The 137,878-nt window shown below is 42.5% G+C and overlaps 4 protein-coding genes and 1 pseudogene across 19 annotated transcripts in view; 3 read left to right on the top strand and 2 right to left on the bottom strand.

The window, feature by feature from the left end:
* Positions 1-20,351: 20,351 nt before the first annotated feature.
* LOC142858200 (uncharacterized) lies at positions 20,352-39,079 on the top strand. Of its 7 annotated transcripts, none has more exons than XM_075987398.1 (6): positions 20,372-20,440; positions 25,922-26,166; positions 26,512-26,562; positions 28,038-28,164; positions 30,740-30,838; positions 34,443-39,071. In XM_075987398.1, exons 3-6 carry the CDS (start codon positions 26,530-26,532, stop codon positions 36,302-36,304), a joined length of 2,121 nt encoding a protein of 706 aa, XP_075843513.1. In that variant the 5' UTR covers positions 20,372-20,440; positions 25,922-26,166; positions 26,512-26,529; the 3' UTR covers positions 36,305-39,071. The 7 variants fall into 7 exon arrangements, with proteins under 7 accessions (XP_075843507.1, XP_075843533.1, XP_075843513.1 ...); XM_075987407.1 differs by lacking the exon at positions 25,922-26,166 and adding an exon at positions 23,114-23,297 and having other exon boundaries at positions 20,376-20,404; XM_075987411.1 differs by lacking the exon at positions 20,372-20,440 and adding an exon at positions 20,492-20,995.
* Positions 23,279-116,691, top strand: LOC142858182 (uncharacterized). 5 transcript variants are annotated; one of them, XR_012911983.1, is made up of 8 exons: positions 23,279-23,297; positions 25,922-25,946; positions 100,046-100,266; positions 100,616-100,666; positions 101,983-102,109; positions 103,951-104,049; positions 110,284-114,565; positions 114,833-116,691. XR_012911983.1 is itself a non-coding variant. In XM_075987375.1 (7 exons), exons 4-7 carry the CDS (start codon positions 100,634-100,636, stop codon positions 112,386-112,388), a joined length of 2,364 nt encoding a protein of 787 aa, XP_075843490.1. In that variant the 5' UTR covers positions 23,279-23,297; positions 25,922-25,946; positions 100,046-100,266; positions 100,616-100,633; the 3' UTR covers positions 112,389-114,726. The 5 variants fall into 5 exon arrangements, 1 of the variants encoding a protein (XP_075843490.1); XM_075987375.1 differs by lacking the exon at positions 114,833-116,691 and having other exon boundaries at positions 110,284-114,726; XR_012911986.1 differs by lacking the exons at positions 23,279-23,297; positions 25,922-25,946; positions 100,046-100,266 and adding exons at positions 96,623-96,703; positions 98,468-98,576.
* On the top strand, positions 47,553-64,403 carry LOC142858139 (uncharacterized). 6 transcript variants are annotated; one of them, XM_075987347.1, is made up of 5 exons: positions 47,553-47,750; positions 50,607-50,657; positions 52,254-52,380; positions 55,127-55,225; positions 61,057-64,403. In XM_075987347.1, exons 2-5 carry the CDS (start codon positions 50,625-50,627, stop codon positions 63,675-63,677), a joined length of 2,880 nt encoding a protein of 959 aa, XP_075843462.1. In that variant the 5' UTR covers positions 47,553-47,750; positions 50,607-50,624; the 3' UTR covers positions 63,678-64,403. The 6 variants fall into 6 exon arrangements, with proteins under 6 accessions (XP_075843462.1, XP_075843458.1, XP_075843483.1 ...); XM_075987343.1 differs by having other exon boundaries at positions 47,577-47,750; positions 50,099-50,657; XM_075987362.1 differs by having other exon boundaries at positions 47,749-48,113.
* On the bottom strand, positions 71,573-72,235 carry LOC142854294 (transcription factor E2F6 pseudogene; annotated as a pseudogene).
* A 20,877-nt stretch (positions 116,692-137,568) lies between the features above and the next one.
* The window catches only part of Psmc4 (proteasome 26S subunit, ATPase 4), a 9,324-nt gene continuing 9,014 nt past the window's right edge, over positions 137,569-137,878 (bottom strand). Inside the window, exon 10 of the mRNA XM_075987339.1 lies at positions 137,569-137,776. Coding sequence (XP_075843454.1) covers positions 137,663-137,776 — 114 coding nt within the window. The 3' untranslated portion in view covers positions 137,569-137,662. The remainder of the gene's footprint in view (positions 137,777-137,878) is intronic.

Raw genomic sequence — 137,878 nt, 5'->3', positions numbered from 1 at the left:
TGCATGGAACTGTCACCATCTCAGCTGTAACCTAGGTGATTGCTAGTGAAAAGGCTACTTTTTAATTTTTCTACCCATTTAGCAAGCGATAAAAGTTGCATTTTTGTGACTATCACACTTACAGTTTTTAAATATTTTTGTCTCTGTTTTTGTTCTATTTTAAAATTCTTTAGCTATCAACTTATATAACTGAATATTCTTTTATTATCCCATATACACATATATATCTTATTATTTATAAAAATTTTAGTCACAATTTAATTTTTCTGCTTCTCTATACTTTTTAAAATTCTGTTCTCTATTTTTGAGTGTTCATTACTCATGTATTTACCTGTGGTACAATTTTCTCTCATGGGTTCCTCATGTTTTCCTCTGTACGTCTGGTCATTTTTTCAGCATTTTTTTTTTTGGGTTTACTGATCATCCCCACATTGGGCACCATTATGTTGGGGTCTGGTGCCAGCCCAGACACTAAACGATTTCTCTAGACCAGAGGGCAGGCATGGGATTAAAGATACAACTCACATGGCTTTATTGGGAGGTAGATTCTCTGTGATCTTTCATGAAATCCTGAGTTCACATCCTGAAAATTCCTCTCAATTTATTCTCCAAACAGCCTTATGTACCAGAATATAAACTGAGGGGGAAATTCATCAGCATTCTGTTTCCTAGGTAACCAGGTAAATCGCTGTGGTCTTGTCCACACATCTGCCTATGCCTGCTCTGTCATGTCTTTCTTCCTGCTCTGTAGGCCAGCTCTGTCACATAGGCTGAATTAACATCTCTTTTCAGGCACCCTCCAAATTACAAAGAAGGAGCAGAACAACATTAGCATATCCTGATTCTTTGTTAGAGAGGTGACCACCTCCTGTTGTAATAGGAGCAGCCCAGCACCCTGGCCGCCTGGCTAGCTTATGCTCCGAAATAACAATACAAAAACTGTATTCTTTTAAACACTGCTTGGCCCATTTCTATCTAGCCTCTTCTAGGCTAATTCTCGCACCTGGACTAGCCCATTTCTAACTATCTGTGTAGCCCACGAGGTTGCTTACCAGGGAGATTCTACCTACATCCATCCTGGGTCAGAGCTTCATCACGTGTGCCTCAGAGAGCAGAGCATGGCGTCTCTGCTCCAGAGAGCAGAGCTGTCGAGTCTGAGCTCACTTCCTCTTCCTCCCAGCATTCTGTTCTGTTTACTCCTCCCACCTATGTTTTAACCTATGAGGGCCAAGCAGTTTATTGCTTAACCAATGAAATCAACAGATTGCTATATGACACTCCCACATCAACCTCCTGTGTGGCAGGTTTGCAAGCTATGTCCTGGAAGTCTGGTGGCTCTAGCATGGGAAAAAAATAAAGGTTGTTTTTCCTTGAGCATTGAAGCCTCTGTGTCTCAATCCTGGCACCCTCCACCAGTTTCGGCATCCAAGCCACACTGGTGCAGCGTGGAACCTTGTTGCTGTTGGCACGTTAGCCACAAATAATGCACTATCCCTAGCAAATGAGCAATTGACAAATCTGAAAAAAGTTAAAGCATTAAAGTCAAGAAGGTATACCAGAAATAACAAACCTTAAACCAATATAAAGGCACCATTGGCAGCAAATAAAGATTAATAGCATATAGTTTCCTGTTTTAAAGACATTTTTATTTTATATGTAGCAGTGTTATCTTAGGGTTTCTATTGCTGTGAGTAGATACCATGAACATGGCAACTCTATAAGAACATTTTATTGGGACTGGCTTACATTTCAGAGGTTTAGAGCACTATCATCGTTGGAAGATTTGTGGCAAGCAGGCATACTTTGTGCTGGAGTTCTACATATGAATCAGCAGGCAGCAAGGAAGTGACTGCCAAACTAGGAGTAGCTTGAGCATCTGAATCCTCAAGCCTTTCCCCAAACACTTCTTCCAACAAGCAGCATCTACTCAAATAAGGCCACACCTCCTAGTAGTACCATGTGCTATGGGCCTATGGAGTCCATTTTCACTCACACCACCACCACAAGTGTCTTGCCTGTATTTATATTAGTAATGATGGAAGTCACAAAATAATCCCACACCAGTTCAGAATAAGAATAATAAAAGGGTTATTTTTTTAAGGGAAAAACTTACAGATCACTGTCCTAGATAACAGTCCTCTGAATAAACAGGAACAGAGTCTAGCAGCTGGAAGTGGGAGCCAGAAGCAAGATAGCGGGCATACATTTACAGCTGCTTTTACAGTATAAGAGACCATACCTAAGTGGGCTGGTATCTTAAAGGCTATTGAGTGAAGGAACAGAATGTGCACCCACAGTACCTCCCACTTTTGTTTAAATAAGAGAGTTCCAAACCCAATACAAAACTATATACACTAGGAACACATATCAATTATAATTAGAATTACAACCAGCATAAACAATATTAAACAAGGAACATATGCTAAATGATAAATAAGCATTCTATCCTATGGAGTCTAAGTCTTGTATAGGAAATGGCTTGGATAGCTCATATGAGTACAGTAACTACGACTATCTAATCTTCATCCCATCGAAGGCCTGAGAAGGGAGATAATTACTTGAGCAGGCAGGAAGTACAATCAAGCAGCTTTCAAAGCAAACAATATATGACAGAGAAAATTAGCTACCTGAGCAATCACCAAAGTCTCATTTTGCAGTGTTGAAGCAACCAACTTTGGTTAAAGCCTAGCGTAACTGACAGACCATTTTTAGAGGCAGGAAAATTTTCAGAACCGTCTTACCCTGTCTTGGCAAGATTTGACAGTCTTTTTCATTCTTTCTTGCTTATCCATTTCTGGATACCATGTACATTGTCAGTTGAGGTATGGGCAGTTCCTTGCCCAAAGGCCAATGGTGCCAAGAGGAAAACAAACTCCAAGTGGAGTTTCTTCAGTGCTTAACATTCTCTCGGGAAGAGATTGGTACTGTCAGGAGCAATCATATCTCATGTCAACAGAACCCTAAGTTATTTAAATGCCATGTTCTACAGATTCTTGCAGTGGTTGAAGACTACCTATCTAGACAGAATACAACCTCTATGTGTCTGAAGAACCTTTGATCTGACTGTATGTACAACAAACATGAACAACTATTGACCTATAATATTTAATACCTGTATAACTTAAAGACTAAAACTTTATGTAAGAATATTAAACAATCTGTAAACATATATGCAACAAATGAGGACAATGACCTCAAAATGTAAACAAGATTGTTTTGATCAGAGGTAGGAGTAATATATAATGCAACATGAAAATATATCCTAAAAGTTATATCAATATAAAAAATGTCCTAAAAAGAGGTAGAAACATGCATTAAAACAATCTGAAAAAATCACTTTGCATAGGTATACAAGTAATATAAATAAAAATAACAAATATAATTTGAACTTGTATCAATATACAAAACTATACCAATATAAATTAACCATAAATAATACATAAATAGCTCACAAGTATTCACCCTATTACCCACTATTATTATCCCTTTGTTTGAACAAACATAGTTTTCACCTCCACCCTCTATTTAGTACAAGTAATAATCAGCAACTCATAAACAGTGTTCCCAACCCTAAGGACAAACTGTTTTGAGATAGGGAACGTTGTCCTCTAGAATTGCTTCCTGCTGTCATGTTCTCTTAATGAGATCCTGAAAAAGTAAAGTGATGGTTAAGTTTCAACATTACTGTCTGGTATAGATGCAAACAATTTCTGAGCTGTTGATAGAGTTTCTTTTTTCTTTTTCTTTTTTCTTTTTTTTTTCAAAGTTCTTATTTGGAGTTCTGGCCAGAACATCATGAGAAGCTGCACCATTTCAGCAGCTGGTACCCAAAAAAGTGGTCTTATAGTAGTGATGTCAGCATCACAATATCATCTCAACTAGGTGGAGTTGTTACTGTGGGGCCCCATCTTCTTCCTGGAAACTTCAAAGATTACTGCAGGAAAAGGATTTGTAGGAAAATCTATTGTCATGTGGAAAATTTAAATATCATTCATATAAACATACATTCAATTAAGAATATGATATAGACAAAATAGGCATGGAGAAATTAAAATTTTTCCTGAAGTCTTCCTTCTGTTCCATATCAGATGGCTCCCGATATAACACAGAAACTCTTAATTTTCATTTTAACAACACACTTGGATTTAGAGAAATTGTCCAACTCCAAAATCAGCTGAATATATTAATGTATGTGAGTGTGTGTGTGTGTGTGTGTGTATGTGCAAATGTAAGTGTAACCAGTACCTGGATCCATAATCCATATTCTGTTTTCTAGATGATTTTTAGTGGATAGTTATTTTTCCTTCTGTCAGCATTCAAACATCCAGGGTCTCTTGAATTTTTGATGACATATATTTTCCTGAAAGATCAGAGCAGAACCCTGCCCTAACCCTATATGATTTCCTTACCATCTGTATGGTTGTCCCTGTTGTGGATGAGCTGTCATTTCTCTGTTTCAAGAGGTTTCTCCCTTTCAAAACTAATCTTTATTAATTTTGATGGTATCCATAATTTTTCTTCTTCTGTGGAAACAAGAGCAAAACCCCTTCCCCAACATAGCAGATCTGGTTTCCATTGTGAGATCAACACATCCTTGAAGTATACTGGTTGATTCAATTCAGAAGTTTTTTCCATTATCCAATGCCTCTCTGCTGCTGTTGTTCCTTTCTCATTAGCATTAAGAAAATTCAAGTTTAATAAAGCATTATGCAATCTATTTCTGGGGGTATTTTCAATCCCTTTCTATTTGTTCAGCATGTATTTTATATATGACTTGACCTTTCTATAACTGCCTGACCCATAGGATTATTTGGTATGCCTGTAATGTGCTTTATATTGTAATAGGCAAAAAAAAGTTTCATTTTTTAGATACATATGCTGGTTTGTCTTTATTTGTGCAGAAATGCCCACGATGGATATAACTTGTAATAAATGCATGATTACTGAGACAGCCTTTTCCGAGCTCAAGGCAGTTGCCCATTGAAAACCTGAGTGCATGTCTATGGTGTGGTGTACATATTTAAATTTACCAAATTCTGCAAAGTAGAACACATTCATCTGTCAGATTTCATTTCTTTAAGTACCCTTAGGGTTACTCCCTGCAGTCAACAGTGTTTGATTATAGAAAGAGCAAGTAGGGCATCTCTTTATAAGCTCCTTAGCTTGTTGTCATGTGGTGCGGGACAATTCTGTATTCTATATTTTAAATAAACGCTGATTGGCTGGTAGCCAGGCAGGAAGTATAGGTCGGAAAACCAGAGAGGAAGTAGAGGTGGGGCAATGAGAACAGTATTCTGGGAAGAAGGAAGCTCTTCCCGCAGTCCTGGCCAGACCACAGAAGAAGCAAGATGTGACCTACCCCACTAAAAAAGGTACTGAGCCATGTGGCTAACATAGATAAGAATGAAGGGTTAATGTAAGTTACAAGAGTTAATAAGAAGCCTGAGCTAATGAGCCAATCAATTCATAACCAAATGTAGACTCTCTGTGTGATTTTCTTTGGGGGCTTACTGGCTGTGGGAACTGGGCAGGACATAAACCCCCAAAAGCCGGGTTACAGTATGGCACCCACGTGGACAACTGCATCTTCATAAAGCCTGAAACAGCTTGGCAAGTAATTCTAGAACAAAATGACTGCATTGTGCATTGTTTCTTGGTAGCAGCAATTTCTCGGGTCTGCTCTCCTTGCTAGAGGCAAGCAAGCACTCTCATCTAAGAGAGGCTTCCTGACAGTTTTAGCTGTAAAGCCTTGCAGCTCTTTTAAGAGGTCCTGCCAAGAAACACTTAAATGGTGTTGATGAAAAGCTGATTTTCATGGTGAGACATGTTCTCCACAGTAACTAGAAAGGACTGGACCATGTTCATCATGGAGGCCTGCAAGAGGCCCCAACCGCATTTCCTGATAGTATCAGGTTACCTTGTCTATCTTTCATTGACCTACATTCATTGTTCCAATGTTGGCCTTTGCCACACCTCCTACATATACCTGAAGGCCGAGTCCTCCTATTTCTGCCATTCCAGGAGGAGGCATTTTTCTGAGGAATTCATTGTCTACAATCCCTTCTCGGATGTCCAATTCTGCCACAATTAAAACATTTGGTATTTTGATGTCTTCTCTTACCATTAGAAATTGCTTCTCCTACCCAAGCTTCAGTACCATAGTCAAGTGTCTCCACATTCATTGTATGCAAGATCCATTCATCTATGGATGCTGATCTGATCTTTAAAGGGCCAAGGATCCTTTAGCATTCTATGTTGGCATTCTCATAAGTGAAGATTCAATTATTATACATCTATCATCTGGGTCAGTTATCGCTATTTGTACAGTCCTAGTAAGTCTTTGTAAAAAGTCACTAAAAGGTATACTCTGACCCTATTTAACCCTAAGATATGATCCAACTCTCTCTCCTAGTTCCTGAATCCTGTCTCAAGCCTTTAAAGCTGCTGTTGTACATATGGACAAAGTGTGGTTATCATAAAGAGCTTGATCCTGAGGATCAGAGTAAAGTCCTTTGCCTAGAGTTTGATCTAGGGAAATCTCAAGTTCTTTTTCTTTTTCCTGCTGCTCTAAAATTCTAGCTTCTTCCTAAAAAAGCACCTCCAAAATAATTGCGGTCCAATTTCTAGGACTGCTGAGATTAACTGTGTCCAATCTTGAGGTGTTGCTTTGTTACTGAAAACCCATGTTTTGACCAACAAAGGACAAATAATTGTAGTCTGTAAGCTACAATTTCTTGTTTAATTTCCTTTTGATCAGTCATACATACGGGCTTCCATGAATATTCGTTGAAAGCCTTATGGTACTTGGGGCCAGATACTCTTTCTGCTGTTATTACTAGAAAGGCAGGCAGAACTCTGGTGAAACTATCCCGGAGATTTTTATGGACTGACAAGGTTAAATTTTGCCTTTTGTTCCTAGCCATAAAATTTGATAATTTCCTTAATCTTTTCAAATTTGTTTACCATTGTCTTTTGTAATGTCTGGATCTCCTGTCCAGTGTTCTGTTCTAATGTCCTCATTGATGATTCCAAGGTATGATGTCTGTCTAGTAGAGATAATGTCTCATCCTTGAATATAATTTTTATAGCATGCATATTACGTTCCTATAGAGACATTCTATCAATCAATCTGTCATACCCCTTTGACAGAGTCTGATTAATACAATCAACAGTGTGAATCTCTCAAGTAATGTTTCAGCAGATATGCTTATATAAAAAATATTTATTTAATAGTAATCACAGACCATGTGCACCACAGTGGGCCCTGATCGATCAGCAGCAGCAGGAGCACAGGGATAACAAGATAACAAAATGGACCCTGGAAAGCCTATATTACATCTAAGTTTTCACATGGTGCATGGTGGCGGGGCACAGTCACCAGGGCAAGCATCCAGGGACTGGAAGCCACTCTGAGGCATGTAATGAGATAATATGAAGAACTGCGGCCGATTTGTAGCAAGAAAAGCCGCCACTGTGCAAGAATTCTATATCCAAATGAACTACTGGCTCCACACACAGGCCTTGGCATGCGGCAGAGCTGGGGTTTCTAAAACCAATCAATGGGTACCAGATAATGACAGAAGACACAAAAAAAAATCCCACACCAATTCAAAATTATGAATAATAAAAGGGTTATTTATTTAATGGAAAAACTTACAGATCACTGTCCTAGATAACAGTCCTCTATGTGAACAGGAACAGAGTCTAGCAGCCAGAAGCAGTAGCTGGGAGCAAGAGAGTGGGCACACGTTTATGGCTGCTTTTACAGTTTAAGAGACCATGCCCAAGTGGGCTGGTATCTTAAAGGCTATTGGCTGAAGAAGCAGAATATGCTCCCACAGACTGTTAGTGCAGTTTTGTAGTTATTTTATTTTTTAACATTTAATATTCATTTTACATACCAACCACAGTTCCCCTCCCCCACTCCCATCCTCTCCTCAGAGGGAGTAAGGCCTCCCATAGGGAGTCAACAAAGCCTGGGAAATTTCAGACAAGACTAAGCACCAAACCCCTGTATCAAGACTGATCATGGTATTCCCACCATAGGAAATGGACTCCAAAAAGCCAGTTCATGCACCAGGGATAAATCCTGGTCCCACAGCTAGGGGCCCTACTAACAGACCAAGCCATATTACTGTGACTCACATGCAGAGGGCCTAGTTTGGTTCCTTGCAGGCTCCCCAGCTGTCAGTCCAGAGACCATGAGCTCTCACTAGCTTAGATAAGCTGTATCTGTGAATTTCCCCAACATGATCTTATCCCCCCTTGCCCACATAATCCCCCTGCACTCTCTTCAACTGGCTACCAGGAACCTGGCCCAGTCCTTGGCTGTGAATCTCTGCATATGTTTTCATCAGTTACTGGATGAAGGTTCTATAAAGACAATTAGGGCAGTATGTTATAGGAGGGTTTCTTTCTATGTGTTTCTTTCATTGGTTGAATAAAGAAAACTGACTTGGCCTTTTGTTAGGGCAGCCCTTAGGTGGGCAGAATAGACAGAACAGAATGCCGGGAAGAAAGGAAATGTGGTAGACGCCATGAATCTCTGGCCTGAGATGGACATAGGTTAGAATCTTCCCAGTAAGACATGACCCCGTGGTGATACACAGATTACTAATATGGGTTAAAGCAAGATGTGAGAGTTAGACAAAAAGAGGTTAGATATAATGGGCCAGTGTTTCAATGAATACAATTTCCACGTGGTTATTTTGGGTGTAAGCTAGCCAGGCAGGACGGAACAAGGGACCAACCCTCACTACTACAGTAGTAAGCAGTCTGATTACAGGAGAAGGCTAGTTCAGCCACCTTCTCCACTATTCCAAAGAATTTTAGCTGTGATCATCCTTGTGGATTCCTTGTTGTTTCCCCATTCTCTGGTTTCCCCTGATGCCATAATGGCTTCCTTTATCGAGATATCTTTTTCACTGCCCTCCCTCCTTGTCATCTCTCCCCTCAACTCAACAATCCAATTCCCCCATGCTCTTATCCCCCACCCCACCGCCAAGCCCCAGTTTACCCAGGAGACCTTATCTATTTCCCCCTCCTAGGGTGATCCATGTGTGTCCCTCTTAGGGTTCTCCTTGTTACCTAGCTTCTCTTGTACTGTGGATTGTAGCCTGGCTATCCTTTGTTTTTCATCTAATATCCACTTATGAGTGAGTACATACCATGTTTGTCTTTCTGGGTTTGGGTTACCTCCCTCAGGATGATTTTTTTTAGCTCTACATTTTTCTCTGCTTCCTCTCCTGCCTCTCCCCTCTTCCTTTAAGCCCTCCCCCAAGGTCCCCATTCTCCCAATTTACTCAGGAGATCTTGTATTTTTCTAATTCCCATGTAGATTAGATCTATATAAGTCTCTCTTAGTGTCCTCATTGTTGTCTAAATTCTCTGGGATTGTGGTTTGTAGGCTTGTTTTTCTTTTTGCTTTATGTTTAAAAACCATCTATGAGTGAGTACATGTGATAATTGTCTTTCTGGGTCTGGGTTACCTCACTCAAAATAACGTTTTCTAGCTGTGTCCATTTTCCTGCAAAATTGTCGTGATTTTTTTCTGCTGTGTAGTACTCCATTGTGTAAATGTACCACATGTTCCTGTTGGGTCCCTTGAGGATAGGCCTTCACACCCTCACTTGACCTGTTTTGCACTCTTGTGGTTGGTTGTTCTGAAAACAGGAATAATCTGTTGTTCTCAGCAATGTTTTTAAGGATGTTTACCCTTAAGCCATGTGAGTTGCGGTGATGAGCTTCCTGCTTTTGCTGGTTTGGCCTCCCCTGCTTAGGGCTATCTATACTGTGTGAGAAAGTGGAATAAAGGCTTGCCTGCAGAACCTGAAGTTGTGCTGTGTGTTAATTCTGACGTCCCTCACTCAGAGAACTACAGTTGCCGTGCTGGCATGGCAGTTCCTTATCTATTCTTCAGTTGAAGAGCATTTAGGTTGTTTCCAGGTTCTGGGCATGCCAAACAGCGCCGCTATGAACATAGTTGAGCAGATGTCCTTGTGGTATGATTGAGCATCCTTTGGATAGATACCCAAAAGTGGTATTACTGGGTCTTGTGGAAGGTTGTTTTGTAATTTTCTGAGAAATCACTACATTGACACAGGATGATTTTGTTCTAGTTCCACCCATTTGCCTGCAAATTTCATGATGTCATTTTTTATTGTTGAGTAATACTCCACTGTATAAATGTACCACATTTTCTTTGTGCATTATTTGGTTGAGGGGCATCTAGGTTGTTTCCAGGATCTGGCTATTATGTATAATGCTGCTATGAACACAGTTGAGCAAGTGTCCTTGTGGTATGATTGAGCATTCCTTGGGTATATGCCCAAGAGTGGTATTGCTGGGTCTTGATGTAGATTGATTCCCAATTTTCTGAGAAATCATTATATTAGATTCCAAAGTGGCTGTAAAAGTTTGCACTCCCATCATCATGGAGGAGTGTTCCCCTTACTCTACATTCTCTTCAACATTAGCTGTCATCAGTGAGTGGTTTTGATCTTAGCCATTCTGAGTGGTGTAAGATGGTATCTGAGTAGTTTTGATTTGCATTTCCCTGAATACTAAGGATGTTGAGAAATTTCTTAAATGTCTTTTAGCCATTTGAGATTCTTCTGTTGAGATTTCTCTATTTAGATCTGTACCCCATTTTTGATTGGATTGTTTAGTATTTTGATGTCAAATTTCTTGAGTTCTTTTTTTAATATTTATTTATTTATTATGTATACAATATTCTGTCTGTGTGTATGTCTTCAGGCCAGAAGAGGGCACCACACCTCATTACAGATGGTTGTGAGCCACCATGTGGTTGCTGGGAATTGAACTCAGTTTCTTTGGAAGAGCAGGCAATGCTCTTAACCTTTGAGCCATCTCTCCAGCCCCTCTTGAGTTCTTTATATATTTTAGAGGTAAGTCCTCTATCAGATGTGGGATTGATGAAGATCTTTTCCCATTTGTAGTATGAGGGCCAGCTTGTGGGGGTTTATGACCTGCCCAATTCCCACAGCTGGCAAGTCCCAAAGAAAATCACACAGAGTCTGCATTAAGTATAAACTGATTGGCCCACTAGCTCAGGCTTCTTGTTAACTCTTGTAACTTATATTAACCCCTTATCCTTATCTATGATAGCCACATGGCTCAGTACCTTTTTCAGCTGGGTAGATCACATCCTGCTTCTTCGGTTGTCTGGGCAGGACTCCGGGGAATGGGCTTCCTCCTTCCTAGAATTCTCCTGTTCTCATTGCCTCGCCTCTATTTCCTGTCCGGTTGACCTGCCTATACTTCCTACCTGGCCATTCAGAGTTTATTCAAAATATGATTGACAGAATATGGACAATTCTCCCACACTACCTATATTGTAGGCTGCCATTTTGTCTTATTTACCATAGCCTTTGCCTTAAAGAAGCTTCTGTTTCAGGAGGTCCCATTTATTAATTGTTGCTTTCAATGTCTATGTTACTGGGGTTATATTTAGGAAGTGGTCTCCTGTGCCCATATGTTCAAGGGTACTTCCCACTTACTCTTAAATGAGGCTCAGTGTGGGTGGATTTATGTAGAGGTCTTTGACCCATTTTGATTTGAGTTTTGTGCATGGGGTTAGATATGAATCTATTTGTATTCTTCTACATGTTGCCATCTAGTTATGCCAGCACCATTTATTGAAGAGGTTTTCTTTTTCCATTGTACAATTTTGATTTCATTGTCAAATATCAGGTGTCCATAGGTATCTGGATTAGTATCAGGATCTTCAATTTAATTCCACTGATCCACATTTCTGTTTTTATGTCAGTACCAAGTTGTTTTTATTACTATAGCTCTATAGTAGAACTCGAAGTCAGGGATGGTGATGCCTTCAGAATTTCCTTTATTGTATAGGATTGTTTTGGGTATTGTGTTTTTTCCATATAAAATTGAGTATTGTTCTTTTGATGTCTGTGAAGAATTGTGTTGGTAGTTTTTGGGGGATTGCACTGAATCTGTATATTGCTTTTGGTAAGGATGCCATTTTTTTTTACCATGTTGATCCTACCTATCCCTGAGCACAGGAGATGCTTCCATTTTCTGATATCTTCTTTAATTTCATTCTTCAAAGACTTAAGTTCTTGTCATACAAGTCTTTCAGTTGTTTCGTTAGAGTTACCCCAAGATATTTCATATTATTTGTGGCTATTTTAAAGATGCTTCTTTTTCTTTTCCTCAGACAATTTATCATTTAGATATAGGAGGGCTACTGAATTTTTTGAGTTAATTTTCTATCCCAGCACATTACTGAAGGTGTTTATCAACTGTAGGAAATCCCTGGAAGAATTTTTGTGGTCCTTGTGTATGCTATCACATCATCTACAAATAACAAAAGTTTGACTTCTTCCTTTCCTATTTGTATTCCCTTTGATCTCTGTTTGTTGTCTTGCTGCTCTAGCTAGAACTTCAAGTGCTATATTTAATAGATATGGAGAGTGGACAGCCTTGTCTTGATTTTAGTGGAATTGCTTTGCGTTTCTCTCCATTTAGTTTGATGTTAGTTGTTGGCTTGCTGTATATTGACTTTACTATGTTCCTTGTATCCATGATCTCTCCAAGACCTGTATCATGAAGGGGTGTTGAATTTTGTCTAAGTTTTTATCAGTATCTAATGAGATGATCATGTGTTTTTTTTCCTGTCCATTTGTTTATATGGTGGATTACATTGACAAAGTTTTGTATGTTGAACCATCCCTTCATCTCTGGGATGAAGCCCACTATATCATGATGAATGAATTTTTAATGTATTATTGGATTTGGTTTCCTAGTATTTTATTGAGTATTTTTGCATCAACGTCCATGAGGGAGATTTGTCTGTAATTCTCTTTCTTTGTTGCATCTTTGTGTTGTTTGAGTATCAGGGTAACTGTAGCCTCATAAAAAGTATTTGGCAATGTTCCTTCTGCTTCTTTTGTTTTTGTTTTTGCTTTTTGGTTTTTCGAGACAGGGTTTCTCTGTAACTTTGGAGCCTGTCCTGGAACTCCCTTTGTAGACCAGGCTGGCCTTGAACTCACAGAGATCCGCCTGCCTCTGCCTCCAGAGTGCTGGGATTAAAGGCATCCACCACCACCGCCCGGCCCTTCTGCTTCTATTGTGTTGAACAATTTGAGGAGTATTGGTATCAGCTCCCAACTGGGAGACCAGTTACTCACCTCTTCCTCCAATCAGTACAGACGGACCCTGTGCTTAGGGGCCTCTGATGTTGTGGAGTCGGTTGGCAGGGAAATAGGCAGCAGGGGTGGTGGTAGAGGGTTCTTCCTGCAGGTGTTACCTGCTACCCAGATGATGGAGCAGTGATGGGTGGGGGAGGGGCACAGGATATGCCCCAGGGTCTAGGGCCTAGAGGCCTGGGCTGTCTAGCCAGGAATGAGTTGTTCATTTCTTTCTCCAATAGGTACAGGTGGAGGCTGTGCCTGTAAGTGCACTTTTGTGTGTGCCTGATGCCTGATGGGGTCAAAAGAAGGCCTGGAACTGAAGTTAAGACAGTTTGAGCCACCATGTGGGTGATAGACACTGAATGTGAGTCCTCAGCAAGAAAGTACAGCCAGTGATCTTAACTGCTGAGCAATGTCTCCAGGCTTGATGATAACTGGAATGTCCAAGGAGAACTATTTTTTCAATATAAAATAATTGATGCTCTGTTCTGTTTATGCGTCTACAGTCATTTGTATCTGACAATATATTGGATTCTAAATTATACTGTTATGGTGGTATCTCAAAAAATTTACTTCCTGTTTGTTGGTACCTATTTGGAATGATACATTCATATGTATGATACTTTGGGGGAGAGATTACTCTGATTTAAGTTCATCATGGTGAAGAGTTACCTAGTATAAAATTCAGTAATGATATTGTTTCTACTTATATTAGTTAGGGTTCTCTAGAGTCACAGAACTTATGGAATGAACACACACACACACACACGGGATTTAATGGAATGACTACATGTGCAGTCCAGCTAATCGAACACTGCCTAGCTGGAATGGAAAGTGCAATAATGTAGTAGTTGCTCACTTCCCAAGACTGGGTGTCTTACCTGTATATGCTGGAACCTCAGTGAGGTAGGTTTCCATGTCTGTGAAGGAATGAATGTGCTAGTTAGGTGAGGACATGCAGGCAAAGAACAAAAGCTTCCTTCTTCTATGTCCTTTTATAGATTTCAACCAGAAGGTATGGCCCATATTAAAGGTATGCCTTCCTGCCTCAAGATTTGGTTTAAAGGAACATATCATCCTGACTCAAGACCTGAATTACGGGTCTTTGTCTTTCAGCCTTAAGATCTGATGAATCAAAGGTGTATGTCTTCTTACTTCAAAGGTCCTGATTAGAAGTGGATTGACTTACCTCAAAACCAAGCAGAAATTTCTTCACAGGTGTGCCCTCCAATTCTGGATTGTAGTTCATTCCAGATAGAAACAACTTAACAACCAAGAATAGCTATCACACCACCAAAATAATTTAAAAAAAAACTGGAGGAAAGATATCTATCACTTTATAAGATATTGTATTGGTGTAGGAGGTCCTTCTGTTTATGTGTTGCTTTCATTGGTTGAACAAAGAAACTGCCTTAGCCTTTTGATAGGGCAGCACTTAGGTAGGCGGAATAGACAGAACTGGATTCTGGAAGGAAGAAGGGCAGAGTCGAAATGCCATGGATCTCCTGCCTGGGACGGATGCCAGTTAGAATCGTGCCGATAAGCCACAGTCACGTGGCAATGCACAGATTGATGGAAATGGGTTGAATTGGGAACTAAGAGTTGGCCAATGGGAGGTTGCAGCTGATGGGCCAGGCAGTGTTTAAATGAATACAGTTCCTGTGTGATTATTTCGGGTATAAGCTAGCAGGGCGGCTGAGATGAAAAGCAGGCCCACTCCTCCTTATAACAGAATAGTGCTCCAATGTGGTAAACTGACTCCATGTAGAATCTGAGAGAGCTTCAAAAAGAATGCAAAGTTTAACACAGCTTCTTGCTGTTTGCTGGCGGCTTGCCACAGCTGCTTTAAGAGAGATTTTCCTGATTCAGCTGTAGTGAAAAAAAAGCCATACAGTTTTAAAATGCCGGCTTTCTGGACTATGCTCCTAGCATGACCTCTGTCTCTTGTGGGAGACAGAGCATTCAAATGCGGTTTGTGAATAAAGTGCTACAGTGTGCCTGGAAGAGGGGCATTGCATGCCTGCGGCTCAGAGGCACAAGCGGCTCCGTCATGCTAGTGGTGCAGTGTGCACGGCTCAGAGGCACAAATGGCTCCGCCCTGTTGGACTGGGAGGGGCAAGCAGGCAGTACCTGTATTTGACCTGGGATTGTCACAGCTGAGATTCTTAAGAGCTTAGCATTTTAAAAGCTCTTCAAGACAGTAGAGAATTACAGATAATGCAATAAGGACAGATTCAGACATAAAAGACCTCTAAATGGGTCACAATGTTGTATAAATGTACGTAGGCTTGGGAGAGAAAAGATAAAGAGTATACAAAGTCATAAAATTAATACTGTTTAAAAAAGGGTAAAGTCTGTAAAGAAACAGAGTACAGATAGTCATAGATAAAAAATAAGCCACGTAAAAATGGAAAATTCACAGAGAGTCTGGATTATGTGTATTATTGTGTTTTAAAAAATTTTTTTGTCTGTGAAGGAGCTAAGTACAGAGAGACTTTTCATTGTATGTGCTGCTAAACTAATCCAGCATGTATATTATAAAGGTATAATGACTTCAGAATTTGGGTCTAAGGAAATGATGCTTTGGAAAAGAGGCTCTTCTTTTTGTTTTCACTGAGGGTGAGATCCTGTGGAGTGCTTCTAGACCAATATGATATGATAGACCACGCCTTCCTGAAAGGTTGCTGTGAACACCCTCAAAAACTTACTTTGCTTAACTGCTGACTGAGATGAACCTAGCATACAGGATACACCATGAAAGACCTGATTAACAGCACCCCCATACAGCATGAAGCAGTTTGGAGAGAAAAAAACTACACCCATATTCCCAAATATTGTTTATAAATGTTCTTTTACATTTAAAGGGGGATATAGATATGAATAATTTACATTGGTATAAATCTTGATTTATGAATACAAATTTAAGGTCAATATTGTTACATGTATATGTATTTTTTTTAATTTATGTATTTATTATGTATACAATATTCTGTCTGTGTGTCTGTCTGCAGGCCAGAAGAGGGCACAAGACCTCATTACAGATGGTTGTGGGCCACCATGTGGTTGCTGGGAATTGAACTCAGGACCTTTGGAAGAGTAAGCAATGCTCTTAACCACTGAGCCATCTCTCCAGCCCCCATGTATATGTATTTCTGATCTTAATTAAGGTATTGTGATTGTGTAGTTCATTTAAAAGAAGGAGTGTGCCTGCTTTTCATCCCAGCCGCCCTGCTAGCTTATACCTGAAATAATCACACAGGAACTGTATTCATTTAAACACTGCCTGGCTCATCAGCTCCAGCTCTCAACAGAGGAATCTAAAATGGCTGAAAGACACTTAAGAAAATGTTCAATATCCTTAGTCATCAGAGAAATGCAAATCAAAACAACTCTGAGATTCCATCTTACACCTGTAAGAATGGCCAAGATCAAAAACACTGATGACAACTTATGCTGGAGAGGCTGGAGAGGTTCTGGGGAAAAGGGAACACTTTCGCATTGCTGGTGGGAATGCAAGCTGGTACAGCCCCTTTGGATGTCAGTGTGGCAATTTCTCAGAAAATTAGGAAACAATCTTCCTCAAGACCCAGTAATACCACTTTTGGGTATCTATCCAAAGGATGCTCAATCTTGCCACAAGGACATGTGCTCAACTATGTTTATAGCAGCTTTGTTTGTCATAGCCAGAACCTGGAAACAACCTAAATGCCCCTTGACCTAAGAATGGATAAGGAAAATGTGGTACATTTACACAATGGAGTACTACACAATAGGAAAAAAATGACATCTTAAATTTTGCAGGAGAACGGACAGAGCTAGAAAACATTATTTTGAGTGAGGTAACCCAGACCCAGAAAGACAGTTATCACATGTACTCACTCATAGGTGGTTTTAAAACATAAAGCAAAAAAAAAAAAACCAAGCCTGTAAACCACAATCCCAGAGAACTTAGACAACAATGAGGACACTAAGAGAGACTTATATATAGATCTAATCTACATGAGAAGTATCAAAAGACAAGATCTCCTGAGTAAATTGGGAGCATGGGGACCTTTGGGGAGGGCTTAAGGGAGTAAGGAAGAGGCAGGGAGGGAAGCAGAGAAAAATGTAGAGCTCAATGAATATCAATATTAAAAAAGCCCAAGGTAGGAACATAAACCAAGCGTCTGCAGAGCTTATTGTCTAGATCAGGTGGATGGTAGAACCTCACTGGTGAGCTTATCTAGTAAACTGGGCATTCTCAGGTCACTGAAAATCTCTTTCAAAAAATAAGGTGGAGAGTGGTAAAGAATACCAGGAACCAAGTCCTCCCCCCGCCAAGTGTGTATACATAAGAATGTACACCAATAAAAAAAACCCGAGAGAACAGATGTCTTAAAATAGTTCAGGGGCGATCAGAGGACTGCAATATAGAAGATGTACAACAGAGCACCTGATAATTCGGGGAGGTCAGGGAAGCAAGGGTTTGTAAAGGTGACGTGTAGGAAAGAGAAGTGGTTTTGGAACATCCTTGGCTACAAGAAGCAATGACAAAATGACATCATCCTGTAGTTAGAGAAACGGAACCAACAGATGTACTCACAGAAACATCTTTCGTGTGTAAGGTCATGTGGGCCTTGAGTACCACTATGGACTTCAAAGGCGTCTAGGAACCATTTTTGCCGTAGTTATGTGAAGATGAAAGCCCTCCCTTCAAGACACCCTTGGTTCCATTAATGTTTCACTGTCTCCATTGTGATTCTGACAGCATTCATAGCTGAAATGCTGTGCAATTCGACAATGCCCTGGTGCTTTTCTGGGCTTGTTCATCAGTGAAATTGAAAACATTTGAATATGATGGTAGATTTGGCTGTCATTCCTTAATAATGCTCTAAGTTTCCCCCTCCTTCATCTTTGAAGCTATGCCATTAGGAGTATACCATGAGTTTATTTTAATATTTAGGCAGGGTTTCACTATATAGTCTTAGCTGAACTCCTCCTAGTTGGTCTTCATCTCACAGACATCCATCTGGTTTTGCATCTCCTGTGCAGGGATTAAAAGCCATGTCCTACCATGCCCTTGCTCTCTTTATTTTCACTGGCAATATTATTTGTCCCCAGCTCCCTCAATGTTAAAGTCGACTTCAGTCTTCTCTTAACTATTGTGAAGATCATCACATTGAATATGCTAGAGTACGTACCTTTAATATATTTTCTGTAGTGTTCTTTAATATATTTTCACTTGGGCTTGCATGTTTCCAGACCAATCTGACAACTTACACATTCAGCTTCTCGGGCACTCATAATTCATTTCATACACTTAGTGGTCTTATTAGGGACATCAACTGTCTTGAAATTTGTTCCTCATAACATTCTGGAATAAAAAAAATGTGTAAATAAACAACAAAGGTGACTTTGAAAGTTCAATAGTGTTGTGTTACCACAAAAGTAGGTTTTTTTCTACAAAAGGGAAGAGTTCTTCTGAGTTTGTTTAGGATACTGCCACGTGCTAATCCTTCATCCTTCAACATGGTCACAGCTCTTGTGTCACATAACAACGTGGTCCTTGTTGGGTTCAGGGGGGTTGTGCAAAGATGGGGACAGACCACCAAAGTCTAATAAACAAGAAGCAAACTTTATTCCAGAAACCAGAATCCAGGAAAAAATAAAATAAAAAATCTCCATGGGGCACAAAAAGCTTATCAGCTAGCTGAGACCACAGCCAGAGATGGCTTCTGTAAGGCTGTGGCAAAGGCTGGTTTCTGAACCCACCTTTTTACAGTAGAGGCACCAAGCATTAGTTCTGAACAAAGGAATTTTTATAATCTCAAGGTAAATCTCAGATACAGATAGCCTTACTTTACAATCTCCATTAACAGAGTTTTTCAGTTAAATTAGTGACTTAATGTATTGTCTTTCCTGGTACTTCCAGGTGGTGTTTACTGAAGCCCTGTGCTCTCCCCTTTGATGCTGCCAGTTTCACATAGCAGGAAAAATGTATAACCCAGAGGTCATATATCTATTTCCTAAAAGTTGACACAGCTCATATCTGTAGACTAGCTCTCAGTTTGCAGAGAGATGCTTTGGCCTTGTAAACAGAGCTATGGGTTGTAAAGCGGAGTAACCCACTCTTAATAGTTAATCCTTAAGCTACTGAGGAAGCTGCTGACATCTGTTCTTATTCTCCTAGGCATGTGTGTATATTGGTTTTTCGATTCAGGGTTTCTCTATAGCTCTGTAGCCTGTCCTGGAACTTACTCCATAGACCAGGTTGGCCTCGAACTCACAGAGATCTGCCTGCCTCTGCCTCCCAAGTGCTGGGATTAAAAGCCTGTCCCAACACTGCCCGGTTTATATTTTTATATTCTTATTCTTGGACCCTTCAGTCATCAATAATATTCTCTTGTGTAAATAGCATGGGCACTGAACCATGGAAGGGCCTGGCTCATCTGATTCTCTGAAATCTGTGATGTTAAGTACTCTCGTTTTAAACCAAACAAACAAACCAATTCTCTAGTTCAGTCTTTTCAAATTTATCATAGTCCCACTGACTCACAGTGAGGTGGAATCCTACTCCAGAGTCTAACTCAAAGCGTATTCAGAGCAGTTAACTCTCGAGCTTTTTTTCTTGTTTGTTTTGGTTTGTTTTTCGAGACAGGGTTCCTGTATGTAACAGCCTGGTTGTACTGGAACTTACTCTGTAGACCAGGCTGGCCATAAAGTCACAGAGATCCGCCTGCCTCTGCCTACCAAATGCTGGGATTAAAGGTGTGTGCCACCACCGCCTGGCGTCCTGATCTAATTTTATTCAAATTCTGTACTTTAAATTTAGGCTCGTCTGTACAATTCATAGGAGAGAAAATAAATTACACGAAGAACCCGGAAGTAACTTTTTTTTTTTTGAGACAGGGTTTTTCGGTACCTTTGGAGCCTGCCCTCCCTAGAACTCAATCTGTAGACCAAACTGGCTTCGAGCTGTCCTCTGGGACCCGAGTGCTGGGATAAAAGGCCTGCGCCATCACCATGCTAGGAAGCCTCCCCTTTAAGCGCGCACACCGTGGGAACTCCCACAAACCACTGGGCGAAGTTCCCAGACGGGCTGCTCAAGTTGCATGCTGGGATTTCTCCGAAGCTGTAGGCCTCCTGGATTTCTGTCAATCGGGACTACATTTCCCAGGAGCCTCCGTGCTATGTAAAATATCACCTTCCGGTGTCCTGGTTGAGGTACTGGGGACGGTCAGAACTTTCTGGTAGGAGGAAGAAGTTGTCGTTGGTGTAATTCTCCAGTGAGTGTGGGGGAGCCAGCGGGCTGGGTGTGAGCGGTGGTGTGGGGTGGGTGGATGGTGATGTGTGCGAGTGTGTAGGGATGGCGGTGTGTGTACGTGTGTACTCTGGTGCGTGCGTCTGTGCATGTGTGTGCATTTACACACCCCGAGCTCTCCGATTGTTCATGTCACTGTGCCAGTCGGTTCTGCTCCTGCTTTCCCTCACGGCCACGGCGGCTGAAGCAGAGGACCAGGCTGCGGTGATGAGAGGTCAGGGACGGAGTCTGAAGGGGAGCTGCCCCTGAGGTCCAGACTTGAGCGCGGGCGCGCATTTGAGCCCGGAGGCGCCTTCCGGGGTCGCCGAGGAGCGCAGCTACTTGTTGAGTCCGTAACTTTCTCAGCGCTCCAGCCGCCGTGAGTGTCGTGGGAGGTGAAGGACAGTGCTCTCTAGGATGTGTCACTAGGATGTGCAGTGTGGGATCTCGTGCTTGCTCAGGCTCCCCGCGTCGGCCGGAGTTCACAAGGAGGGCCTGGAGAAGAGTGCGGGCTTTATCGCTACACATCTGAGATTCAAGAGTGAATTTGCGCTCTCTCCCTCTTTGAGAAACGAGGTTTTAGTTTTACAATATAGAATTGTCAGTAAGTGAGGTAGGAATAGGTATATTGATGCCTCCACCATTGTGCCCCTTACATTGTCCCCTCCCTTTCCACTTAATAGTCACATGATCGTTTCGGAGTCCCTTGACATCTCTACAATCACTCCCTTTCTCCAAGAGGTTATAAGAACCTTCAGAGTCAGGCTGGAGAGATGGTTTAGAGGTTAAGAGTACTGACTGCTCTTTCGGAGGTCCTGAGTTCAATTTCCAGCAACCACATAGTGGCTCACAACCATCTGTAATGAAATCGGGTGCCCTCTTCTGGCCTGCAGGCATACATGTAGACAGAACACTGTAAACAAAATAAGTAAATAAACATTTTAAAAAATTAAAAAAAAAACAACAACCGTCAGAGGTTAGCGTTAGCGCTTTCAATCCCTGATTTGCTAAATCGCTGTTTCGATGACATCACATTTGGGTGGCCTTTGATCTTTTAAGGCCTTGCTTTCAAAGCAGGGAAGAATGGAGGTGGTAGGCGATTTCTGCTCCCTCCTGAGGATTTCAGGAATGGGAAAGGGACAGCACAAAATTTGCTGTCTTTGAGACCTAGTAATTGTCAGGGTGTCTGTGTATGGAAACGGGTAATATTGGCCCGATCGAGTTGTGCAGTGCTGTGGTTGAACGTGGGGATGCGGCTCTGTGGTATCTCAGAGTCTTGGTTCTCCCTTTCTCTGGGTCCCTAGGCTTGTCATGTGGCTCCGAATGACAGCTGTAGAGCCTGTTGGGGCAGAGCCAGCCGCAGAGTAAGGACCCAATGTGTTTAGTTGTCACTCTCTGTGGTCATTGGAGTTCATTCTCTTCAGTTTTCTGCAGTACGAGGGCGTGTTAGAAATAATGGGATTACTGACTGTATTTTTATGAAAATGGCTAATAAAAGGTAAGCTTTGTGGTGTACACTTAAAATGAGTACCTGAGAGGCAAAAGCAGGTGAATGTCTGTATTTCATGGTCATTTTAGCCGTACAGTCAGTTCTAGCCTAGCTGGGCTACACAGTAAACCCGGTCTCAAAACCAATAACAAGGTAAAGAAAATGAACTAATGTAGAACAGTTTTTTTTTAGATGAAATTTCTCGTATTGTGTCCAGCGTGGTCATTTGGAGTCTTCGTGTCCTTGGGGATGAATAAATCTGCCTGTCATATTTTTGTAGTGAGCACACTGAACGTCTGCTCTCCGAGTTTTTCAAAACCCCTTGTCATAGTCACGGTGCTGCTTGAGGTATCTGGAACTTGTGTTGTGTCGCTGAAATTGTGTAGTCCTTGGTCAGCGTCTTCCCGACTGCCTTACGGGTCGGCATCTCCCACTCTCAACCACGGTGTTGCACATCCAGCCTCAGCCGCTCACACCCCGTTACCCACCATCGTACCTGGTCCTGTGAGATAACGGTTTCAGGTTCTGCATGGAGATGGTGGTGTTTTTGGTTTAAAGGTTAGTTATTATTTAGAATTCTGCGGGTGGGGTTATGTGCACACGAGCGCTGGTGCCCGCAGAGACCAGATGGTTAGGATCTACAGGAGCTGGAGTTACAGGCATCGGGAGCTGTTAGGGAACTGAACTCCTGACCTCTGGAAAGTCAAACCAGCTCTCAGCCGCTGAGCCTTCTCTCCAGCCCCAGCATTTTCTTTTTGTCTTTAGCTTATTTCTCTCGTTTTCCTCCATGCTCACCATATTGTAGTAAATGGTTGGATATCTTTCCACTGCGTCTGTGAACCTCAATCTTGATTTGCTTTGTCCACTCATCTCTTGGTGGGGTTGCGAATCACAGCTGTGTAAGCTCTGCAGGAATACATGCGGGACTGTAAGTGTCACTTAGAGACACTGATTGTATTTCCCTTGTGTCATCCATGGACTGTTTGTAAGTTTTATTCATAATTGTTTTGGCCTACAGCATGCTGTTTTCTACAATGACTGTATTAATTTGCATTTCCTCCAATAATGTGCTTTTTCCACATCAATGTACTCATTATGTATCTTGCTGATATGGTCACTTTAAAATTTTTATTTAGTTTTTTTTTTCATATTTGTGCTTGTTTTCCCTAGACAACTGACGTGTAGCATATACTTGCCTGGTGCTGTGGAGGCCAGAAGACGGTGTCAGATCTCCTGAAAGTGGAGTTAGGGATGGTTGTGAGTCACCACCGGGGTGCTGGGAATCGAACCCACATCCTCTGCAAGAGTATGAAATACTCTATACCACTGGTCCATCTCTTTCTCCAGCCCACTGGTAACTGATACTTTTTCTGTCTCGAGGAGGCCTCTCAAATGTGTACCTATGCTTATTTTTCATGTACCACTAGTAGGTCACATTGGTGTTCCAGGGGAGGAAATGTCATTTTTGTACGTTTGTCTATTTCTTAAGTAGCATGCGTCCTTGTCACTGAATTGTCTGCATTCCTTAAAAAGTCAACGTCACCGTGTTGGAGTTTAGATGTTAACTGCGCGTCAGATGTGTAATTTGAAAATACTTTCTCCCTTTCTCTCCATTATCTAGATCATAGTTTCGTCTGCTGTGCAAAGCTTTTAGTTTGATATTAATTTCATTTGTCCGTTTTGCTTTTGTCGCTTGTGTTTTGTAGTAATGCCCAAAACATCCACTGTCAGGGAGACTTTCCTCTCTGTATTTCTCTATAGTCCAGTGTCACGGAGACTTTCCTCTCTGTATTTCTCTATAGTCCAGTGTCAGGGAGACTTTCCTCTCTGTATTTCTCTATAGTCCACTGTCACGGAGACTTTCCTCTCTGTATTTCTCTATAGTCCAGTGTCAGGGAGACTTTCCTCTCTGTATTTCTCTATAGTCCAGGGTCACGGAGACTTTCCTCTCTGTATTTCTCTATAGTCCAGTGTCAGGGAGACTTTCCTAAAGGTCTAGTGTCGTTCTCCTGAATGGTAATATTCAGTTTTGCCAGCACCACTCACTAAAGAGGCTGGCCTAGAACTCCTGGAACTGTGAACAAGCCTCATGCCTCTTGCCTCCCCAGTGCTGGCAATACAGACTTATGCTACCACATCCAGCAGGACTTTCTGTACTTTTATTTGTGGCCTTTGGGGTCACACACTTAATGAAGCACAGTCATAAAGGTCATGAGGTCACACACTAAACTATCAGAGAAATGTATCAGTGGGGGCTGGGGCGATGGCTCACTGTGTACGGTGCTCAGGCATGAAACTATGTGGGGCCAGAGACAGCTCTAACCCCAGCCTTCTATTGCAAGACAGGAGGTGGAGCCAAGAGCACCCTGAAAGGCTAGCTAGCTTGCTATATGCAGAGGCACGTGGGAAGGAAAGATAAAATGAAAATTTGTCTATGAATTTTGTGGGGAGATAAACAATGTATGATTTCATTATATTACCACATGTGCACTTGAGAGCTGGACATGGCGGTGTATGGCTGCAATCTCAGCGTGGGAGCTGGAGGAAGGAGTGAGAGTTGAGGACAGTCAGGGACATACAGTGCTCTGCCCCAAACAATTAAACAAACATCCAAAAGGATATGGACAAAACCTGTAGAACTAGAGCACTCATTCCCCATTTCGTAATGCTCTTCCCTAGGCCAGCATTTTAGGGAGTTTGAGGCTGTGTGTGTTGTGCAGATCTTGTGAGTACAGCTTGAATGCGGCTGAACACTGTACAGAGCACAAGGTAGTCCTCCCAGCCCAACACACAATCATTGTGTCAGCACAGGATAGTCCTCCCAGCCCAACACACAATCATTGTGTCAGCACAGGATAGTCCTCCCAGCCCAACACACAATCATTGTGTCAGCACGAGATAGTCCTCCCAGCCCAACACACAATCATTGTGTCAGTACAGGATAGTCCTCCCAGCCCAACACACAATCATTGTGTCAGCACAGGATAGTCCTCCCAGCCCAACACACAATCATTGTGTCAGCACAGGGTAGTCCTCCCAGCCCAACACACAATCATTGTGTCAGCACAGGATAGTCCTCCCAGCCCAACACACAATCATTGTGTCAGCACAGGATAGTCCTCCCAGCCCAACACACAATCATTGTGTCAGCACAGGGTAGTCCTCCCAGCCCAACACACAATCATTGTGTCAGTATGAGATAGTCCTCTGAGCTCAACACACAATCATTGTGTCAGCACAGGATAGTCCTCCCAGCCCAACACACAATCATTGTGTCAGCACAGGATAGTCCTCCCAGCCCAACACACAATCATTGTGTCAGCACAGGATAGTCCTCTGAGCTCAACACACAATCATTGTGTCAGTATGAGATAGTCCTCCCAGCCCAACACACAATCATTGTGTCAGCACAGGATAGTCCTCTGAGCTCAACACACAATCATTGTGTCAGCACAGGATAGTCCTCCCAGCCCAACACACAATCATTGTGTCAGCACAGGATAGTCCTCCCAGCCCAACACACAATCATTGTGTCAGCACAGGATAGTCCTCCCAGCCCAACACACAATCATTGTGTCAGCACGAGATAGTCCTCCCAGCCCAACACACAATCATTGTGTCAGTATGAGATAGTCCTCCCAGCCCAACACACAATCATTGTGTCAGCACAGGATAGTCCTCCCAGCCCAACACACAATCATTGTGTCAGCACGAGATAGTCCTCCCAGCCCAACACACAATCATTGTGTCAGCACGGGATAGTCCTCCCAGCCCAACACACAATCATTGTGTCAGTATGAGATAGTCCTCCCAGCCCAACACACAATCATTGTGTCAGCATGGTGAGGTTGAGAAACTGAATTCTAGAGATTAAAGACTTATGACATCTTGAATTTCTTGTGTGTGTGTAAAATATCTCATAATTATTGTAAATGGGGAACAATTCACATTCATGTCCTCTGATAACATGTTTTTCAGCTAATTATCTTCGTCAGGATTCCTGGTTATTGGTACAACATAAGCCATGACCATAGAGAGTGAGGGTTCTCAGGAAAGTGCTCCATGGTGTAGGATTCCATTTACTAAAAGTGGGTCCAGACTGCTGAACACTGCCTGAGGATTGCACTGCAGACCTCCTGGCCCTCCAGCCTTGCTGTGCCTCACTCAGCCCTGAGTTTCCAAAGGACGTACAGTTTGGTGCTGTCAGCCTGTCAGCCCTGAAGGTGGGGTTCCAGTAGGAAGACCTGCTCACAGTAGGAGGAGGGACCCGTCTAGGGCTAGCTGGAGCTCAGGATGGAGGATGGGATCCCTTCTGCCGACATCTTCTGGAGGAACGTCTAGGCACATGGGCTTATGCTCCACACGTCCACGTTGAGCCCTTGCGCAGTGGTTGTCGGGGTTAGGACAGAATCGGCTTTGTGTAGACTCCTGTCTGCTTCTGATTTGTGTGTGGGAGGCCATGAGCCGTGGGAGAGGAGTGTGAGTGGGGATGCTTGAGAAGGAAATCATGGTGTCATAGTGTGGACATTAAGTGACAGTCCAGTGAAAGGCTTTCTTTCTGTCCCCAGGGAGGATCCTGAAGAAGAATGGCCAGCTCTGGGTCTCAGGACGTGGTCTGTGTAAGTTGACATTCTCTCTCTACACAAGCGGCTTCCAGGTTAGATGACTGTTTGCTGTCTTTCTCTTGTGAAGCTTCCCAAGGACCTGAAATCCTCCAGCCCCGTCAGCCCCTTACACTGAGGGTTGGAAGGTCAGAGCACTTCCTGTCTGGCCTGTTTCCGGCTGCTTCTGCAGTTTTCTCTGAGTGCATTCCTGCACTGCCCTCTCCTGCCTGTGGTCAGGGAGGGCTGTGGTTGCAGAGGGGCCACAGTCCCACAGGGAACCAGGGTCTTTGGGGTTTCAGACCGTTGAGGTGATGGTCTCTGACTGCACTGGGGATCCTGATTGACATCTTTGGTGTTTTCAGGCTGATGACACAGGGTTTGAGAGTGAATGGCCTCGGTGCATGTGTGTGACGAGATGACCTGCTTGAGGGACTTTAAGAGAGAGTTCAGGGATGAGAGGAAGGTCATCCAGGCTGTGATTGGGAGGGGACTGTAGTCTTCAGAGTTCAGGGAGACCTGAGACACATGTGCCATCTTGAAAGTTCTTGTTTATGTTTTTACGAAAAACCCCTTAAACTAATATGCCAGTAATATGCACTCCTACATAGTTTATGAAATCTTACATAGTTTATAAATATCATGCTGATGACCAAATGAAATCCTTATGCTATCTCCTGATGCCACAACAAACCCAGGGACTCACACTGGTTCTTAGGTGTTTTACACTGAGCCTGGTGACAGTTCTCTTTTGTGCTGTAACTGGAAGGCTGCGGATGGAATGGAAGCGCACCTCTATTGGATGTGTAGGGGGATGGAATGGAAGCCCACCTCTATTGGATGTGTAGGGGGATGGAATGGAAGCGCACCTCTATTGGATGTGTAGGGGGATGGAATGGAAGCGCACCTCTATTGGATGTGTAGGGGGATGGAATGGAAGCGCACCTCTATTGGATGTGTAGGGGGATGGAATGGAAGTGCACCTCTATTGGATGTGTAGGGGGATGGAATGGAAGCGCACCTCTATTGGATGTGTAGGGGGATGGAATGGAAGTGCACCTCTATTGGATGTGTAGGGGGATGGAATGGAAGCGCACCTCTATTGGATGTGTAGGGGGGATGGAATAGAAGCGCACCTCTATTGGATGTGAAGGGGGATGGAATGGAAGCGCACCTCTATTGGATGTGTAGGGGGGATGGAATGGAAGCACACCTCTATTGGATGTGTAGGGGGATGGAATGGAAGCGCACCTCTATTGGATGTGTAGGGGGGATGGAATGGAAGCACACCTCTATTGGATGTGTAGGGGGATGGAATGGAAGCGCACCTCTATTGGATGTGTAGGCCACACTCCTCCTTTCCTGGGGGAGCTCGTGCAGTCAGGTGCCTTGAGCATCTCCATGTGGCTCCTCCCACCCTTGAGTCCTTTCCCTTCTCTTTTTTCATCTTGAATGCTTCCCCAGTTTGACTCTGCTTGTGTTTGTGGTTTCAGGGGTCAGTGACATTTAGGGATGTGGCTGTTGACTTCTCTCAGGAGGAGTGGGCCTACCTGGATGCTGCTCAGAGGGTCTTATACAGGGACATGATGTTGGAGACCTACAGAAACCTCCTCACAGTGGGTAAGGTGTCCTCTAAACTGTTGGCTTTCCTCCCTCTGAATGAGAAGTCAGGGCCATCTTTCCTGTGGTAGCTGAAGCTGGGCCTGGTGGCCTATGCCTGTCATTCCTTCACTCAGAAGGCTGAGGCAAAGATAATTGCTGTGAGCTCAAGGTCACCCTCAGATCCATAGTGAATTCCAGTATAGCCTAGTTACAAGCCTTGTTTCAAATATAATAAAACAAAGAAACAAACAAAATGAAATAAACAAGGAGATAAATCAATATATAGAGTTAGTGGCTAGTGAGATAGCTTGTTGATTAAGGGAGCTGAATCCTCTTTCTGAGGACCCAGGTTCAATTTCCAGCTCCACAGTGTGGCTCACAGCCTTCTGTAACACCAGTTCCAGGGACCTGATGCCATCTGGCTTCCATGGTGATCATGCATGCATGTGATGCTCAGACATACATGCAGACAGACACTTACATGCACATAAAAGAAATTGAAGTCAGTATATTTTTAAAGAGGGAGCTGAGCTCCTCCTTCTTCCCAAAGGAATATTGTGAGATTTGTTGGGTTGAAAATAGGAGCTTCCTGAAGCACCTGCCTTTTGTCCACACCTTGGAGTTCCCCTCAGAGTGGTCTGGGTTCAATGAGAGACTCTGTCTCAAAAACCAAAGTGGGGAGCAATCAAAGAAGACACCCCACACTGCTCTCTGGCCTATACACAGACCCATGCATGCATGCCTACCCACACTTGTATACACACCCTCATAAAAACATACATACACCGTGCATGCATGCATGCAGAAATACAAGCGTCTTTATGATCTACTTACTAATGAATCAATGAAATCGATTCAGAACAGAAGTGTACACAGTCTGTTTCCTTCTCTGAACACTTCCTTTACCTGCTTTAGTTTTAGGATGTGATGTTTGTCTTTTTCCTTGAGCAAATCTGTAAGAATAGGGTGTAAATGGGAAAGTAGGCAGCATAGATAATTATGGTGACTATTTTTATGGCCGGGCCTGTGGCTCTAGTACAGCACTACCTAGCATACTCAGGACCATGGTTCCCTCCCCAGCATTAGTAAATCAATAAATAAAATGTAAAAATATTTTGTGTTACTATATGTCAGGCAACATTGAAATATTTTAATATAGTATTTAATCTTAGTAGTAACCCTATCCAATACATATCATCAACTCAATCTAAATAATTTTCATTCTTATTCTTTTTTTTTTTTTTGAGGCCATGTCTCATGTAGCTCAGGGTGGTTTTGGATTGGCTATGAAACTATGGTGTGGGAAGTCCTTTTGTATATGTGTTGCTTTTATTAGTTAGTGAATAAAGAAGCTGCTTTTGGCCAATGGCTTAACAGAAAAAAAATGTGTGTGTGTGTGTGTGTGTGTGTGTGTGTGTGTGTGTGTGTGTAGAAAGAGAGAGAGAGAGAGAGAGAGAGCGAGCAAGGAGACAACGTGTAGCGGCCAGAAGGAGAAGACACGAGGTGTTAGGTAGAACCTTGCTGGTAGGCCACAAACCTCATGGCAAAATATAAAATAAAGGAAATGGGTTAATTCTAGTTGTAAGAGCTAGCTAGCAATACACTTAAGCTCTTGGCCAAAGAGTATTGCAAATAATATAGTTTCTGTGTGATTATTTCGGGAGTCTGGGTGGCCAGGAAATGAACAAGCAGCTTCTGCTAACAAATTGGTGCCCAATGTGGGAACCTTGCCGGTAGGCCACAAACTTTGTGGTAAGAAAATAAAATAATGGAAATGGGTTAATTCTAGATGTAAGAGTCAACTAACAATACTCTTAAGCTATTGGCCAAACAGTATTGCAAATAATATAGTTTCTGTGTGATTATCTCCGGAGTCTGGATGGCTGGGAAGTAAACAAGCAGCTTCTGCCAACAAAACTAAGGCTGGCTTTGAACGTCTCCTTTACCTTCTTCCATTCCTCCAGTCTAGTGATTTCAAGTCTGAGCCACCATGCCCAGGTTTTAGATGGCAACAGTGCACATAGAATCTTATGGGACTTGCCTAAACAGATGGCACTGTTAGTGAGCTGCAGAGATGGGGTTTACCATAGACGGTGTAGCCTAAGGGTTTGTGTTCTCACCCACTATGTATACTTTCCTCTTAAGTACAAGCTCCTGCCTGCATTCAAATGAGATTAAAACCCTTTTCTGAAACAGCTGGTTCCTCCCCCAGGTCTCCTTCTCTGAAGTCTTTCCTCAGCATTAGTTGGGCTCTTTATTCTGTCTTTCCCAGACAAGGGTCCTGCTCTGCAGCACTGACTGGCCTGCTCATTCCCCCAGCTGCTGGGCTCACAGGATGATCCACCATGTGAGCCCGTATAGAACTTTATAATAAATACGTCTGCATTAATAAATAAATCTTTAAAAATCTATACTGGCAGCTCATTGTCCCACACACCCTTCATCTCAGCATTTAGGAGGCAGAGGCAGGCAGATGAGTAAGTTCAAAGCCAGCCTGGTCTACATATTGAGTTCCAGGACATCGTGGGATAATTAGAGACCAATTCTCAAAAAATGAAAGTCTCCACATGTGTCATTTTTCCTTTCTTTTAAGTGGGAAGTTCCATTTCCAAACCCGATCTGATCACCTTATTGGAGCAGGAGAGAGAGCCCTGGATGGCTGTGACGGAAGAAGCAGACAGGCCCAGCCCAGGTGAGTAAGAGGAAGAGGGCTGCAGCATCGCCATCTCAGCGTGTGGTCGGAGAGGTCCCCACGCCTGACCCGGGGTTGACCACTCCTTTCAGAGCGCCAGGGCCTGTGGAAGAACGTGCCTGAGACCTGGGAAGGAAGTCAAGGTCATAGCAAAAGCTGCCACAGGGGCTGCTAGTTCATGAGTCTAAGTTGTTCGCCCCTCTTCCCTTGTACTGGAGCAGTTACCCTCTTTGTGTCATTTTAAATGTGTGTGTGTGTGTGTGTGTGTGTGTGTGTGTGTGTGTGTGTGTGTGTGTGTGTGTGTGTGTCTACAGGTACCCAAAGGGGCCATAAGAGAGCGTCAGACCCCCTGGGGCCGGTACTTGAACCCAGGTCCTCTGGAAGAGCAGTCAGAGCCTTTGACTGCTGATCCAGTAGTAAGATACTTTGAGCACCAGTGAATGCAGTAAACTGTGAGGCATAGCAAACAATCTAATTCTGTGTCTTCATAGACCCTTTGAACAAGGTGTGACGGTGTAGCCTATGCTTTCACTGCTGCACTGGGGAGGTGGAGGAGGCAGATCCCTTGTTTTCCTGGCAACTCCACCTAGTTTACTTGACAAGCTCCAGGCAAAAGAGAGTGTATAACTGCCTGGGGGGTTGGGGGGGACAGGACCCAGCCTCCAGCAGCACTTTTTTTTTTAATCTGAGAGAGTGAAGGGAAAATGACAGTCACTGTGTCTTGATGACTTTTCTTTATTCTCTATTCTTCTATGTTTTCTGTGTTCTTTCTACTGTATACTTTTTTCTGAAGCTTATATATTTCCAGACAATATCGGAATTACAGTGTGGTTCCGTTCTGTTTCCCAGTGGACAACTCCAATGGATACAGAACAAACAGTGAAAACAACGTGTTTTCCATCCCCTCCCATGGTTAAACATGGTTAACCGTGTACATAGTACAAGTGAGAGACAGATCAGCCCCAGAACCCACGTGCATTCTCCCTTTATTAGGATAGATTCCCCCACAGATTATATGCTGCCTTTGGCTTCACCTCCCTCTGCTCCTCCCAGTTCCTCCCCACTTCACCTCCTATCTGGATCTATTCCATTTCTCTCTTCTTGGAAAACATGCATGCTTCTAAGGGATAGTAATAAAATACAATATAATAAAATAAAGTAGGCTAAAACAAAACTAACACATTGGAGTTGGCAAAATAAACAAATAGAATAGATACCAGCCAAGAGAAGGCACAAGAAACAGAAACACGCTTGTTTACACCAACACTAAACTGGAGGCCCTGATAAACTTATGCAGAAAGCACCTGGCACCGCTTGGGTGGGCGACCCTGTGCATAGGTATGGCCACTGGGGCTCCAGGTGAAATGTCTGGGGAGCTGGATAGACTAGGTAGGTGGTGCTGGATGGGACTACAAGAGGGAGAAAGCAGGTGTTCCACTAGGATCTTCTTAGCCCCCTGGGGAATAGGAAAGGAGAGTTAGGAGAGGCCACAGCAGATAGTCGACTACAGATTTGGAGATGAGACTGGGGATTGGATTTGGCGGAATAGAGGGAGAGGTGAAGATCTGTAGTTAGTCTGCCTGTCACTAGAGTGACCTTTTGGTTTCCAGAGAATGCCTGTCGGATTGGGAGTTGGGGTAAAGCAGTGGGAACAAGAAAATTGGGAAGTGTCGATCTGAGTGATTGACTGGAGATCAGGGCGGGAATGAAGGGGAGTCCACAGCAGGTGGTGTTGCAGAATTTCCTGCTGGCCTTGCACCAGAGAGTTAGCACCTAGCCCTAGTCCATCCTTTGTGTTACAGGTACCTTTTGTTGCCCTATGTGAATCTTGTCTGAGAGTTTCCCAAGTATACAAAGCCTATGCAGAACTTGGTTAGGGGCAACCTGGAAAACTATGGTACCCCTGAATCAGGCATTTGCGTTTGGCATTGTACTTTTGAAAGCTTCATTCGGGTTGTTTTGAGCATATGGAAACCAGCTGGCTGAACTGTACATATGGGAAAAGATGAAAATGCCCTGGGCGAAGGGAAAGTGCTGCAGTCTGTGAAAGAGTCCCTGTGGCCTCAAAAGGCTAAGTCAGTTCTCAAGTGTCTCTAGTATTTATTTCAGTGGCCCACGGGAACCTACATATCCATTCCACGACATCTGTGGAAAGGTGTTCTGCTACAGAGCTAGGGATGAGACTAGGAAATTGGAATTGGTGGATAGGCGGGATAGGTAAAGATCTGCACTTAGCTTACCTTCTTCCCTGACTGGAGTTCCTTAGTGTTCTTTAAAATTGTAATGAATTCTATCCCCATTTTTTTTTCTTTTTAGCTTGTTTTTGTTTTTCTCAAACAGTGTCTCACAGTCTAACCCAAGATGGCCCAAGATTCATGGCCCTGTTACCTATGACTCCTTGTTGCTGGGATTACAGTTGTCTACCAATACCACTACATATTAATACCCCCTTTTAATTTTTAAGAATTCCAAGTCCAGTGCAGGAGTTAGTGGTGCACTTCTTTAATACCAGCACTCAAGAGGCAGAGGACAGTGGATCTCTGAGTTCCAGGAAAACCTGGTCTACAGAGTGAGTTCTCGGACAGCCCTGACTATACAGAAAATCCCTGTCTCAAAAAAAAAAACAACAAGCAAACAAAAAGAATTCCAAGTCCAAACCAGTTTCCTTGTCATGACAGATATGTATATATGTATTTTTTGTGGTATACTGGTGTGTTGTGACATTCAAATCCATTGGGAAAGACCAAAGACTTAGAGCCTATTCAAATTTAGATTGAATGGATGCATTCCACTACTACCAGAAGGATTGCAGCCTTAGAACAGAGTAGCATGCTGTGCACATGTGTGGTAGGGTGGGGTTTTAAAGCAGACATCAGAAAGGCATGCATTACTACTATCTGGATTCCACAGCTGGGCAGGGACATTGTTGTACTTCCCTCAGTTGTTTCTTTGTTTCCTGCTATCTAGTAAGAAAAGACCATCTCACCTCTATTCCACAGCCATATGCAAGTAATTATTTTGTTTTGTTTCTTGTTTGGTTTGTTTTCTGAGAGATACACAAATTTTCCAGAAGCAAAAGCAAGGGTTAATATTTCCTGGCCCAGTTTCCTGTTATCTCACTTGCAGGTCACTAGGATCTTCCAGGTATTCCAGAGCAGAAGGTCGGTGACCCTTTAAGGGATGTCTGTCTCCATATTAAGTTTCTTTAGCCATCACAGGGGACCTGTGTAAGTTATTAGTAACATCTGAACACTAAGGACTGGAATACAACAGTTCATTTTTGAGCAGGCAATAATAACACAGTGCCGTCAGATTGGGGTTGACTTTTACATATCCTCAGCTTCAAAAACCTTCATTGCAGGGTATGTGTTTCTAGTAGTATAGAAAGAGACATGCAAAATTAGTTCACACTAGTTACTTATAATCTTGTTAAGCAAACATGCCTTCCCATTTCTAACCTGTCCTACTTCTGCCTTTTGTGATTGCTGTTCTCCTTGCTCCTGCTCAGCTTTTCAGAAAATATGTTTGCGTGTGGCCATTCATTTAATGGAGTGTGTGTGCGTTGTAGAGAAATAATATATTTTTGCTTTATTCTCTCTTTCAGATATGGAGTCATGTTATGAAGCTGAAACTATATCTCCAGAAAGCCATATTTATAATATAAATCTACCCAATCAGAGCATGCAGCAATTAAATAAATCTCTTGATCTCCAGGGCTCCAGTTTTAGTCATGGTCCCAACTATAATGCATTCAAGAGACTACAGAGTTGTCAAGGAGATGCTGATATAAAGATTAGTAACAAGGAAAAACTGCCTGCTTACACCTGCCAGACTCATACTCACAGCAGAGAAAAAGCCTATGAATGTAAAGAGTGTAGGAAGTATTTTGGTTGTAGTTCAAATCTTGTTCAACATCAGACTATTCACACTGGAGAGAAACCCTATGAATGTAAGGAATGTGGAAAAGCCTTCAGACTCCACCAACAACTTACAAGACATCAGAAGTCTCACAGTGGTGAAAAACCTTTTGAATGTGATGAGTGTGGAAAGGCCTTTCATCTTCCCAACCTGCTTAAGTACCATAAAACCATTCATACAGGTACGAAACCATTTGAATGTGAGGAATGCGGGAAGTCCTTCAATCGTGTCTCCACTCTTTTTCAACACAGAATTATTCATGCTGGTGTGAAGCCATATGAATGTAAAGAGTGTGGGAAAGCCTTTAACCGTCGCTCAAACCTCATGCAACATCAGAAAATTCACTCTGGTGAGAGACCCTTTCAGTGTAAGGAGTGTGGAAAAGCCTTCACTATTCTGGCACAGCTCACTCGGCACCAGAACATTCATACTGGAGAGAAATCATTTGAATGTCAGCAGTGTGGCAAGATATTCAGTAGTGGCTCATACCTTGCACGACACCACAGTGTTCATACCAGTGAGAAACCCTTTGAATGTAATGTCTGTGGGAAGGCTTTTAGGCTTCATCTGTATCTTTCTGAACATCAGAAAACTCACACTGATGAGAAACCTTTTAAGTGCAAGCTGTGTGGGTCAGCCTTCAGACGTAAGTACCAACTTAGTGAACATCTGAGAATCCATACTGATGTGAAACCCTATCAGTGCAAGGAATGTGGGAAACACTTCCGTCGACGTTCAAATTTTACTGAACATCAGAGTATTCACACTGGAAAGAAACCATTTGAGTGTAAGGAATGTGGGAAAGTCTTTAGACTTAATATACATCTCATTCGACATCAAAGATTTCATAGTGGTGAGAGACCTTTTGAGTGTAAAGAATGTGGAAAGACCTTTCATTTTTCCAGCCAGCTTAATTACCATAAAACCATTCATACAGTTCAAACACCTTTTGAATGTGAGGAATGTGGGAAGTCCTTCAAGCGAGTCTCCAGCCTTGTTGAACATAGAATTATTCATGCTGGTGTGAAGCCATATGAATGTAAAGAGTGTGGGAAAGCCTTTAATCGTCGCTCAAACCTCATGCAACATCAGAAAATTCACTCTGGTGAGAGACCCTTTCAGTGTAAGGAGTGTGGAAAAGCCTTCACTGTTCTGGCACAGCTCACTCGGCACCAGAGTATTCATACTGGAGAGAAATCATTTGCATGCGAACAGTGTGGGTCAGCCTTCAGACTTCAGTACCAACTTACCCAGCATCAGAGAATTCATACTGATGTAAAACCTTTTCAGTGCAAGGAATGTGGAAAGGGCTTTATTCGTGGTACAGGCCTTAGGATTCATGAGAGAATCCATACTGGTGAGAAGCCCTTTCAATGTAAGGAATGTGGAGAAGCCTTTCAGTATCATTACCAATTTCTTGGACATTTTAGAATTCATACTGGCAAGAATCCTTATGAATGTACACAGTGTGGGAAGTTCTTTACTCGTGGTGGAGACCTTAAAGTACATCAGAGAATTCACACTGATGGGAAACCTTACCAGTGTTAATGTGAGAAGCCCTTTGGTGACAATCAAGCTTGGTTTGACGTGCTAAAATTCATAATAGTAAGAAGCCTTATGATGTAAGGAATGAGAAGGCCTTCGGTAATTCTAAGATAGCTGTATATTGTATATTGGAGAGTTCATTATGATGAAAAACCATATGAATATAAGAAATTTCAGAAAATATTTATATTTAGTTCAGCTGTTACTACACCGTGGAGAATTCATACTGATATAAAACTCTTTGTCACTGTAAAGAATGTGGAAAAACCTTCAATTTGAGCTTAGACCTTCTTCAACATAAAGAATCCATGCTGGTGTAAAATCCTGTGAATGCAAGAACTGTGGGAACATTTATAGAATTCGCTCTTAAACCTCATCAGAGAGCCCTTCTAGACCTGAAACCCTGTGAATATGAAGAATGTGGGAAAGCCTTATTGTGAATGATGAGCTTCCACAGCATCATCAGAAGTCCTATGCATGTAAGGAAGGCGGACAAGTCTTTTATATGGAAATTTTACTGAACATCAGAGTACTCGTTGGCAAGACTGTGACTAAAAAGAATGTGCCCTAAGATTTGGTCAGCATCAAAGTATTCATGTATTTTTGATGAGGAGAAAGCCTTAGAGAGTGAGATTGTGGGAAGTCTGTTGTTCAGAGATGATACTCTGTTGGTAATACCTTTGAATGTCAGAAATATAGGGTAGCCATCATGTTCTTGATGTACTCTTGTTTTTTAAATAAATTTAATCTACCAAACACTATACAGCCAACATAGGAAGAGCAGTTATTGGAACTAGGGGTACCTGAGGCATCTTCCTTGTCCCATGGCTCCTGTGGTTTAGGCACAATCTTTACATTCTGTCTAGTTGATTAATGGTGAGCACAGTACCAGACAAAATTGTGGACGCAGGGTCCAACAGATATAAAATCCTTAAAGAAGCGTTTGGTTCGTGCCTGTATTCTGTAAAGTGACTTTTATTGCCATTCCTGTAACTGGTACGAAAGGCAAATTGTATTGCAGATAGTTTAGAAAAGACTCACGCATTCCTCCACTATTCAATTTTAAAATGCTCCATTCTGTATAAAGTCTGGTGACTGAAAATATATATGAAAGGATTTTTGTTGAGAATCCATTCCTTAGGTATTTTTGTGAAGTTAAAAAACAAAGCTATTGATGAATAAGGACTTTTTAACGGAGTTTAATACCTAAAAATTTAAAAACTAAAACCCTATAATTTGTACTCTGTCCACCATTAAGACAAACTATACATTTGTGACAAGGCATGATAGTGCAGTCTCCTCTGTCACCTACTCTTGCTCAAGCCATTTTGGGGGTGAATAGAATTTGACTTCTGATGGAGAACCTTGTGGAAAATTACTAAACTCTGTTCTTGGAACTAGAGGTCAAGATTCCCCAGCTAATTAGTCTGGCTTCTGTTAACCTGCCTGGATATACAAACCTCTCCTTGCAGCTAACTGCTTATTTTGGCTTCTGTTAAACTGCCAGCTTAGGCAAAACCTTCCCTTACATCTGCTGAGCAAGATAACAGAATGTGGGTTTTGCTTTTAATAGTCTCTTGCTCTAAATGCTTGGAGCTACACAGGTCCCCACTACCAGAGTGTAGTCCTTGCTGGTTGGAATAAAGACTTAGTTGACTATAAACCATCTGAGTGATCTTCTCTGGTGACCCATAAAAGATTAACAAAAATAGCCAAAATGGCTGGAGGGAGGATGGTGCAAGCCTTAATCCCAGCATTCAGGAGTCAGAGGCAGGTGGATCTCTGTGAGTTTAAACCAGCCTGATTTACTGTAATTGGTTATTCTTTTACTCTCGGGGGGGGGGGAGGGGCTTTCCTACAAGTTCCCAAATAAACATATGCAGGCTTATTCTTACCTACAGATGCCTGGTCTTAGCTTGACTTGTTTCTTGTCAGCTTTTCCTAACTTAAATTATTCCATCAACCTTTTTCTTTGGGCTTTTGCCTTTCTCTATTTCTTTTCTTCTTACTCTATTGCTTGCTGTATAGCTGGAGTTTATAGCCCCTGATGTTCTCTCCTTTTTTCATTCCTTGATTTTCTCTTCCCAGATTTCTCCTATTATCTCTGCCTACTAACCCCTCCTATCCTTTCTCCTGCCTTGCTTTGGCTGTTCAGCTCTTTATTAGACCAATCAGGTGTTTTAAACAGGAAAATTAATACAGCTTCACAGAGTTAAAGAAATGGAACCTAAAAGATTACAATACATCTTTGCATCATTAAACAAATACTGTACAGCATAAATAAATGTGATGCATCTTAAATTAATATTCTACTACAGTCTACAAAGTGAATTCTGTAACAGGCAGGGCAGTTGCATGGAGAATCCCCGCAACAAAGATGAGTTTTTTCTTACCTGAAAGATTTGGACTAGAAGTGGATGCTCCCACTTGAAGCAGGAGATGTCTCACAGATGCGCACTCCATTTCTGGACTGTAGTTCATTGCAGATATAGTCAAGTTGACAACCAAGAACAGCCATCATGCCACCAAAATAAACTGGAGGGAAGCTAGCACTTTGCAAGATACTGTATGTTCATGATTGTGTTATGTGGAAACATAAATAGACCTGTGCATATGCTATGTGTAGTCGTGTGTGTGATGTGGAAAGATGTTCATGTGTTTCTATGATATCAGTTATTGAGTAAGCAATACGTTTACAAGATTTGGCTTGCTGGTTACAATTTGTCAAGTATCCCAATTTTGCTTGGTAGCTGGTTGCTGACAATAACAGGTTCTTTTATTCCAATTTTTTTGTTTGTTCATTTTTTTTTTTGAGACAGGATTTATCTGTCCTGGAACTCATTCTGCAGACCAGGCTGGCCTTGGACTCACAGAGATGCGCCGACTTCCTGAGTGCTGCCACCACTGCCCCGCTCTTGTTTCTGGTCTTGATTACCAATATGAAGTTTTCCATTGCACATGAACACATCACACAGTAATATACAGATATTCAGGTTACAAAATGACTCAGATAGTGCTAAAGAGGTTTCAGAGTTCGAAGAGGCTGTGCTGAAGTCCAGACACAGCTGACAGAGGCCCATAGAAGTGTCTGGAGAGACCAGAAAAATGACAGAGTGCAGGTGTTCAAGAACAGATAGCGCTGGGCGGTGGTGGCGCACACCTTTAATCCCAGCTCTTGGGAGGTGGAGGCAGGTGGATCTCTGTGAGTTCAAGGCCAGCCTGGTCTACAAGAGCTAGTTCCAGGACAGGCTCCAAAAGCTACAGAGAAACCCTATCTTGAAAAACAAAAAACAAAAAAAATCGAGAACAGAGATCACCCAAGGCTCAATCTTGTGAGCTGGGTGTCAAGGACAGGAGAAACCAGCCTAGAGTCTGATGACAGCTGGAGGTGTTTTTCATTTGTAGTTTTCCCGAGAATGAGGCTCATGAGTGGCATGCTGACTAGGCAGCGTGTCTGGCACACTTTGGTACTGGGATGCTCTTTTTTTGGTCCCAGGTGAGGTTATCCCATCTTCCACAACTGATACGTTCAGGTGTCAGGCACGATACATTTTCAGATGTCATTTTGGTACAAATAAGTTACCAGTTTGTGCCTCCTGGTGTGCTGGCAGATGGTTGTTCACGTAGTAAGGTGGAGAATCATTTCTTCATGGCATTTACAACTCAAGGTAGAGTAATTGAGTCAGGTTTCCTGCTTTCTAAAATGGAGCCATTCAGTGATAGCAGAAAGCTGATTCTCCATACAATTCAGACTAACCTAAAGCCAGCCCAGCTGCTCTCTACATGTGCTCATCAGGTTTGGGGCGCGAGGGACCACGTTCCATGTCAGTGAGTCTTCTGTACCGGTTGTGGTCTCTGGGTTTCTGTTGGTATGCACCACATCAATCATAGTGAAAACAATCTCTGGTTCCCCAGTGAATACTGTTACTTTTCCAGACCCTGGCTCCCATTCATTACATCCTGCTTACACAGTTACAGAAATGGTAATAGTTAACAATTGGCCATGGATATGTAGGATTGATTAAATTTATTCTAAGATTCTGCTGGACTCAGCTGTCCAGATTGAAGGTATTTTGGCAATTCTAGAACCCTTCTTTCTTTCTTTCAAATGACTTAGTATTTGTAAAATCTGTCTTAAAGATCTTAAATTTAAAAAGGAGTTTTTAAAATTTTTTGTAAGCTTAAAAGCCTCATTTTGTCATCAGCATCAGGGAGATAACACTCTACCCTGCTGGTAGCCAGATGAGACCATTATTCATAGGGACTCCCAAATAGAGCTGAATTCTTTTTTTTGTTGTTTGTTTGTTTGTTTTTTGTTTCTGTATTTTTTTAAATTTATTTACTAATTATTTATTAAAGATTTATGCCTCCTCCCCGCCACCGCCTCCCATTTCCCTCCCCCTCCCCCAGTCAAGTCCCCCTCCCTCGTCAGCCCAAAGAGCAATCAGGGTTCTCTGCCCTGTGGGAAGTCCAAGGAACCCCCACCTCCATCCAGGTCTAGTAAGGTGAGCATCCAAACTGCCTAGGCTCCCACAAAGCCAGTACGTGCAGTAGGATCAAAAGCCCACTGCCATTGTTCTTGAGTTCTCAGTAGTCCTCATTGTCCGCTATGTTCAGCGAGTCCAGTTTTATCCCATGCTTTTTCAGACCCGGGCCAGCTGGCCTTGGTGAGTTCCCGATAGAACATCCCCATTGTCTCAGTGTGTGGGTGCACCCCTCATGGTCCTGAGTTCCTTGCTTGTGCTCTCTCTCCATCTGCTCCTGATTTGGACCTTGAGATTTCAGTTCGGTGCTCCAATGTGGGTCTCTGTCTCTGTCTCCTTTCATCACCTGATGAAGGTTAATATTCAGGAGGATGCCTATATGTTTTTCTTTGGGTTCACCTTCTTATTTAGCTTCTCTAGGATCTAATTATAGGCTCAATGTCCTTTATTTGTGGCTAGAAACCAAATATGAGTGAGAACATCCCATGTTCCTCTTTTTGGGTCTGACTTACCTCACTCAGGATAGTGTTTTCTATTTCTGTTCATTTGCATGCAAAATTCGAGAAGTCATTGTTTTTTACTGCTGAGTAGTACTCTAATATGTATATATTCCATATTTTCTTCATCCATTCTTCCATTGAAGAGCATCTAGGTTGTTTCCAGGTTCTGGCTATTACAAACAATGCTGCTATGAACATAGTTGAGCAAATACTTTTGTTGTATGATAGGGCATCTCTTGGGTATATTCCCAAAAGTGGTATTGCTGGGTCCAGGGGTAGGTTGATCCTGAATTTCCTGAGAAACCGCCACACTGCTTTCCAAAGTGGTTGCACAAGTTTGCATTCCCACCAGCAATGGATGAGTGTACCCCTTTCTCCACAACCTCTCCAGCAAAGGCTATCTATCATTCGTGTTTTTTATTTTAGCCATTCTGACAGGTGTAAGATGGTATCTTAAAGTTGTCTTGATTTACATTTCCCTGATCGCAAAGGAAGTTGAGCATGATCTTAAGTGTCTTTTGGCCATTTGAACTTCTGTTGAGAATTCTCTGTTCAGCTCAGTACCCCATTTTATAATTGGGTTGATTAGCCTTTTACGGTCTAGTTTCTTGAGATCTTTATATATTTTGGAGATCAGACCTTTGTCAGTTGCGGGGTTGGTGAAGATCTTCTCCCAGTCAGTGGGTTGCCTTTTTGTCTTAGTGACAGTGTCTTTTGCTTTACAGAAGCTTCTCAGTCTCAGGAGGTCCCATTTATTCAATGATGCCCTTAGTGCCTGTGCTGCTGGGGTTATACATAGGAAGTGGTTTCCTGTGCCCATGTGCTGTAGAGTACTTCCCACTTTCTCTTCTATCAGGTTCAGTGTGTTCAGACTGATATTGAGGTCTTTAATCCATTTGGACTTGAGTTTTGTGCATGGTGATAGATATGGTTCTATTTTCATTCTTCTACAGATTGACATCCAGTTTTGCCAGCACAATTTGTTGAAGATGCTCTCTTTCTTCCATTGTATACTTTTAGCTCCTTTATTGAAAATCAGGTGTTCATAGGTTTGTGGGTTAAAGTCAGGGTCTAATATTCGATTCCATTGGTCGACTTCTCTGTTTTTATGCCAATACCAAGCTGTTTTCAATACTGTAGCTTTTGTAATAGAGTTTGAAGTCAGGGATGGTAATGCCTCCAGACAATCCTTTATTGTATAAGATTGTTTTGGCTATCCTGGGTTTTTTGTTTTTCCATATAAAGTTTATTATTGTCTTCTCCAGATCTGTGAAGAATTTTGATGGGATTTTGATGGGGATTGCATTGAATCTATAGATTGTTTTTGGTAGAATTGCCATTTTTACTATGTTGATCCTCCCAATCCAAGAGCAAGGGAGATCCTTCCATTTTCTGGTGTCCTCTTCAATTTCCTTCTTCAAAGACTTAAAGTTCTTGTCAAATAGATCTTTCACTTCCTTGGTCAGAGTTACCCCCAAGATATTTTATGCTATTTGTGGCTATCGTGAAAGGTGATGCTTCTCTGATTTCCCTCTCTGCTTCCTTATCCTTAGTGTATAGGAAGGCAACTGATTTTTTGGAGTTGATCTTGTATCCTGCCACATTACCAAAGGTGTTTATCAGCTGTAGGATAGAGCTGAATTCTTGTTTACAGCACAGAAGAGGTTTTCAGGATGATCTAAGATAAGGCAAAATTAGATTATTAAGTTATAGGGGTTGGGGATAAGGGCTATATATATTATATTGCACAAAGATGTTTACAACAAGGTTTAAAGATGAAACATTTCTGGTGGAAATTAAAAACATGAGGTGGTTTACTCATTTAAGATCTATTTTTTGTTTGGTTTTGTGTACACATGCAAATCTGTGAGTGCTTGCATATGAGTGCAGGTGCCTATGAGTACAGGTGCATATGAGTGCAGGTGCCTACGAGTGCAGGTGCCTATGAGTGCAGGTGCCTATGAGTGCAGGTGCCTATGAATGCAGGTGCATATGAGTGCAGGTGCCTATGAGTGCAGGTGCATATGAGTGCAGGTGCCTATGAGTGCAGGTGCATATGCAGTTTAGAAGAGGTTGTCGGACAGCCTGGAGCTTGAGTTACCAGTAATTGTGAGTCATTTGCTGTAGGTTCTGGAATCTGAACTCAGGTTCATTGCAAGAATAGCATGTGTTGTTAAGCCTAGGGCCATCCAAACCTCTGGTTTATTTCTCTTAAAGACTTTTCTGTCATAACACATTAGGGTGGCATTAGGTGTATTGTGTAGATACAGTGTCGAGGACTGGCCTCAACAAAAATATTTCTTACCAGGGTAGGGGCATGGGAATTGAAAAAAACCATAAATAAAACTATGAAGACACATAAAAATAACATAGAAAACATAGAAAGTATCAGGAGAGTGTTCCAGTGATTGAAATTCTGAAATTTGCCTGTTTTTATTTTCCCACAGCTTTTATACACAACATAAACGGGGGAGAAGGTAAGAAAAGACTTTATTTAACATGATAACTCTATTTAACAAGGGGAACTCACACAGTCAGCTTAAGGCATCAAATCATTAGCATTCTCTTGTCTAGGGAGTGAGGGTGCTCTAGGCCACACACTCTAGGTTCTCTAGGTCACATACGATGAAGACTGCCCTTCCCTAGGTGACCTCATAGTTAAGGAAGGAGCAGAAGTACATTTGCATATCCTGGCCACCCGTCAGAATGGCATTGAGCTTTCTTAATTTCAAAAGAACCAAGCAACCACCTCCAGCTTTAGGACAGGCAACTATGCTTGTCAAATCTCCAAACTCTGACCATTAGACAAGGTAAAAATGGACCTACATTTTTTGGCTTCCACAATACAGAGATGAAAGGAAGAGGAGCACTAGAACAGTTAAATGCAAGGGGGTGGAGGAGGTTATCGAAAAGCTGACTCTCAGTTTGAAGAGGGCTGCTTCAGCCTTGCAGACAGCTATGGATCGTAAAGCAAAGTGAGCCACTGTTAATAGTTAATCCTTAATGTGCCGAAAAGGCTGCTGACAGTCTGCCCTCATTCTCTCCTTATTTATTTCTTCATTCTATAATCGTATTCTTGGACTCTTCAGTTGGCACATACTAATATTTTGACTAAATGTGCCTCTTCCACTGCTTTCCAACTGAGAAACACCTTTTATGCATCATGGTACACACTCTGCCCCATGTATACTTACATAACGGGGAAGAAGGAGAAATACATTTTAAAATGGACCCTAGACCAAAAATGATAAGAGTGTGTCTGTCCTCATTCCACTCCTGGTCAGAGTGGCACAGCTGGCTTAACAGTTGTAGGCACATCAACCTTTTTCATGGGAGATAAAAAAGAAAAAACTTTAAGAAAGTAAACAGGATTCAATGCAATGCCTATAAAAATCCCAGCAAAATTCTTCACAGACCTCGAAAGAACAGTACTCAACTTCATATGGAAAAACAAAAAACCCAGGATAGCCAAAACAATCCTGTACAATAAAAGAACTTCTGATCCTAGAGAAGCTAAATAAGGAGAACCCAAAGAAAAACATACAGGCATCCTCCTGAATATTAACCTTCAGCAAGCGATGAAAGGAGACAGAGACCCACATTGGAGCACAGGACTGAAATCTCAAGGTCCAAATCAGGAGCAGATGGAGAGAGAGCACAAGCAAGGAACTCAGGACCATGAGGGGTGCACCCACACACTGAGACAATGGGGATGTTCTACTGGGAACTCACCAAGACCATTGGCCTGGGTCTGGAAAAGCCTGGGATAAAACCGGACTCTCCGAACATAGCGGACAATGAGGACTACTGACAACTCAAGAACAATGGCAATGGGTTTCTGATCCTACTGCACGCACTGGCTTTGTGGGAGCCTAGGCAGTTTGGATGCTCAACTTACTAGACCTGGATGGAGGTGGGGGTTCCTTGGACTTCCCACAGGACAGGGAACTTTGATTGCTTTTCGGGCTGGGGGGGGGACTTAATTGGGGGTGGGGGAGGGAAATGGGAGGCGGTGGCGGGGGAGAGACAGAAATCTTTAATAAATAAATAAATTAAAAAAAAATAAAATAAAAATAAAAGAACTTCTGGAGGTATCACAGTCCCTGACTTCAAATCTACTACAGAGCTACAGTACTGAAAACAGCCTGGTATTGGCATAAGGACATACAGGAGGACCAATGAAACCAAATAGAAGACCCAGATATCAATCCACACTCCTTCGAACACCTGATTTTTCTCAAAGAAGCAAAAAATATCAAATGGAAAAAAGAAAGCATATTTAACAAATGGTGCTGGCATAACTGGATATCAACAATAGAAGAATGAAAATAGACCCATATCTATCACCATGCACAAAACTCAAGTCAAAATGGATCAAAGACCTCAACATAAAGCCAGCCACACTGAACCTTATAGAAGAGAAAGTGGAAAGTACACTTGAACGCATTGGCACAGGGAACCACTTTCTAAATATAAGTCCACGCAGCACAGACATTGAGAGAAACAATTAAATAAATGGGACTCCTGGAACTGAAAAGCTTCTGTAAAGCAAAGGACACGGTCAACAAGACAAAACGACAGCCTACAGAATGGGAAAAGATCTTCACTAACTCCACATCAGACAGAGGTCTCATCTCCAAAATATACAAAGAACTCAAGAAATTGGACACCAAAAGATCACATAATCCAATTAAAAAATGGAGTACAGACCTAAACAGAGAACTCTCAATAGAAGAATCTAAAATGGCTGAAAGACACTTAAGAAAATGTTCAATATCCTTAGTCATCAGAGAAATGCAAATCAAAACAACTCTGAGATTCCATCTTATACCTGAAAGAATGGCCAAGATCAAAAACACTGATGACAACTTATGCTGGAGAGGTTGTGGGGAAAAGGGAACACTTCTGCATTGCTGGTGGGAATGCAAGATGGTACAACCCCTTTGGATGTCAGTGTGGTGATTTCTCAGAAAATTAAGAAACAACCTTCCTCAAGACCCAGTAATGCCACTTTTGGGTATCTATCCAAAGGATGCTCAATTGTGCCACAAGGACATGTGCTCAACTATGTTTATAGCAGCTTTGTTTGTCATAGCCAGGACCTGGAAACAACCTAAATGCCCCTCGACCAAAGAATGGATAAGGAAAATGTGGTACATTTACACAATGGAGTACTACATAGCAGAAAAAATAACGACAGCTTGAATTTTGCAGGAAAACGGATGGAGCTAGAAAACATTATTTTGAGTGAGGTAACCCAGACACAGAAAGACAATTATCACATGTACTCATAGGTGGTTTTTTTTTTGTTGTTGTTTTGTTTTGATTTTTCGAGACAGGGTTTCTCTGTGACTTTAGAGCCTATCCTGGAACTAGCTCTATAGACCAGGCTGGTCTCAAACTCACAGAGGTCCGCCTGCTCTGCCTCCCAAGTGCTGGGATTAAAGGCGTGCGCCACCATCGCCCGGCTCATAGGTGGTTTTTAAACATAAAGCAAAGAAAACCAGCCCACAAACCATAATCTCAGAGAATTTGCACAAGTTTTATGTTCACTAGATGAACTGCCGTTCCTTATTATCACTGGCAAAGTTCTTTGTCCTCCATCTGCTTTGATTTTAAAATTGACTTAAGTCTTCTTCTGAGTATTGTGAGGATGACCACTTTAACCTGCTAGAGTACTTGCCTTTAACATATGTTCTGTAGTTAACACATGGTTGGGTCTGCTTGTTATCAAGTCTCACCTGACACTCTATACTTAGGTTTAGATAATTTATAATACATTTATATGAACTGTTATTACTAGGATCATCTGTTATCTTGACATTAGTTTCCTATCCCATTCTTAATAAAAAAAAAGATTTATTTAAATATACGAAACAACAAAAGTGATTTTGAAATTTCAACTGAACCCTGGAAGCGTCCAAACAGAAATCTCTGATGTAGCCCTGCTCTTTCTCTTCACGTTTAAAGCCAACCAATTCTCTAGTTCAGTCTTTTGAGATTTATCATAGACCCTCCCATCGCACAGCGAGGTGGAATCCTTCTGCAGCCGGTCTCAGGCAAAGCGTACTCAAAGCAGTAATGGCTCGATCTGATTTTATTCCAGTTCTGCACTTTAATCTTACGCTCGCCTATAGACTCCACACAGAGAAGACAAGTTACCGCGGAACCCGGAAGTACGTTTTGATCGCGCGAGGGAGCCTCCCCTTTAAGCGCGCACCCCGTGGGAACTCCCACAAACCACTGGGCTCAGCTCCCTGAAGGCCCGAGTTGCATGCTGGGATTTCTCCTACCCGCGGAGCGCTAGGCTTCCTGGTGTTCTGGATTGGACTTCGGGACTCTATTTCCCAGGGGCTGCAGCTCTGGACTAAAATATCAACTTCCGGCGTTCTGCAGGCGCTACCGTGGACGGTCAGAGCTCTCTGGTGGGAGTAAGAAATTGCTGGTTGGCTTAATCCTCCACGAGTAAGGCGGGAGCCACTGGGCTGGGTGCTTGCGGGGCACGCGGGCGGGGTGGTGTCTGTGCATGTGTCTGCATTTACGCGCGCGCGCGTGTGTGTGTGTGTCCGTGTGCGTGTGTGTACACTTTGAGCATTGTCTGCATCACTCTGCCAGTCGGATCTGCTCCTGCTTTCCCCCACGGCCACAGCGGCTGAAGCAGAGGACCAGGCTGCGGTGATGAGAGGTCAGGGACGGAGTCTGAAGGGGAGCTGCCCCTGAGGTCCAGACTTGAGCGCGGGCGCGCATTTGAGCCCGGAGGCGCCTCCGGGGTCGCGGAGGAGCGCAGCTACTTGTTGAGTCCGTAACTTTCTCAGCGCTCCAGCCGCCGTGAGTGTCGTGGGAGGTGAAGGACAGTGCTCTCTAGGATGTGTCACTAGGATGTGCAGTGTGGGATCTCGTGCTTGCTCAGGCTCCCCGTGTCGGCCGGTGTTCACAAGGAGGGCCTGGAGAAGAGTGCGGGCTTTATCGCTACACATCTGAGATTCAAGAGTGAATTTGCGCTTTCTCCCTCTTTGAGAAACGAGGTTTTAGTCTTAGAATACAGAGTTATCAATAAGTGAGGTAGGAATATGTAAATTGATGCCTCCACCATTGTGCCCCTTATAATGTCCCCTCCCTTTCTACTCAATAGTCACATGATCGTTTCAGAGACCCTTGACGTCTTCTCTACAATCACTCCCTTTCTCCAGGATGTTACAGGTGGGAACCTCGGAGGTTTGTGTTCGGGCTTTCAAACTGTGATTTACTATATCGATTTGCTCACACATCGGTTGGCCTTGTTTTCAAAGCAGGGGACGAATGAAGGTGGGAGGCAATTTCTGCTCCCTCCTGAGGATTTCAGGAATGGCATGTTTGAGAGCTAGTAATTGTCAGGGTGACTGTGTGGAAATGGGTAACATTCGCCAGGTCCAGATGTACAGTGCTGTGGTTGAACGTGGGGATGCGGCTCTGTGGTATCTGGGTTGGAGTCTGGGTTCTGCCTTTCTCTGGGTCTCTGGGCTTGTCGTGTGCCTCCGAATGACAGCTGTAAAGCCTGTTGGTGCGTGCTAGCCGCAGAGTAAGGACCTAACGTTGTTGCTTTGTGTGGTCATTTTTGGTTTCTTTCTCTTCGGTTTTATGTAGGACAAGGGGGTGTTAGAAATAATGCGATCCCGAGCTGTGTTTTTAAGAAAATGACTCAAGAAAAGGGAAAGGTAGGGTTTATGGTATACATCTTAATGTCAGCACTTGAGAGACAGAAGCTGTGTTCATGGTCAGCTCAGTCCACTTAGCAGGTTCCAGATAGCTGGGCAAAACAGGGCGACCATCTCAAAACAACAAAATGAAAACGAATGAACTAAAGTAGAACAGATTTTCTTTAACGTGGAGATGAAATTTCATGTATTGTGTACAACGTGGTCATTTGGAGTCTTCGTGTCCTTGGGGATGACTAAATCTGCCTGCCATATTTTTGTAGTGAGCACACTGAACGACTACTCTCCGAGTTTTTCAAAACCCCTTGTCATAGTCACGGTGTTGCATGAGGTATCTGGAACTTGTGTTGTGTCGCTGAAATTGTGTAGTCCTTGGTCAGCGTCTTCCTGACTGCCTTACGGGTCGGCATCTCCCACTCTCAACCACGGTGTTGCACATCCAGCCTCAGCCGCTCACACCCCGTTACCCACCATCGTACCTGGTCCTGTGAGATAACGGTTTCAGGTTTTGCATGAGTGAGATGTTTGTCTTTTGGTGTAAGGATTATTTTATTTAAAATTATGTGTGGGCGGTTTTGAGTACAGAACCATAGGTAGATGATCTTCGGCACTGGAGTTACAGGCATCGGGAGTTGTCAGGGAACTGAACTCCTGACCTCTGGAAAAGCCATCCCAGCTCTCAGCCGCTGAGCCTTCTCTCCAGCCCCAGCATTTTCTTTTTGTCTTTAGCTCATTCCTCTCGTTTTCCTCCATGCTCACCATATGGTTGGATATCTCTCCACTGCGCCCGTGAACCTCAATCTTGATTTGCTTTGTCCACGCATCTCTTGGTGGGGTTGCGTATCACAGCTGTGTAAGCTCTGCAGGAATACATGCGGGACTGTAAGTGTCACTTAAGAGATACTGGTTTTATTTCCTTTGTATCTCTACTCAGAAGTGGGATTCATGGGTCACATGACAGTTTTGTTTGTAATTGTTGAGAGTCTACAGTATTGCTTTCTGCAGTGACTGTGTTAATCTACATTATCTCCACTAATGCCCCTTCCCATTTTCCATATGATCTTTTCTTTCTGATAATGGACACTTTAAAAATATATCTTATATTTTTATACTTATTAGTGTTTTGCCTAGGAGAACGTATCAACTCCACTGCAATTGTAGTTAGAGATGGGAACTGAAGCTGCAGACCTCCTGGCCCTCCAGCCTTGCTGTGCCTCACTCAGCCCTGAGTTTCCAAAGGACGTACAGTTTAGTGCTGTCAGCCTGTCAGCCCTGAAGGTGGGGTTCCAGTAGGAAGACCTGCTCACAGTAGGAGGAGGGACCCGTCTAGGGCTAGCTGGAGCTCAGGATGGAGGATGGGATCCCTTCTGCCGACATCTTCTGGAGGAACGTCAAGGCACACGGGCTTATGCTCCACACGTCCACGTTGAGCCCTTGCGCAGTGGTTGTCGGGGTTAGGACAGAATCGGCTTTGTGTAGACTCCTGTCTGCTTCTGATTTGTGTGTGGGAGGCCATGAGCCATGGGAGAGGAGTATGAGTGGGGATGCTTGAGAAGGAAATCATGGTGTCATAGTCAGTGTGGACATTAAGTGACAGTCCAGTGAAAGGCTTTCTTTCTGTCCCCAGGGAGGATCCTGAAGAAGAATGGCCAGCTCTGGGTCTCAGGACGTGGTCTGTGTAAGTTGACATTCTCTCTCTACACAGGCGGCTTCCAGGTTAGATGACTCTTTGCTGTCTTTCTCTTGTGAAGCTTCCCAAGGACCCGAAATCCTCCAGCCCCGTCAGCCCTGTTACACTGAGGGTTGGAAGGTCAGAGCACTTCCTGTCTGGCCTGTTTCTGGCTGCTTCTGCAGTTTTCTCTGAGTGCATTCCTGCACTGCCCTCTCCTGCCTGTGGTCAGGGAGGGCTGTGGTTGCAGAGGGGCCGCAGTCCCACAGGGAACCAGGGTCTTTGGGGTTTCAGACCGTTGAGGTGATGGTCTCCTTTGACTGCACTGGGGATCCTGATTGACATCTTTGGTGTTTTCAGGCTGATGACCCAGGGTTTGAGAGTGAATGGCCTCGGTGCATGTGTGTGACGAGGTGACCTACTTGAGGGACTTAAAGAGAGAGTTCAGGGATGAGAGGAAGGTCATCCAGGCTGTGATTGGGAGGGGACTGTAGTCTTCAGAGTTCAGGGAGACCTGAGACACATGTGCCATCTTGAAAGTTCTTATTTTTTTTTTTACGAAAAACCCCTTAAACTAATATGCCAGTAATATGCACTCCTACATAGTTTATGAAATCTTACATAGTTTATAAATATCATGCTGATGACCAAATGAAATCCTTATGCTATCTCCTGATGTCACAACAAACCCAGGGACTCACACTGGTTCTTAGGTGTTTTACACTGAGCCTGGTGACAGTTCTCTTTTGTGCTGTAACTGGAAGGCTGCGGATGGAATGGAAGCGCACCTCTATTGGATGTGTAGGGGGATGGAATGGAAGCGCACCTCTATTGGATGTGTAGGGGGATGGAATGGAAGCGCACCTCTATTGGATGTGTAGGGGGCATGGAATGGAAGCGCACCTCTATTGGATGTGTAGGGGGGATGGAATGGAAGCGCACCTCTATTGGATGTGTAGGGGGGATGGAATGGAAGTGCACCTATATTGGATGTGTAGGGGGATGGAATGGAACCACACCTCTATTGGATGTGTAGGGGGATGGAATGGAAGCGCACCTCTATTGGATGTGTAGGGGGATGGAATGGAAGCACACCTCTATTGGATGTGTAGGGGGGTAGGAATGGAAGCTGACCTCTATTGGATGTGTAGGGGGATGGAATGGAAGCGCACCTCTATTGGATGTGTAGGGGGATGGAATGGAAGCGCACCTCTATTGGATGTGTAGGGGGATGGAATGGAAGCGCACCTCTATTGGATGTGTAGGGCAGATGGAATGGAAGCGCACCTCTATTGGATGTGTAGGGGGATGGAATGGAAGCACACCTCTATTGGATGTGTAGGGGGATGGAATGGAAGCGCACCTCTATTGGATGTGTAGGGGGATGGAATGGAAGCACACCTCTATTGGATGTGTAGGGGGGATGGAATGGAAGCGCACCTCTATTGGATGTGTAGGCAACGCTCCTCCTTTCCTGGGGGAGCTCGTGCAGTCAGGTGCCTTGAGCATCTCCATGTGGCTTCTCCCGCCCTTGAGTCCTTTCCCTTCTCTTTTTTCATCTTGAATGCTTCCCCAATTTGACTCTGCTTGTGTTTGTGGTTTCAGGGGTCAGTGACATTTAGGGATGTGGCTGTTGACTTCTCTCAGGAGGAGTGGGCCTGCCTGGATGCTGCTCAGAGGGTCTTATACAGGGACATGATGTTGGAGACCTACAGAAACCTCCTCACAGTGGGTAAGGTGTCCTCTAAACTGTTGGCTTTCCTCCCTCTGAATGAGAAGTCAGGGCCATCTTTCCTGTGGTAGCTGAAGCTGGGCCTGGTGGCCCATGCCTGTCGTTCCTTCACTCAGAAGGCTGAGGCAAAGATAATTGCTGTGAGTTCGAGGTCACCCTCAGATCCATAGTGAATTCCAGTATAGCCTAGTTACAAGCCTTGTTTCAAATGAAACAAAACAAAGAAACAAACAAAATGAAATAAACGAGGAGATAAATCAATATATAGAATTAGTGGCTAGTGAGATAGCTTGTTGATTAAGGGAGCTGGAATCCTCTTTCTGAGGACCCAGGTTCAATTTCCAGCTCCACAGTGTGGCTCACAGCCTTCTGTAACAACAGTTCCAGGGACCTGATGCCGTCTGGCTTCCATGGTCATCGTGCATTCATGTGATGCTCAGACTCACATGCACATAAAGGAAATTGAAGTCAATATTTAAAGATGGAGCTGAGCTCCTCCTTCTTCCCAAAGGAATATTGTGAGATTTGTTGGGTTGAAAATAGGAGCTTCCTGAAGCACCTGCCTTTTATCCACACCTTAGCGATCCCCTCAGAGTGGACTGGGTTCAATGAGAGACTCTGTCTCAAAAACCAAAGTGGCGCCGGGCGGTGGTGGCGCACGCCTTTAATCCCAGCACTTGGGAGGCAGAGGCAGGCGGATCTCTGTGAGTTCGAGTCCAGCCTGGTCTACAAGAGCTAGTTTCAGGACAGGCTCCAAAACCACAGAGAAACCCTGTCTCGAAAAATCAAAAAAAAAAAAAAAAAACCAAAGTGGGGAGCAATCAAAGAAGACACCTCACACTGCTCTCTGGCCTATACACAGACCCATGCATGCAAGCCTACCCACACTTGTGTACACACCCTCATAAAAACATACATACACCGTGCATGCATGCATGCAGAAATACAAGCGTCTTTATGATCTACTTACTAATGAATCAATGAAATCGATTCAGAACAGAAGTGTACACAGTCTGTTTCCTTCTCTGAACACTTCCTTTACCTGCTTTAGTTTTAGGATGTGGTGTTTGTCTTTTTCCTTGAGCAAATCTGTAAGAATAGGGTGTAAATGGGAAAGTAGGCAGCATAGATAATTATGGTGACTATTTTTATGGCCGGGCCTGTGGCTCTAGTACAGCACTACCTAGCATACTCAGGACCATGGTTCCCTCCCCAGCATTAGTAAATCAATAAATAAAATGTAAAAAATATTTTGTGTTACTATCTGTCAGGCAACATTGAAATATTTTAATATAGTATTTAATCTTAGTAGTAACCCTATCCAATACATATCATCAACTCAATCTAAATAATTTTCATTCTTATTCTTTTTTTTTTTTTTTGAGGCCATGTCTCATGTAGCTCAGGGTGGTTTTGGATTGGCTATGAAACTATGGTGTGGGAAGTCCTTTTGTATATGTGTTGCTTTTATTAGTTAGTGAATAAAGAAGCTGCTTTTGGCCAATGGCTTAACCGGAAAAAAAAACGTGTGTGTGTGTATATATATACACACACACAACACATACAGAGAGAGAGAGAGAGAGAGAGAGAGAGAGAGAGAGAGAGAGAGAGAGAGAGTAGGTGTTGTCAAGGAGACAATGTGTAGCCGTCAGAGGGGAAAGACTTGAGGTGCTAGGTAGAACCTTGCTGGTAGGCCACAAACCTCATGACAAAATATAAAATAAAGGAAATGGGTTAATTCTAGATGTAAGAGCTAGCTAGCAATACACTTAAGCTATTGGCCAAAGAGTATTGCAAATAATATAGTTTCTGTGTGATTATTTCGGGAGTCTGGGTGGCCAGGAAATGAACAAGCAGCTTCTGCTAACAAATTGGTGCCCAATGTGGGACCCTTGCCATAGGCCACAAACCTTGTGCTAAGAATATAAAATAATGGAAATGGATTAAGTCTAGATATAAGAGCTAGCTAGCAATATGCTTAAGCTATTGGCCAAAGAGTATTGCAAATAATATAGTTTCTTTGTGATTATCTCCGGAGTCTGGGCGGCCGAGAAATAAACAAGCAGCTTCTGCCAACAAAACTAAGGCTGGCTTTGAACGTCTCCTTTACCTTCTTCCATTCCTCCAGTCTTGTGATTTCAAGTCTGAGCCACCATGCCCAGGTTTTAGATGGCAACAGTGCACATAGAATCTTATGGGACTTGCCTAAACAGATGGCACTGTTAATGAGCTGCAGAGATGGGATTTACCCTAGACAGTGTAGCCTAAGGGTTTGTATTCTCACCCACTATGTATACTTTCCTCTTAAGTACAAGCTCCTGCCTGCATTCAAATGAGATTAAAACCCTTTTCTGAAACAGCTGGTTCCTCCCCCAGGTCTCCTTCTCTGAAGTCTTTCCTCAGCATTAGTTGGGCTCTTTATTCTGTCTTTCCCAGACAAGGGTCCTGCTCTGCAGCACTGACTGGCCTGCTCATTCCCCCAGCTGCTGGGCTCACAGGATGATCCACCATGTGAGCCCGTATAGAACTTTATAATAAATACGTCTGCATCTTTAAAAATCTATACTGGCAGCTCATTGTCCCACACACCCTTCGTCTCAGCGTTTAGGAGGCAGAGGCAGGCAGATGAGTAAGTTCAAAGCCAGCCTGGTCTACATATTGAGTTCCAGGACATCGTGGGATAATTGGAGATCAACTCTCAAAAAAAGGAAAGTTTCCGCATGTGTCATTTTTCCTTTCTTTTAAGTGGGAAGTTCCATTTCCAAACCCAATCTGATCACCTTATTGGAGCAGGAGAGAGAGCCCTGGATGGCTGTGACGGAAGAAGCAGACAGGCCCAGCCCAGGTGAGTAAGAGGAAGGCAGGGCTGCAGCATTGCCATCTCAGCGTGTGGTCGGAGAGGTCCCCACGCCTGACCCGGGGTTGACACACTTCCTTCAGAGCGCCAGGGCCTGTGGAAGAATGTGCCTGAGACCTGGGAAGGAAGTCAAGGTCATAGCTGAAGCTGCCACAGGGGCTGCTAGTTCATGAGTCTAAGTTGTTCTCCCCTCTTCCCTCGTACTGGAGCAGTTACCCTCTTTGTGTCATTTTAAATCTATTTGTGTGTGTGTGTGTGTGTGTGTGTGTGTGTGTGTGTGTGTGTGTGTGTGTCTACAGGTACCCAAAGGGGCCATAAGACAGCGTCAGATCCCCTGGGGCTAGAGTTACAGGTGGCTGCTGGTACTCAACTGGGGTCCTCTGGAATTACAATGTTCCTAACCTCTGATCCACTGAGAAGACAGTTTGAATACCCTTGCAAACAGTAGCCCAGTGATACATAGTATATATTTTCAATTGTCTATCTTCACAGTCCCTCTAAAGACAGTGTGATGGTGTAGCCTGTGCTTCTCACTGCTGGCAAGTCAACTCCAGGTACACTAGGGACCCTGACTCAGGGAGAGTACATGGCCAAGCGAATGAAACAACATGCGAGCACACACACAGCCCCCCACCTTGTTCGGCATGGGGTGTTGCCCGTGTCCAGCTCCAGTGGGGTTCAGGTCCCAAAGAGGAGGTGTGGAGTCAGCGAGGGAAGGAGACTGACCCGGTACGGGTGGGTCAGGGTGGCTGCCTGTTTATTAAAAATAGGCAGCACCTGATACACTCTGTAAGTGCATTGTAGTTTACCCATAAGCAATATTGAAAGGAGACTTAACTCTGGGGTAAACGCGGTCATCAATGTCACTATGGCGTTTTTCTTGAAGCAAAAACCAATAAATTTAGCAAGAATCTAAATGCCTCTTGTCCTCTAAGGTTCAGTAACCCCGCCAGGTGCCCCCCTACACTTCCTGCTGCACTGACTGAGCCTTTGTGGCCAGGAGGTGTCAGAAGTCCTGAGAGATAAACTCATAAGAGTAGCTAGCATTCTTCAAGGGCATGGCATGGTGTTTGTACCACATAGTACAGCAAGCCCAGGGCTGTTTCCAAATTGCCTTTCTTTGTGCCTTAGTCTTATGATATGGGCCTGTTCCCCTCATAAGCTCTCTTTCCATTATACCATAACATTCTGATACCTACAGTGTATGTTCCTATATATGGCCGAGGGATTATACCATAACATTCTGATACCTACAGTGTATGTTCCTATATATGGCAGAGGGATTATACCATAACATTCTGATACCTACAGTGTATGTTCCTATATATGGCAGAGGGGGATCAAGCCAGTCTAACTTCTCAACAGAATCTATTCCCCGTAGTGTTGGGGACCAAGCCCTGGCTGTTGACAGGTTTCAGAGAGGACATAAGGAATAGGCAACAGGGAAGGAGTGAGGCAGGCCATGGTGGTGGCGAGAATCTTGCAGCCTGACTGACTAGCAATCACAGTTGCTTCTTGATTTATACAGAATTCAATAAGCAGGGAAAGGTTCATGTTGTTCCACAGCATAGATCATATCATTTCTGTTTCTGGACATGTATTAAACTTTTTTCTTAGAGATGGCTCAGAGGTTAAGAGCATTGCCTGCTCTTCCAAAGGTCCTGAGTTCAATTCCCAGCAACTACATGGTGGCTCACAGCCATCTGTAATGGGCTCTGGTGCCCTCTTCTGGCCTGCAGGCATACACACAGACAGAATATTGTATACATAATAAATGAATAAAAAAAAAGAATGTTTTAAACTTTTTTCTTGCACATCTGGGGTCATAAGGGTAGTCATTTTTGATGAACCGTGATAGAACAGAGTTATTTTACAATCATTTTCTCTCAGGTTTAGTCATCCTTGATAAACAGAGTTACTTTTTATAAGCATTTTTACTCATCAACCCCATACCCCAATTTTTAAGAATCTAGAGGATATGACAGCCTTTTCTCAGGCTGGTAGCTCTGTGGCTTCAAGGATGTTAGACAGAAAGAAAATCTCCAAGCCAGCCCGGGCAGTTGGCCTATCCCGGGCAGTGTATTATTAACTCTTAATGGTCAGGGTGCCCAAGAAAGTTCCTCAGGCCAGAGCTGCTGCAGTTTTTATTCAGTTTCTGGCATAATACAATGTTTGCATTTTATATCTTTATAGAATTTGTTTATATATCTAATCCTGGCTTCTTTTGTTCCTTGGTCACATGACATCACAGTGCCTCTGCATGAGCTAATTTTCTCAGAAAGGAGGGTCCTGACACCTCACTCTTTTATCATCTTTCTACCTTATTCTTTGCCCATCAATATAAGTCCCTGTGTCAGGCAGAGGAACTCCAGCTAACCTAACTTTGTTGCTGTAGATGCCACATACATAATCACCTGAGTGTATAGTGGGAAGAGACTTCTGATCTGCGGCCACCAGCCACCGAGTCTTGCTGACCTTCCTTTGTTCTGATCATCCTGTTGCTGGGCAAGTGTAGGTGCAGATGTTTTAAGAATGTTTCAGAGCCTCGTAAAGAGAGTTCTGACTTCTTGTGTGCATCACAACCTCCAAGGCCCAAGGAAGACCTTCAAGTAGATAAGGATATCTTCCTAAAATTGGGAGGGGTAGTATGTTCAGGAATTCCATGGGGAAGCTTAGAAGCAGTATTCTGGGAAAAGGCATAAATGATTCCTAAGAAAATTTCCATCAATCCACTGTCCCTAAGTTGTGCAGAATAAATCCTCCACAAGCATGCAACATGTGGAGATCAGAACCATTGTGTGGCTCCGCTTTGCTGGATCTCTGTCAGACAGCTGTGCTGGCTTCATGACTCTTCCATTCCCATCAGATATGGCGGCTCCACCGTGGGGCATCCCAGATCTTCCCATTTACCCATAAGCCACTCATTGTGGGCACTGTCCTATACTTACTAACTGAGCTCTTGCCCTAAGGGGCCTCAGGCTCTGGGTTTCTCCAGATAGTTTCTCATCCTTGGGACTAGGTATGCCCAGTCAGTAAATCTTTCACTTCTCCATTTCTATTCCTGGTGTAATTGGGGGGGGGGCACAATGGGGATTCCTGTGTGGGGAGTAAGCAGAGTTATGCTGTATAGTTACACGTTGCTGAGATTTTTCCAAATTATTATTGTTGTTATTGTTATTATTAGTATTTTGGTTTTTTGAGAGACAAGGCTTTTCTGTATAGCTTTGGAGCCAATTCTGGAACTTGTTTTGTAGACCAAGGTGGCCTCGAACTCAGAGAGATCTGCCTGTGCCTGCCTCTGTCTCCCTCGGCAATGTGAGTGGTCACTTGTTTTATTGCTCTTAGCCATTCTGATGGGTGTAAGATATTTGCCGTTTGTATCCGCCTTCTTTTCTGAATGTGTTTAGCAGCTGTAGGAGTTCTCCTGTGGAATCTTCAGGGTCACTTGTATCATCTGCAAACAAGATGTTTTGACCTTTCTGATTTGCATCCCATTTGCTGGGTTGGCTGGCAGAAAGAGTAGGGGCAGAGCCAGACCTCCGGACTCTCCCTGGGGCTAAACAGTGTGTTGAGTGTCCTGACTCAGCCCTCCCTCTGGACATTGGGGAGAAACACACCCACTGAGTCGGGAGTCTGTCAAAGCAGGAACTCCTTTAATGGTATCAAGCAAGGACTTATATAGGGTTGTGATGGGGGTGGCAAAGCCTGGGATGGCCCAAGGCAGATCAAGAAACAAGGACCAATAATATTCTTCTATGCTAGAGGTGGCTGGGTGGTGGCAGGTCTAGGTCAGGTAGCCAGAGACAGGTCTCCAAACTCTAGCTAGGCTCAGGAAATTACACTAGGCCTCACGCCATCTCAAGTTAGGCTCAGGAAATTGCACTGGGCCTCACACCTGGCCCTCATGATGCTCAACATCTTTGATCTCTTTCAGTTGTCTTACTGCTCCACGTAAAACTTCAAGTACTTTATTGTCCAGGTGTGGAGAATGTAGACAACCTTGTCTTTTTTTGGATTTTAGTGTAATTGCTTTGAATTTCTCTATATTTAAGTTGGTGATGGTTATGGGCTTGCTGTACACTGTCTTTTTTTATGTTGAGTTATGTCCCTTGTTTTCGCCCTAATCCCTCCAGGGTTTTTATCATGAAATCGTGTTGAATGTTGTCAAAGGCCTTTTCTGTATCTAATGAGATGTCCTGTGGCCTTTGTCTTTCAGTCTGTTTATATGGTGGATTACATTTGTCAAACCCTCCCAGCATCTCTGGATGAAGCCTAATTGTTCCTAATGGATGATCTTATTTAGTGTTCTTGAATTTAGTTTGAAATTATTTTACTGAGAATTTTTGCATCTATGTTCATCTGGGAAATTGAGTTGTAATTTTCTTTGTGGATATTTATGTGGTTTGGGTATCAGGATGCCTAAGGTCTTGAAGGAAGAATTGGGTAATGTTCCTTCTGTTACAATTTTGGACAATAATTTGAGGAGTATTGACCTGAACTCTTCTTTGAAAGTCTGGTAGATTTTTACACTAAAACCATCTAGCCCTATACAGTTTTTTGTTTGTTTGTTTGGGAGACTAATGTTACTGATTCTATTCTTATTCTGTTCTTATCTGAATTTCATTTAACTTTCATAAGTTGTATGTATCCTAAAAATCACCCATTTCTTTTAGATTTTTCCAATTTGGCAGAGTTTAGGCTTTTATGTCCTAATGATTCTCTGGATTTCCTAGGTGTGGTTGTTATGGGTTTTTTTTTATCTCTAATTTTGTTAATTTGGATCTTCTGTCTGACTTTTAGTTAATTTGGCTAAGGGTTTGTCAATCTTACTGGTTCGCAAAGAACCAGCTTCTTGTTTCATTGTTTTGTTTTGTGTTTCTTTCCTTTGTTCCTATTTTATTTATTTCAGCTGCAAGTTTAATTATTTCTTTCTGTGTACTCTTTGTGGGTGTAATTTCATGTTTTTGTTCTAGAGCTTTTAGTTGTGCTATTAAGTTGTTTGAGAGAGATCTCTCCCAGTTGTTCTAGGTATGTAAACAGTGCTATGAATGTGCCTCATAGAACTGGCTTCATTGTGTTCCTTAAGTTTGGGTCTATTGGAGATCAAGGCAGGAATGAAGAGGAGACCACAGCAGGTGGTAGGGATAAGCTATGGGATGGATTAGAGGAGAGGAAAGATAGGTAAAGATCTGCAGGGAAAGACCTGTTTCCCTGCCTGGAGATCCTTAGTCTTCTTAAAATTTTTAATGAATTCTCTTCCCCACTTTCTTTCTGTTGGTATGCTTTGGTTTTATAGCTTGTTTTTATTTTTCACAGACAGATCTTACTATCTAGACAATGATGGCCTGAAACTCAAGCCGCTGTTACTACTGGATCCTTTTTGCTTGGGTTACAGTTGTACCACCACCGTCAGCACAGACTTTTACGTCCTTTATAAGAAGTCCCAGTCAGTCCAGTTTTCTTAAAGCATGACATATATTATATATTTGTGTGGCATACTCTTTTTTTCATGATTTGTTTCACAAACCTTTACCAAAAGGTGTTTATTTTAAGTAGTATGGAAAGAAGGACATAAGACTATTTCAGATTAATTGTTCTAATTTCATTAAACAGATACTTCTTCCCATTTACAATCTGTTCTGCTATAAAGAGTATTGTCTCATATAAGCCTTATTATTGCTGCTGTACTAGCTCCTTTTCAGTTTCTCTGAAACTTCAGAGTCTGACTTAGAGCCTGTCTGTTCATTTAAAATTTTATGTTACAGGAAAATGTGTTTTTGTTATAGAAAAATAATGTATTTTCACTTCTTTTCTTTCAGATTTGGAGTCATGTAATGAAGCTGAAAATACATCTCCAGAAAATCATATTTATAATAGAAATTTATTCAAACAGAGTATACAACAATTAAGTAAAACTTTTGACCTCAAGGCCTCCAGTTTCAGTAATGGCCCCAATTATAGTACATTCAAGGAACTACAGAGTTATCAAGGACATGTTGATCAAAAGATTAGTAACAAAGAAAATCTGCCTACTTACACCTGTCAGACTCTTGTTCACAATATAGAAAAAGCCTATGAATGTAAAGAGTGTTGTGAATACTTTGGTTGTAGTTCAACTCTTATTCAGCATCAGAGTATGCATACTGGAGAGAAACCCTGTGAATGTAAGGATTGTGGAAAAACCTTCAGATTCCACCAACAACTTATAAGACCTCAGGAGTCTCACAGTGGTGAGAGACCTTTTGTATGTGAGGAATGTGGAAAGGATTTTCAACTTCTCAGCCTGCTTAAGTACCATAAAACCATTCATACAGGTACGAAACCATTTGAATGTGAGAAATGTGGGAAGTCTTTCAAGCGAGTCTCCAGCCTTGTTGAACATAGGATTATTCATGCTGGTGTGAAGCCATATGAATGTAAAGAGTGTGGGAAAGCTTTTAATCGTCGCTCAAACCTCATGCAACATCAGAAAATTCACTCTGGTGAGAGACCCTTTCAGTGTAAGGAGTGTGGAAAAGCCTTCACTGTTTTGGCACAGCTCACTCGGCACCAGAACATTCATACTGGAGAGAAATCATTTGAATGTCAGCAGTGTGGCAAGATATTCAGAACTGGTTCATACCTTGTGCAACACCAGAGTATTCATACTGGTGAGAAACCCTTTGAGTGTAATGTCTGTGGGAAGGCTTTTAGGCTTCAGGTATACCTCTCTGAGCATCAGAAAACTCACACTGATGAGAAACCTTTCAATTGCAAGCTGTGTGGATCAGCCTTCAGACGTAAGAACCAGCTTAGTGAGCATCAGAGAACTCATACTAATGTGAGACCCTATCAGTGCAAGGAATGTGGCAAATTCTTTCGTCAACGTTCAAATTTGATTGACCATCAGAGTATTCACACTGGAAAGAAACCCTTCAAGTGTAAAGAATGCGGGAAGGTCTTTAGACTTAATATACTTCTCATTCGTCATCAGAGATCTCACAGTGGTGAGAGACCTTTTGAGTGTAAAGAATGTGGAAAGGCTTTTCATCTTCCCAGTCAGCTTAATAACCATAAAACTGTTCATACAAGCAAAAAACCCTTTGAATGCAATGCATGCGGGAAGTCCTTCAAACGTGTTTCCACCCTTGTTCAGCATAGAATTATTCATGCTGGTGTGAAGCCATATGAATGTAATGAATGCGGGAAAGCCTTTAATCGTAGCTCAAACCTCACACAACATCAGAAAATTCACTCTGGTGAGAGACCCTTTCAGTGTAAAGAGTGTGGAAAAGCCTTCACTGTTCTGGCACAGCTCACTCGGCACCAGAACATTCATACTGGAGAGAAATCATTTGAATGTCAGCAGTGTGGCAAGATATTTAGTTGTGGCTCATTCCTTTTGCGTCACCAGAGTGTTCATACCGGTGAGAAACCCTTTGAATGTAATGTCTGTGGGAAGGCTTTTAGGCTTCAGGTATACCTCTCTGAGCATCAGAAAACTCACACTGATGAGAAACCTTTTAAGTGCAAGCTGTGTGGGTCAGCCTTCAGACGTAAGAACCAGCTTAGTGAGCATCATAGAATCCATACTGATGAGAGACCCTATCAGTGCAAGGAATGTGGGAAACACTTCCGTCGACGTTCAAATTTTACTGAACATCAGAGTATTCACACCGGAAAGAAACCCTTTGAGTGTAAGGAATGTGGGAAAGTCTTTAGACTTAATATACATCTCATTCGACATCAAAGATTTCATAGTGGTGAGAGACCTTTTGAATGTAAGGAGTGTGGAAAGGCTTTTCATCTTCCCAGCCAGCTTAATTACCACAAAAACATTCTTCATACAGGTCAAAAAATATTTGAATGTGAGGAATGTGGGAAGTCCTTCAAGCGAGTCTCCAGCCTTGTTGAACATAGAATTATTCATGCTGGTGTGAAGCCATATGAATGTAAAGAGTGTGGGAAAGCCTTTAATCGTCGCTCAAACCTCATGCAACATCAGAAAATTCACTCTGGTGAGAGACCCTTTCAGTGTAAGGAGTGTGGAAAAGCCTTCACTGTTCTGGCACAGCTCACTCGGCACCAGAACATTCATACTGGAGAGAAATTATTTGCATGCGAACAGTGTGGGTCAGCCTTCAGACTTCAGTCCCAACTTCGTCAACATCAGAGAATTCATACCAACATGAAACTCTTTCAGTGCAAGGAGTGTGGGAAGGACTTTATTCGTAGTACAGGCCTTAGAATTCACCAGAGAATCCACACTGGTGAGAAGCCCTTTCAGTGTAAGGAATGTGGGGAAGCCTTTCAGTATCGGTACCAATTTCTTGGACATTTTAGAATTCATACTGACAAGAATCCTTATGAATGTAAAGAATGTGAGAAGTACTTTACTTGTGGTAGAGACCTTGAAGTACATCAAAGAAGTCATACTAGTGAGAAATTTTACCAATGTTAGGTATGTGGGAGGGCCTTCGTTGAAAATCAAGCTTGGTTTGGCATACTAAAATTCATATTGGTAAGAAACCTTATGTATGTAAGGAATGTGGAAAAGCCTTTAGTGATAATTCTAATGTAGAAGTATATCAGAGAATTCACACTGGTGAGAAACCATGTGAATCTAAGAAAGGTTGGGAGATGTTTAGATTTAGTTCAGCCTTCACTGCACAGTGGAGCAGTCATACAGGCATGAACACTGTCATTGTAAGAATACAAAGACTTTCAATTCGAGCTGAGGCCTTGTTGTAACGTAAGGGAATCCATGCTGGAGTGAAACCCTGTGAATACAAGGAATGTGGGAACATTTATAGAATTAGCTCAGCTCTGAAACGTCATCAGAGCCCTTATAGTTCTGCAACCCTACAAATGTGAAGAATGTGGGAAAGCCTTTATTGTAAATCATGAGCTTACACATCAGAAAATCCATCATTGTTCGGAGTCCTATGCATGTAAGGAGGGTGGACAAGACTTTGTATGGAAATTTTATTGAACGTCAGAGAATTCATTGGCAAGACTGTGGCTGGAAAGAATGTGGGAAGAACTTTAATCTGCCCTAGGATTTGGTTAACATCAGAGTATTCCAAGAAACCCTTAGCGAATCAGAATGTGGGAAGTCTGTTGTTTAGAGATGAAACTCTATTGAGAATATCTTTGAATGTCAGAAATAAAGGATAACCATCATGTTCCTGAGTTACTCATCTCATTCTATAAACTTAATTTGTCAAACACTATTCACCCAGGTCAGTCAGCTTAGGGAGAGCAGTTATTCAAACTTGGTTTATCTGAGGCACCTTCCTTGTCACGATTAATGCTCTATGTCTCCTGTCATATTAACATAAACATACTGAATGTTTGCTTTCTTATTGCAGAGTTTGTGAATGGCCAGCCCAGTACCAGTCAAAGTAGTGGGAACAGGGTTATAATAAGTAATGTGATTTTTCAGAGTATTTGGTCAATGCCTGTGTTCTGTAAAATAGGTTTTACATTTTTCTCCCTTGGCATTACTGTAGCTGATATGACAGACCGTTTGTACTTTAGATGGTTTAGAAAACCTCATGCATTCATTTTCTATTAGATTTTAAACAACTTCATTCTGCATACATGTAATGCATAAAAATGAATATGAAAGGATTTGAGTTGCAAATCCATTCCTTAAGTATTTGTGTGGAGATGTTAAAAACACAGCTATTGATGAATAAGTACTTTCTAAAGGGCTTAAACACATAAGAATTTCAAAAGGTAAAAGCCCTATCATTTATGTCCTCCTCCCACACAGTAAGATAAACTGTACATTTGTGACAGGGCAAAAAAGTCCACAGCATCATCCATCTCTTATTCTTACTGAGGCTTGTCATGTTTGGGTAGAATTTGATTGTCTTGATGGAGAATCTCATGAAAAATTACACAACTCTATTCAGAGAATCTGAGGTCAAATTACCCCTGATAATTTGCCTGGCTTCACTTAAAGGGCCCATATGTGCAAAACTTCCCCTCCAGCTACTGCTTATCTTGGCTACTGTTAAACTGCCTGCTTGGGCAAAATCTCCCTCTGCATTGTTGAGCAAGATTACAGGATATGGGATTCAGTCTAAATGCTTAGAGCTACACTTAGGTCCTGAATACCCGAATGTAATCTCAGCTGGCTAGAATAAATCCTTATAGTTAATATAAACTGTCAGAGTGGTCTTCTCTGGTGGGCTCCCTCTAACACATTAACAAAAATAGCTAGGGCTGGAGAGATTGCTCAGAGGTTAAGAGCATTGCCTGCTCTTCCAAAGGTCCTGAGTTCAATTCCCAGCAACCACATGGTGGCTCACAACCATCTGTAATGGGGTCTGGTGCCCTCTTCTGGCCTGCAGACATACACACAGACAGAATATTGTAAACATAATAAATAAATAAAATATATATTAAAAAAGACAAAAAAATAGCTAAATAGAAACCATTTATAAAAATACATGTGTGAGCCAGGCAGTGATAGTGCACATCTTTAATCCTAGCACTTGGCAGGTAGAGGCAGGTGGATCTCTATGAGGCTAACCTGGTCTACAGAATGAGTTCCAGGATGGCCAGGGCTACACAGAGGGACCCTATCTCAACTGCCCGCCCCTAAAAAATGTATGAATATTTTAATACTTATGGAAAAGTTGGAATAGTCAACACCATTCTGGATCATCATCTAGATTTAAAATTGTTATCAATTTTTCATGTTGATGCTATTTTCCATATATATATATATATATGTATGCATGTATATTCCATATATATATAATGGTATACCCCCAATACATACATATATATCATAATTATTCTTAAGGAAATGATCCAGAATTTTATGATGTTCATGATAGGAGCCGAGAATACAGGCCATTTCCCACATTTGTCTGATGGTTGGAGTAGCTGTGAGACTAACTGGGGCATCTGGTTCCTTCTGACACAGGAGACGGTTGCGTAGCACCTTTGATAGTAAAGAAAACCCGGTGCCATCCTGAAAGTAGTTTGGATATGCCAATGTCGTTCTGCTCCTTCTATTGTAATTATGAGGTCACCTGGGGAAGAGGTGTTTCAGCCTACATGACAAAATGGATATAAACAAGACGTGACATAAGTCTCCCAGCAAAACAATGCAAATGAAGCTTTTGTTACCTTCCCCTTAGTTTACATGTATATAAAAGCTGTTTGAAAAATAAACACAGGTGATTTCAGGATTTGAATGATCACTGGAAACTCCGTCTCAAAACTGTCATGTGAATTGTGTCTTTAATATTCCCACGCCTCTACACTCGTAAGAAATGACTTGTGTTGGGGCTGGACCCTGACACATGGCACCACAGTGTGGAACTGACAGGTGAACCCCAAAATGCACAGAAGTGACCAGACATATGGAGGAGAACGTGAGGAGCCTGCAAAAATTGCACCACAGGTGAATAATGAGCACTCAGAAATAAGTACTAGAATTTAAAAAGCAAAGAGAGTAAGAAAATAAAAATCGGGAGTAAAAATGTATATAGTTATAAATACGGAACAAAGAGATAGTATTCAGTTGCTTGGCTGAATCTTGATAGCTAGAGGAGCTAACGTGGAGCGGAAACAAAGCAGAGTTGTATAGTTTGTAAATAGCGTATTCCCATCCCGGAGCTGGTCATGTCCACAACTCTGTCTTCACTGTCTGCGGGCCACTCCAGGACTCAGGGAAGGCAACGTGAAGTCCCACCATCTCCTACAAGTGGCAGTGCTTTAAAAAAATCACCTAGGTAGGAGGCAAGTAAAGTTTAGAGAACTAATTTTAGCTCCCGCAGCACTCAGAGCAGGTCAATGGAAATGCAGAGAGACTAATTTCACCCATGAGCCAAGGAGCATGTATATAGATAATTCTAGAGCTTTTACAGAGGAGAGGGTTCAGGAATTCTCCTAATTTTATGATTACAAGTTAAAATAAAAAGAAAAGGATAGTAAGCATCGGCACAGCTCCATCGGCCAGGGTGCTACAGGAAGTCTCACCTACTGCCTACTGGGGTGTGGCCTCATACAACACGTGCTGATGCAGAGTCTGTGTCCGCCCTCTTTTCCAGCCTCTCTTCCGGTTGTGGATTTCAGTTTCTGATCTCCGTTCCAGCAGGGGATTCTGATTTGTAAGTTATCCCTAAATAAATAACCATCTATTTCTCAATTCTGAGCTAGTGTGGGATTTCTTTTAAGTGTCCCTTTATTTGGCGCCCACGTGGATTCGGACTCCATGCCTACCAGGTGGACAGCCTAATGGCCTAGCCGTTCCCCGGCCCAGACAGTCTCCCAACCCTGTCCACTTGGCTTGCTTTTACCTAAGGAGTTTTGGGTAGAATCCCTGCCACAATGGAGTTTACTGCATGTGACAACTTGGAAATTTCCCAAGTGCGTGCACAACTGCTGCATTCCCTGGGACAGTTCCTTTCCGAGGTGACTTGTACAGCTTCCCGTTTCTGCTTCCTGCCTGTGAGTTCTGGGTTTCTTGCACCATATATGGAATTGCTTTTGATTTGTCAAGCCAAGCATATTTCTCAGTATTTAGCCAGTACCAAGGTGGAAACTAAAGCAGCCCAGGACCAATCCTGTCGCCACGTGTTGCATCGCTTCTAGTCGCAACTCTGCAACCACGACATCTCTGGACAATAAAGATTGCAGTTTACCAGATCACATAACAGGTAATTAATAAATCAATATGGCAGACTTCATTAATATTGCAACTTTTAGTAACTTTATTTATTTTTAAATATTTATTTATTATGTATACAATATTCTGTCTGTGTGTATGCCTGCAGGCCAGAAGAGGGCACCAGACCCCATTACAGATGGTTGTGAGCCACCATGTGGTTGCCGGGAATCGAACTCAGGACCTTTGGAAGAGTAGGCAATGCTCTTAACCTCTGAGCCATCTCTCCAGCCCCCTTTAAGTAACTTTTTTTGCTAATAATATGGGTCGTATTATACGAGGCTTATATGGCTATGGTGATAATTCAATTTATTGGGTATTGGGTTTCAGTTTTCTTCTCCATATCCTATCATTAAGAAAGAATATAACACTTTTAGGAATGATACAATCTTTACAGACTAATAATGAACAGCTTGTTGACAGGATTAATACCATCATAAATCAAAAGTTGCCTGAAAAAAATTAATACTATTAAAAAGGATAGCATTAATTTTATGGACAAAATTGAATCCATATCCAAGGGTACTAAGAAATTACCTGAGAGAATTCATACTATTGAATTTGATAATCAAAATTTGTTAAAAAGTTATGATAAGTGAGCAGAAAGACTGCCTCTCCAGGATGGCGATCTGCATGCTATTCAAGTAATGTCCAAGGATGAGATGTTATCTTTAAAGGAGAAGCTTTAGACCTTGGAATCACATGTGCAGAATGAGGACCAGAGGCTAGGTGCCTCAGTGAAATTACCAGAAATATATACAGGCCAGGAGATTCAGGCTTTACAAAAGACAATAATAAAAAGATTTGAATTAATTGAGTAAATTATTGTAGCTGATGAACAGGGAAAGAAGGCACAAGGACAGGATTCAACATCACCAGTAGCTGTCAGACATTACTTACCCAAGGTTTTAGCTTCCTACCCTGTAATCTACTCTGACAAAACATCAAGTTCTAAAGGCACAAAAGGATCCAAAGAAGGTAGATGGATAGCTATAGGAATGAATGATCTAATAAGCAAGCTATTGTAACTTATGGTTTGCATTCTGCATTTGTTAAGGAGATGATAAAAACATGGACTTATAGCATCAAAGCAACACCACACGATTTCTTTTCGTTAGTTTCAGCAGTCCTGGATGATGGACCTCAATTAATCTTTAAAATTTATTTCGGAGAAGAAGCCAAAATTTTAAAACAATAGGGAAAAGCAAAATGCCTAGAGACTTCCCAAGATCAAATTTTTAGTGAAGGCCCTTATGCTGACCCACAGATTCAAGCTTTTTGCGATGAAAAAAAATCTTGTCCCTATGCCACAAAGCAGCCTTAAATGCTTGAGACAGGATTAAAGAAAAAGGAAAAAGAATTGAATCATATACCAGGGTTAAACAGGAGCATGAGAATTAAAAAGTTAGGTTGGAGGAACAGAGATAAGAAGGAATCACAGAAACACAGGATAGTAATGGGATGGCAACTCAGTGAATACTGAATGCTTAATTCCAAATTCTGACTTCAGAGTTCACCCCATATTTAATTTTCCATACATTTTTATATCCCAATACAAAAGGGGGGAAGAAGGAAAAAGACTGCTTTAACATGATTCAAAGAACAACCAGAACAGTTACTTGTCCCAATACTTGAGACATCAAGCAACTATACCCTGAGTTAAGCATTCTGTTGTTTGGGCAGCGAACCCACCCTAGACCAAGAATCCTGAAGGCAGCCACTCCCTAGGTCAAACCAGCTATTTCAAAAGAAGGAGCGGAAGTCTGCTTGAATTCTCTGGCCTTTGATCAGGGTTTAGCGGATCTATCTGCCTTGGGTCATCTTAGTGTTCAAAACACCAGGTCAGGGTGGGCAGTCACATTTGCTGTCAACAACTTTGAGTGAGGAAAATAAACTCAAAATCTCTGACCTTCAGACAAGGTGAAACAGGCTCACATTTTTGGGCCTCCACATATAGGGTAAAATCCTTTTTTCTTGATTAATTATTTCTCCTTTTTTCTTTGAGAAATTTCCTTTTATTTCCTTTCCTTCCCTCTTCTCTATGGGGATGATTTTCTTACTTTCCCTTTTCTCTACTGAGAAGTTTTCTTTTTCCTTTTTTATTCTTTGTCTTAGGAGCTCTTGTATTTTTATCTTATTGTAAGAGTATGGTCCCAGAAAAGCTCTGATGGAAGGGCAAGAAGTCAACACTTAATGTTTCATCAAACATGGTTAGAGAATTTTTAAGTCTTACCCTGCAACTGCCCTTGGATCAGTCCATTTAAAAGCAATTGTAAATTCACTCTCTACTACCTTATCTCTTCTATGATGATGATCAGTGTGGTTGGTCTTACGTTGAGGTCTTTGATCCATCTAGATTTGAGGGTCTTTTTTATCCTTTTAATACTTTAATTTTAGATTCCCTACTTTAATTATTTTGTATACATGGTCATTTTTGCAAGTTGCTTCAATTTTTTTTGTAAAATGAGAGATTTAACATACCAATGATGCTCCCCAGACCCCGATACAATAATCCAGGTCCTATCGGCCGCACGCCACACTCACCCACTCACTGGTTCGCTAGACGTCTACTGGACACTTGTTCCGGACTAGGTGCGGTGCGAGGTGCTGAGCACAATGGAAAGGTTTCTCACGGAGCTCACAGTCTAGTGGTAAGTTACTGAGTAAACTGAGGCACAGAGAGGTAAATGACTTTCCCAGTGAGGTAGAAGTGGTCAGGTGCTTGGGAAGGCGGGATGAGAGCTGGAGCGGGGGTAGGGTACAATGAACGCATGGGAGGGAAGCCCCTCTGACAGAGGAGTGAGGCTGCACACACAAACACTATAAAATCTGCTCACAGAAAGTGTGATAATGTTTTCCCTTTCATCAGGACCAGGTTCACACTGGAATGAACTGATCCATTGTCAGAGGGCATTCCTATATGTGCCCCCAACACCTCAAGGCATGTCACTATTCTCCTGGGACATAGTGACTCCGCAGGCAGCTTAAAATCGAGAAGTATCTGACTCCCATTGTAGTACTGGGAACTGTATTAAAATACTTTAAGTAAGTGAACCCAGATGTACAGTGTCTCTGTGAAACTCCTACATATAAAACTTTAGAAAACACCCACCCCTATCCAGAGGGTTCTAACAAGTTATCGATACTGAAGTAGAGATCTGCCTGTCATTTTTCCCTATATACATTATTTTGGTTGTTCTAGGTTAGAGGTATCATCAGACATATTTCACAAGCAATCTCAACATGATACAGATATGTACAAAGGCGCCACATTTGGCCCTGTGTGTGCACCTCACCAGTGCACGACACCTAAGGGCGAATGTGAGCCAGGGTAAGGCAATCTCAGAAGCTGACAATGTCCATCAGGGAAGGGCAGAGTTGTCTGTCCTTGTGACATTCTTTGTGATAAAATGATTTCAGAGGCAGAGGTCCATCTCAGTGACAAAAGGCAGTGAAGAGTTATCGAAACCTAATTTTGAACGTGAAAACCATCCTGGAACCTAAGCAGGAAGTTACTCAAGAACACTACTGGTCTTCCACGCTGCTGAGAATCTAGAATGAGAGGACCAGAGCACTCTGGGAAGACTTGCTGCTGAGGATCAAACCAGCAGGAGGTCCGTGCAGGAGGCCCAGACACCCCATCACTGTACACTGCTATCGGTTGCTCACTTTGAGCGGCTTTCATTGAGGGGGCTTTCTTCTTTCTCTGGGCTTTCTGGATGTTTGCTTTTAGATGGAGAGGCCCCTGCTCTATTGGTTGTTTACCACTTGAGTGGTTCTGTTCTACTTATGTACCATGTTAGAGTCTTCTCTGGGAGCCAGAACATCCAGTCTGGTTTCCTCTGGAGCCTTCACTGCAATGACAGTCTGTTCGTGGAGGGCTTGGATGCTGTGGCTATCCTGATAGGTTACATACGCGAGTCTTTTGTTTTCTTTGCCATCGGTTAATTCCAACAGCCGCTGAGCACAGTCTTTAACCAACTCCTCCAAGGCGTCTTCCATGGCTGCCAGGTCTGAGAGCTCGGCCTGGAGCTTCTTCTGCTGGGGTACAGCCCTGAAGTTCTTCAGGTCAGATCCACCGAATGTGGTTCTTGGACTTCTTGTCCACCAGCTCGATTCCATCCAGGATGTTGGTGATGTCATACACAAGCCCGCCGTTTTCGAACTCCCAGTTTTGTGGCAACCTTCTTTAAGTCAAGAATGCCGGGGGGGGGGGGAGCAGGTTGCAGATTTAACAAGATCCACGAACTTGCAGGTTAAATACACCACGACACATCAAAACAGGGCCTCTTCACTTTCAGAGCCTTTCTTGTGGACACATAGGAGAATTATAATATTCTTATGAGAAACTTTGTGCCACTAAGTAAGATTCTTAAAGGGAGCAGTGATCCAAATTCCAGTAGACAGCTTACAGAAGCTTCCAGACAGGTACTCAAGCAGGTAGAGTATCCTATATAGAAACAGCATATACATTATATTAATTAATTAATTACATTAAACAGCATATCAGCTTTGGTGAGCATATATATATTACTTACAAAACTTACTCCTACAGCAGTTTTATGGAAAAATGGTCTGCTTTTTTTTTTTACTGCACCTTCCCATTGCGCCAGTTAAGATACTAAATTCTTATTCTGAAGCAGAAGAGCAGGATAGAATCTAGGAGATGATTTAGCAGAGAACTGAGTAGGATCAATGTTTCTTATACTGAGCAATAGATTAATTGATAATTTTAAAGTAGCGATTCTTGGACAATTGCATTTGCTCAATTTAAAGGCAGAGTAATAATCTTTTCCCAGCTAATTGTTGCTGCAGTCTGCACGATATTCATTTATTTTTACTAATGTTATGCCAAAAGATCCCTTAAAGGATGTTATGCTAAATTCCACAGAAGGCTCTTCCAATGGGTGGGCTGCATATATTATTGTTAATGGTAAAGGGTAATTGTGGGGCATGCCCATGGCTTCTTGAAAACAACTTAAAAGGATAAAAGTTGCAGACAGATCTGGCGTGACGGCACCAAGGCAACCTTTGCTAGGCAAGGTGAAAAAGCCCCGACCCTGTATTAGTTTGGGCTCAAGGATGTGTTTGTGCATTCTTCACAAAAAGAAAATAAAGCTGGGTGAGATGACTGCATGTACAGAAAAGGAGTGGCAGTCATGATGACATCGTAGCTGATAACTCCTCCATGGAGGAGTCAGAGTCAGAGGCTGTGGTCCTGCCTTCCCTGCCCCCACGGAGAGGAGTGTCTGAACCGCAGGACCTGCACTGTGGGACGCTGGGCTGCTTCCAGACACTCAGAATCCACGGTGACTGATGGAGGAAGGTCATTGGTTAAATAAAAAGAAACTGCTTGGTCCTCATTGGTTAGAAGATAGGTGGGAGGAGTAAACAGAACAGAACGCTGGGAGGAAGAAGAAGTGAGGTCAGACTTGACAGCTCTCCTCTCAGGAGCAGACACCTCAAGAGAGACGCCACGCTCCCGGCTCCTGGGCAGAAGCACGCAATGAAGCAAGCCGCCAGGTCAGACATGCTGAATCTTTCCCAGTAAGACCGGTGCTCACAGATTACTAGAGATGGGTTGATCAGGATATCAGAATTAGCCAGTAAGGGCTAGAGCTAAAGGGCCAAGCAGTGATTAAAAGAATACAGTGTCCGTGTAATTATTTCGGGGCATAAGCTAGCCGAGCAGGCGGCTGGGGTGTTGGGGACGCAGTCCCGCCGCTCCTATTACTACAAATGGCGCCCGACATGATGGACTAAACCCACTTAAAAAACCTGAGAAGGCTTAAAAATAAGAGAGAGAGGGTTTAACACACATTTTTGCTGTTTGTTCGTGGTGTGCCATAGAGAGATTTCCTGATTCAGCAACAGCAGCAGAAAAAAAGCTGTGTTATTTTAAAGCGCGGCTTCCTGGGGCTGTGCCGCCAGTGCAAACTCTGGCTTTATGTTTGTGTTCCCGCTTGGGATTGGAAGGAGAGTGCTCTGAGACTGTGAAGATGACTCAGAGCTCCCCGCCTGCTCCTGGGCAGAAGGCCTGTCAGGCTTAGGCAGGAGGAAGAGCATGGCGAATTCCTGCTGCCATACAGAGACGTGTTTTCAGACTGCGCAGTGCTCTGCGCGTCAGATTTGGATGTAACTTGGATGAAAAGAATTTCTGTGCTGCATGCTCAGTCTCAGAATTAAAGTGCTGAGTGCCGCTCCTACCTGGTGGCCCCAGAGCTAGCACAAAATGGTACGTCCTCCATTTTGAAATTTTCCTGACTCAGCAGCAGGAACAAACCTGTGTTGTTTTAAAATGCCGGCTTTCTGGACCATCCTGCCAGGGCAAACTCTGACTGTTGGAGGCAGGAGGGCCGGCAACAGAGAGAGGACTTGAGTGTTGTCTGTTGCAGCTTTGTTTGATGGCAAGGGCCTTGAAACACTGTAGACTTGTGGCACTGAATGCGGCTCTGGCCGGTACCTCAGCCAGAAGGTTGGAATGGCAGAAAGCTAAGGAATAGGCTACATCTAGCCGGCAAAGCCACGCCTTTAGTCCTACTGAGATTGCTTGGTAAATTAAAGACTCATGTGGTCAGAAAAAGAGAAATATATAGTAAAGAGAGATTCAAAGACAGAGAAAATTTCTGAATGGTTTAAAGTGTGTTAAAAATATATGCAAGCTGAAAGTTGAAGTTTTTAAAGCAAAAAACAAAAAAGGAAGAGAGTTGTTGTGTGTGGTAGTACACTCCTTTAATCCCAACACTTGGGAGGCAGGGGGAGATAGACCTCTGTGACTTCAAGGTGTGGTAGCACATGCCTTTAATCCCAGTGCCTAAAAGGCAGAGACAAACAGATCTCTGTGAGTTCAAGGTGTAGTAGCAAACACCTTTAATCCCAATGCCTGGGAGGCAGAGACAGGCGGATCTCTGAGAGTTCAAAAACAGCCTGGTCTACAGAGTTATTCCAGGCTAAAGATGTACGCTCAAAAAGCAAAAAGTTAACCTAGGAATGTCACAGCTTAGATTCTGAAGCACCTAGTGATTTAAAGGTGCAAATCAAAAGTGCTCCTGGATAGTAAAAAATTGCAGATTCACAATAGGACAGATTCAGACCACTAAATGAGTCACACTGTTGGATGAATGTACGTAGGCTTGGGAGAGAGAAGAAAAAGAATATAGAGAATAAAGTTATTGGGTTAAAAAAAAGGTAAAGTCTTTAAAGAGACAGAGTACAGATAGTTAAGAGATTAAAAGAAATAAAGAAAAATAAGCCACGTAAAAATGGAAGATTCACAGAGAGTCTGGATTATGTACATTGTGTTTTCTTTAAAATTTTTGACTGTAAAGGAGCTAAGTACAGACAGACATTTCATTATATGGACTGCCAAATGGAACCAGAATGGATATCATAAGGGTATTACGATTTCAAATTTTGGGTCTAAGGATATCATGCTTTGGAGCAGGTCTTCTTTTGTTTTCACAGTGGACCAGACCCTGTGGATTGCATCTATCCCGATTTGGTATGATGGACCACGCCCTCCTGAAGGGTTGGTGTGAACACCTTCAGAAAAGTTCTTTGCTCAACTGCCAACTGAGATGAAACTAGCACACAGGTTATACCATGAAAGACCTAATTAACGACGCCCCCATTCAGCAGGAAGCAGTTTGGAGAGAAATAACTGCGCCCATATTCCCAAAAAATGTTTATAAATGTTCTTTTACATTTAAAGGGGGATATGATATGGGTATGAATAATTTGCATTAGTATAAATTTTGCTTTATTGATAGAGATTTAAGGTCAATTTTGTTATATGTATATGTATTTCTGATATTGATTAAGGTATTGTGATTGTGTAGTTCATTATTAAATGTAATGTATAATTAGGAAATATAGGTTGTTGATGGATATTCATAAATAATAGTCAAGTTTGTAGTCATGTTAGTTAATATTTTCTAGATGTGCGTAGATATATTTTAGATAGGCATTCTTCATATTTTTCAAAGATTATAGAATATGGCATTTTAAATGTTTTAATAACTTAGGACTTTTCATGACAATGAGACACTCTGCTCCTGGCAGCACCAATCTACTTCAAGAAGAAGATGGGCATCGAAGAGGATCCTTATGTAGTTTGATAGCCATTTGGGCAAGAAACTGCTCTTGCCTGGACTATTGCATAAACTGGACACAGAGAACCCGCAGAGAGAGGACTACTGAACTTGCCTAAGGTGAGATGATCTTTCGGGGTTCCTGATTCATGAAAGAGTCTGCAAGACATTCTTCAGGACAAGCAGATAGTGACTGCCTTTGAAATTTCCTGCTTTGTGGAAATATCTGCTACAAACTATGGGCCTGTAGGCTGAAGATGGATGCCCCAACGGTACAGAGGAACTTTGAGTGACCGTCCAGGCAGCAAGGTGTCTCTGTCATTTCTAGAGTTTAAAAGTTGCTTTTCTCTTGTTTGCTTAGGTAGTATTGTATCTTTCTGGAGTCTTTGATGGAGTTAAGAATAGTTAGTTATAGTTATGGTTTTCCTTAGTTATGATAAAGATTATTGTAACTTTTACTTGATAACTGTTTTGTTATATGTAATTTTGCTATGTTAAAGTTAAAGCCTTTTTTTTTTTTGTTTAAACCGAAAAAGGGGAAATGATGGAGGAAGGTCATTGGTTAAATAAAAAGAAACTGCTTGGTCCTCATTGGTTAGAAGATAGGTGGGAGGAGTAAACAGAACAGAACGCTGGGAGGAAGAGGAAGTGAGGTCAGACTTGACAGCTCTCCTCTCAGGAGCAGACGCCTCAAGAGAGACTCCATGCTCCCGGCTCCTGGGCAGAGGCACGTGATGAAGCAAGCCGCCAGATCAGATATGCTGAATCTTTCCCAGTAAGACCGGTGCTCACAGATTATTAGAGATGGGTTGATCGGGATATCAGAATTAGCCAGTAAGGGCTAGAGCTAAAGGGCCAAGCAGTGATTAAAAGAATACAGTGTCCGTGTAATTATTTCGGGGCATAAGCTAGCCGAGCAGGTGGCTGGGGTGTTGGGGACGCAGCCCCACTGCCCTTATTACTACAGGTGACCACAGCTTACTTGCTGAATTCTGTTTGCTTTGGGGCTGGACTAGAAACACAGACTGAACATTAACTGCTTTAATCTTTGAGACATAGGACTCATTCTGATTAAAATATTAGATGTAAGAAGTAAGACCTAAGCTTTCCCCTCAGGGAAAGAAAGACTCAGTAAGGAATGACTGAAGCCCTCTTCACATACAAGGGGGGCAGCCTGGGGGTTTAACTGCTGCTCAGAGGCTGGGACTGGTATTTAATAACAGCAATGTCATTGGACTTTCACCCATCAGAAAAAAAACCTCTCTTGTCTTTTGATTAGAATGGGTTTAAGAGAATTGCGATTGTCAAATTGTGGGTTTATTGTTAATTCCCATTCTAGGATTATGGTATTGAGCTGGTGATGTTTGTAACTGCTTATAAGATGTTGAGAAAAGTTTGATATGTCCTGTAAATGTTTGGATTTAATGCATTTGTTAAGAATTTTAAATGAAAAGAAAGGATGAGAGGGTTGGGATTATCCATTTACATGGTCATGGTCCCAAACCCATACACTCCTGAGTTTGATTCTTCCAGAGAAACAAGTGTACACTCTTGGAACTACAATACACATTCTTCAGCCTCCCCATGGTAGTGGAAAGTGAATTTACATTTGCTTTTAAATGGACTGATTCAAGGGTGGTTGCAGGGTAACTTACCTGGACCAAGTTACCCCAAAGACTTAAAAATTCTCTAACCATGTTTGATGAAACATTAAGTGTTGACTTCTTGCCCTTCCATCAGAGCTTTTCTGGGACCATACTCTTATAATATATAGAATGGCCTCCTCCTAGAGTCTAAAACTAAAACAGATTAGAAAAGGGCCACTGGGGGACAATGCAAGAGCTACAGAACTTAGGCCTCGCAGCGTCGGCTAAGAAAGCCTAACTCTGTATATCAGAGGATACCTGATGGAGGGAGGCAAAAGTAGCCCGTCTCAGAGTAGGATTGCTGCCATCCTTCAGATCCCACACAAAGACTAAGAGTCATGTTTGAGAGTTCCCAGATGAGCTAGGTACTTCTGGCGCAGGATTCCAGAGCTCATGAAAATAACAAGGCTTTTATCCACGTGGACTGAACCCAAACAAAAGGCGTTTGGGGCTTTAAATCCAGCTCCCAATCTGGCTCTAGCCCTAGCACTACTGGACATCTCAAAGCCTTTTCATCTGTTTGTCTATAGAACAAACTATCAAAGGGGTTTATCCCCAAAGGTGGGGCCATGGAAAAGCCAATGACAACCTGTCCAAATAATTGGCTCCTGTAGGCGCAGGATGAGCCACTGTCAGAGCTGTGGAAGGAATTGCTAGTCAAGAGAGGCAAATGCGTTATCTGGGTCAGGATACACACAGCACATCAAGCTGTTGAGGCCCTCCTCTGAGGAACACCGGAATGCTGGGCTGTCTAATGCCTCCATAACCTAGTACCAGACCCTACCGCTGGATCCCCCGGTGTTCAGTGTGAGAAACCCACAGCCGTCATTGCTGAGACCTTCTCGCCTACTGAAGACTTGCAGGTGCTTATCCGTGACTATCTGAGATGACTTCCCCCGGGAAGATTTCCACGCAATGCTCTACACGGATGGAAACAGCTTCATTACAGATGAAACCAGGTATGTCGGGCCTTCAGTAGTTACTTTAACTGAAATGATTGGGGCCCAAGCCTTAGGGCCAGGGACCTCAGCCCAGAGAGCAGAACTGATTGATCTGACCCAGGCCCTCAGATGGGAAAAAGAAAAGTCCACCGACACATAGACAGTTGCTGTACCCTTACTACCATCCATACCCATGATATTACCTAACAGAAAGAGGGCTTCTCAGTGTTGGGAAGAAGGTAATTAAAACCAAAGAGAGAACCTTGACCCTCTTAGAGGCTATTTGGCTTTATCTGTGAGTTGCTATCCTCTACTGCCTAGGACATCAACCAAAAAAAAAATCTGGTCTATAGGAAATAGAAAATCTGGGTACTCAGACTCTGCCATAGGAAGGGATCCTTGAGATATACTTACTATATCCTGACTAAACTACCCCTCTTCTTGGTCCCCCAAACATTGGGCCCTAACAAATATTTCCAACCCATACCAAAACCCTGACCAACTTAACCCTCTAAAGAAACTACCTCACTTAACAAACATGGAAGCCACTATCCTTCCTCCCACTGTCCAGGAAGCTGAGGGATCCCCATCCCTATTTTCTACTCTTGACAGGGTCTGCCACTTAAGATAATCATTCCCAGAAATCAGCCAGGATTGCTCTTATGCTTAGATCCTCCAACCCCATACTCATAGTTATAGGAACTAACCAGACTGTCAGCCATTGACTGAAAAAACTCACTGTGACTGGACAGCCCGAATTAATGTTAGAGGACTTGCAAGGGGCTGGAACTTGTATAATATCCAAAAGCTTTAATGTAGGTACTTCCCCTTATTCTGATGCCTGCTGATCTCCCTTGTGGGTTAACTCCTCTGGACAACAACAATCTTACTGAGCTCTTGAGACGACTTGGTGGGCAAGTACTAGTAGTTTGACTAAATGTGCCTCTTCTGATGCTTTCCAAACTGAAAAGTTCCTTGTATGTATCTTATACTGCTCCATGTATAACTACAGAAGAAGATAAGATGCATTTTAATACGGGATCCTGGATCACAAAGAAGAAAAGAGTGGCAGTTTTCATCCCTCTCCTGGTAAGAGCTGGCACAGCTGGTTTAACAGTCATAGGCACATCAGCCCTTTTCATGGGAAATTAAAACTTTTAGAAACTAAACAGACAGGTTGGTCAGGGCCTAGAGGTATTAAAATTTTCCATTTCTGAATTTAAAACAACAGATTCCATGGCAGAAGTTGCCTTACAAAATCAGAGGTTTAAACTTACTTCTAATAAAATAAGGGAGGCTGTGCCTGGCTTTAGGAGAAACATGCTGTTTTTTTCTTGTTTTTTTCTTGTTTTTCGAGACAGGGTTTCTCTGTGGCTTTGGAGCCTGTCCTGGAACTAGCTCTGTAGACCAGGCTAGTCTCGAACTTACAGAGATCCGCTTGCTTCTGCCTCCCGAGTGCTGGGATTAAAGGCGTGTGCCACCATCGCCCGGCAAACATGCTGTTTCTATACAATCAAGAGTAATTAAAAGAAATCTTGCCATGTGTTTAGTTTGAATCACTATTGCTGTGACAAAATAACGTGACCAGAAAGCAAGCTTCGGAGGAGAGAGCTCACCTGACTTAAAGTTTCACGTTGCTACTCATCATCAGAGGAAGTCAGGACAGGAACTCAGAACAGAAGCATGGAGGCGGGAGTTGATGCAGAGGCCCTGGAGGGTATTGTTTTCTGGTGTGCTCACATGGGCTGTGCAACCTGCTTTCTTGTAGAACCCAGGACCACCCACCCAGGGATTGAACCAACCACAGTGGGCTATACCCTCCCCCATCAATAACTAATTAAGAAAATGTCTTATGCCGGGCAGTGGTGGTGCATGCTTTTAATCCCAGCACATGGGAGGCAGAGGCAGGTGGATCTCTGTGAGTTTGAGGCCAGCCTGGTCTACAAGAGCCAGTTCCAGGACAGGCTCCAAAGCTACAGAGAAACCCTGTCTCGAAAAACCAAAAAAAAAAAAAAAAAAGAAAAGAAAGAAAGAAAGAAAGAAAGAAAGAAAATGTCTTACAGTCAGATCTTATGGAAGCAGAACACCATGATAAAAAAGAACCAACCAAACAAGGAAATAATTCAGATTCTTGGTACCAGTTTTTGGCTCCTGGCTAACTTCTCTGCTACCAACACTGGCTGTATTTCTCATTCCGATTGGATTAACAGTAGGTTCTTCATATTAAAATGTGTGGCCAATTGTGTAAAAACAAAGGATTAATTCAGTCACATAATGGTTCTTATAACCAACTCTACCCCCTCAGAGCAGGATGAGTCCACAGTTTGACTTACTCACTAAGACCAGGAACTTGACCCCAGACCTTAGCTGTTCTGAAGACCTGATCACAGATGACTCATAGTAGAAGTACCATTTTGGCAATAAAACTCAGCACATAGACAGTACAACCTGCTGAACAAAAATAAAGAATGTATCAAGGGCCATAGTTCTGGGAAAGTCTCCAAGTGCCTTTTGTCCTCTGTAGTAGTGGTTCTGGCTAACCGTTCTTCCTAACTGAAGTCTGTCAGCCTAGGGCCTGGTTTTGGTCCTTGAAACCTCACCCTGAGAAGGGCTCTGGGCTAAGATGGGATCTCAAACACCCAGTGTAGAAGGAGCTGCGGGCTGGCGTTCCTGCCACCCGGCTCCTGGCCGCCTGGCTAGCTTATGCCCCAAAATAACAACACACAAACTGTATTCATATAAACACTGCTTGGCCCATTTCTATTAATGTGTGTAGCACTACAAGGTTAGCTTACCAGGAAGATTCTAGCCTATGTCCATCCTGGGTAGGAGCTTCATCGCGTCTGCCCTGGAGAGGGGAGCGGCCTGGCATCTCTCTCACTTCCTCTTCCTCCCAGCATTCTGTTCTGTTTACTCCACCCACCTATGTTCTAACCTATCAGACCAAGCAGTTTCTTTATTAACCAATGACCTTCCTCCATCAACCCAGTATGGTGGTTTGAATAGAAATGGCTCCCATAGACTCATATGCTTAAATGCTTGGTCTGTATGGAGTGGCACTATTAGGAGGCATGGCCTTGTAGGGAGAAGTGTGTCAATGTGGGGGCAGACTTCGGAGTCTCCTATTCTCCAGCCATGCCCAATGTCGCTTTCAATCTCCTTCTGTTGCCTGTGGATCTAGATGTAGTCTCTTACCTCCTCCAGCACCATGTCTGCCTGCGCACCACCATATCCTGCCATGATGATAATGGACTGAACTTCTGAACTGTAAGCCAGCCCCAATGAAATACTTGCCTTTATAAGAGTTGCTGTGGTCATGGCATCTCTTCACAGCAATAGAAACCCTAAGATACCCAGTATAATCACCAGCCAGCTAATAAAGACTGTCTATTCACTTGAACTTGCTTCTGCGTAGTCTTCCCTGATGGACACCCTACAACATTTCCTGTGTTGCTAATGGTGCTTCTCCATTAGCACACATGATCTATCAAATCCTAGTTTTTCTGGATGTGTGACTGTTGTTTCTTTATTCCTTGTTGCCCCAGGTAGTCAATCCTACTGTGCGGGTTGTGGCAGTTAAAATGTTCAAACCCCTTGTCAGATGACAGGGTGATGGGCATCTTTCTTTTCCCATGCTCCCTTAATGATCTTTCTTTCCTGCCTCCATTTCATTTTGCTGTGAAGAACAGAGAAATCCATGCTAAATAAACCAAACACAGTTGAGAGAGTGTCTACCTTCGTTTTATCTCCTTCATTGGACAATACAGATGTTCCTCAACTTACAAAGAGGTCACTTCCTGATAAATTCTTGATAAGATAAAAACACCATAAATCAGGGATGCATTTAATCCACCTAACCAACTGTCTTAGTCATTGTTTCATTGCTGTGAGGAGACCATGACCAAGGCAACTCCCACAGAAGAAAGCATTTAATTGGGGACTGGCTTACAGTGTCAGAGGGTGATTCCAGCATCATCATGGTGGGGAGCATGGTGGCAAGCAGGCAGGTGCTGGAGCAGTAGCTGAGAGCTATATATCCTGACCTGTAAGCAGAGAGAGAGAGAGAGAGAGAGAGAGAGAGAGAGAGAGAGAGAGAGAGAGAGAGCGCCTAGGTCTGACATGAGGCTTTGAAATGTCAAAGTCCACTCCCAGTGCTACGCTGCCTTCAACAAGGCCATCTCCCCCAATCTTTCTCATCTTTTCAAAGAGTTCTACTTTCTGGTGAACAATCAAATATATGAGCCTATGTGGGCCACAGTTATTCAAATACTACACCTTAAAAAACACCATCCCCAGCCATACAGTGCTAGAGTACTATTGTGATATTCTGTGTGATAGTGTGGCTTCCTAGTATCTAGTGCTCACTGCCTCTGCACAAACAAGAACTGTACACAACCCTAAGCTACGTTTGTTATACTATGTTTCTGTGTGGGGTTACGTGAACATGAGTGCAGGTACATGCAGAGACCAGAAGAGGGCACCAAATTCCTTAGATCTGCAGTTCCTGGTAGTTGTAAGCGTCCCAATATGGATGCTGGTAAACATTTTATAAATTGTAAATGTCCTATAGTCCTATAAATTTTAATATTTTTAAATCCCTTCTTTTAAAAACATAGTTTTTAAATTTAGATTTTCTGTAAAACTCCCAAATCTCCTTTTAAAGTAGTTTAAAATTGGCTGCATTTGGTGGTACAGGCCGTTAATCCCAGCACTTGGGAGTCAGAGGCAGGTGGATCTTGAGTTTGAGGTCAGCATGGTCTACAAAGCAAGTACCAGGACAGCTAGAGTATAGGGCCATATATTATAAGGTCCATATTTCTACTTCATATGGCAGTCAGAATTTCAGGCCAGGTTGAACCTGTCACACAGGAGGTGGTCACCTAGCCTTTCACACTCAGGCCATCCTAAACAAAGGGTCTGGATATGCTAATGTTGTTCTGCTCCTTCTTTGTAATTTGGAGGACATCTGGAAAAGATGCTAATTCGGCCTCCGTGACAGAACTGCCGTACAGAGCAGAAAGAAGGAAGAAATGACAGAGAGGGCATAGAAAGATGTGAACATGACTAAAGTCATTCACCTGGTTACCCAGGAAACAGAATGCTAATGAATTTCCCCCTCAGTTTACATTTTGGTATAAAAGCTGTTTGGAGAATAAACGTGGGAAATTTTCAGGATGTGAACTCAGGACTTCAGGAAGGATCCCTGAAAGCTCCCTCCCGATAAAGCCATGTGAGTTGTGTCTTTATTCCCACACCTCCCTGCTGGTCCTGAGAGATAATTTATGGTCCAGGCTAGCACTGGACCCCAACACTGGGGCTACACAGAGAAAACCTATTTTGATAAACCAAAGGAAAAAAATGAAAAGCTCAACTGTAAGCTTCTGCAATATCAAACATAAAGTTCCTTTTATTTTTTTTAAGTACCACCTCTTTTTCTTCAAGAAGGAAGAAACAGGGCACAACTATAAAAGGCCAGTCCAGACCCCAACAGTGTCTATACCTCAGTGCTCAATATTTGGGATTTAGTCATAATCCTCTGGGCTAGCCCAAGTAGCTCAGGTCATCTCTCCGGCACCACCCTTGATGGCAGCCTGTCTTCTACGTCCCAGCCAGCTCGATTGCATTGTGACTGGGGTTTCTGGTGACTGCCACCCATTGTAACTGGACTCTCTTAGGCACTCTAGCCCTGCCACATTGTGCCAAATCTCAACTGTTCTCCATGACCCCTCATGCTTAAAAAACAACATCACCTGGGTGACTATTAAAATGTTCAGCTTCCAGCATGCATTTTGTATATGAACTCATGGGGGCACAGCTTTAATAGTTTATTAAGCAATAGTCAGGTGGTGGTGGCGCACGCCTTTAATCCCAGCCCTTGGAAGGCAAAGGCAGGCGGATCTCTGTGAGTTTGAGGCCAGCATGGTCTACAAGAGCTAGTTCTAGGATAGCCTCCAAAACTACAGAGAAACCCTGTCTCAAAAAACAATGCCAAAAACAATAGTTTATTAAACAAGCATTGTTTTAAAATCCTTTCTTTCATAACCTTGTTTTTAAGACTTTGTTTTCAGGACAGTAATTTTCATACAAAAATCTTCCCTAATCACGAATGCCTGGGAAACCTGTTGTCACATCCTTGCTTGGTTTATACCATGTGGTCACCTGTAATCAAGATGGTGATGACGTCATATGCTATTCACTCTCTCCAGCCTTAGCAAAGACACCTGCCAGCCATGTGGCTGCCTCTATCCTGATGGAGGACAGAAGTTAAGATGGCAGCAAGCCACATGTTGCTAGCATCCCAAGATGGTGTCCCATCACATGGTTCCTTTAAGATTATTTATGTATAGATTTTAACTATCAATCCTCTGTGTTAGGAGTTTTAAGCCAACTTTTCTTTCACTGATTACAGATTTTTAACCATACCCAAGATTTATATATATTTATAAATCTTGAGGTACAGAAAGTTTACTTACAAATCTTGAGTTTATATCTTAGCAAAAGTCTTACGTAATAAATGAAACCAATAATCTTTTTGACTGTTTTACTTTGCTCTCTCTTCTCTGCCATAGTCAGGTAGATCACCTGACCCAGGACGTGGAAGAAACTTAAATAAGGATACCTGAGTCTAGAGAAGGGAAAGCCATAACCCAACTCTAGAGCCAGATTTTCAATCAAGTAAAACAGCATAAAACAATTTTAATGTTATCCACACCCAAAAGACATTTGACTCTCTCCTAAGCTGAATCCAGTGACCAGAAAACTAGGAGATGAATTCTGAGCGCCAACCATTGAAATAGTCATGACAAGTGGCACTAGCAGCGGTGGCTGGCAGCTGGCAGTGAGATAGCAAAAACAAAACAATAAACATGGAACACAGGAAGCTCATACACTCAGAGGCGACCAGTCAAGAACAAAGTGCAGCGGCGCCATCGTTCATCGTCATCCTCACCTGAGCCTGACTCATTCTAGTCTGGGCTCCCATGTTTGCACACACACACACTCTCTCTCTCTCACACACACACACACACACACACACACACACACACACACACACCACAGACACACACACACACACATACACACACACACACACTCACACACACACTCACACACACACATACACACACACACATACACACACACACACACACACACACCACAGACACACACACACACATACACACACACACACACTCACACACACACTCACACACACACACTCTCACACACACACACCACAGACACACACACACACATACACACACACACACACATACACACACACATACACACACACATACACACACACACACTCACACACACACACACACCACAGACACACAAAACTTTTAAACAGCTTAACCAGGTGGGTGGGTGATGTCTCAATTCTTGCCCTGGAGAGGAGAGTATCTGGGGACCCATGGAGCCCCCTCCAACAGAACAGAACCAGACTGTGAGTCACCACGGGGTGGCCTCGGCTGCTGCGGCTGTCCCCAGCACTGCACTTTACTCCAATAGTCTGTAAGACCCACAGCAGCCTCCGAGCCTGGAACAGCTGGAGGACTGTGCCTTCTGAGTCACCCTCAGCCCCAGAGATCTGGAGTAAAGGTCCAGCTTTAGAATGTGGTAGAGAATCTCGCTGGGGGCCTCCAGAAAAATCTTAAACCTAAAAATTGTGAGAAAATCCAAATCCACAACTGTCCAACTGAAGTAAGTTTTATTAAATACTGGCCAGGAAGATGGACATTGGCCAGATCCATACCTGGGATTCCCAGAGAAATGGCAAGGAATTATATCATTCAGCCGCCTATAAAGGTCAAACCCAGAGACTATGTATTTTCCGACTTCCTTCAATCGGTGACAAATGCACGCACGTCCTGCCGTCCTTTCTGCCTACATATGTCTCCCCTATATGTGAGCAAGCACATTCTCTGCAGCTGGGGCAATCAGCCTTGTTTATTAAAGCTAAAGCATGTGATTTGTTATTTGAGCAACAACCCCCAGCATTCCAGAAAGTTATCTCTCCTCAGGCAAGTGGGGCTTCCAGGCTAACTTTAACCCTTACAAGTGATTCCTCCTAACCATATACTTTGGACTCCTCTCCTCCCATGGATCTGTGCAGTGGAAAGAACCCAGGGCCTTGTTCATGCCAAGGCTCCAGCCCTCCCTGGGGTGCAGGAGATTCTAGGCAGAGACTCTACCACTGAGACACACCTATATGTCTCCCTAAAGAACCCTAGATAGGTGTTTTATCACTGAGCCACATCTCCAGTCCCTCTCTGGGGGATTCTAAACAGGTGCTCTATCCATGAGTCCCACTGAAACCCCTCACTGGGGGATTCTAGGAAGAGGATCTATCACTGACCCAGACCCAGTCCTCTCTAGAAGATTCTGGGCTACTGTTCCAAAGTTGAGCCCTGCCCCCAACCACGGTGTGACATTTCAACACATATGCACAGCACACCAGGAGTAAATCATGCTAATCGGCAGCCCTCCCCTCAGACATAAGTTTTTTTCACTCTGTGGAGGCAGGGAGGAAGGGATGCAGAGCCCCTTCCCCGGCTTTGCCAGCAGTGCCACCCAACATTAGGACTTTTGCTGAGTGCAGGTGACAAGATAAATGGGATGTCAGGGAAATCCATACCTGCTTTCCTTCCTTCTCACCCCTTTTTCTTTTGAGACAGGGTCTCACTTTGTAGCCCTGGTTGGCCTTGAACTCGAGATCTGCCTAGGATTAAAGGCATACACCACACCACCACACCTGTCTCCCCGCTTTAGAAACAGTTATTCTTAAATTATGTGTATGTGCTGAGGCAATGGGGATGTTTTATCAGGAACTCACCAAGGCCAGCTGGCCTGGGTCTGAAAAAGCATGGGATAAATCCGGACTAGCTGAACATAGCAGACAATGAGGACTACTGAGAACTCAAGAACAGTGGCAGTGGGTTTTTGATCCTACTGCACGTACTGGCTTTGGGGGAGCCTAGGCAGTTTGGATGCTCACCTTACTAGACCTGGATAGAGGTGGGCGGTCCTTGGACTTCCCACAGGTCAGGGAACCCTGATTGCTCTTCGAGCAGATGAGGGAGGGGGACTTGATGGGGGGGGGGAATGGGAGGCAGTGGCGGGGAGGAGGCAGAAATTCTTAATAAATAAATAAATTTAAAAAAATTATGTGCATGTGTGTTGATTTGTGTGTGTCTGCATATGAGTGTGAGTGTACAGATTCTAGAAGATAGCACTGTATCTCCTGGAGGCAAAGTGACAGGAATTCAATATAAGCGCTAGGAACTTCACTGGGGTCGTCTGTAAGAGCAGTGCCCACTCTTACATGCTGAACATCTTCCCTACTTTCTTCTCTCTCTCTCTCTCTCTCTCTCTCTCTCTCTCTCTCTCTCTCTCTCTCTCTCTCTCTCTTTTTCTCTCTCCTTTTAAGACAGGCCTCACTGTTGTTTTACTCTTGGATAAGGGTGGAGTCCCAAAAATGTGAGCCTATTCCACCTTGTCTGAAGGTCAGAGTTTCAGCTTGCTCAAAGTTGTTGACAACAACTGCGGCCACACAGCTTGACCTAGGGTGTGGTTGTTTCATCTTTTTGACATTAAGATGGCCCATACAGGTAGATCCACTCCACCCTGACCAAAGGTCAGGAAATTCAAGCATACTTCTGCTCCTGTTGGACTCTAGCTTCCAAACACCGAGAAGGAGTCGCCCCCAGAGACCATCTCACACACCACAGCCGATGCAAAAGCATGAGGATTTTATTAATTCTGTCATGACAGGGTCACCCAGCATTCGGGAAGCCGAGGGACCTCGAATAGTTGGTACAGTCTACTTTTAAAGGGGCCACAGAAGCAAGGGAGGTTGTTCTTTGACTATTCTGATTGGCTTATTCGAAAGGGCTATTACCAATAATTGACTGGAGAGCTGTTGCCAGAGCAGATGAAGTAAGAGGTCATTTTGACCCCGTTTCCCAGGGGACCAAAACAAAACTTGCGTATATGGGTAATTGTTCAGGAACTGAGTACGTGCGAGTGTAGCTGTTAGGTCCTTGGTTCCCAGGGGAGGAGGGGAAGCACTATGGCACAGAGGCTGAGAGGATTCAGAATTGTCAAAAATGGCTTCAGGATTGTCTTAAAGTCTTACAGTTACAAACTTGTTTCTCCACTAATAAAATGCAGGTAAATTGTGTGATCCACACTGTTAATAAATGGCAAGTTGCATTAACAGGTTACTTGGGATCTTTAAAAATGGATCCTCTTTTTAAGATTTTATAAAAATGTTCCATGAGTATTGCCTAAGGTTACCTCTTAAAATCCTATAGAGATTGTTTTGATACTTTTTATATGGCTTATGTGAAAAAGATTATGCAGATAAAAGCAGGAGGCAGAGGCAGGTGGATCTCTGTGAGTTCGAGGCCAGCCTGGTCTACAGAGTGAGTTCCAGGACAGACTCCAAAGCTACAGAGAAACCCTGTCTCGAAAAACCCCAAAACAAAACAAATAAAGGTAAAACAGTTCCAATTATAGGATAAAATGTTTTTAAAAATACTGGGGAAAAATGTGTTTTGGCAAACTATTATTAATTATGAGAGGCCAAAGCTAAAATTACAAGTAAATGGCTTTGAGATTCAGGCCTACTAACAGCTAAAGCTGATGTATCTGTAATTTTTCAAAAACCCCCAAATCCCAATTGGCCTTTACAAGAGGTCTCCACTCAGCTTTTAGACATCATCTCAGGTAAAACAAAATGTGAACTGGACTAAATGTATAGGATATAAAGGACGGAAAGGGTGTTAAAGCCCGTGTGGGTAAACAGTGGCCCTTAACTAAGGAAAAATTGTAGGCACTTAGAAAACTAATAAAAGAACAGTTAGAAGCTAAGTACAGCGAGGAAACTACTAGTCCTTGGAATTCTCCTTATTTGTAATAAAAAAAAGGATCTAAAAAATAGAAAATATTCACTGATCTAAGAGCTATTAATAAGATAATTCAACCTATGGAATCTCTTCAGCCTGGAATCCCTTTACAAGAACAGGATGGAGAAAAATATACCTTTACAGGGCCTAATTATAATAATCCCAGTCTGTGAAGACATCAATGAAAGTACTTCCTTAAAAAATTGCTAAATAGCCCAGCTTTGTGTCAATATTTCAATCACTGGAAGTGGTAATGTAAACAGTTTCCTCAGGCTCTTATCTACCATTAGAGGATGAGATTCTGTTGGCTGCTTCTGATACAGTTACCTTGGAAAGAATGTCTAATGTAGTACAGAAAAATTTACACTGTTGGGGATTACAAATCTCTCCTGAAAAAAAACAGAAAGAGGAGATTCTCTTAACTGTTTGGGATTTAAAATAAATAAACAGAAATTCAGCTACAAAAGATACAGATTAAAAAAAAAAATCTGATTGTACCCTAAAGGAGATTCTTGTTAAATGGAAGAGGGATATCAGGACCCGAAGATAGAATACATACCGCTTTCCTAACTTGTAACCCTAATGGGGCAGGGACAGCAGCTGCTAAAGCCGTGGGGTCTAGAAAACAACTGCTGAGTTAGGTCAGCCCTGTAAATCCAGGGAAAGTGTCAAGTTAGGGCCAAGGTTATGCTTCTGTTTCCACGAGAGATAAAAGATTGTGGATCCCATCAAAACGGATTAAAATTCAGCACAGCTGGGCAGTGGTGGCGCACGCCTTTAATCCCAGCACTTGGGAGGCAGAGGCAGGCGGGTCAAGGTGGGTTCCAGGCCAGCTGTGTCTACAGAGCAATTTCCAGGACTGGCTCCATAGCTACTGAAAAATCTTGCCTGGGGGGGAAAAATCCAGCCCAGCAAGAGGAATTTCTCAGGAGCTTCAGCTACTGAGATGCCTCTGGGAAACCCTTTGAGCAGGACAGTGACTCCCACCACCTGGGGACAGCTTAAGAATTTAGGTGTGTGGGTGGGGAGGCAAATGACTCAGAAACTTGAGTTCTGTTCCTTGTTGTACCTGTTTGTGGTAATTACACAAGGCAAGGCTGGCAATTTGGAGACCAGTGAGGTTGTCGAAGCCATGGCAAGACTCTCCTGTGATGACCCTGGTGCAGAAGCTCACTGAGAGCAAAAAACAAAACAAAACAAAACAAAACAAACAAACAAACAAAAAAAAAACCCACATCGAATGTTTGAGCTTGTTGCTGCAGTTATTTTGGGAATCATAGCATTGAGGGCTACAACAGCAACAGTCGGAGTGGCACTTTGGAAGGGTTTTGCACCCCAATAAACCTCTCCGCCAGCACAATAATCCGAATCAGAACAAATCAAACCAAATTAGAAAAAAACCCATGTTTAATGGATACCAGTGCTCCCAGTGGCCTTCCAGGCCCTCAGAGAAGGAAGACCAGGAAATCACGTTTGTTCTCTGAGGGCAGTTTAAATACCCCGTGGCAGTGGTCTTGAGCATCTTCAGGGAGGGGGTCACCATCTGGCAGGCTTTCTCAGAGATGGAGTCTGGACTGAGGCAACTCCCAGCGGAGGGGCTTGGGATGGAACCTTCCACCCAAACATTCCAGACTCTTTGGGTATAGGGGTGCCAGGGGTTGGGCTGAAACCTTAATCCAAACAGGCTTCATAAAAATAGTCAAACCGCTGAATTCGTTAGAGACTGGCATAAACATTCAACATAACTTTGGACTAAACAAAAAAATTGATAATGAGATAGTAAATAAATTAGCTGAGTTAAGGCAAGCTGTTATATTGTTAGGATATCATTTAAAATTTTTGAAGGAGCAGATAAAATTAAAATGTGATTAAATTGTTTCTTCTTATTGTATTGCACCCTTAAGATTTAATGAAAGCAAGTATGATTGGAATAAGGTTAAGATACTTTTGATGAGTAACCCTAATTCTTCTCAATTGGTCTATGATTTAAAAAAAAATATTACCGAGACTTTTACAAAAATGTTACCTGATGTGACAGGAATGGATATTATGAAAAATCTTGCAGATACCATAGCATCAGTCAATCCTAAGAGTCATTTTAATTGAACTCCTATTGAAGCACGTATTGCTCTTCTTCTATCAATAATAGCCTTATTTGTTTTAGAATGTGTTTTGGCTTCCTTATGTAAGATTGTAAAACAGATGGATAAAAGAAAAAAGCTGTATATACTGTGAGGCTCCATAACCTTCAAAATTAAATTTTGTATAAGGGAATGGGAAATCTGTGGCATAATGTCTGGCCGGCTTGGTGCCAGAGAGACAGCAAGCAACCCCCGTCATCCATAAAGCCCCACTGGGCCATACCTGGCCTAGTTCTGGAGTCAGCACACAGCCCTAATCCACTGTTTGTGTTACAGATACCTTTTGTTGCCCTGTGTGAACCTTGTCTGAGAGTTTCCCATGGATACAAAGCCTAATCAAAATTTAGTTTAGAGGAAACCGGAAAACCATGGTACCTCATCGGGCATTGCATTTCCAGAAACTTCATTCAGGTTGTTTTTAATTATATGGAAATCTGCTGGATAAGTGTAAATATAGCAAAAAGTAAAGATGCCAGCAGGGAAAGTGCTTCCGTTCACTGACTGAGCCCCCGACAGATGCAGAGGTTAAGTTTATTCTCAAGTGTCTCTGATTCTTCATTTCACGGTCAGTGTGAACCCACACACCCAGGCCGAGGGTCTAGTGTCTAGAAGAAAAGTTCTGGATGTCTACAGTTCAAACAACTCCTTCCTTTTAAAGTTTGAAGCGAGGCATGATGGCTTTTGCCTCTAATTCCAGAATATGAGAGACTGAGGCAGGAGAATGGCCCGGGTTACATGTAATGAGTTCCAGGCTAGCCTGGGAACCGAAAGCAAAATAAAGAAATAAAAACCCAAGGTGGAAGGGAGTGGAAGGACTTCTCAACACATGGCCATGACTGCCTTAGAGCAGGAGGGAAGAGTGTCTGAAGAGAGAGATCATCTCTGTGTGAGGAGAGCTGACGATATGCACACACAGAGACAAGGCACTGAGAGCTGAGACGGGGGATCTGCTGGGCAGAACCACAGCAGGAACTCAAGTGATTGTAGATAGTGAAATATTTATGGCAGACACTAATCTACCTGGTTATGTATTTAGCTCCCCCAAGCTGCACACAGCAGCTATAGAGAAAAGGGGAGGCGATTATCTAATTTTTCCATGAGGGACATGGGATGGCACTAAGCATCCCATGTGAGCACAGGAAAGCTGAACCAGACCAACCGAAATGACCCCGTGGAGAGAAAGGAAGATTGATGTGCACTGGCATGACAGGAAACTCAGAGTTCATAAATGACCCCGAATCCAGTGGAAGAACGAAACAGGAAGCTTTGCAGAAACAGCTGTGTCGTGATGGGGACTCCACCTGCGGTCTGTGCTTCAGGAATCAGCTGTGGGGTGGCTGATGACAGACGTGGAGTAGAAATATATAAAGTATTAGTTTCCCCCAAAAATGCACAAGAAAATGAAGCTTTCCACAGAAGTGTCCCCAGGTAGTGGGCATCTTTGGCATAGGTGTGTTTACAAGAAAGAGCTCCCACAGGGCGTTGGTGGTGCACACCTGTAATCCCAGCACTTGGGAGTGGAGACAGGTGGGTCTCTGTGAGTTCAAAGCCAGACTGGTAAATAGAGTAAGTTCCAGGGAAGCCAGAGCTATACAGAGAAAAAGGAAGAAAATAAAAAAGAAAAGAAAAGAGAAGGAAGGAAGAGGGGAGGGAGAGAGAGGGGAAGAGAAAGAGAGATAGAAAGGAAAAATGGAAGGAAGGAAAGAAGGAGGGAAGGAAGGAAGGAAGGAGGGAGGGAAGGAAGGAAGGAAGGAAGGAAGGAAGGAAGGAAGGAAGGAAGGAAAGGAAAGGGAAAGACTCCTTTCAAGGCCCCCTGATTCCATTAAAGCTTAACTGTCTCCATTGTGATTCTGACAGTGTTCACAGTTGGTATGCTGTCCAAATTGACTATGTACTGTTGCTTTTCTGGTTTTGTTCTATCAATGATTGTGACTGAAAACACTTGAATATGATCATGGATGTGTCTGTCATTCCTTATTACTATAGCAGGCATATATATCCCACTTCATATTTTGAAGCTGTGCTATTAGGAGTGAAGAACCAAAGTTCCTCCATTTTGCCCTCCACCTCCATCTTGTGTCTTGTGTAAGCTATTTCCTGTAAAACATTCCAGTCCTCAGAAATGGCTAGGGGCAAATGTAACAGGAAAGCCGTCTGAAAAGTACAGATAACCACAGAACGTCCCTGCCTGAAGGTCAGCCGACAAGAAAACTTGACAAGCAGCAGGCAAGGTTCAAAAATAAAATTTGTGAAAAGTCCCTAGACACAAGCCAATTAGGACTGAACCTGTCACCCCAACCCTGCTAATGTCACTTTTCTGGTTTTTGCCTTTAAATAGTGCCCTCTAGAAGGGCAGGGTGCCTCCTCTCGCTACTCTGCTGATGAGGTCCCTGCCTGCTTGAATACGTGCACACAATAAATCTTGCTTTTGCATTTTGGTGAGTCAGTCTCCTTGGTGGTCTTTTGGGGTCTCCACAGACTGGGCATAGCAAGGAGTATACTCTGAGTTTGTTTTAGTTTTTAGAGCTCTGAATGAAAAAAAAGAGAAAGAAATATGATTTGTCCTAGGTATGATGGAAATGAAAGCTTATTGTAGCTATGAGGGAGAACATAGCTTGTGTCGGAGACAGGGACATCTAGAGAGACCAGAAAGGTCATAAAACAAAGCCGTGTCAGGAGAGGGAGAGAGGAAGGGAGAAGAAAGAGACGGAAAGCAGGTGTAGCAGCCAGGGGGCCCAAAGGTATGAAAGCAAGCAACAAAATGGCTAGCTTATACAGGCAAGAGCAGACCAGTCCCTGGGCTGGAGAAGTTTAGGGTAGAGGGCAGGGTATGCCAGCCAGGAGGGCCCTGAAACAGGTAGGGACTTGACGGAGCCCAAAGATGTGGGTTTGTTCCACCTTGACCAAAACTCAGAGAGTTCAGGCCTATTCTTCCTCTCAAGGTTATTGACAGATTTGTCCCTGGGTGTGGCTACTTAATGCTTTGGGTATTTGAGAAGATGATCATTTGGTTTGGAAAAAAAGTCTTTTGTCCTTCCCCTCCTCTTTGGATTGGAGTATATAAAGCTTAAGAAGAAAAACTTATGGACGGATTCAGTATTCACTGGGTTGCCCTCCTGGCTCTATTCCTTGTCTCGAATTTTTTTATCTCTTTTTTTTCTGCCTAACAGTTCTAATCCAATGCCCCTACCTTGAAGGAACCTATGATGCTGGACCCCTTGTTGGTTCCCAGCTGCTCAACCTCAAAATAATCACACAGAAACTGTATTAATTAAATCACCGCTTGGCCCATTAGCTCTAGCTTCTTATTGGCTAACTCTTACATATTAATTTAACCCATTTCTATTAATCTGTGTATTGCTACGTGGCTGTGGTTTATTGGCTAAAGTTCCAACGTCTGTCTCCGGTGGGGCTACATGGCTTCTCTCCTGGCTCCTCCTCCTTTCTCCCAGCATTCAGTCTAGTTTTCTCCGCCTACCTAACTTCTGCCCTGCCATAGGTCCAAAACAGTTTCTTTATTCATTATAGGTAATCACAGCACACAGAGGGGACTCCCACATCAGATCCTGACAGGGACTGAAGGATGCAGGGAGAATCTGAAGTCCAGCATCCACTTTGATATGCTATGCTACACAGGCTCCTCAGTCCCTTGTCCCAGTTTGAAACCTAGAAGGTTTCACTACACAGTCCTAGGTGGACTTCATCTTACAGACATCTGCCTGGCTTTGCCTCCCCATTGCTGGGATAAAAGGCATGCTTTACCACACCCAACCAAGTTTATTTTCCTGTGATGAATCGCCCTCTTTATTATCACTGGCAATGTTCTTGTCCCCCGTCTGCCTCGGCTTTAAAATCGACGTAAGTCTTCTTTTGACTATTGTGAGGATGGTCACTTTAATCTGCTAGATTACTTCCTTTTAACATGTTTTCTGTAGTTAACACATGGTTGGGTCTGCTTGTTATCAAATCTCACCTGACACTCTAGGTGTTTCTATCACTCAAAATACATTTAATGCGGTTGATTATTATTAGTCTTACTAGGATCGTCTATTCTTTTGACATCTGTTTCCATCAAACCCTGGGGTGAAAATGAAGTTTTGTGTAAATATAAGCAACAACAAAAGTGATTTTGAACATTCAGTAGTGTCATGCTACAATGGAAGTGTGTTTTTCTTACAAACGCTAAACGCACTTTTTTGTTTCGAATACATTACATGGTAGTCATTCAGGCTTCTACATTGGGTATATGACTAATGGGCCGTTCTGGCGATTCAACTCGAGGTGGTCCTCAGTCACATCTTTCTACCTAGAAAACAGGGTCACTGAACCCTGGAATGGTCCAGCATCTAATGGCTCTCTGAAATCTCTGATGTAACCTGCCCTGCCTCTTCACGTTTAAAACCAACCAATTCTGTAGTTCAGTGTTTTCAAATTTATCAGCTAGGTGGAATCCTTCTGCAGTGGGTCTCAGGCAAAGCGTACTCAAAACAGTTATGTACCGATCTGATCTTATTCCAATTCTGTACTTTATAAACTTGGGCTCAGCCGGGCAGTGGTGACTCACACAGTTAACCCCAGCAATCAGGAGGCAGAGGCAGGCAAATCTACGTGACTTGGATGCCAGCCTAGTCTACAAAGGAAATTCCAGGACAGCCAGGGCTACACAGAGAAATCCTGTCTCGGAAAAAACAAACAAAAAAACCCAACAACAACAACAAAAAAACCCCTTAGGCTCGTCTGTACATTCCACAGGAGGGAAAATACATTACACTTAGAACTCGGAAGTACCGTTGGAACACACCGAGGAGCCTATGCTTTAGGCTCACATCCCTTTGAAAATTTCCTCCAACCACTGGGAGCGGCTCCCAGACGGGTGGTCTAGGTTGTGCGCCGGGATTTCTCAGAAGCGCCTCCCCGGGGCCCTGCACGCAAGGACTCCATTTCCCAGGAGCCATCACGCCGGAAGTAACCATCGGCTTCCGGTTTCCTGGCGCCGCTACCGGGGAAGGTTGGAGCCTTCTAGTTGGAGGAAGAAGTTGGCGTAGGCGTTGTTCTCCACTGAGTAAGGCGGGAGCCAGCGGGCTGGGTGTGAGCGGTGGTGTGGGGTGGGTGGATGGTGATGTGTGCGAGTGTATAGGGATGGCGGTGTGTGTAGTGTGTGCTGTGGTGCGTGCGTGTGTGCCTGTGTGTGCATTTACACACCTCGAGCTCTCCGATTGTCCATGTCACTGTGCCAGTCGGATCTGCTCCTGCTTTCCCTCACGGCCACAGCGGCTGAAACAGAGGACCAGGCTGCGGTGATGAGAGGTCAGGGACGGAGTCTGAAGGGGAGCTGCCCCTGAGGTCCAGACTTGAGCGCGGGCGCGCATTTGAGCCCGGAGGCGCCTCCCGGGGTCGCCGAGGAGCGCAGCTACTTGTTGAGTCCGTAACTTTCTCAGCGCTCCAGCCGCCGTGAGTGCAGTGGGAGGTGAAGGACAGTGCTCTCTAGGATGTGTCACTAGGATGTGCAGTGTGGGATCTCGTGCTTGCTCAGGCTCCCCGCGTCGGCCGGTGTTCACAAGGAGGGCCTGGAGAAGAGTGCGGGCTTTATCGCTACACATCTGAGATTCAAGAGTGAATTTGCGCTCTCTCCCTCTTTGAGAAACGAGGTTTTAGTTTTAGAATATAGAATTGTCAGTAAGTGAGGTAAGAACATGTAAATTGATGCCTCCACCATTGTGCCCCTTACATTGTCCCCTCCCTTTCCACTTAATAGTCACATGATCGTTTCAGAGACCCTTGACATCTCTCTACAATCACTCCCTTTCTCCAAGATGTTATAACCTCCGGAGGTCTGCATTTGGGCTTTCAAACTCCGATTTGGTAAATAAGATACTATTTCGAGGAGAACACACATCAGGTGGTCTTTTATCCTTAAAGGCCTTGTTTTCAAAGCAGGGGAAGAATGGCGGTGGTAGCTGATTTCTGTTCACTCCCGAGAGTTTCCGTAATGGGAAAGGGATAGCACTTAAAGTTTCCATCTTTGAGAGGTAATGCTTTTCAGGGTGTCCGTGTATGGAGACCGGTAACATTGGCCAGCTCCAGGTGCGCAGTGCTGTGCTTGAACGTGGGGATGTGGCTCTGTGGTATCTGGTTCTCTAGGCATGAACTTTATAGAATGACATTTGTAAAGCCTGTTAGTGCAGTGCCAGCCCTATGATAAGGGCCTGATGTATTTTGTTGTTGCTTTGTGTGGTCATTTTCAGTTCTTTCTCTTCAGTTTTTTGTAGTACAGAGGAGTGCTATAAATAACGCAATTACTGGCTGTATGTTAAAGAAAGTTACTTAATTACAACAACAAAAGAGCTAGGCTTTACAGTGCCCCCTCTAATCTCACCGCTGGGAGGCAGAAATAGGAGGATTCCTGTGTGTTCATGTTCAGCTTAGTCTCTATAGCAAGGTCCAGGCTAGCTGGGTTCCACAGTTGAGACCCTGTCTCAAAAACAACAAGGAAATGAAAATGTGCTAATGTAGAGCAGAGATTTTTATTTTTTAGATGAAAGGGTGATTGTTTCCCATAATTTGTAGACTTGTTTTTCTTGTGAGGTGTGGCTGCCCTCACATGCCTTTGGCCAGAAGACACCTCTGGCATACCCGAGGACCTTGGGTTACTGTGGATAACGTGGATACACAGTAAAGGACTGGAGTCATGAGGGCATGAGATGCTTTCCTTTAGAGAGACAGAGAGAATAGATTAGGGACCTTGGTATGAGGAAATACTTTACCTGAAAAACAACTCTGTCTAAGGGTCAGTAAATATGCCTTTGTGTGGCTTTTCGGGTCTTAGGTCATCAGAGACTGGACCTTCCTGATGACCTGATGACACACCGGCCTTAAAATTTCATCTCGGAGTGATCTTTCTTCGACTGGCCTATGCGACACAGAACACCCGACAGGTAGTTACTTTTGTTCAGAATTCTGCGGGTGAGGTTATGTGCACACGAGCGCTGGTGCCGCAGAGACCAGATGGTTAGGATCTACAGGAGCTGGAGTTACTGGAGTTACAAGCATCGGGAGCTGTCAGGGAACTGAACTCCTGACCTCTGGAAAAGCCATCCCAGCTCTCAGCCGCTGAGCCTTCTCTCCAGCCCCAGCATTTTCTTTTTGTCTTTAGCTTATTTCTCTCATGTTCCTCCATGCTCACCATATTGTAGTAAATGGTTGGATATCTTTCCACTGCGTCTGTGAACCTCAATCTCGATTTGCTTTGTCCACTCATCTCTTGGTGGGGTTGCGAATCACAGCTGTGTAAGCGCTGCTGGAATAAATTCGGGATTGTAAGTGTCTCTTGGAGATACTGATTGTATTTCCCTTGTGTCTCTGCTCAGCAGTGGGATTGCTGGATCATGCACCAGTTCTAGTTGTAATTGTTTGAGAACTCGCCAGATTGTGTTCCACGATGACTATTGATGTGCATTCCCTCCAGGAATGTGCTTTCTCCTGCACTTTCTCCACGTAATATTTCTTTCAGAAAATAGACACTTTTTAAATGTTTATCAATTACATACATACATAATACATATATATATAATATATACACACATATATTACAATTATAATTGTTTTGGCTGCATGTCTGTGTGTGCACCATGTATGCCTGGTGCCTCAGGAAGCCAAAAGAGGGTGTTGAATCCCCTGAAACTGGAGTGAGAGATAGTTGTGAGCCACCATGTGGGTGCTGGGAACCAAAGCCCACCCTCTCCTAGAGCAAAGCATACTCTAGCCCTGGGCTGTCTCTCCAGCCGTCTGATCATGGGCACTCCTAATAGCCACGAGGAGGCCTCTCTTTGGGACTTTAACCGTATCTCACTGTGCTTATTTTTCATGTACCTCTTATCAGCCATACTGTTGTTCCATGTGAAGAAATGTGTGTTTCTGTGGTTGCCTGTCTCTTAGTGTGAGTCCGTGTCAGGGAATTGTCTGCATTCCTTTGCTGTGCAGTTTAGGTATTAACTGTGTCAGAGGTGTGCTTTGCAAATACTCTCTCCCGTTCTCTAGATCATACCCTACTCTCGATGGATTCCTCTGCTGTCTGAAGGTTTTAGTTTGATGTAAATCCCATTTGTCGGTTTTCCTTCTGTCGCTTGTTTTAGAGTAACACCCAAATGTCCAGTGTTGTAGATGATTTCCTGTATATTTTTTCAAGTAGTGTCAGTTTCAGTTATTAAATTTTAATCTGTTTTGATAATTATATCAGCATGGTGAAGTTGAGAAACCCACTTCTAGAAGTAAAAGTCTTAGGACACCTGAGATAAATTTAAAATTATTTCTGCAGAATAGCCCATAATATGGAAAGAGTGAATCAAATCATACTCACCTATCGTGACAGCATGTTTTTCAGCTAATTATCTTCATCAGGATTCAGGTTATTGATACAACATAAGCCATGACCATAGATGAGCGAAGGTTCTCAGGAAAGTGCTCCATGGTGTAGGATTCCATTTACTAAAAGTGGGTCCAGACTGCTGAACACTGCCTGAGGATTGCACTGCAGACCTCCTGGCCCTCCAGCCTTGCTGTGCCTCACTCAGCCCTGAGTTTCCAAAGGACGTACAGTTTGGTGCTGTCAGCCTGTCAGCCCTGAAGGTGGGGTTCCAGTAGGAAGACCTGCTCACAGTAGGAGGAGGGACCCGTCTAGGGCTAGCTGGAGCTCAGGATGGAGGATGGGATCCCTTCTGCCGACATCTTCTGGAGGAACGTCAAGGCACAAGGGCTTATGCTCCGCACGTCCACGTTGAGCCCTTGTGCAGTGGTTGTCGGGGTTAGGACAGAATCGGCTTTGTGTAGACTCCTGTCTGCTTCTGATTTGTGTGTGGGAGGCCATGAGCCGTGGGAGAGGAGTGTGAGTGGGGATGCTTGAGAAGGAAATCATGGTGTCATAGTCAGTGTGGACATCAAGTGACAGTCCAGTGAAAGGCTTTCTTTCTGTCCCCAGGGAGGATCCTGAAGAAGAATGGCCAGCTCTGGGTCTCAGGACGTGGTCTGTGTAAGTTGACATTCTCTCTCTACACAAGCGGCTTCCAGGTTAGATGACTCTTTGCTGTCTTTCTCTTGTGAAGCTTCCCAAGGACCCGAAATCCTCCAGCCCCGTCAGCCCCGTTACACTGAGGGTTGGAAGGTCAGAGCACTTCCTATCTGGCCTGTTTCCGGCTGCTTCTGCAGTTTTCTCTGAGTGCATTCCTGCACTGCCCTCTCCTGCCTGTGGTCAGGGAGGGCTGTGGTTGCAGAGGGGCCACAGTCCCACAGGGAACCAGGGTCTTTGGGGTTTCAGACCGTTGAGGTGATGGTCTCCTTTGACTGCACTGGGGATCCTGATTGACATCTTTGGTGTTTTCAGGCTGATGACACAGGGTTTGAGAGTGAATGGCCTCGGTGCATGTGTGTGACGAGGTGACCTGCTTGAGGGACTTAAAGAGAGAGTTCAGGGATGAGAGGAAGGTCATACAGGCTGTGATTGGGACGGGACTGTAGTCTCTAGCATTCAGGAAGCCTGAGACATCTGCACTATCTTGGTAGAATATTGGCTTTTGATTTTAAGGGAAAAACCCCTTAAACCTAATATGCCAGTAATATGGACTCTTATGTAGTTTATAAAAATCATGCTGATGACCAAATGAAATCCTTATGCTATCTCCTGATGCCACAACAAACCCAGGGACTCACACTGGTTCTTAGGTGTTTTACACTGAGCCTGGTGACAGTTCTCTTTTGTGCTGTAACTGGAAGGCTGCGGATGGAATGGAAGCACACCTCTATTGGATGTGTAGGGGGGGATGGAATGGAAGCGCACCTCTATTGGATGTGTAGGGGGATGGAATGGAAGCGCACCCCTATTGGATGTGTAGGGGGATGGAATGGAAGCGCACCCCTATTGGATGTGTAGGGGGGATGGAATGGAAGCGCACCTCTATTGGATGTGTATGGGGGATGGAATGGAAGCACACCTCTATTGGATGTGTAGGGGGGATGGAATGGAAGCGCACCTCTATTGGATGTGTAGGGGGGATGGAATGGAAGCGCACCTCTATTGGATATGTAGGGGGATGGAATGGAAGCGCACCTCTATTGGATGTGTAGGGGGGATGGAATGGAAGCACACCTCTATTGGATGTGTAGGGGGATGGAATGGAAGCGCACCTCTATTGGATGTGTAGGCCACAGTCCTCCTTTCCTGGGGGAGCTCGTGCAGTCAGGTGCCTTGAGCATCTCCATGTGGCTCCTCCCACCCTTGAGTCCTTTCCCTTCTCTTTTTCCATCTTGAACGCTTCCCCAGTTTGACTCTACTTGTGTTTGTGGTTTCAGGGGTCAGTGACATTTAGGGATGTGGCTGTTGTCTTCTCTCAGGAGGAGTGGGCCTGCCTGGATGCTGCTCAGAGGGTCTTATACAGGGACATGATGTTGGAGACCTACAGAAACCTCCTCACAGTGGGTAAGGTGTCCTCTAAACTGTTGGCTTTCCTCCCTCTGAATGAGAAGACAGGGCCATCTTTCCTGTGGTAGCTGAAGCTGGGCCTGGTAGCCCATGCCTATCATTTTTTTTCACTCAGAAGCCCGAGACAGGAAGATGGCTGTGAGTTCAGGTTCACCCTCAGATACATATTGAGTTTCAGGGTAGCCTTTTCTACAGGATGAGGCCAGGTTTCAAACCAAACAGAGCAAATAAGCAAAGAAATAAATAAGGAAATAAATCAATAAATGAAATTAAGGACTACAGAGATTTTTGTTTACGAGAACTGACTGCTCTTGCAGGGGACCCAGCCCAACAAGGTAGCTCTCAGCCCTCTGTAACTCGAGCTGCAGGGATTCTGAAGGCCTCTTCTGGCCTCCGTGGCCATCATGCATGCATATGGTGCTCAGCCATGCATGTGGGCAGACACATGGGCCTAAAATAAAATTAATTTTAATCAATAGAATTTTAAAGAAGAAGCTGAGTTCCTCCTTCTTAAAGAAGTAAAGTGGGATTTCCTTGGTTTAAAAACCCCTGCCTTTGGTCCACACCTTAGAAATTCTCTCAGTGAGCTCTGGGTTCACAGAGCTCTCTCTAAAAACAAAGTGGGGAGCAGTCAAAGTAGACCTGCTCTATGGCCTGTGCACACACCCATGCATGCATGCCTACACACTCTTGTGCACACACCCTCTTAAGGGCATACACACACTGCGCATGTGTGCATACAGAATCAAATACAAGAGCTGTTATAATTTACTTCCTAATGAGTCAGTAGAAACAATTCAGAGCAGAAGTGGACACATTCTATTTCCCTTAGTGAATACTTCCTTTTCCTGCTTTGTGGTGGAAGTTTCAAACTCTGAATTTTTCATTTTTGTCTATTAAATCTGTTACAATGAGGTGTTAATGTGAATGAAGCCATAATTAACGATAATGATAACAGTGTTCTTGCCTGGGGATGTTGCTCAACAGTAGAGCACTTGTCCAGCATGCTCAAGGTCCTAGTTCTGTCCCCAGCATTACTACGTAATAAATGGAAATGAAGAAAAATGATGTTTAGTGTCAGTCACATAGCATTCAAGGTATTGACTATACTATTTCATCTTAGCATCACCCCTATCCAATAGATGGCACCAATTCAATCTAAGTTATTATTATTGCTATTATTGTTGTTATTAACTGCTTTTTTGTTGAGGTCAGGTCTCATGTAGCTCAGAGTGGCTTTGGACCTGTCATGAAGCCAACCGTGAACTTGTCATCCGCCTGCTTCCACTCCTCAGGTGTTGTGATTACATGTGTGCCACCCTTTCCTGTTTTCAGATGGGAAAATTGTACATAACTTCTTATGGGACTTGCCTAAACTAATGGCCCCTTATTCCTGAGCTGCAGAGATGGGGTTTACACTGGACAGTGTAGCCTTAGTGTTCATGTTCTTACCCACTGTGTATACTCTCTCCTTATGTGAAAAGACCCTGACTGCATTTAGCCCCCCCCCCTTTTTTTTTCTGAAACAAGGGTCTTGCTAGGCAGCCCAGACTGGCCTGGCTCATTCCCCGGCTGCTCGGCTTACAGGCATGATCCACTATACTGAACTATAGAGATCTTTTTTAATAAATAAGTCTGTATTTTTAAAAATCTGCATAGGCAACTCATGGTGGCACCTGTCTTTAATCCCAGCACTTGGGTGGCAGAGGCAGGCAGATCAAGAAAGTTGCCGGACAGCCTGGTCTACATATTGTGTTCCGGGACATCCTGGGGATAACAAGAGAGACTGAGTCAAAAAATGAAAGTCTCCACATGTGTCATTTTTCCTTTCTTTTAAGTGGGAAGTTCCATTTCCAAACCCGATCTGATCACCTTATTGGAGCAGGAGAGAGAGCCCTGGATGGCTGTGACGGAAGAAGCAGACAGGCCCAGCCCAGGTGAGTAAGAGGAAGGCAGGGCTGCAGCATTGCCATCTCAGCGTGTGGTCGGAGAGGTCCCCACGCCTGACCCGGGTTGACACACTCCCTTCAGAGCGCCAGGGCCTGTGGAAGAACGTGCCTGAGACCTGGGAAGGAAGTCAAGGTCATAGCAAAAGCTGCCACAGGGGCTGCTAGTTCATGAGTCTAAGTTGTTCTCCCCTCTTCCCTCGTACTGGAGCAGTTACCCTCTTTGTGTCATTTTAAATGTATTTGTGTGTGTGTGTGTGTGTGTGTGTGTGTGTGTGTGTGTGTGTGTGTGTGTGTCTACAGGTACCCAAAGGGGCCATAAGAGAGCGTCAGATCCCCTGGGGCTGGAGTTACATACAGGTGGCTGATATAACTGCTCTCAAACCCAGGTCCTCTGGAAGAGCAGTCAGTCTCTTAACTGCTGATCCAACTATAGACATGTTGAACACCAGTGAAAGCAGTAACATGGTGATGCATTGTAGCATGAAGAATAAAAACCCAGAGACAGAAGTTCGGGGTTCATCCTGAAAACCAGAAAAGCAGAGCAGCCAAGCCACTAGAGAAGTCTTACTTCTGCCAAGGCTGGGCAACTCTAAACTAAGCAGACTAAGCCTCTCTCTTCTTGCATTTTATATTCTGTCTAGCGCTGGGATTAAAGGCGTGTGGCTCCCTAGTACTGGGATTAAAGGTGAGGCACCACCTGGATCTATTTCTGCATTGATCTTGTGTAGTCTAGGGTGGCCTGGAATTCACAGGGGACCATCTGCCTCCATCTCCCAAATCCTGGGATTAAAGGTGTGTGTCATCATTGCCTGACTTCTAGTGGCTTCACCTTTGCCTCTGGTCTTCAGGCAAGACTTATTTATCAGAATACAAATAATGTACCACTATAAGGCATAGCACATATTTTAATTGTATATCTTCATAGTGACTCTGATCAGGGTGTGATGGTGTAGCCTATGCTCTCAACTACAGCACTGGGGAAGTTGAAAAGGCAGATCCTTTGTCTTGTTAACACTCAGCCTAGTTTACCTGTCAAGCTCCAGACCAATGAGAGACCCTGATTCAAAAAGAGTACCTGGACAAGCCAAGGAAACAACATGTGAGTGTGTACACAACACAGCCTTCTACATAGCTTGGCATGGGACTGTGGTGGCTCTTCCTGGTTGTCACTTGACCACATCTGGAACTAACTAAAACCCAAGCAGCTGGGTACACCTCTGAGAGACTTTTCTTAGTTAAGTCATTTGTAGTGGGTAGACCCATCTGTTTCTGAGGTGGGACAATCCATCTTAAATCTTGCCCCATCATTTGGTGACATGCTGTAAAAAGGATGTGGAAGAAGGAATCTGTTGCCTTTTGTCTGCTTTCCCTCACTCTGATGGCAAGTCCATTCCTTCACTGGCACAGGGGCCTACTTCTTTAGAATCCAGCCTGTACCGAAAACCAGCTGAGACATCCAACCTCATGGAGTAAACAAGCACTGGGTTCTTGGACTTTGTATTGCTAGACAGCCATTGTTGGACTACCTGGATCACAGCCTGTAAGCCACTCTCATAAATCTCACATATATAAAAAGAACAGTTCTGTTCATCTAGAGAACCCTGTCTAATACAAGGCACACACACACGCGCGCACACACACGTAATACCAGGGTTTGGGAGGTGGAAGCAGGAAGATCAGAACTTCATGGTTATCCTCAGCTAGTACTGAGTTTGAGGCCAACCTAGGCTACTTTGAGACCATCTCAAAACATAGAGGAGCCAGAGAGATGGTGCAGTGATTAAGAGTACTTGCTACTCTTACAGAAGACCACGTTTTGTTTCCAATACCCAACATTCACATGGAGACTTGCAAATGCCTGTAACTCCAATTCCAAAGGATCTGATGTTCTTTTTTTACTTCATTGGGTACCAGGCATGCAAATTGTATACATACATACATACATACCCATATAATGAGAGCCTTTGGGGTCCAGCCCCGTGACCCTCTTAGGATTCAGAAGGGTGTAACAGCAAGTGAAGGGTCGTAGAATATCTGAGGGTGAAATAATTCTCTCACTGTATGCTTTTCCGAATCTTCTCTTTATTCTGCCACTCTGCAAAGTTTTCAGTTAATAGACATCACACACAATCAGCAATTCTCTGGCAATAGCAAGGTTACAAGGCTTGACTTTCTTAGGTCATAAAACAGATAAGGGCTGATCGATGCTAATAACTGTCAGCTTCCTCTATGGCTCAGGGGAAGCGTGGCTTATAAAAAACCCTGGCAACTCTAAGAGGGGAAAAGGTCAATTAAGAAGTGAGCTTTAAATTCTAAGAAGAGAAAAAGAGATGTCACAGATGCCGTGGCACAGATGTGGGTTCACACGGGTCCATTGAAAGAAAACTCAGAAACTTGATAATGAACTTAGTTTCTATTGCTGTGAAGAGACATTATGGCCACGGCAACTCATAAAGGAAAACATTTAAGTGAGTTGGTGGCTCACAGGTTCCGAGGTTCAGTCCATTATCATAATGGGACATCGCCGCTGGGCGAATGGCAGCATGCAGGCAGACATGTGAACTTAGAGGTAAAGGAGAATTCTACATCTTGTAGGCAACAGGAAGTGAGCTGAGACACGGGGTGTGTCTTGAGCATAAATGAGACCTCACAGCCCACTCACACAGTGACATACCCACTTCAACAAAGTCCTACCTCCAAATAGTGCTACTCCCATTGGGTAACAGCTACTTTGACACTGCCACAAGTGGGTTATTGATTATTGGGAGTTGATTTAGTATCCACCTTTTTTGCTGAATATGTTTGTCAGCTGTAGGAGTTTCCTAGTGGAGTCTTGAGGGTCACTTATGTATACTGTTGTATTATCTGCAAATTGATATACTCTGACCTTGTCAGTTTGTAAGCCCATGTTCACCTTCAATTGTTTTATTGCTCTGGCTAAGACTTCAAGTACTCTATTAAATAACTATGGAGAGAGTAGACAACCTTGTCTTGTTCTGGACTTTGTGGAATTGCTTTGAATTTCTTTGTATTTAAGTTGATGCTGGCCATGGACTTGCTGTACACTGCTTTCATTATGTTGAAATAACATCCTTTGTATCCCTAATCTCTCCAGGATTCATTCATTCTCTCTTTCTTTCTCTCTCTCTTTATGATTTTTTGAAATGGGGTTTCTCTGTGTAACAGCTCTAGCTGTCCTGGAACTATCCCTGAGGACCCAGTGGGCCTTGAACTCAGAGATCTGCCTGTCTCTGCCTCCCAAGTGCTGGAATTAAAGGTGTGCACCACCACCATGTGGTCCTCCAGGACTCTTATCATCAAGCTGTGTTGAATGTTGTCAAAGGCCTTTTCACAGATAATGAGATGATTGTGTGGCTTTTGTCTTTCAGTTTGTTTTTATGGTGGGATTGCACTTATCAATTTACGGATTTTGATTCATCCCTGCATCTCTGGGAAAGAGTCTACATCATGGTGGATGATCTTGTTGATGTGTTCTTGATTCATTTTGCAAGTATTTTATTGAGAACTTTTGCTTCTGTATTCATCAAGGAAATTGGTCTGTAGGTTTCTTTGTTGTGTTTTTATGTGGTTTGGGTATTAGGGTGCCTGTAGCCTCAAGAAAAGAATTGGACAATGTTCCTTCTATGTCTGTTTTGAGGACTAAATTGAGTATTGGCCTGACCTCTTCTTTGAAAGTCTGGTAGAACTGTACACTAAAACATCTGGCCTTAGGCCTTTTTGGGTTGGGGGTCTTTTAATTACTGATTATAGAGATTATAGAGCCGGGTGGTGATGGTGCATGCCTTTAATCCCAGCATTTAGGATGCAGAGGCAGGCGAATTTCTGTGAGTTCGAGGCCAGCCTGGTCTACAAGAACTAGTTCCAGAACAGGCTCCAAAGCTACAGAGAAACCCTGTCTTGAAAAAAACCTAATAAATAAATAAACAAACAAATAAATAAATAGAGATTATAGGTCTGTGTAAATTGTTTACCTCATCTTGTTTTAACTTTGGTAACTGGTATGTATTGGGAAACTGACCCATTTCTTTTTTCATATTTGGTCAAGTAATGCTTTTATCTTATGTCCCACTGATTCTCTGAATTTCCTGTCTGTTGTGATGTTCTCCTGTTGTCTCTAATATTGTTCATTGGATCTCCTTTCTCTGCCGGTTAGGTAATTAGGATAACGAGTTGCAGTCTTCCTATTTTCTCAGGAGCCAGCTCTGCTTCGTTGTGCATGTTTTCTTATACTCACTGTTTCTATCTTACTGAGTTAATTATTTCTTAATTTTTTCTCTTTTATTCTAGAGTTTTCTGCTCTGGTATTAAGTTAGAGTATGAGATCCTCTCCAATTTCTTTATGTTGGTACATAGTTGTATGACCTTTTAATATTCTTTCTTTGTCCTGTACATTTAATGTCTTTTTATGTCCTAAGAGGACTTTCTTTTCTGGCTCAGTTTATTTGGTATTCATTATGCTTCTTGTGCCCTATTACATTCTTTACATTAGGGGACTTTTCTTCTGTGATTTTGTTGGAAATATTTCCTGTGCCTTTGACCCCGCTCTCTTTTCCTTCCTCTGTTCTTATTCCTAGATTTGTTCTTTTCATGGTGTCCCAGATTTCTTGGATAATTTGTGCAGGAATGTTTTTAGCTTTACCATTTTCTTTGACTGAGCTGTCCATTTCTTCTATCATGTCTTCAATGCCTGGCATTCACTCTCCCATTTCTTGTATTCTGTTCATGAGACTTGCTTCGTAGGTTTCCTTTTTAGTCTCGAAACTTTTCCAGATTCCCTCAGCTTGGTTTTCTTTATCAATTCTGTTTCTACGTTTAGGTCTTGGACTGTTTGATTCATTTCCTTCCACTGTTTGTCTTTTCATAGATTTCTTTCTTTTTTTTTTTTTTTTTAAATTTTCAAGACAGGGTTTCTCCGTAGTTTTTGGTTCCTGTCCTGGAACTAGCTCTTGTAGACCAGGCTGGCCTCGAACTCACAGAGATCCGCCTGCCTCTGCCTCCTGAGTGCTGGGATTAAAGGCGTGTGCCACCACCACCTGGCTTTCATAGATTTCTTTAAGGCATTTCTTCATTTCCTGTTTAACGACCTCTATCATATTCATAAATATCAAATTGATATTCATATACATAAATTCATTGTAATGGCTTTTACAGGGGGTATGTTATAGTACTCAGCGCCTGCTGTAGTAGGGATGTTGGATCTAGTGCAGACAAACTGCTATGGCTGTTGTGTTTTTACGCTGGCATCTAGGCATCTGAGTTTGGGAAGAGTGTAATTCTAGGTGCTGATATCTGGTCTCATCTTTGTTGGGTGAGTGTTTTGTTTCTTGGCTTTTGTTGTCTTCTCTGGTTCTTAGGAGTGTATGGTAGCTGTATGTTGTTGGTAGGGAATTCTTGTGGGATCCTGATAGATGTGGCCACTGGGGCTCCAGGTAAAATTTGTTTCTATGTCTTGAAAGCTGCACTTAGAAATGGGGATGGAGGTTGTCAAAGCGTCCCACAGGAGGGAAGAAAGCAGACACTCCACTAGGATCTGCTGAGTCCCCTAGGAAAAGAGGTCAGAGAGTAAGGAGATACCACAGGAAGTAGTTTCACTGTCTAATCCAAGCTGTCTTGGAAGTCATGATGCTGTTACTTCTGGCTGCCTGTTAATGGAATTATTACCATTGTGCACCACCACCACCTCCACCACCTCCACCATCACCACCTCCACCACCTCCACCATCACCACCACCTCCACCACCACCACCTCCACCACCACCACCACCTCCACCACCACCTCCACCACCACCACCACCACCACCTCCACCACCACCTCTACCACCACCACCGATCTTTACTCACTTTCTTTTTTAAATAATTCCAGGCCCTGACTAGTTTTCTTAATGCATGACAGATACTTGGTATTATGTAGTATATTACTTTTATTGTTATTTATTTCAAAAACCTTCACCAAAGCATGTGTATTTCCTGTAGTATGCATAAAGCATGTAAAATTATTTCAGTACAGTTTGTTTTAATCTCATTAAGCAGACATGCCTTCCTGTTTCCACCCTATTCTACTGTGAAGAGTACTGTCTCACATAAACTTTTGTTACTGCTGCTCAGAAAATACTTTAGAGTTGGGCCATCGATAAAATGGACTTTTTTATGTGTTTGTGTCGTGGGAAACTAAAATATTCTTGCTTTTTCATTTTCTTTCAGATTTGGACTCAGATTCTGAAGCTCAAAAAATATCTCCAGACAATCATCGTATAAATCTACCCAAAGAGAGCATAAAGCATATAAGTAAAACTTTTGACCTCCAGGGCTCCAGTTTTAGTAATGGCCCCAACTGTAGTACATTCAAGGAACTACAGAGTTGTCAAAAGGGAAATGCTGACCAAACGATTAGTAGCAGGGAAAAACTACCTCTTTACAGCAGCCAGACTCTTCCTCACGACGCCGACAAAGCGTTTGAATGTCAAGAGTGTGGGGAGTGCTTTGGTTGTAGCTCCAGCCTTGTTCAGCATCAGGCTAGTCACGCTGGAGAGAAGCCCTGTGACTTCCGTGAGGAAGGTGCGAAGGCCTTGAAACCCCAACAGCTCACAAGACCTCAGAAGTCCCACAGTGCTGAGAGACATTTCAGATGCGAGGAATGTGGCGAGTCTTTCAAGCATCTCTCCATGCTTCTTCAACATACGCGCATTCATTCTGCTGTGAAAACCTTTGAATGTAAAGAGTGTGGGAAAGCCTTTAATCACCACTCAAACCTCATGCAACATCAGAAAAGTCACTCTGGCGAGAAACCGGGTCAGTGTAAGGAATGTGAGAAGGCCCACGCTGTTCTAGCACAGCTCACCACTCAGACCCAGGACAGTCATACTGGAGAGAAGTCATCTCAGTGTAAGCAGTGCGGTAAGACAGTCAGTACTGGCTCATACCTTGTGAAACACCAGAGTGTTCACACTGGTGAGAAATCCTCTGAGTGTAAAGTATGTGAGAAGGCTTCTAGGCTTCAGTCGTACCTTTCTGAGCATCAGAAAACTCACACTGATGAGAAGCCTTTCAAGTGTAAGCTGTGTGGGTCAGCCTTCAGACGTAAGTACCACCTTACTGAGCATCAGGGTATCCATAGTGATGTGAAACCCTATCAGTGCAAGGAATGTGGGAAGTTCTTCCGCCGACGGTCAAATTTCACTGTGCATCAGAGTATTCACACTAACATGAAACCCTTCAAGTGTAAACTGTGTGGCTCAGCCTTCAGACTTCAGTCCCTGCTTACTCAGCATCAGAGAATCCATACTGATGAGAAACCCTATCAGTGCAATGAATGTGGGAAACACTTCCGTCGACGTTCAAATTTCACTGAGCATCAGAGTATTCACACCGGAAAGAAACCCTTTGAGTGTAAGGAATGTGGGAAAGTCTTTAGACTTAATACACATCTCATTCGCCACCAGAGATTTCATAGTGGTGAGAGATCTTTTGAATGTAAGGAGTGTGGAGAGGCCTTTCGGCTTCTCGCCCATCTTAAGAGCCATCAAATAATTCATTCAAGTGAAAAACTGTATGAGTGCAAGGAATGTGGGAAGTCCTTCAAGCGTGTCTCCACCCTTGTTCAACATAGGATCACTCATATTGGTGTGAAGCCATTTCAGTGTAAAGAGTGTGGGAAAGCCTTTAATCGTCGCTCAAACCTCACGCAACATCAGAAGACTCACTCTGGTGAGAGACCCTTTCAGTGCATGGATTGTGGGAAGTCCTTCTCTGTTCTGACACAGCTCACTCGGCACAAGAGCATTCATACTGGAAAGAAATCATTTAAATGTGAGCAGTGTGGGTCAGCCTTCAGACTTCATTACCAACTTACTCAGCATCAGAAAATTCATACTGACGTGAAACCTTATCAGTGCAAGGTATGCGGAAAGGGCTTTGTTCGCGGTACAGGCCTTAGAATTCATGAGAAAACCCACAGTGATGAGAAGCCCTTTAAATGTAAGGAATGTGGGAAGGCCTTCCGAATTCAGTCTGAACTTACTCAGCATCAGAGAACTCATACCGACATGAAACCCTATCAGTGCAAGGTATGTGGAAAAGGCTTTGTTCGCGGTAGAGGACTTCGAATTCATCAGAGAATCCACACTGGTGAGAAGCCCTTTAAATGTTCGGAATGTGGGGAAGCCTTTCGATATGACTACCAATTTCTCGGACATTTTAGAATGCATTCTGGCAAGAATCCTTACGAATGTAAAGAATGTGGGAAGTTCTTTACTCGTAGTGAATACCTTAAAGCACATCAGAAAATCCACACTGGTGAAAAACCTTAGCAATGTTAAAAATGTGGAAAGGCCTTTAGTTGAAAATGAAACTTTGTTTGGCATGCTAATGTTCATATTAGTAAAAAACCTTATGGATGTAAAGAATGTGGAAAGGCCTTTAGTAATAAGTCTATGCTAATTGTTGATCAGAGAATTCATGCTGGTGAGACACCGTATGAATGGAAGAAATGTGGAGAAATGTTTAGATTGAGTTCAGCCGTCACTGCACGGTGAGGTACCTGTCATTGGAAAGAATGTGGAAAGGCTTCAGTTGGAGCTCAGGCCTTCAACATAAAAGATTCCATGCTGATGTGAAACCCTATGAATTCAAAGAATGTGGGATTATTTATAGAATCAGCTCAGCTCTTAAAGCTCATCAGAGAATCCTTATTGGTCTGAAACATTATGAATTAAAGAGTGGGAAAGCCTTTATTGGAAATGGTGAGCTTATACAACATCATAAATCATAACATCAGAAAATGTATAATCTTCAGGAGTCTTATGCATGTAAGGAAGGTGGACAATCTTTTGTATGGAAATGTTACTGAACTCATAATTCCAAGACTATGACTGAAAAGAATGTGGAAAGAACTTTAATTTGTCCTGGAATTGGTCGGCGTCAGAGTATTCATATATTCTTGATGTCAAGGATTTCTTTGCCAATGAGAACGTGGGAAGTCTGTGGTTTGTAGGGGATATTCTGTTGGGAATGTGTATAAATGTCAGAAGTAATAGGGTAGCCATCGTGTTCTTGATTTAGTCTCCTCTTGTTAATTGGATAAACATAATTTCTCCAACACTACTCACCAAGGACAGTGAGCATAGGGAAAACAGTTACTGGCACTGGGTTTATCTGAGGCACCTTTTCACCATTAATGTTCCGTGACTCCTGTCATGTTAGACTGATTTACTGTGGATTATGTTTATTTGTTTTGTTTTTTAGAGTCAGGGTTGCTCTGTGTAGCCCTGGCTGTCCTGGAACTTGCTCTGTAGACCATACTGGCCTTGAGCTCAGAGATGCGCCTGCCTCTGCCTCCCCAGTGCTGGGATTAAAGGCGTGCGCCACCACTGCCACCTGACATTTACTTCTTGTTTATGTATAATTTGTTAATTGTGAACACTGTGCCAGCCAAAGTTGTGGGGAAAGGGATTCTAATAAATAACAAAATTCTTTTTTTAAAAAATATTTATTTATTTATTATGTTTGCAATATTCTGTCTGTGTCTATGCCTGCAGGCCAGAAGAGGGCACCAGACCTCATTACAGATGGTTGTGAGGCACCATGTGGTTGCTGGGAATTGAACTCAGGACCCTTGGTAGAGCAGGCAGTGCTCTTAACCTCTGAGCCATCTCTCCAGCCCAATAACAAAATTCTTGAGAGAATATTCGGCTCATTCCAGTGTTCTGTTAAGTATCTTTTACATTGTTCCCCCTTTTATTGGCATTGCTGTAACTCATATGAAAGACAAAATTGTATTGCAGATAGTTTAGTAAAAACATCATGTATTCGTCCACTATTAAGTAACATCATTCTGGATAAAATCTGGTGGATGAAAAGGAATGTGAAAGGATTTTCATTGAGAATCCATTTAATATCTGTGTGGAGATGTTCTAAACACAGCTGTTAAGTAGTTTTAAAAGGCGTTAAACCCATAACTATTTTAAAGGGTAATACCCTGAAATTTATGCTCTTTGCCCAGATGTTAAGATAAACTATACATTTATAGCAGGACAAGAATTTGTCTTTGATGAAGAATATTGTGGGAAATTACCCAATTATTCTCAGAACCTGAGGTCAAGATGCCCCTGCTAATTAATTTATCATGACTTAAATTACCTGCATGTACAAATGCCCCCCTCCAGGTAAGGCCTTGTCAGTCCTCCAGGAAGATGATGCTTATCTTGGCTTCTGTTAATCTGCCTGCTTGGGCAGAAGCTCCCCAGTTCAGCTGCTGAGTGGGATAACAGGATGTGGGTTTTTCTCTAAATGCCTTGGGTCCAAAATACCTGAGTGAAGTCCCAGCTAACTGAAATAGACTTTGAGTTGACTATGAACTATGTCTGAAGGGATCCCCATAAAAAATAAATAAATAACAAAAAGCCAAATTGGATCCACTTATAGTATCAACACAGTTTGGTATGCTCACCTAGATTCAAAATTGTTAATGATTTCCTATATCCATCCTGTAGATAGATAGATGATAGATAGATAGATAGATAGATAGATAGATAGATAGATAGATAGATAGATAGATGATAGATAGGTAGGTAGGTAGGTAGATAGATAGATAGATAGATAGATAGATGATAGATAGATAGATGATAGATAGATAGATAGATAGATAGATGATAGATAGATAGATAGATAGATGATAGATAGATAGATAGATGATAGATAGATAGATAGATAGATGATAGATAAATAGATAGATAGAGGATAGATAGATAGATAGATAGATAGATAGATAGATAGATAGATAGATAGATAGATAGATAGATAAGTATACGTATTTGGGGCTATGCTGTTAATACATTTAGAGTTGGGTGAGGTAGTGCATGCCTGGAACCCAATAATTTGGAAACTGAGGCAGAAGGATCAAAAGTTGGAGGCAAACATAGCTACACAGTGACTTCAAGTCCAACTTTTGCTGTTTAGGGACCCTTTATAAAATTGTAGGCATGATTTCATCCCTTACATCAGCAAAGGTGGAAGGTCATCCCTACTCCAGTCATACTTATACTTAAGGAAGTGATCCAGAATTCTATGACATTGAGAAATTTGTCATTGGCCTTCAAATTGCTGTTTTTACAAACTATATATTCTAAGGAGAATTCAATAGAGATAGAGATTTTTCCTTGCTCTGTCCTTCATTAAATTTCCAGTTTTGATTCGCCCATAGGCTTGTGAATGGTAGGAATGTGCTCTCAGTCACTAAACTACATTCCCAGCCTGGAGCCACTGTATCTTCCGTCCAAGGGAAGTTAGGTTCATATGAAGCATTTTGAGTAAGAGCACATTGCAGATGTCTATCATGTTGCAACATGTCCAGAAACATTTAGTATCAGATAACACATTATTGAAGATATTAAGCTTAGTCATTTGAGTAAATTGGGATGCCACTAGAGTTCTAGGTCTAATTTGTTGTGGATAAGTAGTCTGTGTGGAAAATATTTATAGATATGGATACTGTAATCCTGGCTAAAATATAAATAGGAATTGAAATTGACCTCTGAATGAGTAATACAGTAACATTAACATATTCAAGTTGTGGGGCCTGATGCTGTATCAAGTACAAAATTAGTATTGTTCAGAGTACACAGGAAGCCAAGGCTTTTGCCCAGAACCTGTTTTTTTTTTTTGGTTTTTCAACCAGGGTTTCTCCGTGGTTCTGGAGCCTATCCTGGAACTAGCTCTTGTAGACCAGGCTGGTCTTGAACTCACAGAGATCTGCCTGCCTCTGCCTCCCAAGTGTTGGGATTAAAGGCCTGCGCCACCACTGCCCGGCTAGAACCTTGTTTTTGTTAGCACTTCAGCCCCAAGTATATGCATTGTCCCTAGCACATTAGCAGTTGACAAAGTTGAAAAACATTCAAGTAAAGGAGCTATTTAAGAAACAATAAACCCGGCAGGGCAGTGGTAGCATACGCATTTAATCCCAGCACTCGGGAGGCAGAGTCAGGAGTTCGAGGCCAGCCTGACCGGTCTATAAGAACTAGTTCAAGGACAGGCTCCAAAGCTACAGAGAAACCCTGTCTTGAAAAACTAAAAAAAAAAAAAAGAAGAAGAAGAAAATAAAAGAAACAATAAACCCTAAACCAATATATAGATGTCAATTGCAGTAGATGGCAAGTGCCTGCATATAAATGCGTTTTCTGGGTGCCTGATTCCTGAGGGCCAAAAGAGGGCATGAGATCCCCCTGGAACTGGAGTCAGGCTCCATGTGAGTCACCGTGTGATGGAGACTGAATATGCCTGTGCCCTCTCAAAGTGCTTTTAGGGGAGTGAGCAACTTCTCCAGCCCCATGATAGTTTTAAAGTAACAAGGGAATAAAATTTTTTCAAGAGTATAAGTTTACACCAATTTTCCTACATTTATGTTTCTACAGTCACTCGGATTTGTTATTTTGCTGGATTCTAAAGACTTGTGGTGTCTGGAAAATTTACCTCCTGTTTGTTAACACTTATCTAAATGATACTTTGGTGTGTCTGGTCCTTTGGGGAGAGGTCGCTCTGAGTCAAGGTCTTTGAATAAATTTGTCCAGCAGGAGATTTAGTAATGGTAACACTGAACATTTCGTTGTTGCCACCAAAGAGATAAACTGGAGGAAAGATGTCTGTCACCTTGCAGGATACTCTTGTCGTGCTGGTGTTTAGTAGACGCATGTATAGACCTGTACAAGGTCTGTGGTAGAGTGTGGTCATAGAGTGTGGTGTGGAGACAGATGGACGTGTGTGTTTCCACAATGCAAGTAGTTACTGAATAAGCAACAACCAGTGATGTAGATGGTTGGAAAACTCAAAACCTGTTGTGTTAGGAGTGGCGGGCGACTTTCCTGGCACTCGGCCGCCCGCAGGGCTAGCTTTATACCCGAAATAATTACACGGAAACTGTATTCTTTTAAACACTGCCTGGCCCATTAGTTCCAGCCTCTTATTGGCTAGCTCTTACATATTAATCTAACCCATTTCTAATAATCTGTGTAGCCCACGAGGTGGCTTACCAGGGAAGATCTTAACCTGCATCTGTCTGGAGTGGGAGAATCATGGCGACTCTCTGATCCAGCTTCTTTCTCCCAGCATTCTGTTCTGTTTTCTCCGCCTACCTAATTTTCTGTCCTCTTAAAGGGCCAAGGCAGTCTCTTTATTTAACCAATGAAATCAACACAAAACAGCAGACTCCCACATCAAAAACCCACCATTCTCTGAAGAGTAGAGAAACCGCTCCCGAGAAGAAGGGATTACTGTGAGTCAATGCAGTCAGGGTAGAATGGATTTCCCCTTCTGTCCAGCGTTGATGAAGGAGGCAGTTTTCTCTAGGCCCTCTTTTTAGAAGGAATATAGGCAACTGCTATAAAGATTGCCTCTTTTGTGGTCTCTCAGTGTCTGCATAACATCTGTCCAGGACCTTCTGGTTTTTAGAAACTCCATTGAGAAGCTGGGCATTATTCTGATGGGTCTGCCTTTATATGTTATTTGGCCTTTTCCTTTAAAGCTCTTGATATCCTTTCTCTATTCTGTATCTTTAGTGGTTTGATTATTATGTAGTGAGAAGCCTCCTTTTTTATTTTATTTTTTTTTATTTTTCCATTCAAATATTTACACTTTCTTCCCTCCTCCCCATCTCCTCTCTCTCTCCCACACCCCATTCTCCCTCTCCCTCTCTGCTTGAGAGAGGGCAGGGAACGGGAACCCTGCCCTGTGGGAAGTCCAAGGCCCTCCCCACTACATCCAGGCCTAGGGAGCTGTGCATCCATATAGACTAGCGTCCCAAAAGCCAGAACATGCTGTAAAAACAAGTCCCAGTGCCTTTATTAATGGCTTCTCAGTCAGCCCCCATTGTCAGCCACAATCAATCCGGTTTGATTGCATGCTCATTCAGACCTGGTCCAGCAGGATTTGGTGAGCTCCCATTAGAACAGGCACACTGCCTCAGTTGGTGGACCAACCCCTCGCGGTCCAGACTTCCTTGCTCGTCTTCTCCCTCCTTCTGCCTTTCAACTGGACCTTGGGAGCTCAGACCGTTGCTCTGATGAGAGTCTCTGCCTCTATCTCCATCCATCTCCAGACCAAGATTCTATGGTGATATTCAAGATAATCATCAGTGTGATAGTGGGGCAAGGACAGTTAAGGTACCCTCTCCTTATTTTATTTTTTTGGTTTTGGTTTTTCAAGACAGTTTCTCTGTATCTTTGGAGCCTGTCCTGGAACTAGCTTTTGTAGACCAGGCTGGCCTCAAACTCACAGAAATCTGCCTGCCTCTGCCTCCCAAGTGCTGGGATTAAAGGCCTGTGCCACCATGGCCCAGCAATTTCTTGTAGGCATTTTATTGAATATATCTTCTCTGCCTTTGAACTGATATTCTCCTTCTATTCTATTCCTATTATTCTTAGGTTTGGTCTTTTCATGGTGTCCCAGATTTCCTGGATGTCTTGTGTTATGATTTTGCTCACTTTAATGGTTTTTTTTTGACCAATGAATATATTTCCTCTATCATATCTTCAATACAAGAGCTTCTCTCTTCCATCCCTTGCATTGTTTGTTATGCTTGCATGTGTAGTTCCTGTTTGTTTACCCAGATTTTCTATTTCCAGAATTCCCTCAGTTTGTGTTTTCTTTATTGCCTCTATATCAGTTTTCAAGTCTTGAACTGTTTCCTTAACCTGTTTGATTGTTTTTCTTAGCTTTTGTTAAGGAATTTATTGATTTCTTCCAATTTTTATTTGTTTGCCTTTGCCTCAGTTTCTTTAAGACAATTGTTCATTTCTTCTTTAAGGGCTTCTATCATCTTCATAAAGTTTTTTTTTTTTTTTGGTTTTTTGAGACAGGGTTTCTCTGTAGCTTTGGAGCCTGTCCTGGAACTAACTCTTGTAGACCAGGCTGGCCTCAAACTCAGAGATCCACCTGCCTCTGCCTCCTGAGTGCTGGGAGTAAAGGCATGCGGACCACCACCTGGCCATAAAGATATTTTTTTATGGTTTTTTTTTTGTTTTTTCGAGATAGGGTTTCTCTGTGGCTTTGGAGCCTGTCCTGGAACTAGCTCTGTAGACCAGGCTGGTCTCGAACTCACAGAGATCCGCCTACCTCTGCCTCCCGAGTGCTGGGATTAAAGGCGTGCGCCACCATCGCCCGGCTCCATAAAGATATTTTTAAGGTTGTTTTCTTCTGCTTCTTCTATGTTGGATGATCAGGTCTTGCTGTTGTAGAATCTCTAGGTTCTGGTGGTGCCATACTGCCCTTAGTGTTGTTTAGTGTCTTCTTACACTGGCATCTAACCACCTCTTCCTCCAGTTGGTGCAGGTGGTGCCTATGTCTTTGGGGGCCATTCTTCATGCAATTGGTGCAGGCAGTATCTGTGCCTCTGGGGACCACTGAGGCCACAGTGAATGGCTGGTTTTGGGGGGGCAGAGTGGGGCTTGTAGCTTACAGGGTCTGATGGAGTGGAATGGCCTGCCTGCAGAGTTGCTAGTGGAGCAGTGATGGGTGGCGGAGGGGCCTAGGGTCTAGAGACTGAACTGTCCAGATGGTAGGATTAACATAGTAAAAATGGCACTCTTACCAAAAGCAATCTACAGATTCAATGCAATGCCCATAAAAATCCCAACACGATTCTTCACAGACCTTGAAACAACAATATGTAACTTCATGTGGAAAAACAAGAAACACAGAATAGCTAAAACAATCCTGTACAGTAAAGGAAGTTCTAGAGACATCACTATCCCTGACATCAAGCTCTACTATAGTGCTATGGTAATACAAACAGCTTGGTATTGGCATCAAAACATACATGTGGATCAATGGAATCAAATTGAAGACCTGGATATGAATCCACACACCTATGAACACCTTATTTTTGACAAAGAAGTCAAAACTGTACAATGGAAAAAGAAAGCATCTTGAACAAATGGTGCTGTTATAATTGGATGTCGACACATGGAAGACTATAAATAGATCCATATGTATTGCCCTGAACAAAACTCAAGTTCAAGTGGATCAAAGGCCTCAACATAAACCTGATTATGCTGAACCTGATAGAAGAGAAAGTAGCAAGTAGCCTTGAACACATAGGCACAGGAAACCACTTCCTAAATATAACACCAGTAGCACAGACACTGAGAGCAACAATTAATAAATGGGACCTCCTGAAACTGAAAAGCTTATGAAAGACAAAGGACATGGTAAATAAGACAAAACAACAGCCTATAGAATGGGAAAAGATCTTCACCAACCCCACATCTGACAGAGAGCTGATCTCCAAAATATATAAAGAACTCAAAAAATGAGACATCAAAATATCAAATAATGCAATTTAAAAATGGGGTACAGATCTAAACAGAGAATTATTAACAGAGGAATCTCAAATGGCTGAAAGACATGAAGAGAATTTCTCACCATCCTTAGTCATCAGTGAAATGCAAATTAAATGACGTCTTAGACCTGTCAGAATGGCTAAGATCAACAACACTGAGGACAGCTTATGTAGGAGAGGATGTGGAGTTAGGGGAACACTCCTCCACTCCTGGTGGGAGTGCAAACTTTTACAGTCATTCTGGAAATCAGTATGGAAAGTTTTCAAAAAATTGGGACTCAAATCTACCTCACGACCCAGTAATACCACTCTTGGATATATACCCAAAGGATTCTCACTCATACCATAAAGACACTTGCTCAACTATGTTCACATCAGCATTATTCATAATAGCCAGAACCTGGAAGCAACCCAGATGCTCCTCATCTGAAAAATGGATAAAGAAAATGTGGTATTACTCGGTGGGGAAAAAAAAAAAAACAACATCATCTTGAAATTTTCAGGCAAATAAATGTGGGGATATTTTGTTTCTTTTCTTTTCTTTTTCTTTCTTTCTTTTTTTTTTTTGAGACAGGGTTTCTCTGTGGTTTTGGAACCTGTCCTGGAACTAGCTCTGTAGACCAGGCTGGTCTCGAACTCACAGAGATCCGCCTGCCTCTGCCTCCCGAGTGCTGGGATTAAAGGCGTGCACCACCATCGCCCGGCTGGCATCCCATGCTTTTAATCCTAGCACTAGGGAGATGGAGACGGAAATAATATGGCAGTATAATAAAGACAGAAATAATAGAGCAATATAAGGTGGGGGGGAGGAGACAGGATCTTGGAGCATGCAGCCTGAAGTTTTATGGAGTCAGGATTTTACTCACTTTGCTCTGAGGACTCATTAGAGGTAAAAGGTCTCTCTAGTAACTGGCTCCTTTACTTCTCTGATCTTTCAGCATTTACCCCAATATCTTACTCTTGTTATTAAGATCAATTAGAATTAATGCTATACCCACAAAACTCACATCAGCAAAACCCAAAGAAGGGAAACACACACACACACACTCACCACCACCATCACCAACAAAAATTAACAGGAATTAACAATCACTGGTCATTAATATCTCTCAATCTTAATCTCAATTCAATAAGACATAGGCTAAAAGAATGCATATAAAAATAGGATCCCATCCTTCTGCTGCATACAAGAAACACACCTCAACATCAAAGATACCTCAGAGTAAAATGTTAGAAAAAGATTTTCCCATCAAATGAACCTAAGAAGCAAGCTGTTTTAGCTATCTTAATATCTAACAAAATAGACTTCAAACCAAAATTAATCAAAAGAGATGGAAAAGGACATTTCACACTCATCAAAGGAAAAATCCACCAAGATGATGTCCCAGTTCTGAACATCTATACCCCAAATGTGAGAGCATACACATTTGTAAAAGAAACATTAGTATTTATGTGGTAAATAAAAAAAACCCCAGGATAGACAAAACAATCCTGTTCAATAAAAGAACTTCTGGAGGCATCACAATCCCTGACTTGAAACTCTACTACAGAGCTACAGTACTGAAACCAGCCTGGTATTGGCATAAAAACAGACAGGAGGGGGGCTGGAGAGATGGCTCAGAGGTTAAGAGCATTGCCTGCTCTTCCAAAGGTCCTGAGTTCAATTCCCAGCAACCACATGGTGGCTCACAACCATCTGCAATTAGGTCTGGTGCCCTCTTCTGGCCTGCAGGCATACACACAGACAGAATATTGTATACATAATAAATAAATAAATATTGCTGGGCGTTGGTGGCGCACGCCTTTAATCCCAGCACTCGGGAGGCAGAGGCAGGCGGATCTCTGTGAGTTCGAGACCAGCCTGGTCTACAGAGCTAGTTCCAGGACAGGCTCCAAAGCCGCAGAGAAACCCTGTCTCGAAAAACCAAAAAAAAAAAAAAAAAAAAAAAAAAACAGACAGGAGGACCAATGGAACCAAATTGAAGACCCGGATATTAATTCACACACCTTCGAACACCTGATTTTTGACAAAGAAGTGAAAAATATCAAAGAAGTAAAAAAATATCAAATGGAAAAAAGAAAGCATATTTAACAAGTGGTGTTGGATATCAACATGTAAAAGAATGAAAATAGACCCATATGTATCACCATGCACAAAACTCAAGGCCAAATGGATCAAAGACCTCAACATAAAGCCAGCCACACTGAACCTTATAGAAGAGAAAGTGGAAAATATACTCGAACACACTGGCACTGGAGACCACTTCCTAAATATAACCCCAGCAGCACAAATACTAAGAGAAACAATTAATAAATGGGACCTCCTGAAACTGAAAAGCTTCTGTAAAGCAAAGAACATGGTCAACAGGACAAAACAATAGCCTGCAGAATGGGAAAGATTTTCACTAACCCCACATCAGACAGAGGTTGATCTCCAAAATATACAAAGAACTCAAGAAATTGGACACCAGAGCTAGAGAGATGGCTCAGAGGTTAAGAGCATTGCCTGCTCTTCCAAAGGTCCTGAGTTCAATTCCCAGCAACCACATGGTGGCTCACAACCATCTGTAATGAGGTTTGGTGCCCTCTTCTGGCCTTCAGGCATACAGACAGAATATTGTATGCATAATAAATAAATAAATAAATATTAAAAAAAAGAAATTGGACACCAAAAGATCATATAAACCAATAAAAAAAATGGAATACAGACCTAAACAGAGAACTCTCAACAGAGGAATCTAAAATGGCTGAAAGACACTTAAGGAAATGTTCAACATCCTTAGTCATCAGAGAAATGTAAATCAAAACAACTCTGAGATTCCATCTTACACCTGTAAGAATGGCCAAGATCAAAAACACTGATGACAACTTATGCTGGAGAGGTTGTGGGGAAAAGGGAACACTTCTGCATTGCTGGTGGGAATGCAAGCTGGTACAACTCCTTTGGATGTCAGTATGGCGATTTCTCAGAAAACTAGGAAACAATCTTCCTCAAGACTCAGTAATACCACTCATGGGTATATATCCAAAGGATGTTCAATCGTGCCACAAGGACGTGTGCTCAACTATGTTCATAGCAGCATTGTTTGTCATAACCAGAACCTGGAAACAACCTAAATGTCCCTCTGTCAAAGAATGGATAAGAAAAATGTGGTACATTTACAGAATGGAGTACTACACAGCAGAAAAAAATACCGATATCTTTAATTTTGCAGGAAAATGGATGGAGCTAGAACATTATTTTAAGTGAGGTAACTCAGACACAGAAAGACAATTATCACATGTACTCACTCGTAGGTGGTGTTTAAACATAAAGCAAAGAAAGCCAGCCTACAAACTACAATCCCAGAGAACTTATTAGACAACTTATCTATGTAAGAGAGACTTACATAGGTATAATCTACATGGGAAGTAGAAAGTATAAAAAGGCAAGATCTCCTGAGTAAATTGGGAGCATGGGGACCTTTAGGAAGGGTTAAAGGAGGGAGGTGAGAAGCAGGGAGGGGAGCAGAGAAAAATGGAGAGCTCAATAAATATCAATAAAAAATGTATAAAAAGAGAAAATGATCAGAAACCACAAATGCAAGTATGAACAGAAGAATATAAGAGATGAAAGAGTGAATCTCAAGCGCTGAAGATACTATAGAGGAAATAGATTCATTAGTTAAAGAAAACATTAAATCTAACAAGAGCTTAACCCAAAATATCCAGGAAATATGGGACACCATGAAAAGGCCAAATCTAAGAATAATAGGTAAAGAAGAAGGAGAAGAAGTTCAACTCAAAAGCACAGAAAATATATTTAACAAAATTATAGAAGGAAACTTTCTGAAACTAAGGAAAGATATGCCTATGAAGATACAAGAAGCTTATAGAATACCAAATAGACTGGATCCAAATAAAAAGTCCTCTCGCTACGTAATAATCAGAGCACTAAACATCCAGAGTAAAGAAAGAATATTAAGAGCTGCAAAGGAAAAAGGCCAAGTAACATATAAGGTAGACCTATCAGAATTACACCTGAGTTCTCATTGGAGACAATGAAAGCCCGAAGGTCAAGCGTTATGAAGACATTAAGAGACCATGGATGCCAGCCAAGACTTCTATACTCAGCAAAACTTTCAGTCACCATAGAAGAACAAAACAAGATATTCCATGAAAAATCTAGAATTTACCAATACCTAGCCACAAACCTAGCCCTACAAAAAATACTAGAAGGAAAACTCCAACCCAAGGAAGTTGGCTACACCAACAAAAACACAGGAAATTGATGGTCTCATAGCAACAAATCTCAAAGAAGAGAAAAACACACAAATTAACATCACCAACAATGTAAACTAAATTAACAAGAGATAGCAATCACTAGTCATTAATATCCCTTAATATAAAAGGACTCAACTCACCTACAAAAAGGCACAGGCTAACAGATTGAATATGAAAACAGAATCCATCCTTCTTCTGCATACAAGAAACACATCTTAACCTCAAAGACAGACATTGTCTCAGAATAAATGGTTGGGAACAAGTATACAAATCAAACGGACCTAATAAACAAGTGGGTGTAGCTATCCTAATATCTAACAAAATAGACTTCAAGCTAAAATCAGTCAAAAGAGACAAAGAAGGTCATTTCATATTAGTCACAGGAAAAATCCATCAAGAGGCATTGCAGATCAGAGGCATTTTTGTTTCATGAATCTCTTAGGCATAGTAATTAAAACTTAAAATGTAACTTTGACTATCACAGCAGAAGTTCACCGAGACACTGGGTGATATGCTGAGCATAGGAAATCTCAAAGGCTATTCCTCTAATAAGGCCACACCCACTCCAACAAAGCCACACTTCTTAATAATGCCACTCTCTATGAGTTCACGGGAGCCAATTACATTCAAACTACCACTCTGCTCATTATCGAGGGAAGTCAGAACAGGAACTCAAACAGGGCAAGAACCTGGAGGCAAGAGCTGATGCAGAGGAGGGGTGCTGCTTACTGGCCTGCTACATATGGCTTGCTCAGCCTGCTTTCTTCTAGAACCCAGGGTCACCATCCCAGGGATGGCACCACCCAACATAGGCTGTGTCCTTCTCTTTCAATAACTAATTAAGAAACTGCCTTATAGTCAGATCTCATGGAGGCATTTTCTCAAGAATCCTTCCTCTCAGATAATTCAAGTTTGTATGTCAAGTTGTGGTAAGACCAGGCAGCACACCATGTTTTTTTTTTTTTTACAAAGAGAGAGACATAATTCAAATAATTGGCACCAATCTCTTTTCTCTTGGTCCTCCTGGCTAACTTCTCTGCTTTTGTAGAACTTTAAGCTGAGGCCTCTCAGTAGTAGTGCCCCCTCCCCTGGGAACCAAGGACCTAACAATTACAGATACACGTTCTAAAATGTTGGGACTTCCTGAGTCCTTGTGAGTGTTCTCCAAATAGAGCTCCATTCCTAAAATTGGAACAAGATAACCCACAGATGTCCACAGATGTTTTGACTCAGTCCCTGAAAAGGGAGCAAAGTAACCCTCAAATGTTCCCTCTTACCTCATCTGATCTGGCAACCGCTCTACAATAATTTAAACCAATTATTTAAATAAGCCAATCATAATAGTTGAAGAACAACCCCCAGACTCCCCTCGTTTCTGTTTTTGCTTTAAAAGTAGCCTGTACCAGCCATTTAGGGTCTTTCTGGCTTCTCAAATGCTGAAAGGCCCTGTCATGACAGAATTAATAAAAAGCCTCATGCTTTTACATCAACTGTGGTGTGAGAGATGGTCTCTTGAGGCAACTCCCCCTGGTAGTTGGACTTCAGGGTACAACACTATCAATACTTTACTTCAATTACGGATTGGAGTAACAGTGTGGTTCTAAGTCTAAAGATTTGTGGGTTGCCAATTATGTAAAACAAAGGATTGATTAAATCAAATGAATGGTTATTCAAACCAAATACACCTCTTTAGAGCGGAATGAGCCCACAATTTGACTTAGTCATGAAGACCATGGGGGAATGTAACTTGACCCCAGACCTTAGTCCACCTTCAGAACTTGTCACTGATGACTCGATGATGGAAGTACCATTCAGTCCATAAAACTCAGCATGTAGACAGTACCACCTTATTGTTTGATCAGCAGGACCAGGTGGAACAGAAACCTCAGTCAACAGAATGGCACCCAAAGTGGGGTTGACCAAATCCACTTAAAAGCCTGAGAGAGCTTGGGGAGTTATTTTTGATAGAAAAGAATAGAGTTAAGCATGAATTCTTGATAGCAGCACTTTCTTGGGTGGGCTCTGCTTGCTAGAGACAAGCACTCTCAGTTAAGAGAGGCTTCCTGACTCAGCTTTAACTGCAAAACCTTGCAGCTCTTTTAACAGGTCCTGCCACAAAACACTTAAATGGTGTTGATGAAAAGCTGACTACATACTTTTTGGTGGTGACAGGGACCTTGAAATGCCATAGAGTTGTGGCAATAAACATGATTCTGGCCAGTACCTCTGCCATGAGGCTAGACTCTCAGAAAAAAAAAAGCTAAGGAATTGGAAATGAGCTGGATCCAGCCATCAAAGCCATGGCTTTAATCCTAGCCATATTGCTTAGCAAATTAAAGACTCATGTGGTCAAAAAAAAAAGAGATAAACAGTAAAGATAGATTCAAAGATGAAGAAAACCTCTAAATGGTTTACTGTGTGTTTAAAAATATATGTAGGCTTGGGTTAAAAAAAGATAGTCTTTAAAAGAAAAAAGTAAAAAAGAGTAGTTGGGTGTGATGGCACACACCTTTAACCCCAATACTTAGGAGGCAGAGGCAAATGGATCTCTGTAAATTCAAGGACAACCTTGTCTGCCCTTGAGTTCTAGGACAGCCAAAGATACACAGAGAAACCCTGTCTCAAAAAGCCAAAAATTAAAGAAATAAAGGTTAAAATATGGGCACATAAAGATGAAAAAACATAGAGAGTCTGCTTACTGTGTGTTATTGTGCCTTTAAATTGTTTGATGGCTGAGGAAGGAGCGAAAGTTGCTAAAAGATATTTGATTAAAAATGCTGCTGGATTAATCCTACCTATATATTTGAAAATGCCTTGACTTCAAAATTTAAGTCAAAAGATATGTTTTTGGAGAAGAGGTTTTTGCTTTAGTTTCCAGAGGAAATGAGAGGCTATGCATTCATTCTGGGCTAAAAAAAATCAGGTTTGATCAAGGAAGACCACTTGAGAAATCTCTACTAGGAGTGGATGGCCCAGATGTCTGAATTCTACACCCAGAACAGTTCAAAGACTGCTGGCTGAGATGATCAAGCCTCACAGGATACTCCAGTCATGACTTGATCATAATTCTAAATTTTCTTTAGGTTCCCATAAGATTATCAGCACCCGGCCGGGTGGTGGTGGCGCATGCCTTTAATCCCAGCACTCAGGAGGCAGAGGCAGGTGGATCTCTGTGAGTTCGAGACCAGCCTGGTCTACAAGAGCTAGTTCCAGGACAGGCTCTAAAACCACAGAGAAACCCTGTCTCTCTGTGTTTTTGTTTGTTTGAAACAAACAAACAAAAAAAACAACAACAAAAAAAGATTATCAGCACCCCCAATCAGCAAGAAGTAGCCTAGAAAACTACACCCATATTCCCAAAAGATGAATTATGGATGTTTCCTTTGTTTAGAATGTTGGTTATAAGTTGCTATGGATAATGGTCAGTAGAAAAGCTAAACAAAGGAGATTCGATTCAGAGTTCTTGTTTTAAAAAGAGGGGGGTACTGTGGGACAATGGTCTGTACTCTGTCACTTGTATTTTAAATAAATGCTGATTGGCCAGTAGCCAGGTGGAACAACGAAAATTCTTGGGAGAGGAAAGTTTCAGTGTACAGTCATGACCCAGCCACAGAGGAAGCAGGATAACAAGATGTGACTACCTCACTGAAAAAGGTACCAAGCCATGTGGCTAACACAGACAAGAATTATGGGCTAATATAATTTATAAGAGTTAATAAGAAGCCTGAGATACTAGGCCAATTTGTTTATAATTAATGTAGACCTCTGTGTGTTTCTTTGAGACTGAATGACTGCAGGACCAGGTGGGACCGAAATCTCAGTCAACAGGGTGTTGTCTGGGTGGTCTCAGTTTGTGGTCTTTAGTAGAATCAAGAACTGCCTCAGGATAAACTACTGAGACTCAGGCCTCTGTTGAGTTTGTCATGACTGGGTCCTATATTATTAATTATGAAATCTTGGCCTTAGCTTAGATTTTCCTCCAACTGGTTCTTATAATTTAATTAACCCATATTTTAAATCTACATTTGCCTTATAGCTCAATTACCTCTAATCTATACCATATGTCTGACTTCTTTAGAGTCTCATTGTTGTCTCTCTACCTCTCTTCTCCACAGAGTCCTCTCTGTCCCCAGAAGTCCTGCCTATACCTCTTGTCATTCAGTTTTTTATTACACCAATCACAGCAACACATCTTCACACAGTGTACAGATATTCTGCAACAACTCCCCCACTGTTTCTGTTTAGGAAAGGGCTGGTCTCCCATGAGTATCAACAAAACATGGCATATAAAGTTGCAGTAAGACTAAGCACCTCCCATTGTAACAATGCTGGGCAAGGTAACCCAATATGAGGAATAGAGTCCCAAGAGCCAGGAAAAAAGAGTTGGAGACAGTCCCTGTTCCCATTGTTAGGAATCTCACAAGAGAACCTGTTGTGGAATATTATTTTAAGGTGTGTTGCATTTGTTTATGCTCTGGAACATTTGTTTTAATGATACAAAGATATGTTGCATTTTTTATGTCACATTTGTTTAACTCTGTGAAGTTGTGTTACTTTCCTTGTCTAAAACATCTGATTTGTCTAATAAATTGCTGAACGACCAATAGCAAGGCAGGAGAAAGGATAGGCAGAGCTGCTGTGGAATAATCTCTTTGTTTACTGTGAAGATTTGTTGCTGTAATTGATTTAATAAACAAGCTGACTGGCCAATAGCTGAACAGAGTAAGATTAGGCAGAGATCCAGTCTAGAAGAATGCTGGGAAGAAGAAGAACAGTCAGGGAGTCTCCAACCAAACGCAGAGACGCAACATAAGAATGGTGAACTAAGAAAAGTTATGAAGCCACATGACAAAGCATGGCTAAGAAATATGAGCTGATCAAAGTGTAAGAGTTAGGCAGTAACAAGCCTGAGCTAGCAAATGATCATTTGCAATTAGTATTAAGGCTCTGAGTGGTTATTTGGGACCACGTTGCTGGGACAGAAAACTCTGTCTGCAAATGGCACCCAATGCACAGAGTCATGAACATAAAGCCCGAGAAAGCTTTAAAAATGCTCTAAATGCACAGAAACAGACAAGCATGGCTTCCTAGTCTCATGTCTTTCATACCAGCCACAGTACAGAGACATGTCTCCTGGCCACTGCCAGCATGCCATGAGCTAAACCACATGGCAGTTCTCACATGGGTAGCAATACAGAGAGACATCTTTCAGCCACTGCCTGCAGGCTTGAGTTGCCAATGCAAGCCCCACCAGCACACTGCATGGCAGGTTTCTGGTTTTACTCACGCAGACAAAAAAAAGTTACAGATATGCAATAAAGACAGATTCAGATGAAAAAACCCTCTAAACAGGTTATAGTTTGTTTTGTTGCTGTATTTAATGTATATTTAAAAATATGCATAGACTTTAGGGAGAGAAGTAGAATCATAGATTTAAAAATATAGTTTAAAAATAATAAAGTCTTTTTAAAAAGAATAAAGCAATATAAAGGAAAAAAGAGCCGTAAAGATGAAAAATACACAGGGCATCTGGATACTCTATCTTATTATGTTGTCTTTAAATTTTTTTGAGTGCTGAGAAAGGAGCAATAGCTGCTAAGAGACATTTGATTAAGTGCTGCTAGATTAAACCAACTTATACATGTCTTAAGAATATTTTGACTCCAAAATTTAGGTCAAAAGCTATATTACTTTGGAAAAGAGGTTATGATTTTATTCCCACAGAAAATGAGAGGCTATGAATTCATTCAAGGATAAAGATGAACATGTTTGATCAAGGAAGACCCCCCTGAAATCCTGACTATAGACATAAATAAATAAGCCTAGAAGACCTACAAGACCTAAAATACAAGCTGTGTATTTTCCCTGCTCTAAAATAAAACAAAAATAATTCTTAACTCACTTGGGTAGAATGCACAATCTATCCTTGTACTAATGCAGATATGTATGTTACCTTTAAAATTTTATGTAGTTTTAGCCGGGCGATGGTGGCGCACGCCTTTAATCCCAGCACTCGGGAGGCAGAGGCAGAGGCAGAGGCAGGCGGATCTCTGTGAGTTCAAGACCAGCCTGGAGCTAGTTCCAGGACAGGCTCCAAAGCCACAGAGAAACCCTATCTCAAAAAACCAAAAAAAAAAAAATAAATAAAATAAAATAAAAATAAATAAAATTTTATGTAGTTTTAGAGCAAGGGGACCAGACACCAATGAAAACAGATGGCGCAGATGATCCAGCATCCAAAACAGCTTCAAGGCTGCAGACTGAAATGATCTCACAAAATACTCCACCAAAGTCCTAACAATTATACTGCTTTTCTCAAGGTTTCCCCAAAGATGTCAGCACCTCCATACACCAGGAAGCAGTCTGGAAAGGAACAACACCCACATTCCCAAAAGATTGGTTATGGATATCTGTCATCATTTAGGGGGATTAGTTAAAAGTTGTTATTGATAATGGTCTGGGGGGAAAAAAGCTGAACAAAAGAGATTAGATTCAGAAATCTTGTTCTAAAAAGAAAAGAGGGGACATAGAAATGATAGGATAAAGGGTAATTGTTGAATCTACTTTAAAACAAAAAAGCAACTGCTAGTATTAAATATTTAACATTAGTATGAATTTTTGTTTATTAATATAAAGTTAATTTTGTTATAATTTATATGTTTCTACTCTTGTTGGGGTATTATATTTATACAGCTCTTTTGGCAGAGACTGCTCATTCATTTCCAGCTGTCCAGACCTGAAGTAATTACGCAGAAACTGTATTATTTAAAACACTGTTTGGCAAATAGCTTAAGTGTATTACCAGCTAGCTCTTCTATCTTAAATTAACCTATTTCCATTATTTTGTATTTTACCATGAGACTCGTGGTTTACCAGTAAAGTTCTGGGGCATGTCTGTCTCTTTTGGCAGCTACATGGCATCTCACTGACTCTGCCTTCTTTCTCCCAGCATTTATTTTAGTTTTCCAGCCTAGCTCTATTCTGCCCTATCATAGGCCCAAGCAGCTTCTTTATTCATTAACCGGTAAAAGCAACACATATATAGAAGGACTTCTCACATCATTTCCTCTTTTCTGTCTAAATAAAGAGGAAGGTTTTAACTTTAACATAGTAAAACTACACATGCAAAACATATATCAAACAAGAATTATAGTTACAATATTTATATCTACTTTATCTTTTATCATAACTAAGGAAAACTATAACTATCTGTTCTTCAACTCCATTAAAGACTCCAGAAGGTTATATTACCTAAGTTAACAGGAAGTTCATTGTAAGCAACTTCCAAAACCCTAGAATTGACAGAAACTTCTCACTGCCTAGTCACCCAAAGTTCTTCTGTAAATTGGGGCACCCATCTTCAGCATACAGGCCCATAGTATCTGGCAGACTTTCCCACGAAACAAGAAATTTCAAAGACAATTCCACTTATATTGGCTGTTTATCAGTCACTTTCCTCTGAGTCCTACAGAATGTCTGGCAGACTCTTAAAGGAAGCAGGAACCCCAAAGGACCATCTCACCTTTAAGCAAGTTCCGCAGTCACTTCTCTGTGAGTCCTGCATGTCTAGTTCATACAGCATAATATCAATCAGTCCAGGAAAGAGCAGTTTTTTGCCCAAATTGCTAACAAACTCCATAAGGAACCCCTTCAATGCCCATCTTGCTCTTGAAGTAATTGGTATTGCCAGGAGCAGATGTGTTTCATTGTCATGAGAAGTCCTAAGTTCTTAAAACATTTTATATGACATATTCTGTAGGTCTTTGAAAGGTTTGAAGATTATCTATCTAACTGAAATATATCTTTATATATCTAGAGAACTTAACCAACATGACTACAAGCTTGACTATTATAAATGACTATCTATTAACCTGTATTTCTTATTATACATTACATTTTTAAATGATCTATACAAACATAGTACCTTAATCAAGAGAAGAAATATATATTACAAAATTGGCCTGAAATTTGTATTAATAAACCAAGATTCATACCAATGCAAAGTATTCATCTCTATAGCATATCCCCCTTTAAATGTAAGCAAATATTTATAAATAGTATTTGGGAATTTAGACATAGTTCTCTCCAAACTTCTTCCTATCTTTTGTTGGGTGAAGTATTTTGGGGGTTTTGCAGAGAGACCTTTCAGGGATTTGGTCCATCAAACCACATTAGTCTGGAAGGAATCCATAGGTTCTCATCCTCTGGGGAAACAAAAGCAAACCCTCTTTTCCAAAGCAACAAATCCTTAGACCTAAATTTTGAAGTCAAGATACATTTAAAATATGTATGTTGGTTTAGATTAGCAGTCCCAAAAATCAAATGTTGCTCTTCAGTCAAAAAATTTAAAGAAAACACAATAATATGCACAATACATACTCTCTGTGTATATTCCATCTCTATGTGACTTGGTTTTTTTTATTCCTTTAATCTATGATTGTCTATACACTGTCTCTTTACAGACTTTGTCTTATTTTTAAAAACCATTTACTTCCTTTTATAAATGTCTATATTCGTTTTCTTCTCTCTCCCAAGCCTATGTACATTTATCCAACACTGTGACCCATTTAGAGGTTTTTACATCTTAATCTGTCTTTATTGCATATCTGGAATTATTTTTTGAAAGGGAGTGCTTTTTTAATGCTAAGTAGGTGTGGCTAGCACCAACTTCACAGTCTTACCTGTTGGCTCTGCCTAGTCCAATATGGCAGACAACATGTTTGCTTCCTCTGAGAGCCCCATTTTCAGGTACACAGCAGATCTATGTTGCCATTAAGCAAGTTGTAGCACTCTGCTCACAAATCTCATTTAAGTACTCTGTAACCAGACCTCCCAAAAGAGTCAGAGATATTTGTGCCTGTGAACTAGGAAGCCACTGTTTTTAAAGATGCCATGCAGTTTTTACTGCACCTCTCTTAAAGGAACTGTAGTGCCCATGCTTGCTGCAAGCCCATCTTAAAAAAAAATGCATCTCAAGGTTTTTGTTTATTTTTTTTTTGTGTGGGTCTAAAATTCCTTTCCAAGCTTTCTCAAGTTTTATGTGGATTTAGCTGGCACACGTTGGCACGTCAATCTTTTTGGAAGCTACTCATTCATTTTGTGACCAGACATTCTTCAGGACCCAGAGGAGAGTGACTGACAAACTGCCAATATAGGCAGGACAGTCTTTCAAATTTCCCGCTTCACTGAAAAGTCTTTCTGGGTCTGGGTTACCTCACTCAAGATGTTTTTTCCTAGTTCCATCCATTTGCATGCAAATTTCAATAAGTCAGTGTTTTTTTCTGGCTGAGTAATCTCTGGGTAAAGCCAACTTGATCATGGTGGATTTTTTTTTTTTGATGTGTTCTTGGATTCAGTTTACCAGTATTTTATTATTTTTGCATCAATGTTCATGAGGGAGATTGGTCTGTAATTCTTTCTTAGTTGAGTTTTTGCGTGGTTTGGGTATCAGGGTAACTGTAGCCTCTAAAAAATTTGGCAACGTTCCTTCTGTTTCTATTTTGTGGAACAATTTGAGGAATGTTAGTATTGGCTCTTTGACGTTCTGGTAGATTTCTGTTTTGAAACTATCTGGCCCTGAGCTTTCTTTTTGTTGGGAGACTTTTGATGGCTGCTTCTATTTCCTTAGGGGTTATGGGTCTATTTAAACTGTTCACTTGGTTTAGATTTAGTTTTGGCATGCGGTACCCATTCAGAAAATTGTCCGTTTCTTTTACATTTTCCAATTTTGTGGAGTACAGGTTTTCAAAGTACAACCTAATGATTCTCTGGATTTCCTCAGTGTCTGTTGTTATGTCCCCATTTTCATTTCTGATTTTGTTAATTTGGATATTCTCTCTGCCTTCTGGTTAGTTTGGCTAAGGGTTTGTCTATCTTGTTGATTTTCTCAAAGAACCAACTCTTTGTTTCATTTATGCATTATATTATTTTCTCTATTTCTATTTTATTGATTTCAGCCCTCAATTTGATTATTTTCTGTCATCTGCTCCTCCTGGGCAAGTCTGCTTCTTTTTGCTCTAGAGCTTTCAGATGTGCTGTTAAGTCACTACTGTGAGATTTCTTCATTTTCTTTATGTAGGCACTTAGTGCTATGAACTTTCTCCTCTTAGCACTGCTTTTTCTTTCTTTCTTTTTTTTTTAAATAGATTTCTTGTTTTTTTTTAATATTTATTTATTAATTATGTATACAATGTTCTGTCTGTGTGTATGTCTGCATGCCAGAAGAGGGCACCAGACCCCATTACAGATGGTTGTGAGCCACCATGTGGTTGCTGGGAATTGAACTCAGGACCTTTGGAAGAGCAGGCAATGCTCTTAACCTCTGAGCCATCTCTCCAGCCCCTTAGCACTGCTTTTATAGTGTCCCATAGGTTTGGGTATGTTGGGCATTTATTTTTGTTAAATTCTAGGAAGTCTTTATTTCTTCCTTGACCCAGGGGTGATTCAGTTGAGCATTGTCCAATTTCCTTGAGTTTGTAGGCTTTCTGCAATTAATGTTATTGAATTCTAACTTTAAGCTATGACGATCCAATAAGATAAGGGGTATCCCAATTTTTTTGTATCTGCTGAGATTTGCTTTGCGACTGAGCATGTGATCAATTTTAGAGAAGGTTCCATGAGGTGCTGAGGTATATCCTTTTATGTTTGTGTGAAGTGTTCTGTAGATGTCTATTAAGTCTATTTGAGTCATGACATCTGTTAATTCTCTTATTTCTCTGTTAAGTTTCTGTATGGAAGATCGATCCATTGGTAAGAATGGCATGTTAAAGTCTCCTACTATCAGTGTGTGGGGCTTGATATGCAATTTAAGCTTTAGTAATGTTTATTTTACATATGTGGGTGATCTTCTGTGTGGGGCATAAATGTTCAGAATTGAGATTTCACCTTGATGGATTTTCTCTGTGAATATGAAGTTGTCCCTCTCCATCTCTTTTGATTTTTGTTTGAAATCTATTTTGTTAGATATTAAGATAGCTACACTTGCTTGTTTCTTAGGTCCTTTTGATTGGAAAAACTTTTCCCTTTACTCTTAAGGTAATGTCTGTCTTTGAGGTTGAAGTGTTTCTTGTATGCAGCGGAAGAATGGATCTTATTTTTATATCCATTCTGTTAACCTGTGTCTTTTTATAGGTGAATTGAGTCATTGATATTAAGAGACATTAGTGACCAGTGATCGTTTATTCCTGTCATTTTTCAGTGCTAGTTTGTATGTTTCCTTTTTTGGGGGTTTGCTGTGTGAGATTATCTGTTGCTTGTCTTTATGGTTATGGGTGTAGCTAACTTCCTTGGGTTGGAGTTTTCCTTCTAGTACTTTCTGTAAGGTTAGATTTGTGGATAGGTATTGATTACATGTGGTTTTGCCTCTGACTCATTTTAATAGGGTCTTTTCTGCTCATTCTGCCAGATGGGAAGATCACCCCCTTCCCTTCAACTATTTTTCCTTGTTTCCTTTTTAAATTTTATTTTTAACGTGTTTTGCCTCCATGTATGTTTGTACCCTAAGTTCATACTCAGTGACCAGAGGAGCTGTGAGCTATCATTTGAGTGCTGGAAACCTAACCTAGGTCCTCTGGAAGAGGAGCACCCAGCCACCTCTCCAGCCCCTTCCCTTATGTTCTTTACTGGAAGAGTCCATCAATTCTTCAAAATACGTACTCAATTTTGAAACAAAATCCAAATATTTACTATGTGTAGGGGATGGTGACTGCACTATGATCAGACTGCATTCCCTGACTGCACTGTTTCAGTCTGGAGATGAGAAAGTGGTTCTCAACCTGGGGGTCATGACCTCTTTGGGGGCCAAATGACCTTTTCACAGGGATTGCCTAAGACCATCGTAAAACAGATATTTACTTCACAATTCATAACAGCAGCAAAATTAGTTATAAAGTAGCAACAAAAATAATTTTATGGTTGGGGATCACTACATGAGGAACTGAATTAAGGGGCTGCAGCATTAGGAAGATTGAGAGCCATATGGTAGCTTCTCTAAGCATAACATAGGCAGGCCCTAGGGAGCATGGCAGAGGACTCAGCTTCCTGACTAGGGTGGAAGCAGGCTGGGTGTCTATAAAGGAAGATGAGTCTAAACACTAGTGAGGGAAACTGGAATTTGGCCTGATTAGAATGATGGACAGTGTGAGCTAAGGGCAGAGGGGAGCGTGTCTTCAGAGTCCTGCAAGATGAGGCAGGCAAGCAGGGGGAGACAAGAACCTTGAAACCACACTGAACTGTGGTTAGCAGCTAGGTGATAGATGATTGCAGGACAGAGCAGCCAGCATCCATACAGATGACCAAGCAAGAAGCACCACATCCAGAGGAGGCAAAGCTTAACCAGGAATGGAACCCCTGGAGACACCAAGCACAAAGCCTCTGGCATAAAGGAAGGTGGAAGGGCTTTTGCTAGATTATGTGACTTGGAGATTAAATCTCATTTGCCTAGGGAAGTGCACTTAGCCACAAGTCTAAGTACATTCACACATAGGGTAGCATGCCCAGCAGACTTGGTGTACCCAGGCATTGAAGAGCATCTTGGGAACCAGCCCCTACCAAAAAGACAAACATGTGCACTGGGCTTTAACTGTTTACTTGGCAACCAAATGCACTGTGCTTTGAGAGGCTGCAGAGGGAGAAGACTGAGGGGATTTGTGGCCCTGGCCCTTGTGCATGTAAGGAAGGCAGAAATCCCTGAAAATCCAAAAGATCTTCCCGGAGAAATGAGAGAGGGGCTTCAGCCTGTGGCCACGGCATCCATTCCCCTGCCCAAATCTCTGAAATCATTCTGTCCACATTGTTTGCTCTTCTCAAGCTGCACCCCAGCCTACTTATTTGTCAAGGGGGGACCCAGTAGATTCTATTCAAGATCCATATTCCCCAAAGGAGTAACACCTAAGAAGAAATTAAATAGATCCAATCACATCCATTTATTGACTAAACCAATCATGGGTAAAGAGAAAACTAGCTTCTGGGACAGGTGCCTAGGGAGTGGGGGGGTCACTTGTAAAATTCATGTTCCTGCTCATCTTTCTTGATCACAGTCTTGTAGGCTTTCTCGAAGTCCTTGGCCAGGACAATGTAGCGGTTCTCACGGACAGCCAACATTCCACTCTAGAAAGGGAATAAAAATTGCACGCTTCCGTACCACTTTCTCCACCCCCAGGGAGGCCACAAGGGGAAGGACAGACTGTAGAGAATAACACCAGAGAAGGG

This window comes from Microtus pennsylvanicus, chromosome 1 (genome assembly GCF_037038515.1).
Source record: "Microtus pennsylvanicus isolate mMicPen1 chromosome 1, mMicPen1.hap1, whole genome shotgun sequence".
NCBI lineage: Eukaryota > Metazoa > Chordata > Mammalia > Rodentia > Cricetidae > Microtus > Microtus pennsylvanicus.
Note: the sequence above shows the minus strand (reverse complement) of the source record. Positions and strands in the feature narration are given on the sequence as shown.

Excerpts from the sequence above, each read along its gene's own strand:
- LOC142858200 (XM_075987418.1), top strand. The coding sequence starts at position 26,530 with ATGGCCAGCTCTGGGTCTCAGGACGTGGTCTGT. Across the intron at positions 28,165-30,739 it reads CAGAAACCTCCTCACAGTGG|TGGGAAGTTCCATTTCCAAA; the intron begins GTAAGGTGTCCT and ends CTTTCTTTTAAG. Across the intron at positions 30,839-34,442 it reads AGCAGACAGGCCCAGCCCAG|ATATGGAGTCATGTTATGAA; the intron begins GTGAGTAAGAGG and ends TCTCTCTTTCAG.
- LOC142858139 (XM_075987347.1), top strand. The coding sequence starts at position 50,625 with ATGGCCAGCTCTGGGTCTCAGGACGTGGTCTGT. Across the intron at positions 50,658-52,253 it reads GGTCTCAGGACGTGGTCTGT|GGGTCAGTGACATTTAGGGA; the intron begins GTAAGTTGACAT and ends TTGTGGTTTCAG. Across the intron at positions 52,381-55,126 it reads CAGAAACCTCCTCACAGTGG|TGGGAAGTTCCATTTCCAAA; the intron begins GTAAGGTGTCCT and ends CTTTCTTTTAAG.
- LOC142858182 (XM_075987375.1), top strand. The coding sequence starts at position 100,634 with ATGGCCAGCTCTGGGTCTCAGGACGTGGTCTGT. Across the intron at positions 102,110-103,950 it reads CAGAAACCTCCTCACAGTGG|TGGGAAGTTCCATTTCCAAA; the intron begins GTAAGGTGTCCT and ends CTTTCTTTTAAG. Across the intron at positions 104,050-110,283 it reads AGCAGACAGGCCCAGCCCAG|ATTTGGACTCAGATTCTGAA; the intron begins GTGAGTAAGAGG and ends ATTTTCTTTCAG.